The sequence below is a fragment of the Halichoerus grypus genome, chromosome 1, assembly GCF_964656455.1.
Source record: "Halichoerus grypus chromosome 1, mHalGry1.hap1.1, whole genome shotgun sequence".
In the NCBI taxonomy this organism is placed as follows: domain Eukaryota; kingdom Metazoa; phylum Chordata; class Mammalia; order Carnivora; family Phocidae; genus Halichoerus; species Halichoerus grypus.
Window position 1 is genome coordinate 177628781 of NC_135712.1, and position 125573 is coordinate 177754353.

General features: G+C 41.1%; 1 protein-coding gene across 2 annotated transcripts; it reads right to left on the reverse strand.

Moving 5' to 3' along the window:
• Positions 1–12894: 12894 nt before the first annotated feature.
• On the reverse strand, positions 12895–110157 carry GXYLT2 (glucoside xylosyltransferase 2). 2 transcript variants are annotated; one of them, XM_036111877.2, is made up of 7 exons: positions 109855–110157; positions 88070–88262; positions 79739–79870; positions 31018–31269; positions 29814–29937; positions 20179–20351; positions 12895–14937 (listed from the first exon to the last, which is right to left on the reverse strand). In XM_036111877.2, the coding sequence occupies exons 1-7, from the start codon at positions 110127–110129 to the stop codon at positions 14755–14757; spliced, it is 1332 nt and encodes a 443-aa protein (XP_035967770.2). In that variant the 5' UTR covers positions 110130–110157; the 3' UTR covers positions 12895–14754. The 2 variants fall into 2 exon arrangements, with proteins under 2 accessions (XP_035967770.2, XP_077932110.1); XM_078075984.1 differs by lacking the exon at positions 29814–29937 and having other exon boundaries at positions 14740–14937.
• Between the last annotated feature and the right edge of the window lie 15416 nt (positions 110158–125573).

Sequence of the window (125573 nt, forward strand, 5' to 3'; positions counted from 1 at the left end):
ATTACTGGAGTTTGTCCATCCCTCTGAGATGAGTCTGTGGGAAGGGACAAAAACAGGGAATTGTAGAAAAGTCTAGAAAAACCACACTGCATCTACAAGGGCTGGAGAACAGGGAATAGACAAGGTTAAAATACCACAATAAAAAGCCATGGAGGCTCTTTGCTTTTCATGGCCTTTTATTCATGCCTTGTAGTCCTTACTTGTATATCACGGTGGATACCAAGATGAAGCTGAGGTAGGAAGGTGGACAAAGGAAGATGAGTACAATTTTCTAAATAGGTAAGAGGGTAGCTTCACATATCATCAGGGTTAACTTTTTTCCAGACACTTTCAAGAGCTAACAGTTTTTTATTGGAAATAAGGGTAACAAAAGTCTGCTCGGAAAGACCCTCGGTTGTTTTCTCTGGCACCATGACGGGTGTGATTGCTGACGGCAGCCATGTTGGGCTGAAGAGTACCGATAGGAGAAGAGTAAGGACTGCCTAGGTGGATGACTTAATTAAGGTGGACCGTGATAATGGGAGTTCGCTTCAAATTGTGTGAAAGAAAAGGGGAATTTATTAGGAGAGAAGGGTATTCTATGGGATCCAGGATTCTCACCAAACCCATTAGCCATTCTCTTCTTCAGCTCTGCACATCTTTCTCTCTCCCTCTCTCTCTGAATCAGTGTTTACTGCTCACAAAAAGATGCCCTCATTTCCAAGGACTTGCTAAGATAAATAACCAGTATCTCTCAGTCACAACCCGGCTTGGGCCAAGTGCCCACTTAGCTGTGGCCTGGAATGCAAGGTCTCCCGGTGTAAACCTGAATGCTTTGGCCATGAATGTGGGACAGCAGGGCTAGGCAATGGAGAATTCCCAGGGAAGTAGTGGGTGTGGTGACCAGAGAACCACAGAGATGACTACAAAGAGGGGCCTGATCGACCCTAACCAAACTCACACAGGAGGCAGGATGGTGCCCTGTGGAGCTCAAGCCATTGAGTAATCTGAAAGAAAGCTCATCCTGACTGTGGGTGTTGTTTATAAACACAATCCCATCATCCTATGTAAGAGTACAGTCTTCCAGTGTGGGCAAGAAACTGCACATCCCTCTCTTCCTCAGGCAGGGCTAGATAGGTACTAATCAATTCTTGCTACCAAAGTCCACTTTTTAGCCTAGTTTCTCCCACTCTCTCTCTCTCATATATTATGTGTATATATACTGTGATGATTAATTTTGCATGTCAACTTGTCTGAGCCACAGAGTGCCCAGATATTGGGTCAAGCATTATTCTGAGTGTTTTTGGATGAGAGTAATATTTAAACCAGTAGACTAAGTAAAGCAGACTGCCCTCCCTAATGTGAGTGGGACTCATCCAATCAGTTGAAAGTCTGAATAGAACAAAAAGCTAACACCTCCCTCCCACCCACCCCGTCAAGTAAAGAAAATTCTTTCTGTCCAATAGCTTTCTAAGTGGGTCATTGGCGTTTTCCTGCCTTTGGATTCAAGCTGAAATACTGACTCTTCCTGGGTCTCAGGTCTACTGGCCTTTGGACTAGAACTACACCATTGGCTCTCCTGGGCCTTCAGACTCAGACTGGAATTAAACTATTGGCTTTCCTGGGTTTCCAGCTTGCAGATTGACCCTGAAGATCTTGGAGCTTTCCAGCCTCCGTAATCACCAATTATTGGAAACCAATTCCTTATAATGAACACACATACACACACCCTATTGGTTCTGTTCCTCCACAGAACCCTGACTAATGCATATACACATACAAGATTCAAGAGTTGAATATGATAAAAGGAAATGGTGTACTGCTTAAAAGAAAAGGGTCTAACATCAAACAGATCTGGGTTTAATTTCTGGCTTATCATTTCCTAGCTGAGTGAACTCTGGTAAATGATTAATATCAAAAGGCCCCAACTTCCTTATCTGCAAATTGGCCATAGTGATAGTACCTCAGTCATAGCTTTGCTGTGAGAATTAAGCAAGTGACCTGATTCAGTCAACAAGAGCTATTGCGGTTACTTAGGTTAAGAATTACAAAAATAGTATTTCTGATTTCGTTTCTTTTTTAAAGAAATAATTTCAAACTCACAAATAAGTTGGAAATACTACAGAATGTTTTTTTTAAAAAACCACGTTAGAGTAACTTGTCGAACACATTCCTCCAAGCTCCTGAAATTAAATTCCTCTTAGTATGCAGGTCCTACAAGGGCATTCTGCTGCCTGACCACAATCAAGATCAAGAAGTTAGCGTTGACAGATAATCTCCATTCAATCCCCAGACCCTCTGTAAGTTGTACCAATTGACTCACTATGTCCTTTCTAGGAGAAGGATCCAGTCCTGGGACCCATGTTACAATCAGTTGGTAGGTCTCTTTAGTCTCCTTCAGCCTGACTTGTTGCCAAATGGTGGTTTTCCAATTCCCTCCTTCCTTCTACATTTATAAGTTGGCAATATAACATAAGGAAAGCATCATCTTATATTTATTCATTTTTAAATTTATATTAGTTTGGACTCATGGATTCCTATTCACTGGGTCATAATTCATTACTATCATTATTTATTTTGATACCTAAATTTTTCTAGATTTGGCCATTAGTACCTTCATCCAGCTGGCTTCTGCATCCTTTTGACATGGCCCCATCATTCTTGGAGTACATCTTCCTTTTCTGGTACAAAAACATTATCTCACACTCATCTTGTTTCTTCCCTTCTTCAGCCCTGGAATTAGTCATTTCTTTAAGTCCTGATTCTTTTTAGTGGAGAATGCTATTTAGGAGTCTAGATGGGACTGCTAGGGTGTTCATTGCCATTAATATGTTATTGCTCCCAGACCCTACTGGCAGACAGAGCTAGAGAATATACACATGTATTCATACACACACACAAATACATTTATTTCTCTATATATCTATACAAACATATATTTGGAACCAAGAGTTCACAGCTTCCAGTTCCAATCCAACACTGGGGGATTCATTCTAGTTTTCTCCCTTTCCATATGTACAAGGTTCCAACAGTAAAAAACCTGCTGCCATTATCCTCAACATATTTGTTTATTGGATCAATCTTCCTGGTATGTGACCAACTTGTTACCTTTGTCAATCCCTTTAACAGTGGCCCTTCTTACCTCCCTTGGGCTCTGACACCCTGCACCAGGCTACCTTCCCCCACTCCCTTGTGGATTCCTGCTTTCTTTGACCACACTTAACTGGCTTGAGAGTGAATTATTCAGGAAGTAAGGGTAAAGATTATTAGTATTTATAAAAAATAATAACAGTAACTTTTAATTCCTCAAATAGTTGATAAATAATGTTTCATAAAGCAATTCAAAGAATACAGGACAAGTAAAATTCTCTCCCCCACCCAATACCCACCACAGCTGTAGGAAGTGAAGTGAGTTTGCTGTAAGTCTTTCCAGATGTTTATTAGGTGTTTACATGTCTCCCCTGTATTATTACAACAGCTTCCAAGAGCTCTCCTGCCTTCTATCCTTGATTTCAACACAGCAGCCAGGATCCTTTTAACAAGATCAGATCACGTCACACCTCTGCTCAGAGTAACCCTGCAGTTACTCCTCATTTGACTCAGAGTAAAAGCCACCATCCCTACAGCGGGCCACTCTGCCACTCCACAGCCCTCCAACTTCCTCTCCTACCACTGCTTTCAAGCCCTTCTTCAAGCTGTTCCAACCTCACTGGCCTCCAGGATGTACCCTCAACCTGTGGGTACACTCCCCACTTAGGACGATGCCCTTGCTTTTCTTGGATTTGGCTATTTTCTGGCTTGTCACAAGGTATGCCACATTTGCAATTGCCTGATCACGTGTGGATTTTACAGTGTTACCACTGGCCGGGGGCGGAGTAGGTTGGGTGGGGGGAGGGATCAGCATTTACCAGCAAAGTCACAGGGTTGGAACCTAAACCTGACCCAAGGAAATTCTCAGGCCTGAATATTTCCTGAGTGTGTACTTTACACCAGGAACCCACCTGTGGAGATAGCCTTGAACAAGGCAGATGGATCCTTGTCCTCATGAATCTTACAGTCTAGTAGGACAGACAGGTGTAAAGGAAGTAGACAATTACATAAAATCCCAGGTGTTGTAGATCATGGGAAGCACTATGAAGGAAATTAATGGGATAATATGGTGTGAGAGCCACGTGGGCAGGCCAGTCTGGATGGGTGATCAGAGAAGATGTTTCTGGAGAGATGACATTTGGGTTGAGTCCTAAGTCATGTTGAGGAAGAATTGGGGAAATGAAAGACAAAGGCTTTGAGAAAGCAAAGGAATGGTGTGTTTTAGGAACCTGAAAGAGGGCTAGAACCCCATGGGTGAGTGGAGAACAGAGCAGGGGCAGCGAGGGGGACACCAGGCACTGTGGGTCCTCCTGAGACATCCTACTCAGTTCGGTTCTCATCTTCAGGGTGATAGACAGTGGAATATCTCAAGCAAGGTGATGGCATGATTCAGTTCATCTGTGTCAAAACCACCATGTTTTCTTGTCCAGTCTTCTTTTCTAGGAGCTCCGAGTGGTGTACTCTTCTTTCAGCTGTGTCCTAGTTCCTGTCATTTCCTCTAGAGTCCTAAAATCTACGACTGAAGACATGCCACCTAGACCTGTCGTTCTCAAAACTTAGAGTGAGTTAGAATTACTAGGAGAGCTTGATAAAAATAGGTATTCTGGGTCTTTACCCCAGAGATTCTGATTTAGCAGGCCTGGCGTGGGAGCCAAGAATCCCCATTTTAGCAAACTCTTAAGTCAGTTGTTCTCAAACTGCAGTCTGCAGAACTACCTGGAGAGGGCTTATTAAAACACAGTTGCCTGGGCCTCCCTCCCAAAATTTCTGATGCAGATCAGCCTACTAGTGACTTTACCACTTAATAGAGCTCAATAAATATTAATTGAATGAATGAATGAATACAAAGGCCTATTGCCTTTGATTGTCCTGATCCAATATTGATCCAATCATTAATATCTAGCTAAACACAAGTCAGTAGGATCATTTGTTGAATCAACAGAATACCACATGGGAATTAATGATTGTCATGTCATTAATGAATGTCAACGCTTATCTCTTGCCATATACATAAAAATTAACTAAAAATGGATCATATATCCTCACATGGCTGAGAGAGAAATTATGTCTCTCGTGTTTTTTTTTTTAAGATTTTATATATTTATTTGACAGAGAGAGAGCACACGAGAGAGCACGAGCAGGGGGAGCAGCAGAGGGAAAGGGAGAAGCAGGCTCTCCGCTGAGTGGGGAGCCAGATGTGGGGCTCAATCCCAGGACCCCGGCATCATGACCTGAGCCAAAGGCAAATGCTTAACCGACTGAGCTACCCAGGTGCCCCTTTTTTTTATAAGGGCATTAATCTACCCTCATGATTTAATTACATTTCAAAGGACACACCTTCTAATACCATTACATGGGGGTTAGGATTGCAACATATGAATTTTGGAGGGACACAAACATCCAGTCCCTACAGTATAAAACCTAAAACTATAAAATGTTTGGATGAAAACACAGGAGAAAATCTTTGCAACTTGGGATAGGCAATCACTTCTAAAAACACAAAGCATAAAACAGAAAAAGAAAAATTTGACAAATTGGACTTTACCAATATAAAAACTTTTGTTCTTGGAAAATGCATTAATGGAGCACCATTAAGACAACAAAAAGGCAAACCATAGACTAAGAAAAAATATTTGCAACACATATATCAAAGGACTTATATCCAGGCTATGTAAAGTGTCCCCAAATTCAGTAGTAAGACATTACCAACACATTTTTTTTAAAAAATGGGCAAGAGTTTTGAACATTTTACCCATGAAGACATATGAATGTCAAATGAATACATGAGATGACACTCAACATCATTAGTCACTAGGAAAATGCAACTTAAAATCACAATAATATATCACTTCATACTCATCCGAGAACCTGCGAACTCATGTACTGTAATAGGAAGAAGATCAATGGTTAGCCAGGGATGGGGATGGAGCATGAGATGGATCAAAAGGGGTATGAAGAGACTACTATTAGAGGTGATAAAAATGTTTGTTACCTTGGTTTCAAGTGAGCATACATAAGTTACAACCAATCAAATTGCACCTTTTAAATATGAGTAGTTTATGGTATTTCCATTATTAGCATAACAAAGTTGTATAAAACAGGAGTGACTAGCTAAATGTAAGTCACAAACAGGACAAACAAAAATGCAAGACCAAAATACAGTGTATTTAAAATGCATACCTTAGAAAAAGGAAATAGGGATAATATAACTCAAAGTATTTGGGACTCTTTGGAGATCAATAAAATAAATCACCCAACTATGTTTATTTATAATATAATTGAAACAATAGCCATGCTATAGACCAGAGTGTAAATGTTATACAGCTTGGAAATATAAAATAATAATAGCTAATAAAATCCAGTGATGGGAGAAAAGTCAATAGGAGGATGTACAAGAATGCTAATTCCCAAATATTTTGTGCAGGGCCTGGGGGGTTAATTCAAATTTTCCCCAAATGCAAGCAGAGATGAGGAAGACAAAGGGGAAGAAAAAGAAAAAGAAGAAGGAGGAGGGACAGGGAAAAGGGGAGTGGAGGGTGGGAGAGGGGGAAGGTAAAGAATTATTTTCTTTCTTTTTTTTTTAATTTAAATTCAGTTAGCCAACATATGGTACATCATTAGTCTCAGATGTAGTGTTCAACAATTTATCAGTTATGTATAAAACCCAGTTCTCATCACATCACATGCGCTCCTTAATGCCCATCACCCAAATACTCCATCCCCCCACCCAAGAATTATTTTCATAATATGTAAAATTAGATCATAGATATTAAATTTGATTTTTTACTGACATGAAAAAATTTATCAGTTGCAGATGATGAAACAAAGATTTGAGTACACGTGGTTTATTTGGGGCCAAATCCAAGGAAACACTGGTAGAAGAGTGGAAAGTGAAACAGGGAAGGGAAGCCGATAAAGAATGTATTATCAAGGAAATTACTACTCTGTGAGTGGTCTGAGCTCTCAGGGGAGAATTCTGGGACAGACAATCAAGAGTTACCCAACCTGAGAGGAGAGGGAACTGGGGTATGTATCCACCAATTCCCATCAATCAACGGTTGAGGGCTACTCTCATGTGTTATTTTTTCCAAAACTTCCTGCCTGCGCATAGGCGAGCGGAGCAGGATGCAGTGGAAAAAGAGCCTTCAGCCACGGAGTCACAGGGGCTGGAAATTAGATTTCGAGCTGGCTTGCGTGGAAATAATGTGTGTTAAGGGAATAGGGAGGGCATGCTGTACTGGTCATCCATTACATGCCAGATACTGTGAGATCTAAACAGACAGATGGCAACCTTGAGAAGTTTAAATTTCCACTCACTTGAACACAGCCTCTTAGTTTTATGTTAACTCTCTCCTGCACCACCATGAACATGCACATGCAAACATTAGCCAAGTTTTAGAAACAAGTTTTAAATATTTAATGTACCAAAGCTGGTATCAGCCCTTTTATTTTTCCTTTAACTCTGTATGCTTGCAATCATTTCTAATAACAATAATTTAGATGCCAGAGAACTCAACTTCCTTGTATGACATTTAGACTCACTTTGTCACTAGACCCAAAGTAGCAATTCTAAAAAAAAAAAAAGTGCTATTATTTTGATAAGATCTAAATGCTCAGTAAAGAGACAGGCACAGATATTCCCAGGAGTCTCTTTAGAGTTGTAGCCTAAGAAGATACATCTATACTCATGATTTTGACTGTCACCTCTGAGAGTCTATGTGGACTGTGGAGCAGAGGAATGGTGATAAAACACTCTTGTTCAACAGTTTATGAGAATGCACCCCCCACCCCATCATCCATTCCTATTAGTTGGTGAATTGTTTCCGGTATAAGAGCTTTATTTGGTTAATAGTGGTTCTCAATGAGGGGGAAAAAGATATATTACAGTTGTTTTAAAACATACACAAGGAGAACAATTTTCTTGATGTCTTGACTCAGGTTGACAATACCATTTTTCAGTTGGATACGGAGACAATATATTTTTCCAAAGCTGGAATGATTCTATTGGAATGACATGAAAATTTTATGGCTGGAATCCTAGAAGGATGTGTGGTTTTCAATAAAATATTAACGAAAAAAAAAAAGCATTGTTAAAATGATACATTTCCCTTGGCATCATTTAAGCCTTGAATTCAGAGCTATTTCTGGACTTTTCACTTACATGAGCCAATACATTTTTTCTCTCCATCTCCCTCTCTCTGTGTCTCTTTCTCTGTATTAATTTGAGTCATATTTGCTGTCCCTTGCAATTTAAAGAGTTTTAACTAATGCAGAAATTGGTACTGAGCATAGTGTGGTTTCCAGGTAGCCAAAATCCCACAAGTGCCCACAACAGAGCCATCAAAAACAGATTATGGAAACAGAGCATTTAGGTAGAAAGGAAGTTAAACGTTATGTAACCCATCCATGTCACTTTTTGGACAAGTAAGTAAATCTCCATGAAATTCAATGAATCATTATACTTTCAATGAATGAGACTTTAGAGGATAGGATATTATAACCTAGAGCAATGAACATTTATAAGAAAAATAGTTTTTGAGAACAACACTCAAAGTGAATACAGTGTGTCATGAAGCTTTGTGGATAAGAACTGGTCCCAGTCCATGATACAGCAGAATCACTTCATTCTCGGTAAATATATTTTGAGCACCAGAAATGTATTAGTCATTGAGTAAGGCGATGGGCATAGAACAAGGAACAAGATCACCAAGGACTACACGTTCTCAAGGAACATTGTGTCTAGTGGGGAAGGCAGTCAATAAACGAAATGTTTTACCCCAATGAGTATTGTTACTGTCATAATACATACTGAAAAGAGAAAGTACAGGTTGATATGAGTGAGGGTAAGAGGAGGACCTGCCTTTATGGGGGGATCCAAGAAGGCTTCCACGAGAAAATGGTATTTAAATCAAGACCTGAAGGATACTAGAAATTTGCCGGGTGAATTTGCAGGTTGGAGGATTCCAAGCATGTGCAGACCCCTTTATGGGTAAGAGCTTGGCTTCTTAAGAGAAGAGAAAACAAACCAGCAAAAGTGGTAATTAGAGGAGTGGGGAAGAATAACTCAAGGCCAGGGAGATAGGCAGGGTGTAGCTCACATAGGGACTCTGAGCAGTTTGGAACAAGTTTGCTTATTACCGTAGGAGCAAAGGGGAACCACTGAAGGGCCTCATACAGGTGGGGTGGGTTATGGTTCGGTGGGGGCCAGAGTGAATGCAGAGAGAAGACAGGCAGTAGAACAACAATCCAGGCCAGAGATCACAAGACCCCCAGACAGTAACGGTTTGAATGGAGGCAACAGTGAAGAGAAACACAGGAAGCTGACTCAGTTAATATTCTGGAGGTAGAAGCAATACACCCTCTGCTTGTCTTGCACTAGTTTAAGTTGTATGTGGTCACTTATACTTTGAAGGGTTTTTGCTGCTGCAGAAACCAGTACCAGGAGTGGGCTATTTTAGTGGGGGAAGCGATGATTCAGGGAGGAGGGTGGTGTGCAAGGAGGGAGAGGGAGCAGACAAGAGTAAAGGCCAGGTTTCTGGGATGAGGCAGCAGGTGGATGTTGGTGACATTTACCAGCTTATAAAACAAAGGAAGAGAAGGGCAAATCGGTTGCCATTCCTTCAATCTGATACTCTTTAAAAATCAGGTAGCCATTTACTTAGTGGAGTTAGAGGACCACAAACAAGGAATTTTTAAGATTTTGAAATTCCATGTTTCTGTGTTTATTCCTTACCACAATCCAGGAGGAAGGTCATCCTCAGCCCTGTCCTAGTAGGTGGGAAGTCTGAAGCGGAAAGAGGGACAGTAAGGATTGAGAATGCTGGGGCTGGGACTTAAATTCAGTGTTGTCTACATGTAGTTCCTGAAGCTTATATGTCACATAATAACTGGATGTGGGTTCCCAGTTATTCCAGAAAACCATATCCAAGTATCTCAGCATTTTAAAATGTTCTAAAATATAAAGAGGGAACTCAGTAGATGCATGGAGTACCTTGTGCTGATTTTAAAAAGAGACTAGGGATTGGGAAAAAAAACCCTTTGTATAGACTCAAAAACTCTTGGCATGGTTCAGTTATTTTTGATATGTATTATTAGCTTAACAAGTCAATTTCAACTCTGCCAAATAACATGTAGGAATGGGGAGAACTGATTTGTCACATCCTCCAAATTCTCCTCATTGTACCTCAAACATAAAACATCATTAAAACCAAATAACATATAATTAATAGTATGGCATTAAAAAAATTGTTTTTAATCTTATGGGGCTCGAACTCACAGCCCCGAGATCAGCAATCGCATGGTCTATGGACTGAGCCAGCCAGGCACTGCTACAGTATGGCATTTTTTTAAAAACAAAGCGAAGTTTTAATGACTTTTAAAAATAGGCTAAGCTCATGTGCTCTCGCTCTCATTCTCTCTCTCTCAAATAAATAAATAAAATCTTAAAAAAAAAAAAAGGCTAAGCTACTTACTAAACCAAATATTTCTTTACCAGTTCTTAAAAGGAAGGACTTAAATATTACTATTTAATATTATAAAATTTCAAACTTGAAATCTTATAAAAGAAACACGCTTCCAAAATAACACCAAAAGACATGACTTTTTTAAAAGCTTTTAATTAAAAAAAAAGAAAAAAAGGTAAAACAGGAGATGGCGTTCAAAAAGACAAGTAATTAAATCATAATATTTGTTCTTTTAATTTGCTGTAACAATTCATTTTCTTTGGAGTATTGTGTTTTTTATGCTCATTTCTTCCCAAAGAAAAATTACTAAAAAATAAGTTTTCCAACATAAAAAAATCCACGCAGGGTCTCCTTGGGAGCTATAAACAATGGCGCACTTTTCAGTGACAACACAAACATGTAAACCTAATGACGCAGAAACTGCACGACTCTTACATGTTCATGCAGATGGTGACACGCACACACACAAGCGCTTTATCTTGAGGACTCAAGAGAGGATAACTTTCTCCGTTTGGCAGCAAAATCTCATCAGCTTCAAACACCAGCACTGCAACTGTGAAATGAGTTGACCTAAGATGTCACTATCTAGAAACCTTCAATTCACAGAGCATGACGGATTCCCAGGGCTCTTTCCTTAAAAGGCATGTGGGGGGTGTGTGTGTGTATCTATGTATGTGTTGTGTGATTTTAAAAATTTTTGAAAGCTTTTATCATAAAGAATCCATCTAAGGATTAGAACTTCCTTCTGCCTGCACAGGGATCCTCCTGCCTGCACAGGAATCTGTCGCCCTGCCATTAATGCCAAGGCTCTTGGTACTACTCAGTAGCTTACATCAAAGACAGGAAGGGAAAGGCAAAAATGAAAAAAAGGAAGATGAAAGAGTAGGACCCAAGAAACAGAAAAACCTAAGAAAGCTTGCTTACCATACCATTCGATGAGGATATAATGATTTGTACCCCCATAGCATCCAACATTTTTCAGTCATGAAATCATGTTCACGTTGGCTCATCCAACGTGATACAATCCAATGCAATCTATCTTTTTTTTGTATAAATATCAGGCAATATTTATACATAAATCTAAATTTGTATGGACATGTCCTCTCTTCTGGGTGGGTGGAGTGATTATTCTATTACTGGATCACTCTTTTGTGATGTCAATAAGGTCTTGTATGGCTTGCTTGTTTTATGAACACCGTAAGTGTAATAAGATAAATACTCTCAAACCTTGATGAGTCCATATAAATATCCACTTTGATAATAAATCCTGTCATAGTCACAACAATTTGCAATGGAAGCACTCAATATGTAATAGAGATTTCAAATAAATAGCGAAGCTGGAGCGTTATGCCCTAAATGCTAAATTGTCATTCAGGAAGTTGAAGGAAAACTTAAACAGGTTTTCTAGCCAATTAATTTTTTTTTAAATGTTGAAATTTTCAACATAAGTCACAATTTCTGAGATTTGTATTGGAAAAAAACTTAACAAGAAAAATATTGTAAGCATTTCTAGTGACCCTACTATAGAAAGTCTCAATCTCCATGCATACAAAAATACTGTTACGTTTTGCTATTGGCAAGTGTTCTTTCATTCTCCAATGGAACTCTGTAGTCGTATGCATTGACCAGAATTCTATAGGAAACAAGAAGAGGAGATGAGAGAACCAGTCTCATGCTCTTCCCAATGTAGATTCAATGTGCCATATGGAGCAACACAACCTTTGACAAACTTCAGACCACAGGCTGCATGATTTAGGAGTCCACCTAATTAAAATTTACAGTTCCCAGATTTCAGAAGCGCTAATGTTGTAGTTGTCTAGAAATTATCAAAGGCAGAGAAAATACTGCCTCATAGTAACACACTAAATGGAAAATAATTAACACGTTCAGGCAGCAGGGATTGGAAGAGCAAATGTTCTCCAAATTCTCCACCAAACTCACCTCAAATTTCAGGATAACATGAAGAAATTCCAAGGCAGAAAACCACACCAAATTCTAAGGTTTCACATTCTCATAATGCATCATTCTAGAATGTTCTAGAATTCTATCATGGACCTTTTCTGGGTATTCAGACCAGAACCAATAGTTAAGAGTTGTGGGTAAACCAGACTCTCATAAAAGAAAAGGTATTGCGGTATTCAAAGTCTTTACAACAGATTTTTTATGGGACTCACCGAAGGAGGAAAGGACTTCTTTAGGTCTGTAAGTCACCAACAAATCTGAATGACATTTGTAGGGTTTACTGGCCATGCTGAACGAGTAGGAAGACTGGAATGGAAGTCAGGGAATCATGTTTACATTCTGACTCTTTCACTAAAACCCCATTTGTGGGATCCAAAAATTACCCCAAGGCCTTTAGATATAAAATAATAAATGACATCACCTTTAATGGTGAAATGAGGAAACAGAAAATATAAGAATATAACACATCATAATGGTAATTTCCTTAACAAAAATAATAAATCACAGGCCGCCCAACTGATCGAAAGGAAAGTATAGGCCATTCCTCTAACATTTTAGAATTTGTTACTACCATAAGGGTTCTGTATACCAATATTGATTGATATCTATATATTTCTTTGGAGTGTTGAGATTTTCATATATTTTTTCAGGGTAAGGCTTTTCCTGTGGATATAGTACCTATGATATCCAACTGGGCTCCAATATATAGAACACCATATTTGCATTATCAAAATATTATTTTTCTTTTTATGCTTTTAGATCACTGTCTACATATGATGAAGAGTATTTAATACTTTTATTTCCAAAAATTTGTCTGTAAAACAGGATGCATCTTACCATACCTGTACGTGTTACAGAACAGCAATTATATTGGGTGTCCTTGTTTCTTTGTATTATAATTTCTTTATTTGCCCAATGGAGATGATACAGGCCCCTACTAAGTCCATTAGGCTGCTGTGAACAACCAGATCATTTCTGCACAAGTTTTTTGAGGTAAATAAAGCCTTATGCAAAATACTCTTACCCTGATACCAGCTACAGGAGCAACTAGGGATTAAGTCAGATCCCTTGGGGGACTATAGAATTTCCTCCACTGCAGCTAGGTGATAAGACCTGCCTGGTTCCTTGGCTAACAGCTGGGTAACCCTAGAGAAGGAAAAAAAATTTAAAGAGACCTTTCTAAGGCTGGTAGGAAGTTGAATTTTCTTGTCAATGGAATCAGCTGAACTATCTATTCTGTACACATAAGTTTGAAGTTGGCCTTTAATTTCCACCTGTTGCCCAAGAGTTTAAAGAAGAGAGAAGGTCACCCCTACTAAGGTAAGAGATAAAATGTTTTTGTCTGTGGGTAAACACAAAATCACATCTCTGTTAAAGTGACCCCTTGGGTTTAACACAATTATCGAATTTCCTTTCAGAGGTCTGGTTGCATAAGTATTTCCTATTATTTAATCTTCCACTAATCTAAACAGCTTTTCTTTAAAAACACCCCCAGATATGCTCCATCCTTTAACACTGCCCAATCAGCAGAAATCTGAATACTTCTGCCAGATGTATTTTAAATAAAGCACTGTAAACATAATCATTCTCTCTAAATTTTTGTCTCTACAGAAAAATCTCAGCATAGGGGCCAGCTTTTACTCAAACTGCCTGTTTTGCATATGTGTTACAATGGAAAAGACAACCAGCAAATAAATACAGAAATAGGGAGAAAAGGCTGGGAGCATCTACCCATTAAAATAACAATCTTTTCACCAGTTGGTAGGATTATGGCTAATCTAATTTTGATTTTGGTCCACGGATCTGTATTCCCTACAAGTTTTTAACATTTTTCTGTTTTACAACAAGCATGTATTACTTTTATAACAAGGATATGAGGGAGTCCGTTGCATAGAAAGAGTCTCAAGAATATTAGATTAATACACCACATGAGATGTCACTGACGTGGTCTCAGACATTTAACAGGAATTGGAAGACTCACAAAAGTTCCTTTTCACAGCTAGCTCCACCTGTTTGAACAATGTTAAGTGAGTAATAATACAATTTTAAAAAACCCAGAGAGATAAATAGCAATTTAAAAAAAATTAAAGCATATTTCCTTTTAGGGGCAAATAATTGAGCAACATGGAACGAGGCCTTTTAAACGCAACTGTCACAGAGCACCATTAAATATTCACACGAAAGAGATCCAGGCAGCTTAAAGATGAACGTTGCCTTGTTCTTGAGAGGCCAAATCCACTTGCGACAATATGAAAAATATTCAGTGCATCTGGTTGGGGCCCACTTGGATGATGACGTGTTTCTCATAAGCCCTTTTCATTGTTTTCTCAATTTGCTTCAAAAACACTTGTGGGATTCGTCCACATAAAGTGTGAACAGTCTCCAAAAACTTCAGCTGGAGCGGGTAATACATGGATTGAAAGAGATTATCTTGAAAGGGAAACTAAAAAAGGATTTTAAAAAAAATGATAGAAAATGTTTAGTGACTGAAATGCCATTTAAAATGCAAACAACATTTACTAAAAAATGAAACAGGGAATTAAGCATGCAGGCATAGGTTTGGATGTTCTAAGACATTTGATGGGGATTCAAAACCTGATTCAATCCTGTGCAGCCCCAGGCAATTACTTACCATCCCTGGGCCTCAGTTTCTTTACCTCTAAAAAAAAAAAAATGATTTATTTGGGTCCTTAAAGCTCTTAAAATCTAAGATCAATATATATCTTCAAGGACAAAATATTCTCTATTTAGTATGCTCTTGCTGAGGAGAAGCAAGGCGCGAGTAGAGACTTGAAATCTACTGCGATAAAACATTGAATTCTTCATATTTTTTTGCATTTGTTGCAACTAATTTTAAGATTTATTTATTGTAGAGTGAGAGCGCCCACGCACCAGAGCATACGGGGGGGGGGGGGGGGAAAGGAAGAGGGAACAAGAGACTCTCAAGCCAACTCCCTCCTGAGCACAGAGCCAGACATGGGGCTCGATCTCATGACCCTGAGATCATGACCCGAGCCAAAACCAAGAGTCGGACACTTAACCAACTGAGCCACCCAGGCACCTGTTTGTTGTAATCTTAATGAAGAAACTTTAGGGTATGTCTATAGTAATCTCATGAAGTCCAGAGTTTAGCCATTACTAGTAAAATTTATCGTCACTGAACTTCATTTTAATAATTCAGGTACCAAATATTGGTTTTTGGGGTTTTTTTTCCCACTTAATACTGGGCTTTTGATTTGAAATTCTCTTGTTTTCCCATGAAAGGTGTTTATGAGCAGAATTTTCCAAAATAAGTCTTTTTGACCACTTAGTTATGAGCATGTTCAAATTTTTATTACAATCTGGTTGAAATGGAAAAGGCCTCCAGTAGGTCAAGTCAAAGATTCATTGTTGGCGAGGAAATTTTATACAAAAAGATTAGAAAAAAAAAAAAGGAAGAAAAGAACGGTGAAAGGTCAGTACTTGCTTGCCCGGCAGCAGAGTGGGTGGGTGTCTGGTTTCCTAGAACAAGTTTTAATCCCTTTAAAGTTCATCAGAAATATTGCTTAAGCATGTTTATCAGAAATGTGAATTTCTTCCTAGGAGATTATGCATTATGTAACACAAGAAGGACCATGTTTGGGACAACTGTTTTCTTTCTCAGCCCAAATTAGACCACTGATCAACTCCTTTTTCATCACCGTATCCCTAGTGACAGGAAAAGAATAGGTCAGAGCCCTGCAGTCATCCTTGGTTCTCTTTCCCCCACATCCCTCATCCAGGCTATCAGCAAGCACTGTAAAATCTCTCTTTACCACAATGCCTTCATGTGGACACCGCTGCCCACCTTCCTGTCGCCCCCATGTCTCACCTTGATGGCTGCAGTAACTCTTCATAAATAGCCCTTGTGTTCGCACTCTTGCCTCCTTGCACTGAGTTACCAAGGTGATATTTTTAAAGCCTAAATCAGACCATATCATTTTCCTGCAGGGGCTTCGCACTGCACTTAAAATAAGATTCCAATTCCTCTCTTGTCCTCAAGGCTCCATGGGACCTGGAACTCTCCTTGGTGTCTCCGCCCTTCTGGTTACCCTGGCTTCTTCCCTGCCCTTTGGGCACACCAAACTCATCCCTGCCTCCAGGGCTTTCCCTGGGTTATTCCTTCTACTTAGCAGGATCCCCCCCAGACTGCCCCATGGCTGCCTTCACTGATCACATATCAGTCTCGAGGAGGCCCCCTGAAGACCCCAGCTCTCGAGCGCTCTTCCCTGCCCGTGACTCTCAGCCCATCACCCTGCTCTGGTTCCTTTTTAACACCTTTCACTACCTGGTACAATTTTTCTTTCTTTCTTCGTCCATGTGAGTATTGTGGCTTCCTCCACCCACAGTACAGGCTTCCTGACGACCGGGCTTTGTCGGTCTTGTTAACTCTGAGTGCCTAGAACCTAGAATTGTCCCTGCATAAAATAGGCTCTTCATAGATGCTGGTTGGAAGAATTACTGACAGAATGTCTACCTGACAGATGATTTCCTTGGATCACAATGGAAGGAGACTTCACTTTCCCTTTGCACAAACACAGACACACAGGGTTAGGGTTTGTGTGGGCAAGTGAGAGAGAGAGAGAGAGAGAGAGAGAGAGAGAGAAGAGATGGAGGCGGAAAGGGGAGGGACAGGAAGAATACTTTCAGAGAGAGACGAAGGGAGAAAGAAATGCAGTTTGAGAGTGAGAAAACATCTTTACAGACAGAGGAAGAGAGAGCGAGTGAGACAACGTGGACAAGGCAGGGAAGGAGGTAAGTGTGAAACTGCTATCATCGAAACAACTTCTAATTATCGGGCACAACCGTATGTCAGGCACTGTACTACAAGCTTAAAAAACCCATCACTTTGGGGTGCCTGGGTGGCGCAGTCGGCTGAGCATCCAACTCTTTTTTTTTTTTTAGATTTTATTTATTAATTTGACAGAGAGAGAGAACGCAAGCAGGGGGAGTAGGAGAGGGAGAAGAAGGCTTCCCGCTGAGCAGGGAGCCCCATGTGGGGCTCGATCCCAGGACCCTGGGATCATGACCTGAGCCGAAGGCAGCTGCTTAACGCCTGAGCCCCCCAGGCGCCCCTGAGCTTCCAACTCTTGTTTTCCTTTCAGATCATGACCTCAGGGTCACGATCTCAGGGTCATGAGGCAAAGCCCCGCATGGGGTGCCACACTCAGTGTGGAGTCTGCTGAAGATTCTTTCCTCTCCCTCGCCCTCCTCCTCTGTTCCTCCCCAGCTCTCATGCTCTCTCTCATAAATAAATAAATAAATAAAATCTAAAAACCATCATTTTGTGGAATCCTCACAACAATTTTATGAGGCAGATGACACTATTATCTCCATTTGAGGAGATAATGAGGAAACTGAGGCCCAGTAAGGTAAGAGCACAGAGTTAATGACTAATAACCAGAAAGGGACAAAAATTGGGCCTTGCGTTGAGGTCTGTCCATCCCCAAGCCAGGCCCTGACCCCACCAGACGGTGCGCCGCCCTGTGGAGAGTGGGGAAACGTGTCTTCCAAGAGGGAGCCTATGTTTGTTCGCATTTCAGGATGGGGTTAGCGATATTCTTGATTGAAATGCCTGACTGCAAATGGTCCTTAGAGGCCCACGTGAGGACCATCACTGTGTATTTGGCAGGATCATTTATGACCCAGTTATTTGGCTTTCTTTCTGTTCCTCCAGAAAGCAAACAAGACGCATGGTAACTCAAGAGCCACCGTTGCTCTATTCCAGACTAGGGCTGGCAGGTCACAGAAGAAACCCAAGCTTGGCTCTGATGGACTGCTGCAAACCCATTTAACTTCTGTTTGCGCTCCTGAATGGCTCTGCCCCGGAGTCAGTGTTTGAATATCTAAAGTGATGATATCACTAAGTACAGAACAAATTTTCTGTGTAATTAAATCACTTGGTCTTTGAAAACCAACAGCAGGAAATGCAGGAGAAGAAAGCGGTGTTACCTTACATGCAGGCTAAACTCATTCCCTGCAGAGAAAATTCTGGAATTCCAGAGACTCTCCTTAGCAAGATGCACATTTTTCACACACAAAAAATGTGTTCCTGTGTCTCAGGATTTGCTCCCGCCAAAGGCCATTTGCGAAACCGTGAGGGTTTGTGGATTCTTAAGAAAAATACCTCTAACAAAGTCTACATACTTTATGTCTGGGGTCAGCACATTTTTTCTATAAAGGGCTAGACAGTAAATATTTTAGACTTTGTGGGCCACACAGTTTGTTATAAATACTCATCTCTGTCATTGAAAGCAGCCACAGACAAACACATAAATGAATGGGTGTCACTGCATCCCGATACGACTTTATTTATGAATGCTGAAATCTGAATTGCATATAATTTTCTCACGTCATGAAATATTCTTTTTTTTCCCAATGATTTACAAATCCGTTCCCAGCCCACACGTCTTACAAACACAGGCAGCAAGGCAGATCTGGCCCAAGTTCGCTGACCACTACTCTATGTCTTGGAGTTACCGTTTCAAAAGGGACATCTCTGAATCTCTGTTGCTGGTTTCCCCCTAGTGATCTCAAGGTAAAAAGCAATGTGGAATGCAGCGTTTCCCCAAGTGTGGGATGAAAGGCAAGGGCCAGCAATATCTGGCATTTTAGGTAGTGAGAACCAAAGTAAGTTTCTTTCAACCTTCCCATTTACCGCAAGAAGATAGTTCCCAGGCATCTTTAACATCTCAACACTTGCTAATCAATCTCTCCAAGGTGGTAAGAGGGGGCCTGAGGCCGTGAGAAGTCCAGCTCCAGGCCAAAATCCTATGTCTGGTCTTTCAGACTCAACCACGGGTAATGACAAGGCTGCTGGCAGGCCTCTGGAGGGATGGGGAGCTGCCCTCCTGACACGAGATTTGGTGCACAGGCAAGTTTACTTGAAGGAGTTGAGTCAAGAACTCAGGCCCCTGCCCCGGGCCAGCCACGCTCAAATTCGTACCTGCATTCCTATCCCAGACACCTCCATTTGGAGGCCTCCTAGGAAAGGAGGGGTATCCTTCCACTCGACCCTCTTTCCCTTCTCCTTCCCCCTCCCCTGGCCTCCAGGTCCATAAGGATGCAGGAGCCTTGAGAGGATCTCTGCGTCTCTGCTGCATTCTCTTGACCAGTACCCTTTGCTGGGTACCGACGCAACACAGGGGAGCTCGTGCCTCTTTTTGCCTCTTGCTTGCACTGCTGCAGGATGTAAATAAAGACTTGATTTTTACTTTTAGTTTGATCCCTTGTCCTAATTGACCACCTCCACACCGGATTTCTCAACAGGATGCTGGCAACCAGGCAACACACTCAGCTTGAGCTGAATAGTATCATTTTGTTCTTATTACGTGATCTTTACCCTAACACATTCCCCTCTGTTATGGCAAATGGCAGAGGGTTTCTTTCTGGGCCTTTCATTTCCTCCTTAAGTGAACTTATTTAAGGACCCCCCCCCCCAAATAGTGACTTACTTGTAAAGATTAAGAGTGGCTATAATACGAGGGAGTGAGCTGATACAGTGAGGTGGTACCTGAGATTAGGGAAAGGGGCAGAACTCAATGCTTCTGGGGAATTCTTTGGCCTTCAAGGGTGCCGAGGACCCAAGTGACTGTCCTGCTTCATGTGGAGTGCGCATGCGTCTGCTACACGGCCGGGGGCGGGGGGGGGGGGGGGACACACTTACATCTCGTATTGCTTCATAGAGCGCTTTGAAAGTGGGTTGCTTATCGTCATGGTAGACGCCTCGGTTCCCGTGCAGGACAGACACTCCTTCCCGCTCAGCTTCTTTGCAGTTGCTTCCGTACATGCAGTGATCGGGACGGTAGTTCCACTGGCAGGGGAACACATAGAGACACTCTGGTGGTGACAAGAGAAAGACGCGTCCGCAGTCAGTGCCCGCTCTCCTCTGCACACCTGATGGTTAAACCCGTGTTTCCATACCCTGCACACCAACGCGATTTCAGTGCCTGGGGGTGTGACTGGGACTCACGGTCCAACCTTCACCATATTTTGTCCATATTTTGAGATCGGGAATTGAAGGGGCACATACTCGTGATGTTGTAGGTTTCCCCCCAGAAAAGGAGGGCAATGCATCGGGGACAAGGAGGCCAACAAAGTCAGGTCCAAACCCACACTCTCTCATTCAGAAACACTGCAACCTAGGTCCAGCGATTCAGCCTCCCTGTGCTTCACCTCCCTCATCTGTAATATGGGTAGGATAGGAACTCCTTCCTACTGGGATGATTAGATTTAAAAGACATGGGTAAAATGCTCTGCCGAATGCCAAGCACACAGTGGTGGTCAACCGTGTTAGCACTTACAATCCACTCTTCAGGAAGGTTTTATGAAACAGACAGACTTGGAAAATTGGAATCAAGATTGAAGCAAAGGTTCCTCTTTGGATTAAAAACCAACCAACCAACAAAATCAAAATGGAAGGAAAAAACAAAAAACTACAACAGTAAAGGGGAGAACCCTCCCCCACAAAAGAGCAAAGAAATAAAAAAGTCCCTGTGTCAAGGTGACTATACACATTGTGGGTGAGCATGTGCACACTCGTGTACTTGTATGTGTATCTCTAATCTGGTGGTTCTTTGCCAGGGCCTCCCCGGGGGTCATTTGGCGATGTTTGGAGGGAGATACTGGTTGTCATACATGGAGGAGGCCACTACTCTCTAGTGGGTGGAGACCAGAGATACTCTAAACATTCCACAATGAACAGGACAACCTCCACAAGAGTAGCAGTGCCAAGGTTGAGAAACTCGGCTCGAATCCTGTTTGACGGCTAGGATGATAAAATTAGCAACATATTCACGACCCCTGAGCTTCCTGGCTCCTCAGCTTGATGCCTTTAAGGGCTGGGGTAAGAGCAGTAGGAATCAAAGCTCTCTGTGAGTGTGTGTCAGTGTTCATGAGAAAGGCCCCCTGTGAGAACACAGAAGCATTAGAGCAAATCAATTACCGTTGTCAGAAAAGCAACATAGAGATGTGCTCGTGGGTTGGGCTGACGGCTAACCCTTCTTAGAGACTACTTCCAGAGAGCTTCGAGATGGAAAGCAAACAAGGAAGAGGTCATCACACATCCCCTCTGGTGGACTATGTGTAATAATTCTACCACTCAGTCTTTACGGGCCATGGTGACACCCAGGCACCCTCCAATTCTTAATCATTCACAACACCCTGCGAGATTTTCCTTTTCTTGGGAGAACCCCTTTCCACCGCGATGCTGCTCTTACTTGCATTCACTTCCACACTTGTACATATATAATCCATAGCTGGGAGAGAGTAGTGCTCACCCTGAAGTTGTATTATCTAGATTTAAACTCCTCTTGGAATTGTGTGACTTTTCTGCATTCTAGCGTAGGGGGTCAGCGTGAGGATTCCGTGACAGAAAGTATCTAAAAGTGCTCGTGTGCTTTTAAACTGTGTCTGACCTCAGACCAATTGTGGCCTTTCGGAACCCCATGAATCACATCGCTCCTTTATGATACCTGCTTGGGTATTTGCAGTTGAATCCCTGCTTAAGCACCTGCTAATGTTCCCTGCTGAGTGAACTGCCCTAGAATCCATCTCTGTTTTTGTAAATACACTGATTGAATCAACAAATATTTACCGAGTGCCTGCTTTGTACCCAGCAGACAAAGGAAAGTCTGGTTCCGCCTTTGTGGCATTTGAGATTGGTGATGGAGGTTTTTGCCTCTTCGCAGGTAGTACAGGACCCCACTGCTAAGGAAACCTTCCTTTTCCTTGCAGCCTCCTGAGAGGACCCGCCCAGTGAGGGCATTCCAGGGCAGAAGATGAAATAGAAAGGCTTTGAAATCAGATAAATGTATGTTCAAAGTTGGCTTCCACCATCTCCTAGCTCTACAACCTTGATGAGTTATCTGGACCTCAATTTAGAAGCAGTAAAAAGAAGCTAAGTTATCTGGGGTTGAACTCCAGCTTTATTATGCTAATAGTGAAATGGCTAAGGGAGCAAGCTCTGGAGTCAACCCACACTGGCTTTGAATGACAGGACTGACCCTACTTGCATGAACTCAGCCAAATTACATAATTTTTCTGAGCCTGAGTTTCATCATCTGTAAACGGGGGAGGACCGTAAATATTTTGTCCAGTAGGATTCTGGGGAGTACTAAGTGAACTTATCAATACAAGTATTTGGAACAGTAAGACACATAGAAAGCATGCAATAACCGTAAGCTGTAATCATGACAACGACCATTGTTACTGTTATGAGAACTATTGCATTAGGTCACTGGAAGAATAAAACAAAATAAAGGGAATGAGCCTAGTATAGTTCTCGACACACGGTACCTTGGTAATACAGGTTTTACTCCAATTGTTTCTAGATATGCAGGTGGCCAGTCATTCTTAACCTTTTATGGATCACAGATCTCAGAGTCTAATGAAAGCCTTCAACCTTATCATTGGAAAGGTACAACTGGGCATATTTAAGAACACTTGCTCATAAGTTTAGGGGTTTGTCGATTTCCTAAAGACCAGCTAAAACCCAGCTGTTGAATCTCAACTATGAAACTGGATTCCAGACAGAATTCAATTCACATCTTTACAATCCCCTTCAGAATTTTTCAGAGGAAGAAACGCAAAATACATTGAGCATGTAATTGAAAGAAGAATTCATTCACACACTGCAAGACATTGGTGTCGCTGGATGATAAGGCTCTGCTCCTGCCCTTGGGGAATTTATACTCTTGTAAGAGAGACAGTATGTAGTAAAGTCAAAATGAACATGTTTTTATCAGGGTTCATAGAAAGGAGGATATTTCAGTACAGTTTCATTTAAACTCAGACTTACAAACTAAGGATGGGATTTTGACAGTCAAAAATGGAGCCCTGGAAGAGGATTCAAGGAGGAGAAAATGGCCTGATCATGGTGAAGAGTTTGGAAATCAGAGTGTGCTTTACGAAAGATAAGCTATTTAATTTTGCTGGGATAAATTCAGTCTCTTCAAAGGGGTAAGATAACGGTAGCAAAGCTGTCATATAAATAGACTGCTTTGACCTAAAATATTCAAGAAATATGTATCTATGTTGGATTGCAAGTAACTAACTTTGATTCCAGCTTGAAGAAAAAAAAAGGAAAAGAATTTTTCCTTGGAAAGAGAGGGAGTAGCTCATAAAATCAGAGGTAAAGCTGAACCGGGTCAGGATGTGGGGCAGCTCCTGGACTCTGACAGGTGGGCGCTAATTAACGTCAGCTCTTCAGCACGGCTGCCAACTTCGCCAACACCGAAACCTTGGCTACTTTCTGCTCTTGGATCCCCAGACTCAGGTTCCGAGGATATGGTCTGACTGGGTGAGTGGGAGTCAGGAGCAGACGGAGTTCTAGGACTGCATGCAAAAGCAGGTGGGGTGGGGGAGATAGAGAGAGAGAGAGAGAGAGAAGAGTAATTCCCCTAAGAAAACTGGGGCCCTGTAATCCAAAGACAGAGCAGTGAAAAGTAACAGTTGTGTCTTTTTATTCACAGATACATTTTGAACGGGTTACACTCTGAAATCTCCATTTGGTTAAGGGGTGAGGGTGGGGGGAGGAGGAGGGGGGTCAGCGGGGGTGGGCAGGAGGAGAGGGGTCAAACTAGCATCATGGGGTGGACTAAAGAGGGAACATCTATGGAGATCAGCTGATGAACATGCAGAGTGGACTAATGATGGCTATTTGGCACATGATCAATAACCATTCTGAAATGGATCTATTTTAAGCAAGATTATCAGGGCTGTCAAAATCTGATGGTTAAAAATGATAGCATGGGGAAACAGGTTACTTTCCACTGCTCAGGAAATAATATCATGAATGGTTTTAAAATTCCAAATCCCCAAAGCGTCGAACCACTGCAATTTATTTTAAAATCTTCTTTCAAGCTAACCCCTCTTCAAACCCCGAGTCTTTGCTATTTTCCTCTCCATTTTTACATAGATAAAGAAGCCCATTAACTGATTACCTATGGCTCTGAAATCCCTTAGTGATGGCTTCAGGAGTCTACATTTATTTCCAGAGCCTCCTAACTATTCGCAAAGTGCCGTGTAAATTGATTGCTCCTTACGTTTCTGATTATTTTGTACTCTTGGGTTCTCTAAGATTATGGAACAGCTCATGCCTGATCATTTTCACTTCATGGTGAAATAGGCTTGCTACTCACTCACTACACTACCAATAGAATGAAGGCTGTTGGATGCATCATTAATTTTTGTTTGTTAGTTTTGTTTCTTTAATGCATCCTTCTGGAACTGAGCTTTCCCAGCATCCTCTTCCTCCTTCTTCCAGAATGCATCTTGTTCCAGAAAAGGGCAATACATTCTTCCAGGAAGACTACTCTGATCGCACAACCTAAAGAAGCAATCCTCTCCCTCCAGCCTTGAAAGTCTCTCTCTCAATGCCTCATTTATTCCTTTCTTTAAAAAAGATTTTATTTATTTATTTGAAAGAAAGAGAGACACAGAGAGCATGTGTGCGAGAGAGCAAGCACAAGTCGGGGCGGGAGGGAAGGGTAGAGGGAGAGGAAGATGCAGACTCCCCCCAGAGCAGGGAGCCCAACTCAGGGCTCCATCTCAGGACCCTGAGATCATGACCTGAGCCAAAGGCAGATGCTGAACCGACCGAGCCACCCTGGTGCCCCTATTTATTCCTTTTACAGCATTTATTACAACCTATGATTTGTAACAACTACTTGCTGCTCTTTGGAAGTCTACCTCTTCCAATAAAAGGTAGGTTTCGTGAAAATAGGCGCTTGTCCGTTCTGTCCGCTGCATCATCCCCAGCGCCTGCCACTGGGACTGGCGCATAGTAGGTGCTCAAGCAGCATCTGCTGAATGAATGAGTAAATGGGACCTTCTACCTTCTGCTACCAGGTGTGTCCTGCTTTCTCTGGATTTCTCCCTCTCCTTCCACTCCTCGATTTCCTTGCTGTGGACTTTCTCTTCCATTCATTTCCCTCTGTCACTCCAGTCTCTCAAATCCATTCATTCAACCAACCGACTCTTTTGAAGACCAACTCCGCTCCAGGCACAAAGCCTTGCACGTGAAAGACAGAAAGTAAATACAACAAGGCTACTTCCCACAAGTATCTGACAGTCATCATTCTTGGCTTTGTATCAGAGCTCATGAAAGTCCCAGACTCCCCAAACAAGATGTTACCATTTTCCCGGAACAATCCTAACGCCAGATAGCTGAGCCTGTCAACCCCACAGCTCACCGCTGACAGATGCTGGGAGCTTTTGGCGGGGTGAGGGCCAGTGTGGCTGTATGCCCAAAATGCAGGGCCCTAGTGACCCTGGCAGGATGAAAACAAGGCCCGCCTGGGGCCACCGGAGAGGCTGTCCCACGTGACTATGTGTTCCACTCCCTGTGGCACCACCAAACCCCTCCAGCTCCCTGGTATCCCACCCTTTGTATAATCCATGACAATCTATGTATATTCCAGGCGCATTTCAGCTCTTCCCTCTCCCTGTGGGCAGAATCCTACTGTTGCTATCTTCTGGACGCCCTGCCTCCTTATCTATACTTGGCTGGTTTCATTTCCTTCCCTGCCCACAGCCCACCTTTAGGGAGATTGTTCCTGAAGAAGGGAGAGACCTAGGTGTTCATGCCTGAGAGAGGAAAATGCCACATGGCCTTGCTCTTCTGGCTCCTGATGACCAGATCATGGGCAGTCTCCCTATCCAAAGAGAAATAGTTTTTAGCTGGGCTTGGAGTCATTTCCTAGGTTGGGCCAGGCAAATCTCTCTCTCTGTCTTTTCTTTCTCTTCAAAAGTGTGAATTAGGAAACAAAGGGGGCTGTTACCAAACATGCATCATCATTGGCTGTGGGCCTGTAAGGCTGTGTGGGCTCAGGATTGGGCCACATGAAACAGAATGCTGAGAAACAGAACGGAATCAGGTAGGCGTGGAGAGAGGCAAGGATAGCAGAGGCCATGGGGCCTCTGAGGGATGGAGAAATCAGCTGGGGTCCTTAGCAGTTTCCCAGAGCTAGTTCCCAAGAGGCCTAGCCCGATGTGACCCATGTGTTCCCAGGGCTGCTGCCCCCTGGTCCCTTCCTTAGTTGGCCTGAGTTTTGTTCCCTGCTACCCAAACATATTAATCAAAGCACATCTTTCTGTGTAGGTGCTCTTCTGGCTTCGGTCAAATCTACCCTTTCTATAGAACTCTGCTCTCGACTCAAACTCACATGTAGAGCTGTGAGCTCCATCTTCCACCCCACCTGCCAGGAAATGTCCTATGGGCTGAGCGACCTGCATGTCCCTCCTGAGCTCCAGCTCTCTCCTCTTGTCTACTACCCAGCACTGCAATTACACATCCACAGCAATTTACTATCTAATTATGGCAAGAGTTTTAAAATATTTTTAAACGACTGACTTTTAAACACATTTTAAAAAGTAGTGTTATTGGCTATAGGAGGCTATAATAATAATAATACCATTCCAGACATGTGCTCAGGTTTTTTGTGCATTGCTTTTTTAAAATTTTTTTTTTTAAGATTTTATTTATTTATTTGAGAGAGAAAATGAGATAGAGAGAGAGAGCATGAGGGGGGGAGGGTCAGAGGGCGAAGCAGGCTCCCCGCTGAGCAGGGAGCCCGATGCGGGACGCGATCCTGGGACTCCAGGATCATGACCTGAGCCAAAGGCAGTGGCTTAACCAACTGAGCCACCCAGGCGCCCATTAAAAAAAGATTTTATTTATTTATTTGTCAGGGCGGGGGGTGGGGAGAACAAGCAGGAGGGGCGCAGCAGGCAGAGGGAGATGCGGGGCTCAATCCCAGGACCCTGGGATCATGACCTGAGCCGAAGGCAGACGCTTAACCAACTGAGCCACCCAGGCGTCCCTTGTGCATTGCTTCTTCGTCCATGGCGACCCAAAAGACCATAACAACAAGCATGTTTATCTCCCATGTAAGGGCCAATCTCCTCTCCCTCCTCTCCCTCTCTCCTTTCTAGGGATAAAAATGACCAATCTTTTTTCTAAATAATTTTCCGGTTAATAGAAAGTGACCACAATATAAACAAAGAAAGAGCCTATCATATGAAGGATATCAATGGGTTTCAGTTCAAAGATCTCATGTTTAATAAAGTACGTGCAGAAAGTATGAAAAAGGATGATCAAACGCAGGTCACAGAAACAGCAATCAAGGAGTTACCTAAGAACTCGCCAATCGAAAGCTAGAAAACTTGGTTATTGGTACTGCTCAGAACCAGGGTTTAGAACAACCTCAAACTATTTGATAATATTCGAGCACTCAATGGATTTAAGATGGGGAGTACAGAAGCCATCAAACTCAGCTGGTTTTCAGCTCCAATTAAAGACAAGGGCTCCTGTCTAATTGCAAAGCTGCTTACAACTGCCTTCAAGTATTATTTACTCACTGATCACGTCCTCAAATAATCTGCAACAGGCTAAGAGGATTTCTGAGGAGGAAACTGCGAATCTTCAGAATTCCTGTTTGGGAATATGTCCAGATGGGCTTCTAAAAGATAGTTTTAGCCACATAACAGAGAGCAAAATGCAATACGTAAAGGACGAATAGTTCAGTGCAGAGATACATTTTGGGATGTCTCCCCAGCTCTCTAGGATTGCCCCTCTCTTAGAACTTCCCCTCTCCCCCAAACGCAGAGGGCGGAAGTCAGAGGGGCCTGGGTATACACCCTTACTCTGTCACTCATTAGCAGTGCTGCAAATTAATGAACTCTCCCTTGGTATCTTTGTCTGTAAAATGGGGATCATATTCTCAGGGTGGTTGTGAGGATTAAAGAAGATAATGCCTAGACCAGCACCTGGCACTGAGTAAATAATAAATGTCAGCCATTATTTCTTAGCTGCATGCTCCCGGTCTAGCTGACCCATGCTGGAACCATCTGGTTTCTCCCCCTGGGAATTCAGAGTGAGGCTGGAGTTCATCTTTGCATGTGGCTGCACGTGGAGTATGAAACGTGGGGTACTTTGCTTTGAGGCCTGAGGAGCAGAGAAGGAGGTCCACAAAGAGAGCAATAAGCAATGTCAGTGGGAGAAAACAAGCCCGCCCTGGCCTCCTCCTCATTCTCCCTCTCCTGCTTCAGGTCCTGGGCCGAGCCTGCTGGCCTTCCTGCCTTGGTTTCTAGCAGACACCAGTTTGCTAATAACAAAGTATCCCTTGTGCTTGGACTAACTCTGGGACTAACTTTTACACGCAGCCACAAGTCCTAACCAGTCCATCTACACCTAGAAAAAAGATGAAATCTGCTTAGGAAGAAAAAGGAGGAGGTACAGATCTTAAAGTTCCTATTACTGTCAGAGGGAAACGGATTAAAACATGCCACCAGCGAACGGCCAAGGCTTTCCCTTCCTCTAATGAATTCGTAGTGGGAATTTTCCCCAGAAACTCTCTTTCCATCTGCTTTTTTTTCTTTTCCAGGATTTGCTCCTTCTAGATCCAAAGACCTATGAGATTAGGTTTTATTTCAGAGTTCTATTAAAAAAAAAACAATTCAAGTACATAGTAGGTGCTTCCAGAGTGACAGGTTATCACAGGCAAAAGTCTTTATGGACAGGAGTCTCTATTTTAGGATTTTGTAAAGACAAAGAAATGAACTGAATAGGTCCGGGTAACGAGAGCTTTTTTTCTCCCCAAAAGATCTTTCTCGAGGAGAAAACATGGTTTTGATTCTAACAACATTAAATACAGTTTTAGCAAATAAGAAAGAAAAGAGGAAATTTTATTAGTTTTAGGTGTCAACATCAAAAAACACAGATCAGAGATTTGCATCTCCCTCCCCCAACTCCACCAAATCATTGATACAATATAAGGAATTTTTTTTTTTTTTTTTTTTGCCTCACATGAAAAGAAAAAGGAATGGAAGTCTAAGTCCTTATTCTAGGTTCATTTAACTCCGAACAAGTCACTTAACTGTAAGGATCCCAAGAATCAATTCCCTTCAATCTAGCAATTGTTTAGCCACGGAGGGCCTCCCTGTCTAGCTTATAATGTTGGCATTCAGTTCTGTGCCCTGCCAATAATTTTGACCACACTTCTTAGAAGAATGGTGTGGCCAAACTCTAAAAGATATTCTCCAAAAATGGAGTCCAGTGTTGGAGGTTGCAACATTTGGCCTTTTGTGTCAGCAGCGTGAGGGCAGCCCCCAGGGCGGGGTGGCGGGGGGGGGGGGAGGCCTGGGGGGGTGGGTGGTGGTGTGTGTGAATGAAAGGGCGCATTTCACAGGGGAACCCGGGCACAATCCAGGCTCAGTCAATCGCAGACCGGGCTGGAATGTGCTCTGTGCAGGGCGGTGGGTGGACTCCTACACAAACGGCATTCTCGCAAGAGAGCCTACCTGGATTGAAATAAAAAATAATATTTAATAAATCCTGGTCTCCCCACGTGATGGCATTCTTGTACTTCTGGTACAGAGGGTACAACATGTCCTCCCAAGCCAAGCCTGTTGGAATCATGCTGTTCTGGAAAAGAGAAAACCATCAGAGGGGCTGAGGCAAAGCAAATGCATCTTGTCCCCTGGGAAACAACAGAGAGGAACTGGTGCCCTCAAACCCTCCAGGAATGAAGCAAACGGGAGGGGTCCTGCTGGCCTCAAGACATAGGACAAGGCAAAACTAGAGCTGGAAACTATAGAGTTTTGCCGGATCGCTAACACATGGATCCGGGATGGACCAGGAACCAGTAGTTGGGGCTATCGTTTCTGCTCAGAAAACTGTGCCCAAATTGAACCTCTTTTTCTCATGCTTAATTCTTGCCTCAGAAGGGAGGAAACAGAATACAGATAGCAGATTTAAGGTATCTAAGGAAAAACACCTTTTCCTTGTCTTAACATAATTTGCTTTTAAAATAAAAGCAACACACTCATAGACTAAATATTCAAACAGCACACAAAGATAAAATTAAAAAGTAAAAATATTCTTCCTCCATCCTCCTACCATCTCCACCCGCACTTTCCCCAGATATATCCACAGTTAACAATTAGGTATCCTTCTGGAAATTTCACTATGCTTTGTTTCATTTTCACTTTTTCCCTTAATATTTTTTAGAGATCAATTTATATTACTTGTAGATTAATCTAATTCTTAATAGGAGGATGAGTTTGTTTGTTTGTTTTAATTTTTGACTAGTTCTCTGATGCTCATTTAGGTTCTTTCCAGTTCTTTACTAGGGTAAAGATGAGGCCATGAGCAGCCTTATCTCTGTGTACGTATATAAATATATCCTGAGGATAATTCCACAAAATTTTCCATGGCTTTTGAAGCTTTGGGTATACACAGAGTTCAAACATTATAGAATTCAGAAATGCAACATAACATTCCTGAATAGCAACTGTGCTGAAGCTTTAAATTCCATAACCACCTGGACTTTTCCTGAACAAACATTTCATAACTTTCCAAATATTTTCCTCTTCCCTGGCCCCTTCCATCCTCACCAACAAGCCACCTACTTCCAAAATCAATACACTGACAATCTAGGAACATCACTGTTGAAATGACTAAAACTCCCAATTTTTAAACATGAAATATAAAGTATTTCCTTACCTTAAACTGAGCACTTCTTATGCGAGTTAAATTCATCAGCATGACTCCTGAATTAACTCCTGCAGAGCCATAGAAAGGGTGCCGAGCAAAGCGGCTGTACCAGCCAATCTTGGGGATTTCATGCTCAGGGGCCATGGCGGCAAGCTGCGTGGCATTAAACTGCCTCAGAAGCTTCCAGATGTCATCAACGGGTCTCAGAAAGAGAACGTCAGTGTCCACGTAGAGAAGTGAATCCACATCCTTTAAAATCACCTTTGTGTGTTTGGGGGAAGGAGGGAGAAAACAAAATAAAAACAAATCAGAAACAAAGGAAGTGGCCTGATATGTCAACAGTGCCACCAATTTCATTGGTCAATGCTGAATTCTAGAAAGGGTACCATGCTCTTAGCTTCCATTCCTCCCGTCTCCTTTGACTTCAGGGATAAATATCAATCGAGGGGTAAAGACTCAAAGGAAAATAAATCTTAATTCAGGATGGTTCAATTCCAGGACCCTAGACTATATTTGGTAAGGGTTGAACTTTTCAAAGGAATGACAACCTCAGCTCATGGACTGAGGCCCTCTCTTCTCCTTTCATTCTCCAATGAAGCCATCTGTCTTTCCCTCTTAGTTTTCTCTTAGAACAGGGGGGGTCTGGCATTAGACAACTTGAAGTGGACAATCTCTAGACCAGCTCATGCCAGGCTTTGGGGTAAATACTCTGTCTCTGGATCTATTTCTTTTAGTGTTGATGGGTATGACTGCATCTTTTTGAAATGACATTTTCAGCTAAGATTTAGTCTTGGGAATAGACGAAACAAATCATTGGTCAGCTTTGTTTGTATATCCGAATTGGCAAACTTTTTCTCTAAAGGGCCAGACAGTAAATCTTTCAGGGTCTGTTGCAACCATATAAGTCTGCCATTGTAGCACAAAAGTTACAACAATGCGTAAAAGAACGGCACAACTGTGTTTCAATAAAACTTTATTTAGGAACACTAAAATCTGCATTTCATATAATTTTCAGAGGCTACAAAATCTTTTGATTTTCTTCAACCCTTTGAAATGTAAAAGCCATTCTTGGTTCATGGGCTGTGATTTTTAACCTCTGTTGCAGTTCATTTAAGCCAGCCACCTAAAGCAAATCGGTTCTTCTGTCCTAACTGCTTAGCTTACCAGAGTTTTGCCTTGGGGTTTGAGACTTCAGTCTTGGGTAGTGATAGTGTTATTTGCCTTGTTTTGCCTTTATTCCCGAAATTTAGTGGTCGCTTAATTAAGAAAGGATTTGAATTTTCCTGGATCCCTGGCCTAACATCATCCTAACACCATAACAACACTTGCAATGGGCTGCATGTCTGTGTCCTTTAAGAATTCACATGTTGAAGTCCTAACCTCTAGTGTGATGGTATTCGTAGATGGGGTCTGTGGGAGGTAATTAAGGTTCAATTAGGTCATGAGAGTGGGGACTTCATGAAGGGATGAGTGCCCTTATAAGAAAAGATGCCAGAGAACTTGCTGTCAGTCTCTATCATGTGAGAAAAAAATGAGAAGCAGCTGTCTCAAGCCAGGAAGAGGTACTTCACCAGAACCCAACCATGTTGGCACCCTGATCTCAGACTTCCAGCCTCCAGAACAGTGAGAAAATAAATTTCTGTGGTTTAAGGCACACAATCTCTGGTATTTTGTTACAGCAAGCTAAGACAATATTCCATTGGGATCCCCAATATTTAAAATTGATGAAAATGCACACTGTATGATACAGGTATCATTCAGATTTCAGACTTGAATGATTTCAGAGCTTACATGATCAGCTGCAGGATCTAGCTTTCATTCCTCATCTACTAGAGGAATAGATTTTACAAACCAGTAAAATGAAATTAAGAATAATGATTGCCTACCATTTTATAAGAGAATATTATCTTGACATCCATTTTAACAACTTGAAGATCGTAATTTTAGAATTAGGATGAATTCTTCAAATTGAACACACAGACTTAAAAAAAAATCCTCTACCTCATTCTTATTTTTTCTTATTTTCCCAGAGAAACGTAAAAAATTTACCACAGAATAGCATCTGTCTACTAATTTTTTTTTTAAATCACAGTTACAGAGTACTGTGGAGGAAAGGCAAACTCTCTACAGAAGTATGAGTAAATGCATGTTATGATATAAATTATGTATCACATGTAAACACAATTATGATTTCTTGCATGCCCACCACCATCCCAAGTACTCAATATCTTGCCAATTTATTTTACTGGGAAGGAAAACTAAAGCAAAGCAAAGGGTTCTGTCCAAGTTTACATGTCAAATAATGTTAATGATTGCTGGATTTTGGCTAATAAGGTCATAGAAAGATTAAGTCACTTTCTACAATGTGTTTTCAGGGAAAAGAGAATGTATGGAGTTCCAATAAAAAGCGAATTTAGAATTGCAGAATTAGAGAGGAAGAGAAAGCTATCTCAACCTATGTGAAATAGTACAAATTTCTCTTTATGGCTGATTATCTAATAAGTCCTGAAGAAAAGCATACAGTATTAATGTTTTAATCAATTAAGGGTTATGTAGACATCTACCCAAAAGAATCAAGCTTGCTGACTTGATTATTCTGATTTTTTTCTTGGCCCTAAGTCATCAGTGTTATTAAAGCTATCATTACTTTCTTCGACAAAATGTTACCACCCCTCAATAAAACAAAAAAGAAGAAAACAAAAGACTCTTCTGACGAAGGTCTGGAAAAAAAACTAAAAAGATCTGAAGAATGGAGATATTCCAACATGAAGGTACAGGCAATATGTTTAATCAAGAGAGGAAAAGGCAAAAAAGTTGTATTGGAAATTTATCAAATCAGAAAAAACTTAAATACGGTAAAATTTTTATTTAACCAATATCCTATTATTTGACACACAAGATTGCTTCCCTTTTTTATTATTATAAACTATACTACAATGGGTATCTTTTAAGGGGGACTTCTTTTTTTTAAGATTTTATTCATTTATTTGAGAGAGAGAGAAAGAGAGAGAGTACATGAGCGGGGGGGGCAGAGGGAGAGGTAGAGGGAGAAGCAGACTCCCCGCTGAGCAGGGAGCCTGATGTGGGGCTCGATCCCAGGACCCTGAGATCACGACCTGAGCCGAAGGCAGAGGCTTAACCAACTGAGTCACCCAGGTGCCCCTTTAGGGAGATTTCCAAGCATATAATATGACATTTCTTTTTCTTTTTAATGTAGTAAACATTCACATAGTTAAAAATAAAAATATATTAAAGTAAATTTATTGGCAATTTATTCTTCCTTGCGATTTTGTCACCAAATCCCATTCTTAGAGGTAACCGACGATACTGGACTGCTCTGTGTTGAGCCAGAGATATATTATACGTGTAAGAATAAATAGCTATGCGCCTACCATCCCTTTTCATGCTACAAATGATAGCATAGTGTCTACAATGTTATCAGCCTGCCTTTTTTTTTTTAAATAAAACAATCCTGTAGGAGGACTTTACATATCAGCACATACAGATTTTATTTCTTATTTTTGATGTCTGTGCAGCATTTCATTGCATGGCTCTAGCGTAATTTATCTAGTTACACATTGTAGGACATTTAGGTTATTTTCAAGCTTTTGTTACGACAAACAGTGTCACATTGAGAAACCTCCTCATCTCAATTCATTTCAAACACACATGAGTGTATCTGTAGGATAAATTCATTAAAATATAATTCCTTAGTCAAAGAATACATGCATTTGTACGTTTGATAAGTGTTGCCAAACTACTTCTCTAGAAATGGACCGATTTAGCCTTTGGCCAGCAACGTAAGAGGATGCCTCTTACCCCTTACCTTCGCCGGCATCCTGTTTGGTCATGCTTTTGGGGCTTTGGCTTCCAAGGAGCACACCTCAGAGGGGCTTACCCTATCAATTCATTTTGGTTTGTATTTTCCTACAAGTCTTGCCCTGGTGGACTGCCTGGGATCCAGCACTGTGGGAAGAGATGATGCATGTCTGGAAAACCAGTGACAACCATTTAAGGACACTTGAATACCAGTGCTGGCCCCCACCAGGGGGCACCCACACAGGCCCCAGATCTGAGGACTCACGGGTGGGAAGCCCTCTACACACTGTCCTTCTCCAGAGCCATATCTAATCCCTCCTCTGCTGCTCTGATTCTAGAGACGTGCTTTCTGGACTAGAACCAAGGGACAAAGAAGAAAAGCTTAGGAATAAATTTTATGGCTACTATTTTTGGAAAGCTTGCATGTCTTCAGTGAAGATGGCAAAGCCAGTCCAATGTACCCTACAGAGTGCAAACCAGGGCCTGTGGGCCTGTGGGTCAAATTCAGCCAATGAATGGATTTTTAAAAAATTTTTAATACATAGTCTTTTTAACCATCTGAGCCACCCAGGCTCCCCAATACATAGTCTTTATTTAAAAAATTGTATTAGTTGCCAACATTTTGTGAAAACTGAATATTTCTCAGAAATACCTGCACTTCTGTTTAAAAAAAAATTGACAGCTCCAGCAAGAACAGCCTGCATCCTACAAGGGAAAAATCTGCTGGTGCTTGTGGACAGGTACTCCCGACATCCTCAGTTCATTCATACAATAAACATTTACGGAGGGTCCACTAGATGCCACGTGTGACCAGCAGTGACTGAGAAAGACAAAAATCTCTGCCCTCATGAGGGAGTCAGATAACACAAAAGATAAATATATTCATTATAGAGTCTATAAGCAGGTAAAGAATAAAGCAGGGAAACGGACCAGGGGTCCCAGGTAAAGAGGAGTTTGCAATTTTAAATAGGGCTGTGGAGAAAGTGTTGCTCAGAAGGAGGTGAGCAAATGGAAATAAAGCAGGCTGGCACTTTTCCAGAACAGCAGGGGACCAGTGTGGCTGGATCAGGGCCAACAGAGGGAAGAAGAGTTGGGGAGGAGGATAGAGGGTGTGTGGGGCACTTAGGGCTTTGCTTGCCCTTGGACGAACTTTGGTTTTTACTCTGAGTGAGATGGGAGCCACTGGGGAGCTTTACAGGAGGGGTGACACAGGATCTGACTTAGAGGAATGGTCACTGTGGATGCCACACTGAGGACAGACGATTAAGGTGTGCAGGGGAAGCAGGGAGCCCAGTTAGGACAGCATCTTAGTAATTCAGGTGAGTTGTGATGGTGGCTTGGCTCAGGGGGTAACAATCCAGCGAGTGAGAAGTGGTCAAATCCTAAATAGAGTATAAAGATAGGGCCAACAGGATTTCCTTATGGGCTGTAGGCGCCACATGAGACAAAGAGAAAAGTCAAGAGCAATTCCAAGGATTTTAACCTGAATGAAAGGTACAACAGAGTCACCTCTACCTCAGAGGGTACTGCTTGTGTCATTCCTGACTTACCCATCTGGCCCTCGTGGGTACATACTGGCATTTGTAACCGCTGAAGCCTAGCTCCTTCCCTCCCTCCTCAGCATCTGCTCTCCCTGAAATGCCAAGAAGCCCATGGGTGCTCCTGGAAAGGGATACATCATGGGTTTCTGGGGCAATGGTCGAACCATCTAGTTCTTGACCACAACGGTGCTTACATAGGTGTGAGCTTGTTAAACTAAGCACATACAGTTTTGGTCGGTAGCTCATATTTCCAAACAGACACACCATACCTAATGGTACGTCTCACAGATGTGAGAGTCCTTCAAATCTTGAGTCTGGCATTTGTGAGTTCAATTCCAGGCAGGGTGACCCCAGGCCCTGTGACTTTGGACAAGTTCCTCCATCTTTCCAGGCCTCCATTCCCCATTTGTAACAAGTGGAAAGCAATTATCACCGCCACCACCACCACCCTTCTCCCCAGGTTGTCCTAATGATCCAGTGGAATAACACACACAAGGTACTTGGTACAGTGGCTGGTACACAGTCAGTCGTCCGTAAGTAATGGTGTTCTTACTGTAAGAAGTCTCTGTTTCCCCTCGTAAAGTATCAAGTGTAATTAGTTACCATTGCCGTCAGTGCCCACAGCACTTCAAAACACGTCAACCACAAAAAGCCTTTTACATAGTTAGAGTCAGGCAGAGAAGAAGTTTTTGAACCTTCTGATATCATCATAATCTACTTATTATCTTGACTGAAAACAAGTACGTAAGGCTTTTTTCACTCTTTACCCGAAAAAAACAAAAGACCAGGGCAGGGTGGGGAGAAAAAAACCCCACTCTTTCTGTAACATTATGTCTCTGAAGGCTAATTCTGCAGCAATTATGGCTGTTATTAATTTGAAGAGGATCATTTGGCCATGTGATAATGGGAAGAGGAATATTTACCGAAAGGATATAAAACTAGCCATTCTAATTCCCTTATGGAAATCAGTCAGCACCAGAAATGAGGCCTTTGTTTTCTTAGGAAAGCGGGGGCAGAAATGCAGCACATGATAGCTATTTGTAAGAGACCCGGCCAGCTGTAATGGGCGTTGCTGTCCCTGCTCCCATTCACTGCCCCAACCTGGGCGGCTGTCCCCAGGGCTCAGTGAGGACCGGAGGCTGGCCACGGGCAGCAAGATGATCAGGGGCTCACGGGCTTACCTTCAAGTTTGTTCTGCCCCAACTCTGTCCTCTTAACAGTACAACTTAGCGGTTAAAAGCTCTGGGTTTGAAGTCGAATTTCAGTAGCCCCCCCCAATCCACAAGGGATATGTTCCCAGACCCCCAGTGGATGCCTGAGACCGTGGAAGGTCCCGAACCCCCCACACATACTGTGTTTTCTCCTATACATATATGCCTAGGATGAAGTTTAATTTCTAAACTAGGCACAGTATGAGATTAACAACAATAAAAAAAAGGGACAATTGCTCAAACGTACTGTAATAAAAGTTATGCGACGGCTATCTCTCTCAAAAATGTCTTATTGCACTGTCCTCGCCCTTCTTCTTGTGATGACGCGAGGTGATAAAATGCCTAGGTGACGACATGGAGTGAGGCAAGTGGCGTGGGCACTGTGACGTGACATCAGGCTACCAATGACCTTCTGACCGGACGTGGGAAGGAGAATCATCTGCTTCTGGGCTGCAGTGGCCTGGGAGGAACTGACACTGTGCAAAGTGAAATGCGGATAAGCGGGGGGCCCACTGTATGTGTGTTCAAATTCCGTTTCCACTATGAACTGTGTGGTTGTGGGCAAGCGACTTACGCCTTTGAAGCCTCAGTTGCTCACCCTGTAAGTGGCGCAGGCACCCACTTCACGGTGCTGCTGGGACGATGAAAGGAGACCGTGCGTGCCAAGCCCCTGGCAAACACCCAGCAAGCACTCGGTTGATGTGCCACAGTCTTATCATCATCCCGTCCCACGAGGGCTGGGATCCTGGATTCCCACCCGGGGGAACAAGAACCTGGCTATAGCAGTAGAGGCAATTGTAGGAGTAGTAGTGACATTCTAGAATGAGGCATCGTCTCTGGTCTCCAGGAGGTCTAATGGGGGAGGCAGAAAAGAGGCAAAGCAAAGTGAGGTGTGGGGGATGACGGGGTAGGACGGCACACAGCAGGGTGCCTAAACCAGTCTGCAGTGAAAGCAGGGAAGACTTTCCAGAAGAAGCAACATCTAAGCTGAGCGACTCGTGAACAGCAGGGCAAAGAGTACTGAAGATCAATGGAACAGCATGTGCAAAGGTCCACACCCAAGAGAGAGCATGGTGCAGGATGGGATGGCAAGGTGCCCGATGGCGCTGGAGCGGACAGTGGGAGAGCTAGGCTGCTGGTGATTACGCTGGCAGAGTGAGCAGGGCCCAAACAGGAGCTATGCCAACACATTTGGACTAGATCCTGAGAGCAAAGGGGAGATGTCAAAGGATGTCAATCAGAAAGCCCAAGGGTCAGATGCTTCTTCTCTTACTCACATTGCCCACATCTAACCATAAAGAGTCCCATCAGCTTCTCCAAATACATGTGAATCTGCCCTTTTCTCTCCCTCTCCACCACTTTCTCTGAGTCCAAGTCATGATTGCAGCTCCCCTGGAGGTCTGGACAGGCCAGTTCACTGGTCTCACTGTGTCCATACTGACTCCCCTCCAACATATTCCTCACAGACCGGCCAGAGGGATATTTATTCTTTGACCCATGGGGTATTTACAAGTGTGTGGTTTGATTTCCAAATATTTGGGATTTTCCAGATTTCTTTTTGTTATTCATTTCTAAATTAATCCTCTTGTAGTCAGGGAGCACACTCTACATGATTTCAATCCTCTCAAATTTGTGGTTCAGCATATGGTCTATCTTGGTGAATGTTCCCCGAACCTATGAAAAGAATGTTTATTCTACAGTTATTGGGTGGAGTAGTCTATAAACTCTAGAGCTGTCAATTACGTCACTTGGCTGATAATGTCGTCAAGGACTTCCATGTTTGTATTGATTTTCTGTTTGTTTATTAGGACCACAGGAGCTCCGTGGAGTTTTATCTCCAGACACTAAAAGGGGGGGGAGGGGGCAATTGTGAAATTACTGCAAATTCACTTACATCAACAGATATGATTAAGTTCCAATAGTTTATTTTTGCTTTTGTTTTCCTTGCCTCAGGAGACATATCTAGTAAGGAGGTGCTATGGCTGATGTCAAAGAGGTTACTGCCTGTGTTCTTCTCTAGGATTTTTATGGTTTCAGGTCTCACATTTAGGTCTTTAATCCATTTTGAATTTATTTTTGTGTATGGTCGAAGAAAGTGGTCCAGTTTCACCCTACAGTCCAGAAATTGCACTACTAGGTATTTACCAAAAAATACAAAAATACTAATCCAAAGGGATACATGCAACCTGATGTTTACAGCATGTTATTTACAATAGCCAAATAAGGGAAACAGCTCAAATGTCCATCAACTGATGAATGGATAAAGAGGAAGTACTATATATACAATGGAATATTATTCAGCCATAAAAATCTTGCCATTTGCAACGACATGAATGGAGCTAGAGAGTATTACATTAAGCGAAATAAATTAGAGAAAGACAAATACCATATTATTTCACTCATATGTGGGACTTAAGAAACAAAGCAAATGATCATAGGGAAAAAAAAGAGAGAGGAAAACCAAGAAACAGACGCTTAACTATAGAGAACAAACTGACGGTTACCAGAGGGGAGTTGGGTGGGGGTATGGGGGAAACAGGAGATGGGGATTAAGCAGTACACTTGGTGTGATGAGCACTGGTGATGTATGGAAGTGTTCAGTCACTATATTGTACACCTGAAACTAAATTACACTGTATGTAAACTGACTGGAATTTAAATAAAAACTAAAACAAAACAAAAAACCCAGATGTGATTTGGTGACCATCACTCATTTTCACACTAATCATAGTCAATTATCAAAAGGTGAGTGTTGAAGTCTCCAACTCATATTGTGGATTTGTCTATTTGTCTAAGTATGTTTTTTGCCTTGTAGATTTGGAAGCTCGTTATTAGATGCATACTCATTTAGGTTGGTTACATCTTCTTGACAGCTTGATGCTTATATGGTTATGAAATATTCAGGAGACTTTTTTAAAAAACCTACATTAGAAGATGCCACTTTTGGGGCACCTGGGTGACTCAGTCGTTAAGCGTCTACCTTCGGCTCAGGTCATGATCCCAGGGTCTTGGGATCGAGCCCCACACTGGGCTCCCTGCTCCGCGGGAAGCCTGCTTCTCCCTCTCCCACTCCCCTTGCTTGTGTTCCCTCTCTTGCTGTGTCTCTCTCTGTCAAATAAATAAATAAAATCTTAAAAAAAAAAAAAAAGAAGATGCCACTTTCATTCTTAAACCCCTTCAAGACTTGTCACTGCACTTGAAATAGTCACACACATACCATGGCCCATAAAAGTCTCCGCAGGATGGACATGCTCTGCCCACCTCTCCCACCTCATCTTCTATCAATGGCATTCTTTCACCTGCCAGCCTAATCTAAGCATTTTCTGGCTTCAGGGCCTTAAACTTTTCCTTATCACTCTGTTAGTGTCAAAGCCAGCAGAGGCTGGGGAGCAGAGTAACATTACCAAGGCAATAAGCTCTTGATTCTCTTCCTACACATGGCCAGGGTCCTCTCAGTCGGAGATGCTCTTAAGTCTTTGCTGAGACAGCCACTAACATATAAATCTCCTCTTTCAGAAGGAAAATAAGTTGAAATTATGGATTTATTTACCAAGGAATCATTTTTGGAATGTTCTCTCATTTCACTCCCTAAGTTCATGACATTTGAGGCAAAGGAGATAAGGTTTCCAAATGTGCTTAAAAAGAGTATCTTTACAGGGGCACCTGGGTGGCTCAGTTGGTTAAGCATCTGCCTTGGGCTCAGGTCATGATCTCAGGGTTCTGGGATCAAGTCCTGCATCGGGCTCCCTGCTCAGCGGGGAGTCTGCTTCTCCCTCTAGCCCTCCCCCCTGCTTGTGCTCTCTCTCTCTCAAATAAATAAATAAAATCTTAAAAAAAAAGAACATCTTTATTGACTCTGAAAAACATGCACAGCCTCTGATGCTTTAGTCCGTTTCAAGGTTTTTGAGCTATTGTTTTATTTTTATTTTTAAAAAAGATTTATTTATTTACTTTAGAGGGGGGGAGGGGTAGAGGGAGAGAGAGAGAGAGAGAGATCCTCAAGTAGACTCCCTGCTGAGGGCAGAGCCCGACTCAACTCGGGGCCTGATCCCAGGACCCTGAGATCATGACCTGAGCCGAAATCAAGAGTCAGATGCTCAACCGACTGAGCTATCCAGGTGCCCCTGTGAGCTACTGTTTTAGATAATTACCTAAAGAATCAAAACTATGATTAGTGTGAAAATGGATGATGTTCCCAAATCATACCTGCTGATGTAAATGACTTCGCAGTAATTTAGTGTTTCTCCTCTCTTTATGAGTCTGTCCATTAAGCTCCATGGAGCTTCTGTAATTTATGATAAGCACCTTCCCTGTCCTGTTAGTGAAGGGCTCCCAAAGGCTTCCCACAATGTGGGTGTTCTGGAACACCCAGCTCTGACTTATCCTTTAGATCTAAGCTCAGATGTTACCTCCTCAGTAAGGTTTCCTGGAGAGAGCCATCTCCCCTCCCCCTTCCCAGTCTCCTCATCGCAAAACCCTATTTCCTTCTTTCCACCACTTCTTACACCAGTGGCTTTTGTTGAATTATTTTCTCATTTATTCTTGCCTCCTTGGTGAGAATAGAAGCTCTGTGAGGGCAGAGATGCTGTGTGTCTAGTTAACTTCTGAAGTCCATGCGCCTAGCACAATGCCTGGCATAGAGATTAGGCATCCAATAAATATTTACATAAACTAAGGAATGCAACTGCTGAGCTGTCTCAGAACCACTCTAAAACTTTAAATATGCTTTAAGGCTGATGGTAGATGAGTATAGGTCCTGAGAAATGAGATGGTCTGTGAACAAATGAAGTATAGAGCCTCAAGTTCCTGAAGAGAAAACCAACATAACACCGCCCACACCAATGAATGTCCTTTTGTTTGTGCGTCCCATACATCTCCCTCCTCTGTTGATGGGATAGCTAGGTGCTAAGTATATAATTCCATTTCCTTACCTCTCAAGCAGCTCTAAAAGGCCCTGACAACTGAAGGAAAAGAAAAGGAACCAGAGGAGGAAAGGCAGAACAGAAGCAAAGACAAAAAAGCCATTCAGATCCAAGTAGAACTGAACTCCAGAGAGGGACCCATTGGAAAATGACATCAATGATAATCAGAAGAAGACAAAAAATATTTAAAGAGGGTTAAAGCAGGAGGTGGAAACCAAGAGGAGGAAAGGACAGGGATTCAAGAAGAAGAGAAGAAGAAACATTTTCTTGTTTTTGCCAGGTGAAGACATCATGTATATGGGGAAAAAAATATATATATATGTATATAACATATATATATTGCTTATAACTAAAATAGCCACAATCCATCTACACAGAATCAGCAAGGCACAGTGTGCATCTATACTAAATGGGATTATGAGTAAAGAAATGGTGCTCCCATGGAAAGGCACAAGAAATACAGACATTATTTCATTGTAGGGAGATGAAGGGTTCTGGAGATGGATGGTGGTGATGCTTGCACAAGAGTGTGAATGTTCGCAGTGCCACAGCCTTATACACTTAAACATGGTTCAAATGCTTGAAAACATTTATACTGTATATAGTTTATAATAAAAATGGGGAAAAAGGAAACACAGGCACCATTATTATATCTTTTCAATGAAAGTTTGCTTTACACAATGTGCTTCGTGATGTTACTTAACCTATTTCTACCTTTGTGAATTTTCACTTCACTAAGCCAAATGTATTTGCAGAGTTTTTCCAAGATCTCTTTCGTTCTTTCATTTCCACAATTTCTATCAAGTCCCTGTCCTTTTTCGTTTCTTTTCTTTTCTTGTTTTGCAATATCAGTCCTACAGCACACTCTTCTGCAGGCAAGATGTCTATCAAAGCTGACCAAGAGGACACATTGGCCAAGAAAGGAGCAGCGGGAGCCTCCCTTCTGCTACTTGCCTTCTTCTCTAACAGAGAGAGAGCCCTCTCCCAGGGTGCAGAGCCTGGGAAAACGTTTGGTGACCCCTGCCCCTTGTCATTCTACAGAAAATTCAGCTGGATGGAATAGAGCTTCTATGGTTATCTGGACTTTCTGCTCTGGGACCAAAATTCCAAAGCCTCCAAACCAAAAATAGAAAGGACAGGAAATTCTACATATCAACATAAATCTGCAATCTGGTAAAAATAAGTACCCTTTCCTCCACCATTCCTTCATTCTCCTTTTGAAAAAACACACACTGGACCTATATTGAAACAGGCTATTACAGACACAGTAATTATCAAGAGAAAAAGCTGAATAATAATGAACATTTCTACTGATGTCTGGGTAATCTGAGACATCCTCTAGTAAACAGAGGTGGAAATCTGAAAAATGCAAAACTGTGATCAGAAGAGGTTATAGCCCAAGACCCATGTAAACAATAATCCCATAAAATAATCAGGTAAATAAGATACTATTCTGATGAAGTAATTATAATAATTATAACCACTCATATAGCACTTATTATGTGTTTCTGTTCTGCTAGCTCTCCCATGTTAAATCATTTAATCCTTACAACAACCTAATGAGCCAGTACTATTATCCCCATTTTACAGATGAGGAAACTGAGACACAGAGAGGTTAAGTTACTTGCCCAAGGTCACAGAACTATACGAAATATTCAATCAGCAGACATTTTTGTCAATAAAGTAATTTACAAATGTAAAGGAATAATAATCCCTTTGTTTACTCAGTACCTGTTGTATGTTAAGCCTCATTCTGGGCATTTCATATACATTGATGCTAGTGCCTCAACAACCTTGCTAGGGTGGTAATATTACCCCCATTTAACAGATGAGCTGAAATGGCGTACCTAAGGTCACCACGAAAAAATGGGAGCACCTGGGAGAAACCAGAGTTCTGTGACACCAAGGCTCATGCTGATTTTCACCTAACGCTGACCGGACATGTTCACAACGTGAATGATGGATGTGGTCAGTCAGAGAGTAGTTGTTCTTAAACCTCTGTGTACCTGACAATCATCTAAGAAGTTTGTTTAAAAAGATTCCCAGGCCCTACCCCCAAACTCTGAATTATTAGGTCTGGCATAGGCCCCTAGAACCTGCATATATGTATGTATATATGTATGTGTTTTTAAATGTTTTGTTTTGAGACCATTTTAGATTTTCAGAAGAGTTGCAAAAAGAGTCCAGAGAGCTCCCAGGTATTCTCTACTGAGCTTCCCCCTGTGTTAACATCTGACATACCCACCGAGTCTTTGTCAAAACGAAGAAATTAACCTTGTACAACACTATTAACTAAACTATAGAATTGACTCTGATTTTAGCAGCTTTTCCACTAATTTCCTTTTTTGGTCCAAAATCCAATCGAGGATCCCACACTGCAATGAGTCGTTATGTCTTCCTAGTTTCCTCTACTAGGTGACAATTCCTCAGTCTTTCCTTGGCTTTTCACGATCTTGACACCTTTGAAGAGTACTGGTCAGTTACTCAGTAAAAGTCACTCAATTTGCTGTCTGGTGTTTTCTCATGATTAGACTGAGGTTATGCATGGTCGGGAAGACTACAGCAGAGGTGAAGTACCCTCCTCAGTGTATCATATCCAGGCGTACACGATGTTGATACGTATTACTAGTGATGTGAACCTGGATCACTTGGCTCTGGTGCTGTCTGCCAATATTCCCCACAATAAACATATTATTTTCCCCTTCATAATTGCCAAATGTCCTGTTTCTGGTTAAACATTTACCCCCTACTTTTAGCATTTGCTGGTAGATCTTACCTGCAGTCATTAGTACGATGGTGTGCTAAGGGTCATTTTCTATTTCCCTCATACTTTGTACAAGTATTCATTGGAAATCTTCCATAGGAAAGAGTTGTCATGTCTCCCTACTCATTTATCCTTTCTGTTATTTATTTATATTAGTATGGGCTTATGGAAAATTATTTTATTTGGGGGGTTATAATTCAATACTATCATGATTTATTTTGTTGCCCAAGCTGTTCCAACTCTGGTCATATGGAGCTCTGTCAGTTCCCAAGCCCTTTCAATTTGACCCCTCTCCATTCATTCATTCAATTCATTCATTCATTTTTTTATTTTAGCACATCGTTAATTTCCAGCACCAAATACATTCTGCTTCTAGCCTCTTTCAGTGGATAGAGCTAGGAAATACATGTATGTATACTAACAAATCCATACGTATATATCTATAATTAACTATCTATCTATGCATCTATCTATCTATCCATCTATTTATCTATTTAAAAATATGAGTCCACATGGATACCTGATCTCAGGAGCCTGTGTGTATTTGAGAAATAATTTATTAAAGGTAAAGAGAATTCTGAGCTTAGATGATTAGGGTGTTGGGCCAAGATTTAAAGAACTGGGTATGGTTTAATAAGTGAGGCTAGAGATGGCGGAGTGAAGTGCCCAGGGAATCATCCCCAGGATACAGTATGGAGGAGGATAGCATGTACAGCATCTCGGGACAGCGGCAGAGTGGCCTGGCTGGAGCGGTAAATCATGATTTGGAATAATGCTGAAGAATGAACAGGTGAACTCGGTCGGAATGCGTAGGGCCCTGAATAAAAGGCTGAGGGCTTGGACTTGATCCTACATGGGAAGAGACTCTGGGAAGGTTCTGAGCTCAGAATTCACATGCTGAGAGTAGCATTCAAAACCCAAAACTCCGGGAGTGGCATGCAGGAGGGAAGGGACACAGATGGCAGGGAGACGAGTAAACAGGGCGATACAATCATCCTTTTCTCTATTGTCACTGTTGTGTTTGTTTTTTTGTATTAATGTAAATACAGCCAGACCCAGAACACCTGGTCCAAAAGAGGCCCATACTTTCATGGTGTATCTCTATGTCCTTGCAGATGTGAGCAGAGAGCTTCAGTACCTTTCAAAAAGCTTTGATGTTCTTGTTTTCTTCTCTTTCTGACTGGTTCACCGTTCTAAAAAATTCTCCAACTGACACAATGCACGAATGCATGCTTGTGTGTTATAAAAATACAGAGAAGGCAGCAATCTGTGGTGTCAGAAACTCAAGTTGCTCTTTTCCTGTCTATTCTCTGCACCACCAATCCAAGCCCCCACACCCTCTCTCTTTTCATTAGAATGAACTAATTGGTAACACTTTAGTGAACATCACCCGATGGTTTCTACACATTTATCAATATGCCTATGTGATTATAGTACGGCTAGGCATTCAGATCTCAACTCAGTTGTTACCTCATCAGAGATCCCCTCCCCATCACTCTTTAAACTCATAAATTTTTCCCATAGTTCTTACTACTACCTGAAGTTAATATATAATTAACTTTTTTTTTTCTTGGTCATTCTTCCTTGATTGGGATGTAAGCTCTGTAAGAGCAGGAAATTTGTCTCTCTTGCTCCCAGTCATATTTCCAGGGACAACCACATAGTTGGGGCTCAGTAAACACGGTTGAATGAATGGCTGTGTGTATAAATGTTTGTGTGCACATATATACACACACAAACATGTGCTTTTGGATTCTTTAAAAGAGCAGTGGAATCATGCTACACATACTTGCTAATTGTCTATTTTGAGGTATTTCCCTTTCATTTTGGATGTGCAGAGAACAAAGGACTTTCTGTTCAATGTTGAATTCTCAAATATCCTATTCGATAATGTTAAAATAGTTTAAGATAGGGGAGACAATCATGAACACTTGGAAAGTATTGTTCCTATGTAGTGCTTTTTCCCTGTTTTTTAAAAAATATATTGGAAATTTGTGCAAAAGTAAATCTCCATCTTTTTTTTTTAAAGATTTTATTTATTTATTTGACAGAGAGAGACACAGCGAGAGAGGGAACACAAGCAGGGGGAGTAGGAGAGGGAGAAGCAGGCTTCCCCGCGGAGCAGGGAGCCTGATGAGGGGCTCGATCCCAGGACCCTGGGATCATGACCTGAGCCGAAGGCAGACGCTTAACGACTTAGCCACCCAGGCGCCCCTCCATTTTTTATTAAACAGTGATCTAAGATTTTAACAATTTTGAGATTTTAAGGTTGTTCATTAAATTACCAGCTTAAGATAGGGTGGCACAGGAGACATGAAAGTGTATCAATTTTTATTTTTGCTTCTATTGTGCCCTCTTGTGGAATTACATGTAACTTACATACTCATTTCTGTGAAGTTTTTAAAAAAAGAGCAGATTGTACCAATGTCATGACTACATTCACACATGGTCCCCATTAACAACCTAGACTCCTCTGATCAGTTTAATCTTTGATCTCCATGCAAACAAGAGTCAGACTGCCTCTGAGCTGGGCAAATAAATGATGGCTTTGTTTAGAATGATTCTCCTAAAATTCTGGCTCATCAAACTTGTATTTGGTCTTTGATTTCATCATCTCAGCTGTGCGGCCAACTGTTATAGCTGCATGCAGGACGTTTTCCACAGGCCTTGCATTACTGAAGGTATCTGCTTTCGCTGGTGTATTCCGAGATAATGGCTCTCTCAGATCTTCCATCTGCTTCCATCCCTTTTGGCTTTCTTCCTCCTGTTATCAGGTGTTGCAATCCCAGCCAGCAAGTACACACTATCTTTCTCTGTTGACTGTAGACATCCTGTTAGCCATGGCAACTGTCATTTAGAACAGGCTAGTTTTTTTTGGTCAGATGGTGTCTCACCAGAGGATGCGTTCTCTGCTAGGGAGTTGTTAGAAACGGGATCATTGGGTCACCAGGAACCGTGGCTCTTCACAAGTACTGGAAGTTTTCTAAGAATGGTTTCCCTTTCCTTATATTTGAGAATCAAATCCAACCAACATTTACTAAGTATTTACTGGGTGTAAGGCTGGACACTTTTTTAAGCATTATATCTTCAAATCCTCTCTACTGCCCATTGAAGCACTTGCTAAAGCCCTGGTTATAAGTACGTGCTTCTTTCCTTCCTCCCTTCTTTGGTTCATTCGTTCATTCCTTCCTTACACCCATCCACCCATCTAAATAGTTTTACAGAGTGCCTTTTGTGAACATGTACCATGCAATACTCTAGGTGCTGGAGATCAAAGATCTTTCTCCTGGTAGGGTGCACAATCTAGTGAGAGAAGTAAAAAAATGAAACAAATAAGCACACCATGTAGTATTCTAAGTTCGAAGACAGGATAGGGGAAAAGCAAAGTGAGAGTGTAGAGCACAACAGAGCAAAGACATGTGTACTTTTGTTATACCCATTAAGAGTGGAAGAAGGGAAGGTTCAGGGGAGGAGACATTTTGGAACACTTTGGTAATGTTTTGGTAATGTACAAGAGAAAACTCAGGCACTTTGAAGCTGAAAGAAGTAGAGCGGAATAATTATACTACAGAAGAAACAGGCTAATTTCAGTCACCTCATTCGTAGAAAGGATACAGATCAGTACACTCCTCAGAGTTGTGAAGAGTTAATGAAATCATAAACCTAAAGAGCCTAGCATGTGTTAAGTGCAGCAGACATCGCATGGTCTTTCGCCACCTACCATACATTCTTCTTTCAGTGGTATGTCCTGAAGATATATCTTAAGCCTATTTCTCAAACTATTTTCAACTGCACCTCACAGTAAGAAATGCATTTACATCATGATTCTAGCACACGCATATGTAAATACATAAAACAGAAGCAAAATTTTCAAAAATGGTATTTGCCCTTACTATATCCAATGCATGCTCATTATTCTATTCTACTTTATTTAATTTTTTCAAAATCTGATCGTAATCCACTGAATTGATTTGAAGAGTTACCAGTAGGTAATTTTCCACAACTTGAGAAATATGAGGGTTGCAGTTAACAAAGGCTTGGTAAACAATTAAATGTAGATAGATAAACAGAGAGACAGACAGGTGGACGAATTTCCACGTCTCCCACTCCTTGTCCTACTTTCATAGCCAACAACCACTTCCAATTCTTTAAATTGCTTTTTTGGATTTGTACCTTCATGTCGCTAAATAATATGCTAAAATAACAACTTTTCCTTTGAATTTGTAGCACTTCTGACACCAAATGTGTCAATTCTCCAACACTGTGCATCAATCGGATGTCCTACAATTCAATTATGACACTAACTACCTGAATTAGTGCAGACCCCATAGGGGAAGGGTTCAGTCTGCCAAGACTGCCTCTCACTTTAGATGCCAATCACAGTACTCAGTTCTCAGGTACCCACACTTCTGACTAACTTGGCTACAAGTGCATGAGAGTTCCCATGATCTACTCCTCAAGTTGGATGATTTGCTATAATAGCTCAGAGAACTCAGAGAAACACTTATTTTAAGGGTTTATTATAAAGGATATAATAAAGGATATAGTTGAAGAGGTACAAGGGTGAGGTTCAGAGGGGTCCCGAGCACAGGGGCTTCCATCCTCACAAAGCATGGCTGTACCACCATCCTGGCACATGGATGGATGTGTTCACCAATCTGGAATCTCTTTAAACCCCATACTTTACAGATTTTTGTGGAGGCTTCATCACATGGGCATGATAGTTTATTGAATCAAACTCTAATCTCCCTCTCCCTTCCCAGAAGATGGGGAGTAGTGTTGAAAGTTTCAAGCTTCTAATCATGCCTTGGCCTTTCTGATGACCAGGCCCCATCCAGAAGCCCACCAAGAGTTACCTCATTGGAACAAAAACCACTCCTATCACCCAGGGAATTCCAAGGGATTTAGAAACTCTATATAAGATGCTCCTATCACCCCAATTGCTCAGGAAATTACAAGATTTTTTAGGACCTGTGTCAGGAAGAAGGTCAAACACCAAATACTAGAATAAAATATATTCCTAGCACCCATATCACTCAGAAAATCCGCAAGAGTTTTAGGAGTTATGTGTCAAAAACCAGGGGCAGGGCCCAAATATGTATTTCTTATTATGTCATACATGCCTTGTCTGGGGACTTTCTACCCTGGAAGATAATTTAGCTCCCTTTCACACAAACTCCTCACCCCGCCATGCTTCTCAGATACATACTTCTCATCTCCCAAAAGAGCATATCAAAATACTGATTGGATCAATATACAATGTTATCTTATGATGGCCAAGTAAACACTATTTCTAATCAAGCCACGGAGCGAACCACAATACTTTACCCTTCTGTACAATTCTATTTTCCCTGGAATTAAGACTTGTCTTTTTCGCTGTTAACATTTCGCTTGGTTTTATACATATTTAGCAAAGTTTATTCCACAGATCCCTCACTGGCTTCGATCAGGATGCTGTGTGGCTGTCACCTTCTTTGCCGGGAGACTTCTTTTATGTCTCTTTTGTGGGATTCCTTGCTCCCAGTGTCCCACGTCTTCCTCTTTCTTGGTGTACTCCTTCATTCTGGTGGAGCAGTCTATCAGCAGCTCCCTGAGAGAAGACTCAGAAGAGGTGAATATTTTAAAACTGTGCACATCTACAAATGTCTTGATTCTACCCACATGATTGATTTGTAGTTTGGCCGGGTGTGGAATTTTAGGTTGGAAATGATAATGCTCTGAATTTTAAAGGAATTGCTCCAATATTTTAACAATTCCACTACTGCTATTGAGAAATCTGGAGCCCTTCTGATTTCTGATCCTTTGGATGTGAACCTTCCCCCTCTTATTGGCACCTAATATGATCTTTTCTCCCTATTGTTCTCAAAGTTCAAGTCCTTTCTTCCATTTGATCTAGCCTGCTGTTGAATCCCTTGAATTTTTCAGTGCAGTTATTGTATTCTTCAGCTTTTTGATTTCTGTTTGGTACTTTCTTGTATTTTCTATCTTTTTGTTGAAATTCTCACTTTGTCAATGCATGGTTCTCTGACTTTGGTGAGCATCTTTATTGCTGTTATCTTTTTAGTCAGGTAAATCACTTATCTCCATTTCATTAGGTTCTGTTTCTGGAATTTTATCCTATTCTTTTATTTGGAACATATTCCTCTATTCCTTCATTTTCCTTGACTCTCTGTGTTGGTTTCTGTGCTTTAGATAAAACAGCCACCTCTCCCAGTCTTGACAGAGTGGTATTGTATAGGAGATGAAGCTTTTTAATCAACCTCAAACTAGGCTGTGCCTGAAAACCTTTGTGATGATTCAGGCCACCTTCTTTGTTCTTAGTGGTTCCCAGTAGTTGACAGTGTGCTAAGACCCATTTCGATGTAGGTGGTATGGGTATTTTCTTGCTTGCCAAATATGTAGGAATCACTCAGCTAGTTTCTAAATTTCTTTCAGAGGGAATTGTTCCATGTGTAGCGGTAGACTCTGTGTGTCCATGAGAGGAGATGAGTTCAGGAGGTTCCTATATTGCCATCTTGGCCTGGAACCCTGAAAGTTGAAGCCAATCTACCTGATGTTGTATGTCTTTTTTCCCCTGATTTAATGCGATCGTCTTTTGATGGGTTCCCTCAATCTGGAAATCTATATCTTCTTGTTCTGAGAAATTTTCTTGAATTAATTTCAAGGCTGATTCTGACCCTTTGTGTTCTCTGTTCTCTCTTTTCAGAATTACTATTGTTCAGATGTTGAATCTGTCCTCTGTCTATTCGTTTCACTATTCCCCATCTCATTGTTTTTTATTGTTTATTACTCGGAACAATTTCCTCAACTTTTTCTGCAGTTTTTCGGTTGAGTTTCTCATTTCTGCTACCACATTTTGAATTTATAAACACTTTGGTTTCAGTCTCTAAATGTTTCATTTTTTTGTAGAATCCTATGCTTCTTCATGTAAGATCTCCTTTTATTTCTCTGAGGATACTAATGACAATTTCTTTAGAAGTTGTATTTATCCTGCATAGATTATTTGCTCTAAGTGGATTTTTTTGTTTGTTTGTTTTGACTTCTGTCTTTCCTGTTAGAGGTTTTCTTCAAATGTCTAGTGATTTCTGGATTTCCGTTAGTATTTAAGGATCCCTTGAAAGCATGTAGAGGGGACTTGTCAGCTGTGTGCTTCAGTATAGAAAGTGCTGGCTGTGCCGCCTTGATAGGGAATCCCCTGATGTCAGTGTCCTTAAATCCCCACAGATATTTCTTTCAAATCCCTGCCTAAAAGGCATAATTTTCCTTGCAAGGTTCTGGGAACTATGTGAGAGTAAAGGGTCTGGAGTCTTAAGATTCATAAGTAAGTTTTTTTTTTTAAGATTTATTTATTCATTTTAGAGAGACAGCACGCACTCAAGTTGGGGGAGGGGGAGAGGGAGAGGGAGAGGAGTGAGTGTCAAGCAGATGCCACGCTGAGCATGGAGCCCAACACGGGGCCGGATCCCACAACTTCAAGATCATGACCTGAGCTGAAATCAAGAGTCGGATGCCCAACGGACTGAACCACCCAGGCACCCCCCATATGTAAGTTTTTGATTGAACCTCATGTTTCAACATGATGCCCTTAGTTGTGCTTTGATTTCCCTAGTCCAGAGATACTCTGTTTTACCTTCTCTAGAAACAAAACCTCCAGTCTTTTGCCCAGGGTAAGAATGAAGCAGAATCTCAGTTATGTGGTATAAAATAGGCAACCTGGGAGTCTAACTGCTCCTTAAAGAGACTTGAATCAAACCCCATGATTTTAGGTTCATCTTTACTGTCACTTCCAGACATAGCTGGTGCCACCAAATCATTGGCCTTTTGGGGGTTGTGTCATGTAACTCAATTACTTCTGGACTTTCCTCACTGATGGTTAAAGATACAGATGTCTCAAGTGAGCTAAGTTGGTTACTACCATTCAAAATATATTTTGAGGGGAGGAGCAAGATAGCGGAGGAGTAGGAGACCTGGATTTAGTCTGGTCCCAGGAATTCAGCTGGATAGGGATCAAACCATTCTGAACACCTACGAACTCAACAGGAGATCAAAGAAAAGAATAGCAGCAATTCTCTGAACAGAAAAGTGACCACTTTCTGGAAGGTAGGACATGTGGAGAAGTGAATCCGAGGCGATATTCGGGAGGATAGACGGCGGGGGAGGGGGCCTCCATCAGCCGCTTCTGGCAAGTGATAGAGCCCCAGAGCACAAAATCGGAACTTTTAGAAGTCAGCTCTGCTGAGGGACGTCGCTCCAGTGGCTAAGCAGGGGGTGGAACCCTCGTGGGACAGTGTGGTCTCAGGACCCTCGGGGTCACAGAAAGACCGGGGGTGCCTGAGTGCGGCAGAGCTCCCAGGTATCGGAGTGGGGAAGCCAGCTGCAGAGACAGAGCCGAGGTGCGGGCTATCAGCTCAGGGTTGCCATAAACCGTGATCCATGGCACAGTTGGGCCACTGCTCCTCCAGCAGGGACCCAACAAGTGGCAGATCCAGGAAGACTCCCCTTCCTCCTCCAGGAGGAGCGGCGCGGGAGCACACCGCAGGGATCTGCTGGGTTTGGAGACACCACACTGAGTCGGGTGCCAGAGATAGAAACGCTCGGTCACAGGCTGGGTGAGCACAGAGTGTGGCCGGAGACCAGGGAGACGGGAGTGATTGACCGCTTTTCTCTGGGGGCGCACTGAGGAGCGGGGCCCCGGTTGCTCGGCTCCTCCGGAGCGGAGATTGGGAGGCCGCCATTTTCACTCTCGGCCTCCAAAGCTGTACGGAAAGCTTGCAGGGAACAAAAGCTCCCGAGAGCAAACCCGAGCAGATGACTTAGCCGGGACCCAGCAAGGGCGGGGCAATTCCGCCTCCGGCAAAGACATTTGGGAACCACGGCAACAGGCCCCTCCCCCAGAAGACCAGGAAGAACAGCCAGCCAAGACCAAGTTTACCGATCAATGAGAATGGCAGCACTCCAGCGCTAGGGGAATACTGCACATAGAATCCATGGCTTTTTTACCATGATTCTTTAGTCTTTCAAAGTTATTTATTTTTTTAACTTTCTTTTTCTTTTTTTTTTTGAATTTTTCTTTTTCCCTTTTTCAACCAACATCGTATCAATCCCTTTTAAAAAAAATCTTATTTTTCATTTTTAGAGTCATATTCTATCCCTTCATAGTAGTTACCCTTATTTTTGGTATATATATATATATATATATATATATATATATAAGTTGTTCTCTCTTTAAAATTTTGGGATACAGTTTCTTCTAACAGACCAAAATATAACCTAAATCTCTAGTGTATGGCTTTGTTCTAGTCTCCTGCCTGATCACATTCTCTCCCTTTTTTTTTTTTAAATCCTCTTCTTTCTTTTTTCAACCAACTTCTTATCTTATCAATTCCTTTTATAAAATCTTTTGTAACTTTCATCTTTACAGTCATATTCCATCCCTCATCGTATTAACCCTTATTTTTGTACATATATAAGTTTTTCTTTCCTTAAAATTTTGGGAGGCACTTTCTTCTAACAGACCAAAATACACCCTAAATCTAGTGTGTGGCACTGATCTATGCACCAGCCTGATCATATTTGATCATATTCTGTTTTTTTGTTTGTTTGTTTGTTTGTTTTTATCTTTTTCTTTTCTTTTTTCTTTCTTTCCCTTTCTTTTCTCCTGGTTTCAGGTCTCTTCTGATTTGTTTAGCATATATTTTTCTGGGGTCGTTGTTACCCTGTTAGCATTTTGTTCTCTCATCTATTCTCCTTTGGACAAAATGACAAGATGGAAAAAATCACCTCAAAAAAAAAAGAACAAGAGGCAGTACCCACTGCCAGGAACCTAATCAATATGGACATTAGTAAGATGTCCGAACTAGAGTTCAGAATGACATTTTTAAAGATACTAGCTGGGCTTGAAAAAAGCATGGAAGATATTAGAGAAACCCTTTCTGGAGAAATAAAAGAACTAAAATCTAACCAAGTCGAAATCAAAAAGACTATTAATGAGGTGCAATAAAAAATGGAGGCTCTAACTGCTAGGATAAATGCGGCAGAAGAGAGAGTTAGTGATATAGAAGACCAACTGATGGAAAATAAAGAAGCTGAGAAAAAGAGAGATAAACAACTACTGGATCACGAAGGCAGAATTCGAGAGATAAGTGATACCATAAGATGAAACAATATTAGAATAATTGGGATCCCAGAAGAAGAAGAAAGAGAGAGAGGGGCAGAAGGTATATTGGAGCAAATTATAGCAGAGAACTTCCCTAATTTGGGGAAGGAAAGAGGCATCAAAATCCAGGAGGCACAGAGAACCCCCCTCAAAATCAACAAAAATAGGTCAACACCCTGACATCTAAGAGTATAACTTACGAGTCTCAGAAACAAAGAGAAAATCCTGAAAGCAGCTCGGGACAAGAGATCTGTAACCTACAATGGTAGAAACATTAGATTGGCAACAGACCTATCCACAGACACCTGGCAGGCCATAAAGGACTGGCATGATATATTCAGAGCACTAAATGAGAAAAATATGCAGCCAAGAATACTATATCCAGCTAGGCTGTCATTGAAAATAGAAGGAGAGATAAAAAGCTTCTAGGACAAACAAAAACTAAAGGAATTTGCAAACACGAAACCAGCCCTACAAGAAATACTGAAAGGGGTCCTCTAAGCAAAGAGAGAGCCTAAAAGTAACATAGACCAGAAAGGGACACAGACAATATACAGTAACAATCACCTTACAGGCAATACAATGGCACTAAGTTCATATCTTTCAATAGTTACCCTGAATGTAAGTGGGCTAAATGCCCCAGTCAAAAGACAGAGGGTATTAGACTGGATAAAAAAACAAGACCCATCGATATGCTGTCTGAAAGAGACTCATTTTAGACCCAAAGACAACCCCAGATTGAAAGTGAAGGGGTGGAAAACCATTTCCCATTATAATGGGACACCAAAAGAAATCTGGGGTGACAATCCTTATATCAGACAAATTAGATTTTAAACCAAAGACTGTAATAAGAGATGAGGAAGGACACTATATCCTACTTAAAGGGTCTATCCAACAAGAAGATCTAATAATCGTAAATATCTATGCCCCTAACATGGGAGCAGCCAATTATATAAGGCAATTAATAACAAAAGCAAAGAAACACATCGACAACAATACAATAATAGTGGGGGACTTTAACACCCCCCTCACTGAAATGGACAGATCGTCTAAGCAAAAGATCAACAAGGAAATAAAGACTTTAAATGACACACTGGACCAAATGGACTTCACAGATATATTCAGAACATTCCATCCCAAAGCAACAGAATACACATTCTCCTCTAGTGCCCATGGAACATTCTCCAGAATAGATCACATCCTAGGTCACAAATCAGGTCTCAACCGGTACCAAAAGACTGGGATCATTCCCTGCCTATTTTCAGACCACAATGCTTTGAAACTAGAACTCAATCACAAGAAGAAAGTCGGAAAGAACTCAAATACATGGAGGCTAAAGAGCATCCTACTAAAGAATGAATGGGTCAACCAGGAAATTAAAGAAGAATTTAAAAAATTCATGGAAACCAATGAACATGAAAACACAACTGTTCAAAATCTTTGGGATGCAGCAAAGGCAGTCCTAGGAGGAAAGTATATAGCAATACAAGCCTTTCTCAAGAAACAAGAAAGGTCTCAAATACACAACCTAACCCTACACCTAAAGGAGCTGGAGAAAGAACAGCAAATCAAGCCTAAACCCAGCAGGAGAAGAGAAATAATAAAGATCAGAGCAGAAATCAATGAAATAGAAACCAAAAGAACAGTAGAACAGATCAACAAAACTAGGAGCTCGTTCTTTGAAAGAATTAATAAGATTGATAAAGCCCTGGCCAGACTTATCAAAAAGAACAGAGAAAGGACCCAAATAAATAAAATCATGAATGAAAGAGGAGAGATCACAACCCAACACCAAAGAAATACAAACAATTATAAGAACACATTATAAGCAACTATATGCCAGCAAATTAGATAATCTGGAAGAAATGGATGCATTCCTAGAGATGTATAAATTACCAAAACTGAACCAGGAAGAAATAGAAAACCTGAACAGACCTATAACCACCAAGGAAATTGAAGCAGTAATCAAAAATCTCCCAACAAACAAAAGCCCAGGGCCAGATGGCTTCCCAGGGGAATTCTACCAAACATTTATTTTTATTTTTTATTTTTTTAAAATATTTTATTTATTTATTTGAGAGAGAGAGAGAAAGAGCACAAGCAGGGGAAGTGTCAGGCAGAGGGAGAAGCAGGCTTCCCGCCCAGCGGGGAGCCCAATGCGGGGCTCGATCCCAGAACCTGGGATCATGAACTGAGCCGAAGGCAGACGCTTAACCGACTGAGCCACCCAGGCGCCCCTCTACCAAACATTTAAAGAAGAATTAATACCTATTCTCTGAAACTGTTTCAAAAAATAGAAATGGAAGGAAAACTTCCAAACTTGTTTTATGAGGCCACTATTCCATTATCTTGATCCCAAACCAGACAAAGACCCCATCAAAGAGGAGAACTACAGACCAACATCCTTGATGAACATGGATGCAAAAATTTCACCAAAATACTAGCCAATAGGATCCAAAAGTACATTAAAAGGATTATTCACCACAACCAAGTGGGATTTATCCCTGGGCTGCAAAGTTGGTTCAACATCCACAAATCAATCAATGTGATACAATACATTAATAAAATATGTATTTTATCTTTTATTAATGAAGAACCATATGGTCCTCTCAATAGATGCAGAAAAAGCATTTGACAAAGTACAGCATCCTTTCTTGATCAAAACTCTTCAGAGTATAGGCATAGAGGGTACATACCTCAATATCATAAAAGCCATCTATGAAAAACCCACAGCGAATATCATTCTCAATGGGGAAAAAATGAGAGCTTTCCCCCTAAGGTCAGGAACACGGCAGGGATGTCCACTATCACCACTGCTATTCAACATAGTACTAGAAGTCCTAGCTACAGCAATCAGACAACAAAAAGAAATCAAAGGCATCCGAATCAGCAAAGAAGAAGTCAAACTCTCACTCTTTGCAGATGATATGATACTTTATGTGGAAAACCCAAAAGACTCCACCCCAAAACTGCTAGAACTCATACAGGAATTCAGTCAAGTGGCAGGATATAAAATCAATGCAAAGAAATCAGTGGCATTCCTATACACCACCACCAAGGCAGAAGAAAGAGAAATTAAGGAGTCGATCCCATTTATAATTGCACCCAAAACCGTAAGATGCCGAGGAATAAATCTAACCAAAGAGGCAAAGAATCTGTACTCAGAAAACTATAAAATATTCATGAAAGAAATTGAGGAAGACACAAAGAAATGGAAAAACGTTCCATGCTCATGGATTGGAAGAACAAATATTGTGAAGATGTCAACGCTACCTAGAGCAAGCTACACATTCAATGCAATCCCTATCAAAATACCATCCACTTTTTCAAAGAAATGGAACAAATAATCCTAAAATTTGTATGGAACCAGAAAAGACCCCAAATAGCCAGAGGAATATTGAAAAAGAAAAGCAAAGCTGGTGGCATCACAATTCTGGACTTCAAGCTCTATTACAAAGCTGTAATCATCAAGACCATATGGTATGGGCACAAAAACAGATACATAGAACAATAGAACAGAATAGAGAGCCCAGAAATGGACCCTCAACTCTATGGTCAACTAATCTTCGACAAAGCAGGAAAGAATGTCCAATGGAAAGAAGACAGTCTGTTCAACAAATGGTGTTGGGGAAATTGGACAGCCACATGCAGAAGAATGAAACTGGACCATTTCGTTACACCCCACACAAAAATGGACTCAAAATGGTTGAAAGACCTCAATGTGAGACAGGAGTCCATCAAAATCCTAAAGGAGAATACAGGCAGCAACCTCTTCGACCTCAGCCGCAGCAACTTCTTCCTAGAAACATCGCCAAAGGCAAGGGAAGCAAGGGCAAAAATGAACTACTGGGACTTCATCAAGATAAAAAGCTTTTGCACAGCAAAAGAAACAGTCAACAAAACCAAAAGACAACCGACAGAATGGGAGAAGATATTTGCAAATGACATATCAGATAAAGAGCTAGTATCCAAAATCTATAAAGAACTTATCAAACTCAACACCCAAAGAACAAATGATCCAATCAAGAAATGGGCAGAAGACATGAACAGACATTTTTCCAAAGAAGACATCCAGATGGCCAACAGACACATGAAAAAGTGCTCAACATCACTCAGCATCAGGGAAATCCAAATCAAAACCTCAATGAGACACCACCTCACACCAGTCAGAATGGCTAAAATTAACAAGTCAGGAAACGACAGATGTTGGCAGGGATGCAGAGAAAGGGGAACCCTCCCATAGTGTTGGTGGGAATGCAAGCTGGTGCAGCCACTCTGGAAAACAGTATGGAGGTTCCTCACAAAGTTGAAAATAGAGCTACCACATGACCCAGCAATTGCACTACTGGGTATTTACCCCAAAGATACAAATGTAGGGATCCGAAGGGGTACGTGTACCCCGATGTTTATAGCAGCAATGTCCACAATAGCCAAACTATGGAAAGAGCCAAGATGTCCATCGACAGATGAATGGATAAAGAAGATGTGGTATATATATACAATGGAATATTATGCAGCCATCCAAAGGAATGAAATCTTGCCACCGGCAACGACGTGGATAGAACTGGAGGGTATTACGCTGAGCAAAATAAGTCAATCAGAGAAAGACATGTATCATATGATCTCACTGATATGAGGAATTCTTAATCTCAGGAAACAAACTGAGGGTTGCTGGAGTGGTGGGGCGTGGGTGATAGACATTGGGGAGGGTGTGTGCTATGGTGAGTGCTGTGAATTGTGTAAGACTGTTGAATCACAGACCTGTACCTTGAAACAAATAATATATTATATGTTAAAAAAAAAAAAAAAAAGAAGAAGATAGCAGGAAGGGAAAAATGAAGGGGGGTAAATTGGAGGGGGAGATGAACCCTGAAAGACTATGGACTCTGAGAAACAAACTGAGGGTTCTAGAGGGGAGGGGGGTGGGGGGATGGGTTAGCCTAGTGATGGGTATTAAAGAGGGCACATACTGAATAGAGCACTGGGTGTTATACGCAAACAATGAATCATGGAACACTACCTCAAAAACTAAAAAAAAAAATAACCCAAAATATATTTTGAGCTTTAATTTCCTCCATTCCTATTCTTTTGTCTTAGAATAGAAGGTTTATGCTCTTTAAAAAAATGAATTACGAATTTGAGTATAGTTTTAGGAAAGAATGAATTTCAATGCAAATGTTTTGCTTGCCATTTCTAATCAAATGCAAGCCTATGTGATTAAACTTCTCTTCCATTCTCAGAGCCCCTAACATCCTTTCAATCAAGTCTTCTGATTAACTCACCGAGTCAATTATGATTGCCTGAAACCAAAGAATTATGTTAAGATAGGTAATCAACAAATATTAGTGTTGATTCTTATACTATGCTTCATAACAAACATGGTGATTCCAGAACTACTAGGATGGTAATCATGTTGGGGATAAAAAGACAATTAACTACCATGTGTCTGATATTATAATAGTAGTGTTCTCTGCTGGTGCATGTTATAATTGTTCTGTGTTGGTTATGGTTTGGCCAACTAGACCAAAACACTTTTTGTTGCTATTAGCCAAGATAAGGTCCTTTTGGGAAGAAAGTTAATAATCTCAGTGGTTTCATGCCACATATCAGTCCTCATAATAATAGCAATTATAATAAAAATAGCAGCTCACACTTACTATGTACCAGGCACAGTTCTTAAGGATGTGAAATATATTAGCTAATTTAAATTTCACAACACCATTGTTGTGAGTTGGTAATATTCTTATTCCCATTTTACAGATGAATAAATTATGGCAAATAAAAGTAATTTCCCCAGGTTACAAAGTGGTAAGTGGTAGAAGCAAGAAGCAAGATCTGAATATATTTGGGCTGTTTTAGAGTCTGCGGTCTTTTTTTTTTTTTTTTTTTGAGAGAGCAAGCAAGCATAAACAGGGGAGGGGAGGGGCAGAGGAAGAGAGAGAGAGAGAATCTTAAGCAGGCTCCACACTCAGTGCAATGTGGGGCTTGATCTCATGACCCTGAGATCATGACCTGAGCCAAAACCAAGAGTCGGACACTTAACTGACTAAGCCATCCAGGCGCTGCCAGAGTCTGTGGTCTTAACAACCACACCACACTGTCTCTATATATCTCAAATTAATTTCTATCTCCATTAAATGCTTCCTAGTACTGTGGCTATTGTTTCTTAAAGGCCCTGCTGTGTGTGTGTGTGTGTGTGTGTGTGTGTGTGTGTATTCTTCATACTAACAAAGTAAAACAGCCTCTTTGAAGGCTTGAGTAGTGTTACAGAACTAGTCATTTTTTTAAGATTTTATTTATTTATTTGAGAGACAGAGAGAGAGCGCGCGCGCACGCACTCCAGTGGGGGGAGGGGCAGAGGGAGAGAACCCCAAGTGGACTCTGCACTGAGTGCAGAGTCCAACTTGGGGCTCGATCCCATGACCCTGAGATCACGACTGGAGCCAAAATCAAGAGCCACTCAACCGACTGAGCCACGCAGGTGCCCCAGAACTAGTCATTCTTACATCACATAGTTATTTATTGTTTGTCCTCTCCAGCATGTCTGCCTTCATCTTCTGACAAGAGTAACTGTCTTTCCTGTGAAAAAAACAAATCTCTGTGGTTCAGATGCTGGGGACCCCTGTTGCCCATGGATGAGAATGTGATTTATTTTTTTAAATTTTATTTATTTATTTGTCAGAGAGAGAACGAGAGCACAAGCAAGGGGAGCGGCAGGCAGAGGGAGATGCAGGCTCCCGCCGAGCAGGGAGCCCGATGCAGGGCTCCATCTCAGGACCCTGGGATCATGACCTGAGCTGAAGGCAGATGCTTAACTGACTGAGCCACCCAGGCATCCTGAGAATGCGATTTAACTTGGGCTAATCAGAGTATCTTATCTTTCTGGCCATAACAGCTGTCCAGGGATGAGCACATGAGCCGTGCAGTGGCAATCACAATATACCCCAGGATTTTTATGACAGTTATTAAGTATCATGCTTTTGTTTTCTCTTATAACAGCTTTACTGAAATATAATTTACATATCAATTCATCCATTTAAAGTGAATGATTGAATGGTTTTTAATATATCACAGAGTTGTGCAACATCATCACAATCTAAGTTTAGAACATTTCCAGCACCTCAAAAAGAAATTCTTTACACATTAGCAGTCAGTCCCTATTCTCCCCAACCTAATTAGCCTTAGGCAAGCACTAATCTATTTTCTATCTCTATAAATAGATTTGCCTATTCAGGACATTTCATATAAATGGAATCATATAATATGTGATTTTTTTTTAAGATTTTATTTATTTATTTATTTGACAGAGAGAGACACTGCGAGAGAGGGAACAGAAGCAGGGGAAGTGGGAGAGGGAGAAGCAGGCTTCCCGCGGAGCAGGGAGCCCGATGCGGGGCTCGATCCTAGGACCCTGAGCCGAAGGCAGATGCTTAACGACTGAGCCACCCAGGTGCCCCAATATGTGATTTTTTGAATGGCTCCTTTCACTTAGCATGTTTTCAAAGCACACCCATACTGTAGTATTTATCAGTACTTCTTTTCTATTTACTGCCAAGTACTATTCCATTTCATGAACATACTATATTTTATTTATCCAGTCAACAGTCAATGGATGTTTGGGCTATATCCATCTTTTAGCTCTTAAGTATAATGCTGCTATGAATATTTGTGTACATATGTTTTCATTTCTCTCCATTATCTAGAAATGGAGTTGTTGAATCATCTGGTAACTCTATGTTTAATCTTTTAGGGGGAAATGGCAGACTGTTTTCCAAAGCAGCTGCACCAGTTTATGTTCTCACCAGCAGTGCACAAGGGTTCCAGTTTGTCCACATCCTTGCCAACATTTGCTATAATGTCTTTTTGATTACAGCCATCTTCATGGTGTGAAGTGGCATCTCAATGTGGTTTTGATTTCATTCCCCTGATGACTAATGATGTTGAGCATCTTTTCATATGTGCATTTCCCCTTTTTATATCTTCTTTGGAGACACGTCTATTCAGATCCTTTGCCCATTTTTTAATTGGGCTATTTATCTTTTTATTATTGAGCTGTAAGAGTTATTTGTATAGTCTAGACACTAGTCCCTTATCAGATATGTGATATCCGAATATTTTCTCCCATTCTGTGGATGTCTGTATACTCTCTTGATGGTATTATTTGAAGCACAAAAGTTTTCAATTTTGATGTAGTCCAAATTATCCAGTTTTTCTTTTGTTGCTTGTGTTTTTAGTATCATATCTAAAAACAAAACAAAAAAACACTCTAATCGAAGATCGTGAAGATTTACTCCTATGTTTTCTTCTAAGGCTTTTACATTTTTAGCTCTTATATTTAAGTCCTTGATCCATTTCAATTAATTTTTGAATATGGTATGAGGTAGGGAATACAACTTCATTCTTTTGCATGTGGATATCCACTTTTTCTGGCACTTCTGTTGAAAAGACTATTCTTTCCCCATTGAATTACTCTGTAACTATGAGGGTTTATTTCTGGACTCAATTCTCTTCCATTGGTCTATATGTCTATCCTTATGCCAGTACTGCATTGGCTTGGTTACTGTACCTTTGTAGTAAATTTTGAAATCAGGAAGTTACAGTCTTCTGGCCTTGTTCACCTTTCCCAAGATTGTTTTGGATATTCTGGGTCCCTTGAATTTTTCTTTCTTTCTTTCTTTTTAATAAAGATTATTTTTTAAGAGCAGTTCCAGATACACAACAAAATTAAGAGAAGGTACAGAGATTTCCCCTATACCCCCTGTCTCTACACATGCATAGTTTCCCCTATTATCAACATCACTCACCAGAATGGTGTACTTCTCACCAACGATGAACCTACATTAACAGCATAATCACCCAAAGTCCATACTGTACTTTAGGGTTCACTTTTGGTGTTGTACATTCTATGGGTTAGGACAAATGCAAAGTTACATATATTCATCATTATAATAGCATATAGAGTACTATCACTACCCTAAAAGTCCTTGGTGGACTGCCTGTTCATCCATTTCCCCAGCTGTCCCCCAACCAGGCAAACATTTTTACTGCTCCATAGCTTTGCCTTTTCCAGAATGTCATATAATTGGAATCATACAGTGCGTAGCTTTCTCAGATTAGCTTCTTTCACTTAGTAATATGCATTTAAGTTTCCTCATGACTTTTCTTGACTTGACAGCTCAATTCTTTTTCAGCACTGAATAACATCCCATTATCTGGATGTGCTACAGTTTTTTTATCCATTCACCTGCTGTGGGACATCTTGGTTGCTTCCAATTATGAATTGGTTGCTCGCAATTATGAATAAAACTGCTATAAACATTCAAGCGCAGGTTATTGTGTGGACATAAGTTTTCAGCTACTTTGGATAAATACCAAGAAGTGCAACTGCTGGGTCCCATGGTAAGGGTAAGTTTCATTTTGTAAGAAACCACCAAAGTAGATCCCAAAGTGGCTGTAGCATTTTGCATTCCCACCAGCAATGCATGAGAGTTCCTGCCGGTCCACACCCTCATCAGCACTTGGTGTTGTCAGTGTTCCAGATTTTGGCCATTCTAATGTGTGTGTAGCGGTATCTCATTACTGTTTTAATTTTCATTTATCTGATGATATATGATATAGAGCATCTTTTCATATGCTTATTTGCCATCTATATGGGGTCTGTAAGGTCTTTGGTCCATTTCTAAATCAGGTTGTTTGTTTATTTTTTTAACTTAATGGCTTTATTATTATTTTTAAAGATTTTATTTATCTATTTATTTATTTGACAGAGAGAGAGAGCATAAGTAGGCTGAGCAGCAGGCAGAGGGTGAGGGAGAAGCAGGCTCCCGGCCGAGCAGGGAGCCTGACGCGGGGCTTGATCCCAGGACCCTGGGATCATGACTTGAGCTGAAGGCAGACCCTTAACTGACTGAGCCACCCAGGCACCCCAGGTTGTGTGTTTCTTATTGTTGAGTTTTATATTTTGGATATTTTGTATAACAGTCTTTGTATATTTTGGATAACAGTCCTTTTGTATATTTTGTATATCTGTATACAAAATATTTTGTATATTTTGTATATTTTGGTTTGTATATTTTGGATAACAGTCCTTTACCAAAAATGTCTCCTGCAAATATTTTCTTCCAGTCTATAGCTTGTCTTCCCATTCTCTTGATAATGTCTTTCAGGGAGCAGAAGTTTTAAAATTTAACGAAGTCCAGCTTATAAATTCTTTCTTTCAAGGATCATGTCTTTGGTGTTATATCTAAAAAGCCATCACCATACCCAAGGCCATCTAGGTTTTCTCCTATGTTATCTTCCAGGAGTTTTATAGTTTTGCATTTTATATTTCAATATCTGATCCATTTTGAGTTAATTTTTGTGAAGTGTGTAAGATCTGCATCTATATTTATTATTTTGGATATCCAGTTGTTCTAGCACCATTTGTTGAAGAGACTATCTTTGTTCCACCATATTGCTCCTTTGTCAAAGAACAGTTGACTATACTTATGGGGTCTATTTATAAGCTCTCTATTCTGTTCCATTGATTATTTGTCTATTCTTTTGCCTATACCACTCCGTTTTGATCACTATAGCTTTAGAATAAGTCTTGAAGTTGGGTAGCATCAATCAACCAACTTTGTTCTTCTCCTTCAATATTGTATTGGCTACTCTGAGTCTTTTGCCATATGAACTTTAAAATCAGTTTGTTGTCATCCGTAAGATAACTCGGTGAGATTTTGATTGGGATTGAATCTATAAATCAATTTGGGAAGGAGTGATATCTTGATAATATTGAGTATGCCTATCCTATTAAGATCCTAAAGCTTACTTTTAAAGATCCATTAAGTATGAAATTAGCTGTAGGGTTTTTTGTAGATAGTTTTTATCAAGTTCATAAAGTTCCCTTTAATTCCTAGTTTACTGACAATTTTTTATCATGAATAAATGTTGGATATTGTCAAATGTTTTTTTTTTCTGCATCTATTTATAAGATCACATGATTTTCCTCTTTTAGCCTGATGATGTGATGGGCTACACCAATTTACTTCTTAATGCTGAACTATCCTTGCATACCTGGGATAAGTCCCACTTGGTCATGGTGTATAATTCTTTGTATGCTTTTTAAAAATTTGATTTGCTAATATTTTGTTGAGGATTTTTGCATCTATGTTAACAAGAGCTATTAGTCTGTAGTTTTCTTATTATGTCTGTCTGATTTTGCATTAGAGGAATGGTGGCCTCACAGAATGAGTTAGGAAGTATTCCTTCTCCGTCTATCCTCTTAAAGAGATTATAGAGAACTGGTATAACTTCATCCTTAAATGTTTGACAGAATTCACCAACCTGTCTGGACTTGGTGTTTTTTGTTTGTAAGGTTATTAATTACTGATTCAATTTTTGAAAATTCCTTTTTTTAAAAAAGATTTATTTATTTCAGAGAGAGAGAGAGAGAATGCATGCACATCAGCAGAGGGAGAGAATCTCCAAGCAGACTCCCCACTGAGTGCAGAGCCCAATGCAGGCCCAATCCCAGAACACATGAGATCATGACCTGAGATGAAACCAAGAGTTAGACACTCAACTGAATGATCCACCCAGGCATCCCTGATTCAATTTCTTTAATAGACATAAGCCTGTTCAGATCATCTTTTTTTCTTGTGTGACTTTTGACAGTTTGTGTCTTTCAAGGAGCTGATACATTTCATTTAACTTATCAAATTTGTGGTCTTGGAGATGTTAGTACTTTTTAAATTATACTTTTAATGCTCATCAAAAGGAATCTGTAGTAATGATGTCCCCTCTTTCATTTCTAATATTAGTAATTTGTGTCCTCTCTGCTTTTTATTTAATTAGCCTGACTAGAAGCTTACTGATAAAGGTAAAGTATTCAGTCTTTTACCATTAAGAACGATGCTAATTGTAAGGTTTTTGTAGATGCCCTTCATCAGGTTGAGAATGTTCTCTTCTATTCCTAGGGTTGAATGTTTTTATCACAAAAGTGTATTAGATTTTGTCAAATTTGTTTCTGCATCTATTGAGATGTTCATGACATCTTTAATCTGTTTATATAGTACATTACATCAGTTGATTTTAACATGTTAAACCAACTTTGTGTTCCTGGGAAAAATTCCACTTGGTAATGGTGTAAAATCCTTTTTTGAGTTGCTGGATTCTATACAGTAGTATTTGTTGAGGATTTTTCCATCTACATTCATGAGTAATTGCTCTGTAGTTTTCTTTTCTTGTGATGTCACTGTATGGTTTTGGTAACAGGTTAATATGTGGCCTAATAAATAATTGGGAAATATTCCCTTCTTTTCTGTTTTTTTAATTAATTTTTAAGAGAGGGAGAGAGAGGCAGGGGAGGGGCGAGGGAGAGGGAAAAAGAGAATCTTAAGCAGGTTCCACACCTAACACAGATCTCATGACCCTGAGATCATGACCTGAGCTGAAATTAAGAGACGCTTAACGAATAAGCCACCAGGCACATCTCTGGTTTTTTTTTTTTTTTTAAAGAGATTGGAAAGAACTGGTATTAATTCTTTAAATGTTTGGTAAAACTCACCAATGAAGCCATCTAGTCCTGAACTTTTCTTCAAGGGTTTTAAAAAAATTACTAATTCAAAGTTGTCCATTTAGTCTAATTACCATTCAGTTATTTAGAGTATTGCTTTACAATTCTTTTTATATCACTAATGCTGGTATTCATCTTCCCTCTTTCATTCCTGCCTCTAGTAATTTGAGTCTTCTTTTTCTCTCTTGCTCAGTCTAGCTAGAGGTCTGTCAGGTTTTTTTTTTTTTTAAGATTTTATTTATTCATTTATTTGAGAGAGAGAGAGAGAGCACATGAGAGTGGGGAGGGTCAGAGGGACAAGCAGACTCCCCGCTGAGCAGGGAGCCCGATGCAGGACTCGATCCTGGGACTCCAGGATCATGACCTGAGCCGAAGGCAGTCGCTTAACCAACTGAGCCACCCAGGCGCCCTGTCAGGTTTTTTTTAAAGAAGATTTTATTTATTTATTTGAGAGAAAGAGAGCATGAGTGGGGGGAAGGGCAGAGGGAGAGTGAGAAGCAGACTCCTCACTGAGCTGGGAGCCCGATGTGGGGATTGATCCCAGAACCCTGAGATCATGACCTGAGCCAAAAGCAGACGCTTAACTGACTGAGCCACCTAGGTGCCCCTGTCAATTTTGTTGATATTTTCAAATAATCAACTTTCAGGCCTGTGATTATCCTCTATTCTTTTTCTATTCTCTACTTCATTATTTTTTACTCCAATCTTTACTAGTTCCTTCCTTGTTCTTGCTTGGATTTAGTTTGTCCTTCCTTTTAAAGTGTCTCAGGCATAAAGTTAAGTTACTGATTTAGAATCTTTCCTCATTGGTAAAGTAGCAGTTTACAACTATAAATTTCAATCTAAGTACTGCCTTGGCTGCTCTCATAAGTTTTGGTATACATATTTTCATTTTTGTTTATCTCAAAGTATTTTCTTGGTTTTGTTTGTTTGTTTGTTTTTAAGTAGGTCCAACTCATGACGCTGAGATCAAGACCTGAGGCTGAAATCAAGAGTTGGACACTCAATCAACTGAGCCATCCAGGCACCCCTCCATATCTCAAAATATTTTCTAATGTCTTCTGTAACTTCTTCTTTGACCTACTGGTTATCTAGGAGTGTGTTGTTTAATTTCCACCTATCTGTGAGCTGCCCAAATTTCTTTCTGTTATTGACTTCTAATGTCATTCCATTATGGTCAGAGAACATACCCTGCATGACTTCAATCCTTTTAAATTCACTGAGGCTTGTTTTATGGCCTAACATATGGTCTATCCCAGGAATGTTCCATATGCACTCAGAAGAATGTGTGTTCCACTGGTGTTGAGTGGAGTGTTCTATAGATGTCTGTTGGTCCAGTTGGTTTAAAGTGTTATTCAAGTCTATTTCCTTGTTGATGATCTACCTATTGTTTAACCCATTATTGAATGTGGGGCATTAAAGTCTCCCATTATTATTGATGGATTGCCTATTTCTCTCTCCAATTCTGTCAGTTTGGGCTTCATGTATTTGGGGGCTCTGTTGTTAGATGCATATATATTTATAATTGTTGTATCTTCTTTATGGATAACATTTTTAGCATTTAATGTGCCTGTTTTTCTCTAATAATTTTTTTCAGTTCTATTTTATCTGATATTAGTATAGCCACTCCAGCTTTCTTGTGTTGCTGCTTGATTGACATCTTTTTCCATCTTTTTGCTTCCAACCTATTTGTATCTTTGAAACCTAAGGTATGTCTTCTATAGATAGCACATATTTGGATTATATTTTTTTTATCAACTATTTCTGGCAATTTCTGCCTTTTGATTGGATTGTTTTATCCATTCTCATCTAATGTTGTTGATGTAGTTGAATTTATGTCTGTCATTTTCCTTTCTGTTTTCAATATGTCTCATGTTTTTTGTTCTTCTGCTCTTCCTTTGCTGCTTTCTTTTGCAGTGAGTGGATATTTTCTAATGTGCCATTTTAATTTAGTGATTTGTTCTCACCATATTTTTCCTCAGCAGTTGTTCCTGGGCTTACCATATATGTCTTATTAAAATACACTTCAGGGGCACCTGGGTGGCTCAGTTGGTTAAACGTCTGCCTTCGGCTCACGTCATGATCCCAGGGTCCTGGGATCAAGCCCTGCATTGGGCTCCTTGCTCCACGGGGAGCCTGCTTCTCCCTCTCCCTCTGCCTGCCACTCCCCCTGCTTGTGTTCACTCATTCTCTCTCTCTGTCAAATAAATAAAATAAAATACACTTCAGATTTATACTAACTTAATTCCAATGAGATATACAAATGTTAATCCTATACAGCTCTATTCTCTTGTCTCCATTTTGTGATGTCATTGTTATACATATTACATCTATACATGTTACAAATCCAATAATATATTGTTAAAATTGCTACTTTGTGTAATTGTATGTGTTTTAAAGAAGCTGAGAGGAAGGAGAGCAAGGATATATTTATGGAGTTTGTTATATTAACATTCTTCTACCATTTCTGGTTTTCTTTATTTGTGCCTGTGGATTTGAATTACTATCTGGTATCATTGTCTTATTCCACACAACTTTCTTCGACTCCAACCTCCTTTGTGCTATTATTGTTAAATATATTACATTTCTATGTTACAGTCCCAACAATACAGTTATATACATATTGTCTTATAAAATTGTTTTTAAAATCAATTAAGAGAGTAAAGGATAAGAAATATTCATCATAGGGGTGCCTGGCTGGCTCAGTCGGTAGGGCATGGGACTCTTGATCTCGGGGTTCTGAGTTCAAGCCCCACACTGGGTATAGAGGTTACTTAAAAATAAAATCTGAAGGGGTGCCTGGATAGCTCAGTCAGTTGAGTATCTGACTCTTGATTTTGGCTCAGGTCGTGATCTCGGGGTCATGAGATCAAGCCCCGTGTCAGGCTCTGTGCTCAGCACTGAGTCTGCTTGAGATTCTCTCTGTTTCTCTCTCTCTGCCCCTCCCCGTGCTTGTGCTCTCTAAATAAATAAATAAATGATAAATAAATAAATAAAATCTTAAAAAATAAAATGAAATAAAAAAAGAAATATTCATTATAATGTTTTCTATACAATTGCCTTTATTCATGCTCTTCATTAAAATGTGATTTTGAATTACTGTCTGGAGTCATTTGCTTTCAGCCTAAAGAACTTCCTTAGTATTGCTTATAAGGCAGTTCTGCTAGCAACAAATTATCTCAGTTTTCTTTACTGGGAATGACTTGATTTCACCTTTATTTTCCCCCTGCAAAAAAGCTTTATTGTTTCCATTTCATCCATAGCTTGGGAGAGGGCCCCAGGGTGGTTAAAAAGCTGCCTAGTGGTTGCAGGAAGAGGCCCAGGCATAAACCTGGCATGAGGGGGATGCCAGAGGGGTCCCTCAAAGGCTGCTGGGCTTCAGAGGGCTCTTAGTCATGCTTGAGGGTGAGCCTTTTGAATAGATACTTGCCCAGCCCAGCTTGGGGGCCAGGTTAGACAAGTCCTTGCCCAAATTCTTGATGAGTGTCACCTCCTCAACTAGGAAGTGGTTCTCCAGGAAGTCACAGAGATGGGGGTCTGTGTGGGCAGAACCCATGGCATACAGATCCAAAAGGGCCTGGTTCAGGTTCTTCTCTAGAACCAGGGGGGCTTCCTTGGCATCCAGGGTTTTATCCCACTCATCTTGTGATGGCTTCTGCAAGTCCTGGAAGAGGGCGTGGCTGCCACACTGGTTTTTCATCTTGAAGAGACGCTCAGTGCCCTCATTTCTCCTTAGCCAACTAGTGGAAGAAGGGGCCCACGTGCTCCAGAGCCACGTCTTCACAGTGGAAATAAAGGCCCAGAGAGAGGTAGGTGTAGGAGGCCAGCAGATGCGTGCTGATCAGGCAGCTGACAGCAGCCTCCACCTCTGTGGAATAACTGACAAATCTGGGAGCTCATGGTTGGTTGGTAATAAGGAGCGAAGCTCAAAATAGGGTATTGGCTGGTCCCAGAGACAAAGGGTGGCAGAGAAGATGGCTCTGAAGGTTGTGACCAGAAAAAAGGTTGGAGGGTGGTCAGAAGGTGAAGGGATGACCCTGGTTCTGTTCCCTCCAAACACTGTTGAAGCAAGAGACAGATCTGCAGGACTGCTGGATGCACTGCCTATTCTACCTTCATTTTTAAAATAGTTTTGCTATGGGGCTCCTGGGTGGCTCAGTCAGTTAAGTGTCTGCCTTCAGCTCAGGTCATGATCCCAGGGTCCCAGGATCGAGTCCCACATCAGGCTCCTTGCTCAGCGGGGAACCTGTTCCTCCCTCTACCTGCCACTCTGCCTACTTGCCTCTTTCCCTGTGTGTGTCAAATAAATAAATAAATAAAATCTTAAAAAAAATAAAAGAGTTTTGCTAGATATAAGATTTTGGGTAGACAGTTTTCCCCCACCTTTTGGCACTTCAAATATGTCATCCCATGGCCTTCTGCCCTCCACAGTATCTAACGAGAAATTTACTGTTAATCTTAATGGAGTTCCCTTGTATATAACAAGTTGTTTTTCTCTTGCTACTTTTAAAACTTTATCTCTGCTTTCAGGATTTTTTACTATGATTTATCTGCATGTGGCTCTCTTTGAGTTTATCTTAGAGTTCTTTGAACTTTGATGTGTACATTGTTTTTCATCAAATTTGCAAGTTTTCAACCATTATTTCTTCAAATAGCTTTTTCTATTCCTTTCTCTCTCTGCTCTCCTTCTGGTGCTCCCATCACGCATATGCTGGTGTGTTTGACGTGGTGCACATTTCTCTCAGTCTCAGTTCAATTTTATTCATTATTTTTCCCTATTCCTTGGACTGAGTAAACTTTATTGATTTATCTTCAAATTTACCAATTCTTTCTATTTTAATTTCAAATCTGCTGTGAGCTCCTTTAATGATTTTTCATTAATCATTATACCTTTTAACTCCAGAATTTCCACCTAGCTCTTTTTAAAAATAATTTTCATCTCTTTATTGATATTCTTAATTTCATGAAACACTGTCATCATATCTTACTTTACTTCTTTTTTTAATTTAAATTCAATTAGCCAACATATAGTACATCATTAGTTTCAGATGTAGTGTTCAATAATTCATCAGTTGTGTATAACACCCAGTGCTCATCACATCATGAGCCCTCCTTAATTAATTTACTTCTTTAAGCATGGTTTCCTTTTGTTGCTTCAATGTATTTATAATGGCTGCTTTGAAGTTTTTTTCTTTTGTGTGTGTGTGTGTACATATGTGTTAGACTGCTTTTAATTACACAGCTGGGGAGGGGTGGGGGCCTGTGTGGTGGTAGTGCCCCTACCCTCCTGGTCAGACCCTCAGGGACCAGACCAGTGCCCACAGGTCCTGAGCCCACACCAGCAGACCCCCAGGGCTGTACTGTGTCCCCCAGGGATGAGACCCCAGCAAGTGAGCATGGCGAGGCCTGGCCTCCAAAAGGGTGAAGTCTTTTTCTATTAAATCTGACATCTGGGTCCTATCACAGGCATCTTCCATTGCTTGCATTTTTTCCTGTGAATGAGTCACACTTTCCAGTTTCTTTGAATGCCTCATACTTTTTTGATGAAAAAATTTGGATAATATATTTAACATGTTAATAAATGACAGCACAATAATATAGTTTAGGATATGTTAAATAATATATTTTAGCAACTCCAACCTACAGGGCTTATTGATGTTGTTTGCTCATTTATTTGTTTAGCATCTTGCCTGGACTATTTTAGTGAAGTCCCTTTCACCCACTGCTTGCAACCTATGATGTTCCTCAGTGGGTGCGGCCTTGGGCATGAAGTGACAGTGGTTTTATCACCTATCTTTGACTCTCTAATCTTTCTGTTAAACTGTCTGTTGCTGTTGGTATTATGCCCAGCTATTAGCTTCCACTAATTGCCAGCTGATTGCTCTATTGTTTTTGAGGCACAAATTGCTCCTTCACCTGATACAATGAAATTTAGGCTCATTTGTAGGATTAATTTTTAAGGCCAGTCTTTGAACATTGTTCTGCCACCAAGAGGGCACTTTTTATCTGTCTCTTTCCCTGATTCTCCCTTATAAACTAACCAGCCTATATTTTAGTTTGTTGCTCTCATGAAGCTACCAGCTTCCTCTCAATTATGAAGCCCCAGAACCTTGTCCACAATTACCTGGAACTTAAACTCTGTGATACAGAGATGAGAACTGCTGATGATCTGCTCCTCCTAAGGCAATACCATATCCCTCAACCGGGAGCTCGGGAGAAAAGGATCCCTGTATTCTGGACTGAATTATCTAGAGCTGACTTTCCATCATGCTGAGTTGGAAGGGGAAATGGAGGGAGTAGGTTGTGGTTCAAATGTCACAGATTCTCCCTCTTTTTTACCAAGTTTTAGTGTATCAGGGGAAAAAAAACCCAGTATGTCTGACTCCATGCTACTTCTATTTCCCTTGCTTCTGCTTTAGCCCTGCTTGTATGTAGGCACGTTAATCATCGGAGAAATTTTGCTAACAGCTAAGATTTGCAAAAACTGTTTTCTACCCAAAATCTACCTCACCCAAGGAGGTAAGGAAGCACATAAGAAATGACTATGTTATGCTTAACATTTACAAGAATGACATGACCAGATTCTCGTACACAAAGATCAATTGACCAAGGACAAACCAGTTTTATGACCTCCCTCAGATAACTACAGACATCAGTTACCTTCTGACTCCAACCCCCTCTTACTTCCCCCCTTTGCTAACATAAAAGAAGCTTGAATTTCATGCCAAGGGGAGATGGTTGTTTAGGACAACAGTCTGTATCTCCTTGGTTTGCTGGCTTTCCAGATAAAGTCATTTTTCTTACCCCAACATCTTGCCTCTAGACTTGTGGGCCTGTCATGCAGTGAGCAGAACAAGCTTGGACTTGGTTACATTAGTAGACTTTCTTGAATAATCTCTTTCCTCATTTGCTTAGGCCCTCAGCACAATGTCCAAAGATTCTAGATAATTGCTTTAAAAATAATTTTCACCAGGGTTGCCTGGGTGGCTCAGTTGGTTAAGTGTTCGACTCTTGGTTTCAGCTCAGGCCATGATCTCAGGATCGTGAGACTGAGACCCATATCAGGCTCACGCTCAGCATGAAGTCTGCTTGAGAGTCTTTCCCTCTCCTCCCTCCCCCTCTGTTCTTCCCCCACTCATGCTCTCTCTCAAATAAATAAATAAATAAATAAATAAATAAAATCTTTAAAAGAAACAATTTTCACCAGTTATGCCTGTCTCACTGGGGAGCATTTCCACAGAGCTCTTCTGCCACCATTTTGGAAGTAGCCACCCTTCCTGCTCTTTTTTCTGCTAAACTAAGCTTCTAGAATTTGTATCTCAGGTTGCTTCAAGCCAACATTATGCTCCTGGAGTGAGCCTTGCAAGGAACTGAGGGAGAGACACACAGAGCCGAGGTGACATCATGGGAGTCCCTGGATCAGCCCTACACTTGGAATCATCTGGACTTCACGGTCAGAAAAGCCAAAAAATTTCCTTCTTTCCTTAGCTAGTTAGAGTTGAGTTTTTTACATGTAACTAAGAGTTGTAACTAATATCCTGAATGTCAAACCTTTAATAGTGTGGGAGTAAATGATAAGGATTATGGAAAGCTTGTTCAACAAAACTGGTATCTAGGGTAATTTGAGCTTTTTGATAGCTCATTTTGTCCCAATAATTTATGGTCTCTTGATGCTTAATGAAATACAGAGACATCACTTATGGTGATTCTAATAGATGCTCCTCTTAATAAGGATTTTTAATATGTTCATATACATCTGTCAATAGTTGTTGCCATCCAAAGGGTTGGTTCCAAGGAAGACTCAATGTTGACTGCTAATGCTGAGTTATAATGTTAATAATAGTACAGAGGCCTGACCTTAATTATAGAAAGTTCTTATAAGTTAGATAACTTCTCTTTTCCATTAGCCTGCAGCTGACTCATTAGAATATCTCTTGTAAGCATATAGTTTTCCAAATATTGGAACTAGTTACAAACCTCTTTAACAAACTACAAGTGGAAAAAGGGAAGATTAAATATTGTTACTATTTTTTTTTAATATTTATTTTATTTATTGGGAGGGAGGGGCAGAAGGTGAAGGAGAGATAGTCCCACACTGAGTGCAGAGCCCGATGTGGGGCTCGATCTCACGACCCTGAGATCACCACCTGAGCTGAAGCCAAGAGTTAGCACTTAACTGACTGTGCCACCCAGGCACTCCTATATATTGTTATTCTTGATGTGATGTAGAAAATCTAGGTAATCTAAGATTTTTATTTATTTGGCATGATACTCCTTTGGAATATTAAAGAATGTGTCGAGTCTGTTAGAAATATAGATATATCCAGAGAATTCAGGAAGAATGTATAGGTCAAGGCTGTAAGCAATTTTATCCTACTTCTCATGACAATATTCTTCACTAACTCCTTCCTCTGAGATAGATGCTTATGGCAAGTGTTGGGAGCAGGAAAGACATCAGACATTTTTATAATCTTGGAATTTATGGGGGGATGGGTTAGCCTGGTGATGGGTATTAAAGAGGGCATGTTCTGCATGGAGCACTGGGTGTTATACGCAAACAATGAATCATGGAACACTACATCAAAAACTAATGATGTAATGTATGGTGATTAACATAACATAATAAAATTAAAAAAACAAAGAAAAAGGAAACAAAAAACAAACAAACAAAAAATTCGTTTAAAAAGGCCTTTCTCCCTGGATGAGACTTACAGAGCACCTTAACCTAATGTATATTTCCACATACTGGGTGCTGCTTGCCAATAAAGTCTCTGAAGATTCTGCAATTCAGTGATCTCTGTCATGTTTGGAGTATCTCTAGGATCCCCAGAAAACTACAATTAGTGGTTTTTGGAATCAAGGAGGCAGAGTGTGTAACAAAAATGTATAGATCCATAAAAAAATCTCGCTAATTCCAATTAAATGGAAGAGAGTTGATGTGAATTCATGACAATTATTTTTACAATAGTGAAAGCTTTATGGCTGTTACTAAAGAAAAAGAAAAAAGTACTCTAGGATAAATTTTAATGAACAGATTTGATTTATTTGTAATTGGCAGATTGTTTTAAATACTTTAAGCTTCTGAGTTACCTGAGAGCAGTATGCATCTTAGAGAGCTTACAAGCCACCTGCAGTTTACTTTGCACTAATAATGGTCCTGCTCTTTGGAACATTATTCACAGAAATAGAAAATTAAATATCCACTGGTTTCTAGGACTTCATAATTCATGAATTGGTAGAATCTGAGTTCCACTAATTGTACTGGAGATCTAATAAGCTTGAGTTGCAGACTTGCACTCTGATCTTATTCTGATAGTAAAATCTTATGTGAGAAGGGTTTTTTTTTTTTTCTACAGGCTTGGGGTAGATGATACCCTCTCAGAATATGGGTGAGATTATGGTTCTCAATCGATCGACCTACCACTTGCTAGAATGTTTGCATTTTGGGATCTCCATCTTCACTCTGCTGCCTCAGCAATACATTTGATTTGGTTTTACAGAGATGAATTTCAAGGAAAACATCACCTAGACTTTATTTCAAATTACTCTGAGCATCAATACATTCTACTGATGCCCACAAATGCTGTGTTCATAATCTGCTGTTATGATATATGACTCGGAGAAGGTAAATGTCCTGTCAACCACAATCTCTCTTTATTATTTTTAAGGAGGGCTAGTTTCCATTATCAAAAGCAGATAAGGAATGCCAGCACTCATTTGTCATTCAAAATGGAACGCTTACTTAGCTGGGAATGAATGAAAACCATCACGTGGAAGGTTTGTTTTTTTAATAGTGGTGATAAAGTCACAACTCAAGGTCAGGGGAAAATTCAAATGCGGTTCCACTGGGTTGCTTATATTTTTTGCACAGGTTGGAAAGACAATTTTCCAATAGTAACTTTGGTTTTTGAATACATTTTTCCCCCTAAAACAGAGACAGGAAGAAGAAACCTGACATTTTTTCTCATCTTCTGAAATGGTAATTAGTTTTTATATCTTCCACCTACAGATTTTCGTTCCAGTTTGAGGTAGTCTGTCCTTACCCACACTTTTATGCAATGAATCCCATCTCAGATGATGGTCTGTGGCGTGTGACAAACAGGTCATTTAACGAATGAGTAAACCTGTGCAGATAGGTACCAAGAGTACAGTCAGGCTGAGCTCAGTCTTCTCATAGGTTCTGGGTAGGAAATGTTAAAAGGGCCACTTGCCATTTAGGGTTTGATGGTAAGACTTCTCCACATGGCCATCTCCCAGGCACCTCAAAATCAAAATATGACCCAAGTTAAGCGCATCTCATCCCATGAAAACTGGTCATCCTCCTGTCTTTTCCATCTCTCCAAAGACCATCATCCGTTGAGTATGATGAACCATAACAAACTGCCTTTTGTCATAGCTCACAATAGCTGATTATTGGCAATTTCAAACAGATTAGCCTTACTGGTTGTCCAGGTCAGAGACCTGGGTGAAATCCTTCTCACCTCACTCCCCTTCAACTCTTACAAGCTAGTCGTGAGGACTGGTAAATTCTCTTTCTCAGGCAGGTTCTGAATCCATTTTTAAGGCATTCAACATAGCTCAAATCATCACTAATTGGCCTAGTGATTCCACTGTCCACACTGCAATGAACTAGGGCGTACTCTTTAAAACACAAGCCAGATCAGCCCACTTGCATAACAGAAAGCAGTCAATGGCTTCTCAAAGTCCTTAACACAAAGACCAGACAATCCAACCCCTGCGGACCTCGTTAATCCCATGTCATCCTATTTTCTGGTTACTCTACCTTCTTGCAGTTTCTCAAGCATGCTCCTTTCCAACTCAGGCCTTTGAACATATTGTTCCATCTGCTTGGTACCCTCTTCTCTCTCATTACCAACCAGGCCCTTATCACTCAGTGATCCCTGCTTCTTCTGCGTTCATGCCTCAGCATAAATGCCATGTACCAAAAGATCCTTCTATGACCTCTCACTGACCAGTATGGAACTCCAAATTACATATATCCATGAGACTTCAACACAGATCATACTTCCAATTACCTGTTCAATGCTAGGCTCAAACTCTAAAGGAGCAAGGCTGTGGCCGACTCATTTGCCGCCATATTGCTATCACTAACCCAGGGCCTAGAACCTAATGGGCACTGGGTAAACGTTTGCTGAAGGTACAGATCACTCACAAATGTCAAGACTGCAATTGACAAGTCAAAGCTGCCATCTTTGCTCCATGATATTCCAGTCTTGATATATCTTCAGTGATTTTTCTATTTAGGATTTTTAAAAAGGTAACAAATATATTTAACTAAAAAATTCAAAACTGAGAGGCTGAACTGGAACTCTGGACCTCTTTTGAATTATTCCCTAGCATCTGGCAATGGTTATGGTTATAAGAGAAGTAATAATAATCAAAGCTAACATTTATTGAGAGCCAACTATGTGCCAAGCTTCTGGAGGAACATGAGGCCTAGTGAAGGTGGGGGGATTTACTGAGGTTCACACAGCTAGTAAAGGTAGAACCAAAGTCACAAAGACCCATAATCCAAGACATGCTTTGGATGCTCTCAGTCCCTCAATCTTTGGGACAGACAACTTCTTGAACACAAGAATCCTCTATACCTGGAAGACTAAGAGAATCAATTACAGAATCCAAGAGAAACACATTCTCAGCTCTAAGTAAAATGTCTTTAAACACACACCAGTTAATTTCACCATGTTTCCAAGAACAATTCTCTCCTGAGCAGCATCTTATTAAAAGCTCGTGTTCCTACCGGAAGAAAGAGTCTCTGAGCAGCACAGGGTTTGAATAATTTCTTCCATTCCTGAGGGTTTCCAACCGAAAACGTGATGGGGTAGATTCTGTGCTCAAACTTCTTTGTATATGAGTCAGGCCACTGTCGTAACTGAAAAACAAGGAAGACAAGGGGAGGGTGATTAGGCCCCAGAGAAATGGAAAACACCTGAAGCTCCTGGATGTTCAAATGGAAATTATTCAGGCGACCTACATAGAAAGTCTAACTTCACCACCATGATTAATGCTCAATGAATGAAAGACTATGGCTAGGATGAAAAAAAAATAACATCTAGAGTTGTCAAACATGTTAGGAGACTGGCACATAAACACTACAAGGGGAGTACAAATTTGAATAAACTTCCAAGAGGGCAATTTGGAAATTGAGAACAACCAACCCCAAAAGATAAAGGCACAAGACTTTCAACAAAGCCTTGTTTGTAATTAAAAAAAAAACAACCCTTGAGAACAAACCAAATGCTCAATAATTAGGAATTGAGAAAATTAATTATGATAGAACTATACAACAGACTATTGTAACAAACTAAAGTTAGATCTATATGTGCTAACAAGGAAAAATGTTCATTATAAATAACATTTTATTATAAAATTTATATAATTTTAAATAAATAAATTTATTATAAAATTTATTATAAATGAAAATGTTTATTATTAAAAATAAAAAGCAAAATGCAAAAAAATTCTATGTTTCTGTCTTAAAGGGAAAATATATGCATGTATATTTTATACGGAGAGAAAAATCTGGACAGATAGACACTAAACTTTTTTTTTTTTTTAAGATTTTATTCATTTATTTGACAGAGAGAGAGAGCACAAGTATGGGGAGCGGCAGGCAGAGGGAGAGGGAGAAGCAGACTCCCTGCTGAGCAGGGAGCCCAACGTGGGGCTCAATCCCAGGACCCCGAGACCATGACCCAAGCTGAAAGCAGATGCTTAACCAACTGAGCCACCCAGGCGTCCCCGACACTAAACTGTTAAAAGTGGACACCTGTGGAGGCGGTGGTGGTGGTGGTTTCATTTTCTAAGTTTCTATTTCTGTGTTCTTTTTTTTTTTTCAAGATTTTATTTATTTGACAGAGAGAGACAGAGAGAGAGAGGGAACACAAGCAGGGGGAGTGGGAGAGGGAGAAGCGGGCTTCCCGCGGAGCTGGGAGCCGGAAGCAGGGCTCGATCCCAGAACCCTGGGATCATGACCTGAGCTGAAGGCAGACGCTTAACCGACTGAGCCACCCAGGCGCCCTTCTGTGTTCTTTAGAACTCTTCCAGTGAGTATATATTATTTTCTTTGCATATGTTAATATCATAACAAAATTAAGTAATGAGCTTTATTTTTTAGAGCAGTTGTATGTTTACAGGAAAACTGAGCAGGAAGCACAGAGTTCCCATCTACCCTTCCCCCATTCTCTCCCCCCACCCGCACACTTTCCCGTTACCTATATCTTGCATTAGTGTGGTATGTTTGTTACAACTGATAAACCAATATCAATACGTTAGTAAGTAAAGTCCATAGCTTACTTTAGGGTTCACTCTTTGTGTTGTACATTCTATGGACTCTGACAGGTGCATAATGTCAGGTATCTACCATTACAGAATAGTTTCAGCACCCGAAAAATCTCCTCTGTTCCACCTATTCACCCCTTCCTCCTTCCCTCCTACTGAATTCCTACAACCACTAATTATTTTATTATCTCTTAGTTTTGCCTTTTCCAGAATGTGATAGTGTGGAAATCATACGGTATATAGCCTGTTCAGATTGTCTTCTTGTACACAGCAATATGCACTGAAGGTTCCTTCATGTCTTTTGGTGGATGGGTACCTTATTTATTTTTTTATCACCGAATAATATTCCATTGTATGGATATACAACGGTTTGTTTATACATTTACCCATAGAAGCGTATCTTGGTTGCTTTCAGTTTGGGGTGATTACAAATAAAGCTGATATAAACATTCATGTGCAGGATTTTGTGCGGACAATTTTAAGTTCATCTAGGTAAATACCAAAGAGTGCGATTGCTGGATGGTATGGTCAGTCCACATTTAGCTTTCTAAGAAAGTGTCAAAACGCTCTCCAAAGTGGCTGTACCATCTTGCATTCCCACCAGCAATGAGTGAGATGTTCTGTTGCTGCACATCATTGGCAGCATTTTTGTATTGTCAGTGTTGTGGGTTTTAGCCATTTTAATAGGTGTGTGGTGGTATCTCATTGTTTTCCTTTGCAGTTCCCCAATGACGTATGCAGAGATGTTGAGCCTCCTTTCGTATGCTTATCTGCCATCTGTGTATCTTCTTAAGTTTTTGAGTTAATGTTTCCCTATTGACACAATAGTTCTACTTCTAAGAAAAAATTCCCAAAGTCCATTCATATTTATGACAAGGTAGTTTACCATAATGTTGTCGGTAACAGAGCAAAGTTGGAAACAACCTAAACAGCAGTTTGGTTATATAAGCTCCGGGGTATGTCTACATAAGAGAATATCATGCAGGAACTAGCGACAACATCTTACAGTAAGGGTTTGCAAACCGTTGGTAGGACAAGGACCAAATCCAGCTGGCTACAAAAAGCACACAAGCCAAGAATGATTAGACACTTTTAAATAGCTGAAAAAAGTAAAAACAAGAGTAATATTTTGTGACATGTGGAAGTCACATGAGATCTGAATTTTAGTGTCCATAAATAAGTTTTATCGGAACACTGTCACACCTAATTGTGTACATATTTCTATGGCAGCTTTTACGCTGAATGTAAGAGTTGAATAGCTACAAGACCACACAGCCTGAGAAGCCTAAAAAAGCTATTGTCTGGTGTTTTACAGAAAAAGCTGGACAACCCCAGTTTTAGAAGAAATTCAGTAATACAAAACTCAGTGATATAAAAGGGAATATAGAAGATGATCCCATTTCTGATGTTGATATGAAAAGAAAAGGAATATAAGTAAATCTACCAAGATTGCTCTCCCTGACCATTAGGATGGTTGATTTGTTTAATTTATAATCTTATGACTTTTTTTTTTACAATGTACATATATTGCTTATACAGTCACATAAAAATGTTTGAAGAAACATACCACTGATCATGCTTTAAATTTACAACTTTGAGATGGATATATGAGAGAGAAATCTCAGAAGGAGAAAGAGGAGGAGTGACAAAGTATTTGATAAGTGATTTCTGAGGGCCACTGACCGATCAGAACCCATGCCAGGCAAAAACACCAGCACACTGCACTGACTCATCAGAACTGCCTCTGGCCATAAACACTCCGTGCGACAACACTGACCCATCAGAATGGACACCAGGGACAGATGCTGAGTCCAACTGTGCCTTGCCACATCAGCCCAAAATCAGCCCTGGAAGGAGAATGGGAAGGTCCCTTGGTCTGTTGGTTTCCTTGACTCTTTGATCTTCTAGAAGGATTTATCTACCTTTGCCAATCTGTGTCTTTTTAACTGGAATGTTCAGTCCATTTACATTTGTTTCAATGCATGTATTTGAATTGTATATCAGCTCCAGCCACTGGAAGTTCTCAACACCTCTTCCCGTGGCAGAGGACACACACACACACACACACACATACACACTCACACAGGGTGTTGCCATCCTCCTGGACCCACCCATCACCAGAATGGATTGGTGGTTATCCCCGCCCCCTTCAGTGTCCCAGTTTTTCCTGATAGATGTGCCAAACCTAAAGCACATGTCTGATTCCCGAGCTGCCAGGAGCGGCTAGGAAATCAACCAGCTGGCATTTTCAGCTCCTATATTGAGAGATGACAAAAATAAATGAGACTCCAAAATATTAAATATCTACATTATACTTGGTAAATAGCTCCAGACATATTGTACTTACATGGTTTAAAAATTTAAAAAAAAATTCTACTTCAATAGAGTAGAATTCACCCATAAAGCAGTTTCCAGAGGAATCATGAGGTCAACTGGCACTTTGTTTTGTTTTTATCCTGAGATATGTGGCCTTGAGCTTCACAGGAAGTTATCACAAGAAACTGGATATTCTGGGGCACCTGGGTGGCTCAGTTGGTTAAGCATCTGCCTTTGGCTCAGGTCATGGTCCCAGGGTCCTGGGATCGAGCCCCGCATCAGGCTCCCTGCTCCGCGGGAAGCCTGCTTCTCCCTCTCCCACTCCCCCTGCTTGTGTTCCCTCTCTCGCTGTGTCTCTCTCTGTCAAATAAATAAATAAAATCTTAAAAAAAAAAAAAGAAACTGGATATTCCCACAATGCCTCAGTGTTGGAAGTGAGACCCTCGCGAAGGATGGACGACCCTGCGTCTCCATACCAGCATCTCCTGGGGTTACACACAAACCTGCTGCTGCCACCCTACTACTTGAGGGCTAACAAGGTACAGGAGATGTTCCAAAGAATCTTTGTGGGATGAAAGAATAAAGAGATCACGTGATTCAGCCTCACAGGTCTGCTCTGCAATAACAGAGCAAGGATCATCTGCCCTTCCACTGAAACGGTTGAGACGGAGGAAAGCTCTGTGACTTCCATAAGAGACAAGGTTTTATATCTAAACTTTACACTTATAATCCCTGCACGGAAAAGAAAGGGATGAGGCCAGATGCCCTGCCTGTCTTTTAACACCCTATTACAGTTTCCTTTGTTAGTTGAGCTCCACTGGTCTAACAAAGACCCGAGGAAAGGAGCCATCACAGGGATAAAGTCACCAGAGCAATTCAAATGATTTTTCAAATTCAATGATTTTCCCACACAATTTAGTTCCCAACTTATAATGTGCCAATTACCACGGCTCACAGAAAATTACTCCCAAACTTAGTGTTAAAATGACCATCTAGGGGCGCCTGGGTGGCTCAGTCGTTAAGCATCTGCCTTCAGCTCAGGTCATGATCCCAGGGTCCTGGGATCAAGCCCCACATCAGGTTCCCTGCTCCGCGGGAAGCCTGCTTCTCCTTCTCCCGCTCCCCCTGCTTGTGTTCCCTCTCTCGCTGTGTCTCTGTCTGTCAAATAAATAAATAAAATCTGAAAGAAAAAAAAAAACATATATAATGCTCACAGATTCCATGGATCAGGAATTCGGACAAGGCACAGAAGGGGCGGCTTACACTGTTGCATGATGTCTGGGGCCTCGGCAAGAAGCTTTGAAGGCTGGAGGCTGGAATCATCTGAATGCTAGTCCATTCACACATCTGGCAATTGAGGCCAGCTATGGGCTGGGGACCTCAGCTCTTCTCTGAGTGGGTCCCTCCACACAATCTCTCCATATGGGCTAGTGTGGGCTTCCTCACCACATGCTGGCCAGGTTCCTGGGGCAGGCATCCCAACAAAGCCGGGCAGAAGCTATATTCTTTCTATGCCCTAGCCTCAAATGTCACGTGAACATTACATGTAGCATACTCTATTTTGTATGTGCATACATATGATGTATATAGATGCATATGTATTAGCTATTACCTTTTAACAAGTTATCCCCAAAACTCAGTGGCTCAAAACCACAAAAACGTATTCTCTCATGTAGTTTCTTAGGGTCAAAAATCTGCAAGCTGGGTTGTTCTGGCTCAGGGCCTCTCACGAGGGTATAGTCCAACTACTGGCTGGGGCTATAGTCATCTGAAGGCTTGGTGGGGCGGGAGGTTCCATCTCCGAGCTCCCTCACGTGAGTGTCACAAGAAGCCCTGATTCCTCACTGCGTAGATCTCTCCGAGGGCTGCTCTGACATGAAAGTGGCTTATCCCCCAGCAGGTGATCCAGGCAAGAAAGTGAGTGCAGACAAGATAGGAAGCGTGGTGCCTTTTTAAACGGGATCTCAGAACTGACACAGCATCGCATCTTCCCTATGTTGTTGGTCACACAGCCCAATGCTTGGGGCAGCGAAGGAGGGAAGTACAGTAGGGTGTGAATAACAGAAGGTGGGGCCACACCTTCTTTCCCCTCACCTTCTTTAAGTTCAGTTCTATTTTGTTCTGCTCCATCCTCATGTCCCAGCCTCTAGCACCCAGTGGGTACTCGATAAATACTTGTTAGATGGATACTGTGCAAGACAGTGCTAGAATTTGTCCACAGCCAGTTTCCTCCCTTTTTGCACACCGAGCACTTCCCAGCCCCTTGCCGTTGGGTGAGCCTTGTGACTGCTTCTGGACAGCTCAATGTGAGTGGAAAAGACTCGTGTCACTGTCAAGCTGAGGGAGTGAAATGCACAGTCGTGATCCCTTGTCTCTCTCTTTCCTGCATGGCATCCCAAGAACTTTAGAGGCCAAGTGTTCCAGCAGGTGCAACTCAAAGCATGAATAGTCTTGGGGCGCCTGGCTGGCTGGACCGAAAGAGCATGCGACTCTTGACCTCAGGGTCTTGAGCTCAAACCCCATGTTGGGTGTAGAGATTACCAAAAACAATAAATAAACTTAAAAAAAAAAAAAAAGCATGAATAGTCTTTGTCATCTTCAGTCCCAGACCTAAGTGCCTGTGTGAGACAAGCAGTAGGCACGTGGAAAGTCTCTGAGCTTTTCTGGAGGTGTTAAGGCAGCCTGACCTAGCCTATCCTGATTCCAGATACCTTAGCTCTTTTATCAGTGTTGCTTGCTTCAGGTTACAGACAGGGAAACTGAAGCTCTGAGAGGCCACAAGGTTTGCCTGAGATCCGGCAGCAAGCATACAGGGGAGCAGATGAGTCTTCTACCTACTAGTTGGAGAGGTAGTATGTACACTGGTTGAGCTCATGGAGGTTCGAGGCTGTGACCTTGAACCGACACCTGATGAGCAAATCGCTAAAACTCTTTGCAAAAGAGGGACATGATTGCTGCCTTCAGGTGGGGGTTAAGGAGGGGTAAGTCATAAATCAGAAGCCCTTGATCAATGGTAATTGTCATCATCATCCCCTTTCACCACAGCTCCGGAACAACAAACCATGCATGTGCCAATCTCTTCCCTTTCCCTTGACTCGGATCTTTTTTCAAGGCATTTTCCAGTCAATTTCAAAGCTTTTAGACAAGCTGGCTTCTCCTGGTGACGATGCCATGGGGATATTTTTCTTTAGGAAACATAACCCGTTTTCTAGCTTTCTGTTAGCAACCTTTCTCTGCCCAATAGGCTTCTTTGGCCTTTCTCATTAGTGTAGCCAGCCTGGGGCCAGGAGGTGGTCTGCTGACCCAAGTCCGTGGATACAAAATGAACCGCTTCTCCCTCTACCAGCACGCAAGGCCCTACCACAAGAGCAAATGTCCAAAACAAAGCAAAGCTTGGTCTGCAAAGGCACACACGTACCCAGACTGGAGAGAAGAGGTACTTCCAAAGCTCTCCTACTGTACTGACAAAAAAATCAGTACTTGTTCCTCAGTATAGGAATAGTCAACTCAACAGGGATCCAGACACATAATAAAATACTATACGGTCACCAGAAAAGACGAGGTAAGAATGTCTGAGTCCTGACCTGGAACGATGCTGACAATATGGTTTTAAGGGAGGAAAAGCAAGTCCCAGTACGACACATAGAGAATAAACTTGATTTTATAAAAGAAATACAGGGGCACCTGGGTGGCTCAGCCAGTTAAGTGTCTGCCTTCGGTTCGGGTCATGATCCTGGGGTCCTGGGATGGAGCCCCATGTGGGGCTCTCTGCTCAGCTGGGAGCCTTCTTCTCCCTCTCCTTCTGCTCCTACCCCCTGCTTGTGCTCTCACTCTCTCTCTCAAATAAATTTTAAAAAAATCTTTAAAAGAAATACATGTTAATCTGGGCACGTACAACTGTATGTGCTATAGAGGTATATGTTTATACATACATACAAATATACATTTACACACATATACATACATCCACACAGAAAAACACACACACAAACACACACCTGTATGTGAAAAAAATATGAAAGAGTAACTCAAAATTGCTAACTCTGATAGTTTCTTGTGTGGGACTGAGGGTACCAAGGACTCCTACCTTTTAATGTACGAAATCTATATCATTTGAATTTATTTTAATGAACATTTATTACTTGTCATTCAAAAAACCTATATAAAGAGAATTTATAGACAGCTACCTGGCCCCTACACGAGAGCCATGTAATTACACCAGAGGGCTCAAGCCCCGGGTCAAGTGCTTCAAGTGTATCATCTCATAGAACCCTTATACTATCTCTGTAAGGTAGGTGTAAGTATCCCTAAATGACCCATGAGAACAGCAAGGCTCAGAGTCAAGCGTATGGTCACACAGCAGAGTCTGCCGCGAAAATTAGTGAATCACATTAGTGAAGGGGATACGCATCTCCCACAATGCAGTCTGTCCACGCACTCCTTAACTGTGGCACCACCATTTCCACAAATTCACCTGCTTATCAAACTCAGGCTTCAGAGAGTCTTCCGTGAAGATGTGGAATTGGATCTTCCTGTGGCTAAAGAGTATGGCGGATTTGAGCATGACCAGGGTCTCCTCCAGCCGATTGCCGCAGGCCACCACGGCCAAGTGGATCCAGAGCTCCGGAGGCAGCCCGGCCTGAAAACTCCTGAGTTCTCCAGGCCTCCTAGGAAGAAGCAAAACAAGTTAAAGCTATTAATAAACTCATAAAATTTAAACACACACACACACACCCAGCTAGTGAATGGTTGGAACATTTCAAAACATGAACAGGCACAATCTGTTATATTTTATAAAGTGATAAGCATTTTGACAATTCTCCCTGCTTAGAGAAAAATACCATTTATTCCCATATTTATCCTGGCAATAGCAGCATGAGTCACTGTTTGGACGGCCATAGGTGTCTGAGACTTTTTCTGCCCCACTCAGCTGTCGAGCGCCTGCTGGCTGCCGGATGGCCCGTGTTTGGAAATAGCACTGCTAAATTTCCAGCAGCTGACACAGGGGCTGTGCTGCTCACACTCACACGGGCCACGCAAATTAGATTTGAATGCAACATGGACAAGACGAGGGTGGGTTGTGGCTTTCCCATGTGAAACGAGCAACATGATATTCCCATCATCTGGATGGTTTTAGGTTGCGGTGGAATGCATGACCACCACACCAAAGGAAAATCATGCGAGTCTGGGAGGTGAGCAGAGAAAATAACATATGTGCCTCCATCACATCTTTGGAGAGTCTTGAGAAACAGGTGTTAACCCTAACTGTCTCACTCAAACTTGCTGAGGTGGTAGGTTTGAAATTCGGCTTCCAGTATGTGAGTCGTATTAATGAGAAACAGGCAGAAGAGGAGGCAGGTTAAGCTGAAAATGACCAAGGTATTAAATACTGAGTCAACAGCTGAGAGGGAAATAGGGTCCAAGGGTCCAGAATCATCATCCAGCTATTTCCTCGCAATAAAAGATTTGTTCCAGACAAGGAGACGTAGCCAAGCCTCAAACACACCACTGAGAGACATTTGCAGGCAAGTTGGAAGGAGTTGGCCTGGAAAAGGTGCCCTGAGACGAATGAAACTAATTTACTTGCACAAAAGACTTGGAGGCCAGGGAAACTTGGACATGGAATGCTACCTTCCTTCCAAAACCTTCCAGTCCAATCAGTGCACTGCTCCATTACCCACTGCTCTGTTGAATAATGGCAGTCTTGCTCCAGATTTCTTTCACCAGAAGGAGAGGTGAAGATGTGGGTGGAGCACGTCGGACAGCTTTCCAATTTGATTACTTAAGAGCGTGCTTAGTGGAAGCTCAGCGAAGCTCAGACGCAAGAGATACTCAGATTCCACTGATTTCACAGATCACAGAACAGCACTTAGAGATGTCCTAAGTATCTCCCAAAGTTGTCATCCACTTCTCTTCATCCCCCTGCTGCTACCCGATGAGGCCACCAGCTTCTTTCACCTCAACCACTGTGACAGCTCTCTAGATGGGCCACATACCTCCAGTCTTATCCTTTAACTCCCACCCTCTGATTTCTTCTTTTTGGCACCAGAATGACGTTCTTCTAAAATGCAAATAGGAATGTGTTATTCTTTTGGTTAAAATAAATGTAAGGGCTCCTGGCTGCCCTCAAGATTGAGTCCAAACTGATGATCATGGCTGCTATTTACATTTCTTGTAACTGCCTCCAGCATCCCCAGCCTCAGGGGACAGCCATTCATAATCATAGCCATAGTCACACATACTCCTACTCTCCATCCATTTTTGTTTCTGGTCAACAGACTGCTGGGTTGTCTCCAGGTCTTGGCACTCATCTGTCTCTCTCTCTCTGTCTCTCTCTCTCTCTGTGTCTCTCTCTCAGAAATGCTCTCCTCTGCTGTCTTTTTCCTGCTTACTTCAGACCATGTATTAATCAACAAATCTATACGGAGGACTATGTGCCTTGCACTGTTCTAGGTACCTGAAGACAGCAGTGAATGAAAAAGACCAAGATGCCTGCCCTTCTGTATTCTAAGGGTGGCAGGGGAAAGACAAAGAAGGAAGTAGCAGTAACTTAGTAACTTACATAGAAAGTTAACCAGTGATAGGGGCTACAAAGGAAATACACCCTTGAGCAGAGAGGGATGCAGCAGTGGCTGTTGGGCTGGTAGATATTTTTATACAGTGCCGAGTTGGGAAAGTCCTCACTGAGATGGTGAAATCTGATGACAACTTGAAGGAGGTGAGGAAGTGAGTCATGTGCATTTCTGGGTGAGGAGCATTCCAGGCAGAGGAGACAGTCAGAGCAAAGGTACTAAAACAGGATCATGCCTGGTAAATTCAAGGACCCCTGCTGAACGGACTCAGTTGTCTTCTCTTCCTCAGCTCTGTGGGTGAGTTTTCGGACCCACCATTAAAACCAGTTCCCAACTAACTTATGTAAAACGGTGGGAAGGATGTGTCACAGTTAACGCTAAAATCACAGTCAAGTAAAAAAGAAAAAAAAAAAAGGCAAAAGACTGGCCAAAACATGCTACAAAAGAGATTTCATGCAAACTTGTTTGCCTAAAATTATGCTCAAAATTTAGGAACACTGGAATCATCCAAAGGTACCAACACAATCAATGCAATAGCACAGATATCTTAAATACGAACCACTGCCCTGTCCCAAATAATTTTGCCCAGTTTAGCTTTACCTATTTGGCTTCTACATGAACAAAAAGCTTTAACCTTAGTAATCAGGAAAATACTAATTTTTTTTTAAGATTTTATTTTTTTACTTATTTGACAGAGAGAGAGAGAGAGAGCACAAGAAGGGGGAGCAGCAGAGGGAGAGGGAGAAGAAGGCTTCCCACGGAGCAGGGAGCCTGATGCAGGGCTCAATGCGGGACTCGGTCCCAGGACTCTGGGATCATGACCTGAGCCGAAGGCAGTCACTTAACTGACTGAGCCACCCAGGTGCCCCGGAAAATACTAATTTTAAAACAGTAAAGGGACTCCATTTTATTTTCAGATTGGCAAAACTTAAGAAATAAAATAAAAGCTGACCCATTCCAAGCTCCAGAGTAGATATGAAGGCAGGGAACAGCTCAGAAATAGCCAGGGGTGGGGCACCTGGGTGGCTCAGGCAGCTAAGCGTCCGACTCTTGATTTCCACTCAGGTCATGATCTCAGGGTTGTGAGATCTCTGTGCTGGGCGTGGAGCCTGCTGAAGATTCTCTCTCTTCCCATCTCCCTCTGCCCCTCCCTGCCTTAAACAAAAGAAAGAAAGAAATAGCCAGGGGCAGTGTAAGTTAACCCAAACATTTTGGACCTCCGTTTGGTAACATCTAGCAGGAATGAAGAGGCACGACACCCTCCAGCCCTCCAGTTCTATGCCGACATATATAACCTGAAGAAATCCTTGCACATTTGCACAAGACCCATTCAAGAATGCTCACAGCAGCCCTGTTTATAATAGTGAAGAACCGGAAATAGCTTTACTGTCCATACATAGGTGAATCATGAACATAGGCAATATGTTTAAGAGGAATACTACATGGCAGTGAAAATGAACAAACCAGAATATCAAATATCAACATAAGGTCAAAGAAGAAAAAAGCAACTTGCAAAAGGATAGCAACAGAATGATACCATTTAATTTTTTTTAAGATTTTATTTATTTATTGAGATAGAGAGTGAGCACGACCTGGAGGACAGAGGGAGAGGGAGAAGCAGGCTCCCCTGATGCAGGACTCAATCCCAGGACCCCATCCCAGGACCCCGGGATCATGACCTGAGCCGAAGGCAGACGCTTAACCAACTGAGTCACCCAGGCGCCCCATAGAATGATACCATTTAGATGAAACTTAAAAACAAGCAAAATAGCATTGCATGTTGTTCACAGAGTTATGTAGTAAAAGTAAACGTGCATGAGGATGATAAACATCAAATGCAGGATAGTGGTTATTTCTGGGGATTTAAATTTTTATTTCTTAAGATGAGTGCCAGGTACACAGAAATTCTTTATGTTATTATCTGTATTTTTTGTATGCCCAAACTATTTGATGACTTTTTTTTTTTTAAGATTTTATTTGAGAGAGAGAGTACATGCGTGCATGGGCATGTGCGCTTTAGTGAGCAAGGGGAAGAGCAGAGGGGGAGGGAGAGGGAGAGAATCTCAAGTAGACTCCGCCCTGAGCAGAGCTGACGCGGGGCTCGATCTCATGACCCTGAGATCATGACTTGAGCCAAAACCAAGAGTCAGACACTGAACTGGTTGAGCCACTCAGGCGCCCAAAAACTTTTTTTTTTTTAATTAAAAAGAGCTTGCACTCCTCTGCAGCATAGCAAGCTACTTCTCTGCAGGCTTCCGTGATTTGGGACTGCACAGCACAAAAAGCAGGGGCTGGGGACTGCAACCTTCCTTGGTGTCTGGTGACAGGTATTAAAAAAGAAAAATAAAGGCCTCTCCTGATGGCAGTTCAAGTATCAGTGGTTGGGATTTAATGAGACCTTTCCTGCTCCCCCTCTATTACCTCTCACATTACATTCAAAATCTCAGGCTTCAGGTAGTAAGCATTTGTGTTGTGATCAAAATGAATAATCAAGTTTAAGGGCACTGAAATGGTGTGCCTTTCACCCACTCCTACCGACGGCACACACAGCGCCGCTCAAATGTCACTTGAGACCCTTCGAGGATCAAGGGAAAGTCCAGTTCATGAACCTAAAACTCCTTAACCCCTTGAATGACAGAGTTTGGGAAGGGAATGGGCAGTGGGGAATTGTAGCACTGCTCAGACTGATGGTTAACTATTCTTATTTATACTTTATAAAAGGGGACTGGAGTGGACACTTGCTGTCCAGGATTTTGAGAAGCTTCCAGTTAAGGCTGGGACGGATGGTAACCATCTTGGCCGCCATACTGGTAGAGCCTGGATGGGAGTCAACACAGTAGGAAGCAGAGCCAAAAGATGGCAGGTCACATCTTTGCTGGCCCTACTTAAGCACGTGTATCCAGGTGCACCTGACCATAACTGAGGACCGTTCCATTTTTTTTTTTTTTTTTTTTAGAGAGAAAGAGAGTGAGCACAAGTAGGAGGGGGGGCAGAGGGAGACAGAGAGAGAAAAATCTTAAGCTCCACTGGGTGTAGAGCCCAGCATGGGGCTCAATCTCACAACCCTGAGATCATGACCTGAGCCAAGATCAAGAGTCAGACACTTAACTGAATGAGCCACCCAGGCGCCCCCAGACAGTTCAATTTTTAAGCCAGCACATTTCCTTTTGCTGAAGCCACATGGAAACAAACTTAACAGCTTAGCAATCAAAAAAAGAGTCCTAAGGTAGGGCTTAAAAATGTTTCCAATCCCCTTTGACTAGCTCCACCTCTCTCATATTCTCACCTTGAGTCAGCCTTTGAAATGCTCACTGAATCCATGTCTTCCTTGTTGCTCACTGCTAGGGCCCTGATCCAAAGCCCCATCACTCTTGCAGTTTTGTAGCTGGATTAGATACCAGATACCATCTAGTGCAGGGGATTCCCTACCCAGGTCACACATCACAGTCATTGGAGGTGCTTGTTAATATGCAAACCTCCACGCCACAAGAGATTCTTAATCAGTGGGTCTTGGGGGAGGTCCTAGAGTTTACTTATTAATACAGCTATACCACAATCACCCACAGTTCTTGGCTACAGCACCTCTCCTTTCTCTCCCAAAATCTTCCCCCACACCCTCAGGAAAGCGCACTCCATGCTCAGCCTTTTCTCAGGGTAGTCTCTTCACATCTTGCCGTAATGAAAACATGGCTACCTTGTGAGGTTGCCGCCTCCCCAGCAGACCCCCATGTGGAAGCTGCTCCTCCTCCCCTCCCCCAGGAGCCTCGGGACAGTAGCTGGGCTGGTGTCCTCCTTGTTCTTCACTGCCACACCTAGACATGGGATGTGTCTTCATAGTGACATCTGTGGATGAAAACTACTCTATCTTCTGTCTTTGTTGGTACCATCTCTCAGCTTCCCGAGAGTGCTCTTAACTCAATGAAGAGTTAGTCATTATGCTCACAAAATTCCTCCCAGCACTCTCCAGGACTTCAACCACTGTTTAGAAGATGTTCCCTGCCTCCTGACTCTTCAGTCTGGGGACTTCTGCACCCACCACCTTTCCTTCTTTCTACCTGAGACACCCAGTGCTGCACTCACGTCCTGGACTTTTACTGTGTCCTCCACCTGGAATATTCTTCCCTTTGCATGGACACCTCCTTCTTTTTGAACAGCAGAATGAGCTTCCCTGACCACCTCATCGAAGGAGCACCCTCCCTTTTATTCTTTGTCATGGTCTTTGCTTATTTCCTTCCAAAAACTTACCTCAGCTGGTGATTATAAATTCTTTCAATGTAATTTATATCAAGGACACAGTATATACCACCAATCTAAGGCAATGTAAACAAGCAAAATCTCTATCTTTAGAAAAAGATCAGAATAAAATATATAATGTACACTTCTAATTAAAAAAATAAAAGAGGGGTGCCGGGGTGGCTCAGTCATTTAACTGTCTGACTTGATTTCGGCTCAGGTCGTGATCTCAGGGTCATGAGACTGAGCTCTTTCTCGGGCTCTGAGCTGGGCGTGGAGCCTGCTTGAGATTCTCTCCCTCTCCCCCTGCATGCACATGCTCTCTCTCTCTCTCTTTCTAAAAAATATATACATATATATGTATAAAACATATATATTGAAATATTAATGCTGGTAACTGGAAAAAAGTCTTGCCCTATAAAACTTTCTTTGCATGTTATGTCCTGGTCCATATTCCATTGAATACATATTTTTACAGCTGTACTAATAGTGTACCTACAACCTCATATTCCACATTTTTCATCTGATTCTTTTACTTTTCTTGTTACTTTTTAAGTCTTCATAGCCGTATCATTGTAACTGGCTAACTACTAGTCCATCCAAGGAAAACACCAGAGCTTATTAGCATTGCCCTTTCGTTGGTTGTTTCCAACTATTCTGTCATATTAAAAAAAAAAAAAGTCTGGTACTAAACTGTGAGCCAACAGATTTTTTTTCTTCTTTTCTTTTGGCCTTCGACTACATTCCCAGAAATGACATTCCTGGGTGAATAGCTATTATCCTACCAAGAATGTAGTAACCTTGATAGTTTCTGAAATTTACCCAAGAGTTAGAAAACACATACCGTGAGAAAAAACAAAACCCCCAAAACAACAAACATGACCCCTGCCACCTCCGAGTTACTTGCATGACATAACCATGGAGCTGACTGCTGAAACACGATGAGACGGGCTTGCATACGGCATCCGTGCCTCCAAATTCTGCGTGTTCCAGAGGGTGATGTCTCAGCTGCAATTATCATTAAGACACCGCATCAAATCACTTTGAGCCTCTGAGTGAGAAAGCCATTCCATTCCCAGTTCTTTCTCTACAATGTCAGTAAGAAAGTCTCAGCTTGGTGCTAACATGTCTTGGACACCTTTCTAGTGTTACCTGATCCTCCCTTTCAACTAAAAAGACAGCAGATCTCAGATACAGAACCTTCAACAGCCAAGTCAGAAATGACCAATATTGTTTCATCTTCTTAGTGTAGGATTCGAGGATTACCTTCTATTTATGCTACCACCGACAATTTGTGGCAGTGATAGAAAGTTTCCCCTAAAATAAATATACTTAGAATGTGGAGAAATTAGAACCCTCACACGTTGCTGGTGGGATTGTAAAAGAGTGCAGCCACTTTGGAAAACAGTTCCACAGTTCTGGTTAAACACAGAACTACCACGGGACCCGGCAATTCCGCTCCTACGTATCTACGCAAGAGAAATGAAAACCTATGTCCACACATAAACTTACACACAAACGTTCATAGCAGCATTAGTCACAATAGCCAGAGTCTAACCCAAATGTCCCCCAACTGATGAATGGATAAATAAAAGGCGGCATACTCATAAAATGAAAAATCATTCATCCATTAAAGGAATGAAGTGCTGATGCATGTTACAACATCTATGAACCTTAAACACGGTAAATTGTGAACCTTGTGAAAATACAGAAGACCACATATTTCTGATTCCATAGATAGGAAAAGTCCACAAGGGGCGCCTGGGTGGCTCAGTGGTTGGGCATCTGCCTCTGGCTCAGGTCATGATCCCGGAGTCCAGGGATCGAGCCCCGCATCGGGCTCCCTGCTTGGCGGGGAGTCTGCCTCTCCCTCTGACCCTCTCTCCTCTCATGCTCTCTCTCACTCTCTCTCTCTCAAATAAATAAATAAAATCTTAAAAAAAAGGAAAAGTCCACAATAGGAAAACCCAGAGAGACATAAAGCAGATTAGTGGTTACCAGGGACTGGGGAAGAGGGTAAATGTGGAGTGACGGCTTAATGGGCACAGGGTTTCTTTCTTTCGGGCGGTGAAAATATTCAGAAATTCGGTGTGGTAATGGTTGTACAACTCTGGAAATAAACTAAAAACCACTGTATTGTACATCTTGAAAGGGTATTTGGATTGTATTGCAATCAAGCTACGATTAAATAAATAAATGCACTTATGTTTAACAAAGATTTTTTTTTTTTTAATGTTTCAAGTTAACACTGGTAGTGGCCATATCGTAAGAATGATGGCTCTGATGTGGGATTGACTGCCATTTGGAAAACATTGTCTCAAGTGTCCCGGCTCAAGCCCTCTCTGTGCAAACTGAAGATGATATTCATTGGAGGCTCAGAGGGAGAAGCAGCTTTACCAGCCCCACACTGTCCGAGACGAGGCGTCTCCTTCATCGCTTAAAAGTCTCAAGAGTGCGACTTAATTAAACTTCAATTTCTGGAGTGAATAAATAATGAAATACGGCTCTTATGTGTAGTACTATTTACTTTGTGGCCTATTACTGCAAAACACACTGAATTATTAAAGTGAGTAACTGGTTCTCCTCAGACCCTCTTTTCTGCAGTCTCCTGCTACCTCTTACCAGGGCTTCTCCGTAACTGACAAGCTAAATTAACTCAGGTAAACCTGATGCTGTGATACGGGCAGGCAATGGAGGCTTAACAGAAAATCCCTGCTCTTTAAAACAGAATCTAAAACAGTGCTGTTGGTAACTCATTTTAACAGGGAAGGAAACATAGAAATATTTGGGGAAAAAATGGTAGAAGATGAATCTTGAGAAATCAAATACTCTCATCTGGTGGAAGAATGGATTCCCTCCCACGTGGAATCCTACCAGATGAAACCATAGCTATCGGAACCTGCAGAAGGCCTGCTGATGAGGCCAGAGTAGCTGTTTAGAAACAGAAACACCAGGGCGCCTGGGTGGCTCAGTCGTTAAGCATCTGCCTTCGGCTCAGGTCATGATCCCAGGGTCCTGGGATCGAGCCCCACATCGGGCTCCCTGCTCCGCGGGAAGCCTGCTTCTCCCTCTCCCGCTCCCCCTGCTTGTGTTCCTGCTCTCGCTCTCTCTCTCTGTCAAATAAATAAATAAAATCTTAAAAAAAAAAAAAAAAAAGAAACAGAAACACCTTGCTTCAGCCTCTAGAAGGCGAGTCTGGTAATGGGTAATTAGATCCATGCTACGCGCTGACAGCGAGAGGCACGAATAAAGTTCCCTGCAAACCACAGGTCTGGGCACACATTCGTCCCCTGACAAAAAATTTCCCTGCAGGAGCTGTGAGTAGAGCCTTCACTTTAGAAACCCAGACATGACGCTAAGGACTGTGCTAACAGTTAAATCACTTTTAATGACCCATGGTTTGGAGTTAAATCAAGTAGCATTAATCTTCCAAGATAGGCAGAGAAGCTGACGTTTGCCTTGCAGCCATGGTATTATATGAATAGTGTCAACCCAGTGCCAAAAATCTGCTGGGGGAGGGACAGTGCATAACACAATTATTTGATAAGTGCATTCAATTATGAATAGCATATTTTTAGTTTGGATCATGATATTTAAAAACATGGCTGTGTTCCTAAACAAAGTCTAGGTCTAGTACGTAGTAGGTGTTCCAAGCCTGAAGTGGTCAATCTTGTCTATGTGTCTATCTGTATGCGTGTCTGCTTTGAGACATTATTGGACATACACACCTGCTTTATGATTAGTAAGTGGCAGCGCAAGGATTCAAACTCAGGGAGCTGGACTTAAGAGCCCACGCTTTTAATCATTATGCTCTGTTTGGGGCCACACACAAGTGATTCAGAAAAGGAGCCTGCTCTGGGCAGATAAACCCTTTATCTGTACTCAGGGCTCGCAGCTCAGTGATCTGAGCCTGGACTGGATTTTAGCTCCCTCCCCCGCCCCCGCACTCACAGCCTCCCTGGGCATGACTCTCAGTGCACACCTTTACCAACTGCACCTTCATAATCCATGCATTCACCGTTAGCTGACATCATGCACAAGTGTATTTATATATACTCCTCTCCCTCTAACTCTGTGATGCTGCCTGGACTAATTCTCTTTTCATTTGTTCCCCTCATGATTGTTCCTGACACACAGGAGATTCTATTTCTCCATCTCTCTCTTCTTCTCAAATTAAGATGTTATTGAGATTGCAAAATATGAACCAGCAGTGCTAGTTTGAAATAAATGCCTGGTGACATACGAGGGAAAAGAATGAGGATTACATGTTCCGCAAGTGGACACTTCTAGCTCATCGCCCCAAAAAAGAGCATGAAAGACCAACTGAAGGAGAGGAAAAATGGGTCCCTCCAGCTAATTTCCATCCTCTAAGGCCTCAGCCAAGAAGGGATTTTTAATTTTTATGATAATTTATATACTTTAACTTATTTTATAAATTATACAAGCAATGCATACATTCCTCATAGAAATAAATTTAAAATACAGACAAGCCAAAGGTGGGTACCATAATTCCAATTCCATAACCACTGTTAACATTTTAGTATAATGGGTATAATCTTCCAGAGTTACACCCAATGTATGTGGATGTGTATCTATAAATATGTAAATATATAAAAAACTTGTTTTAAAGGGGTAATTTTTATAACCTATTTTCCCTTACAAATAGGAAATATCTTCACAGATAAAAAAGATTTAATTGAAGGATCCTCTTCAAAGGGATTATAGAAAGCAATCAGATAGCTCAAATTTCAAGATTTGTTCCCCAGTACAGCATGGTGGTAAGCAATTTGGCTCTCGAAGCACATGGACCTGGCTTCAAATTCTAGGTCTGCCTCTTGGCTGCCCCATCTTGGGCAAATGCTTTAACCACTTCTGACCCTCAGTTTCCCCATCTGTAAAATGGGCGTACTGATTATAGTGGACATCTGCTTTTGGTTTTAGTGTTTCTTACCAGCACCCATTTCCAAGAGTTTCTGGTAAGAACACCTCAATTTTCTTTTGGGGAAACCATTCCTCTTCTGTTCTCAGTCCATGAGGTTTGGAAGGGCTGAATCATCCTCTCCCCACGCATGGCCATCAGCGATCGGATATGGTGTGCTCCATGTCAGGTCAACAGAGGTAGCCCTGGGACTCGTGTTGGATGAAGTTTTTCCCTCAGCGGTGACTGAAGGAGGAGAAGGCAAGCCCAGATCTGTTGGAACTCTCATGTGGAGAACACCCATGTGAGGGTGTGGCCCACAGAGAAGGCAGCAGAGATGGAAGGCAGAGGCAAGATAGCTAGAAATCTGGGATACACCTGTGATGGAATCCTTATCTCTTTTGCACTTTCCAGTTTTATGAGCCAGTAAATTGCCTTTTATGACTAAGTGGTATAAGCTGATGAGCTAAGACTCTTTCTCTTGCAACTGAAAGTGTTCTGACCTAACCAATAATAGTACCTTCCTCTTAGGTTGTTAGGGAAGAAATGAAATAATATGGGGAAGCGCTTCATACAGTATTGTGGCTTAATTTTTTAAAAAGATTTTATTTATTTATTTGAGAGAGAGAGTACAAGTCAGGGGTGGGAGGAGAAGAAGGAGAGGGAGAAACAGACTCCCCCAGTGAGCAGGGAGCCTGACACAGGGCTTGATCCCAGGAGTCTGGGATCATGACCTGAGCCGAAGGCAGACACTTAACCAACTGAGCCACCCAGATGCCCCATATCGTGACATATTTTGTCATCATTAAATATCAGTTGTTACCACCACCATCATTATTTTTAAATGCTAACCTGAAATGTACCAGAAGCCTTCATTTTTCTCTAAATATTTTAATTCCATGACAAAAACAGGCAGGCAGAGCAGCAAAAAGCATGGTACTTTAGTCAGTATTCTATCTTACTGCAAGCCAGATTTGAAGTTTTTCTACATTTTTTTAAACTAAATGTTTCTTCTAAAATGCCAATTTCCAATATGTTTCCGACTTCTCTTGTGTTTCCTGTAAAAGCAATTTCTAACAATGCATTCTCCCTGAGGGGTAAAATCTGATACCTGAACACCAAAGCTCCTTACTTTAAGGCTGGCGGTCAGACAACTGAGGTCCTTGTAATTCTCACAAAACTAGGAGGAGGAAAACGCAGAGCATCTTCAAGCTCAACCAGAGATGCAGACCCCCAGATAGCAGTGTCTGTGGACAAAATTCTGCATTTGGGTTCCCCGAGAACACTTCCTAATTCCCATGAACTCTTCGCCCACCCTCTACTTTTCTGAGCTGGGAAACCATAAGCTATCCGCCCTCGAGTAGACATCAGAGCTAGAGAGGGCCACAATTCCAACTTGACGCTCTCCAGAACCATAGTCCACGTCCCCGAGAGGCAGTCAATGGTCCCCCCTCATCTACTCCTTTAGCTTTTACTGAGGATCAGAACACTGAGGTTGGTATCTTAGTTATCATATATGGAAGCTGAGTTTTGATTTCCTCAAGTCATAATCCAAGAAAAGCCTGCCCTAATCTGCATCTGAGTCCCAGCTCACGTTTGCTGAGAGTTTCTGGCATGCTACATTCTGTGCCAGGATTTTACCTGTGTTACTTCATTTTATCATTGAGCTTATGAGAAAGCCATGATTTACTGAGGAAGACTAATTCAGCTCGTTAGCTGGGCCTAGTCACGATTCAGTTCCTAACTAATAAACAACAGTGGACAAGAACAGGACTCGGACAGGGAATCATTTGCTGAGTGACCACCATGAGCTAGCCCTGCGCTAGGTGCTTTACGTACATTATTATTATTTTATCTCTTTGGACCTCAGTTTCCTCGGGGTCACATTTTGGATGACGTTTTCTCCACTGTCTCTTCCTTACATAAAGCTTGGATTCTAAATTGTACCAATGATGAATTTCTACTAGACTATTTCAGTCCATCGTGTTGCTAAAAGAGGTCAAGGGGAGGGAGCACGGGCAAACATGAAAACATCACCTTCAAATCTACCAAGTCACTTCTTGCTGACACAAAATCACCGAGTCCCAATAAAGGCATCAAGTCAAGAAATTCCTCTTTCCGGGGGCAATTTTCAGAATTTCAGAATCTGAAATAAATCAAGTGCTGGGGAAGATTTGGAAAAGAACACAAAATGAATTCCATCTTCCACAAAAGTCTCTTATTTTCTTGTTTTTAAAAAAAATATTTGAAAGGGTGGTAAATATATATATAACATACAATATTTTGTCTTTTATTTTCTCACAGTGAGATAACATGAAGAGAAGTATTTCCGAGGAAAACAAATCTGTTTTCAAATTTTCTTCCAAAGAATCTCACCTATGAGTTAGTAGGGGGATTAGTGTCAATATAGCTACTATTTACTCAACCTAGTGAAGGTGTTAAAAGCAGGTGCCACATACCCAAATTAGTCAGAACTCCGTGGTGGTAAGTGAAAGAAACTCAGTTCATGGATTCCAGGAAAGGGATGAAACAGCCCAGCCAGCAAAGGGCGGAAGCTGGCCTTGGGAACGTCAGGACTTGCCTCCCCCCACCTCACCGCCCCCCCCCGCCCCGACAGTGGCTTTGTGTTGCTTCTCACATTGGGTTCATATACTCTCAATGCAGACCAGCTTCCTCCACATGCAGGAAACATGGCAGTCAATCCTGAATTTCATACCTTAATCTTAGCCACTAGAAACAGTTTGCCCTTAAACTGTCTCCGATCCAATTTTTAAATCCCTAAGAGAGGGTCTAATTTGGCCCAAGGACCTATCTTGAATCCCCTGCCACCACCTGGGGATCCCCTGCCACCTGGGACAAGGTTAAGGGCACATAACGGCTGTTCCAGGGTGCGGTAGATGCACCTCTCCTATGTGTCCCCCTGCCACCATTCCCCTTTCTCTCCACTAACAGCAGTGAGATTTTGATTTAAAGAACCATCTGGTTTGGGTAAGATGATTTTGGAGAAAAATACCAGACACCTCAACTCCAATGCATGTAACGGGAGGGCCCAAGACAGGGCAGGTGTCAGGATTTGTTGATTCTTGGGCTCAGTATGTCCTCAAGGATCCAAATTCTCCTACTTTCTCTATTCTACTGCTCACAGCGATGGCTGCATCCTAAAGCTGGTCCTCTAAGAATCAGAGTAGTAACTGCGACTATTTGTTTCCATGACCATATCTAGCATACGGAATCTTTTGCCCAATAATATAAAATATGTCCTTCCGTCTGGCTGATCCGGCAACGTGGGTCAGGTAGCACCTGTGGACCAGGACCTGTTGCCAGAGAAATGAGGGTATTGCATATTTTAGTCCTGCATGCACCAGCCTACACCATGAAGGGGGAAGGGGGGACGACCATGCCTGGCTTACTCCACCTCCTGGAGGTGCGGTCCACCCACAGACTGCAGCGGGCTGGGAGCAACAGAGATCAGGAGCCAATCATGACACCCACCACCTTACCTTCCCCCAGGTGGTGTGACGGCCACAGTCTCATCTCTAACTAGGGGCTGGGCCTTGCTTGGTTTAACGTCCATCTTTTTTTTTTTTTTTTTTTTTTTTTTTTGATGTCTGATCTTATTTATTTGTCACTCTTAGAAAATACCCCTCCACTCCTTCCCGGTTCCTCCCCCATACCACAGGCATTTAAACCAATGAAAGCCAATGAGATGGGAGAAAACTGGGGTTTGGGAAAACAAAAACATGCTCTCTCCCCAACAGGTAAGGCAAGGAATCTAAAATGGTCCAGGTAGTAATATTTAGCTTAACACAGAGAGAGATGATTACATGTGGAAATATTTATATGTGTAAATATGCCAGTTAGTATAAACACATACGTTTTGCTCTGTCAGCTGTGAGGATCTAAAAGAAATGACATCCCAGTAGCAACAAGCACGCCTCGTACCCAAATCTTGGTTTCTAATACCATTCTCCAGTAAGAGGAATCAGGGCTCCTTGAAAAAATGGCTGATTCAAAAAATGAAGCAGAAAATATAGAAGATGAGCCTGGAGCATCCTGTGGGGCCAGAGAGTAAGGAAGTGCTCAAAAAACAAAAACAGATTGATCGGAGTATGTCAAAGAAAAATAAAAGCCAACTGTAAGAGCTCCTAATGGCCAATAAAGAAACAATTCCAGCAATACGATAGTCATACAGGATTGTAACTCAAAGTATAAAATAAATATAAATCCGTAGGTCCATACTGATACAATGACTGAATACATTAACAAATGGAGAAGAATCAAATCTCCCATGCAGGAGAATTTCAAATAATTTACATAGATACTCCACTGTCTCCACTGGAAGGAGAGCATCACTGCCCACTCCCCAGGTGTGGGCTGGGCAGTGACTTCCTTCTAAAGTTTATAGTATGGAGGCACCTGGGTGCTGCAGTTGGTTAAGCGACCGACTCTTGCTTTCCACTCAGGTCGTGATCTCAGGGTTGTGAGATCGAGCCCCGCATCAGGTTCTGCACTCAGCATGGAGTCTGCTTGAGACTCTCTCTCTCTAAAATAAATAAATCTTAAAAAAAAATAATAAAGTATATAGCATGGAAGGGGTGGGGGGAGCAAGTTGCCAGTAGAAAAACCTGAACAAACTCTACCTCTTCCAGGTGACCAAAGCAGTCATAAATCATGTCGATAGCATATATATTTGATATGATATGATGAAAATGGCACTTTACCACACCGGGCTTTCTTCCAAATAACCCACAACTTAGTACTATCAAGAGAAAAGGATCAGACACATTCCAGTGGTAGGGCATCCTACAAGATATCTGACCAGCACTCTTCAGAACTCCCACAGTCATCAAAAACAAGGAAAGTTTGAGAAACTGCCACAGTCAAGAAGAGCCTAAGGAGATGTAACATCTAAATATCCACGAGCGGGGCACTTGGGTGGCTCAGTCAGTTAAGCGTCTGCCTTTGGCTCAAGTCATGATCCCAGGGTCCCAGAATCAAGCCCTGAGTTAGGCTCCCTGCTCAGCGGAGAGCCTGCTTCTCCCTCTGCCCCTCATCCCCCTCGTGCTCTCTCCCTCTCTCTCTCAAATAAATAAAATCTTTAAAAAAAAAAAAAAGGAAACAAATATCATGTGCTACTGTGGCTAGGATCCTGGAATAGAAAAGGGACATTCTGTAAAAACTAAGGAAATGTAAATAAACTATAAATTAATAATTATACTATTAGTTCATTAATTATAACAAATGTATCAAACTAATGTAAGATTTTAATAACAGAGGAAACTGGGTGCTGGGTATAGGGAAACTCTACTACTTTCTCAGTTTTTCTAAAAATCCCAAACTATTCCAAAAAGTAACATTTATTAAAAAGAAAAAAAAATCGTCTCTTTTAAGAATGTTACAATTAAAGAGCCTCACTATTCTTCTTATTGTTCTTCACTATGAGATTATTTTGAACATTATTAAATAATATGTAACTTAATCATATAAGTAAAATTTTCGCATAGTGCTAGCACAAGGTGGGAGCTGTGTTCATTCGTTAGATTTGACAAATATGTATTGGGTACCTACTATGAGACCATCTCTGTTCTAGGTGCCAGTGGTACAGTGATGAATAAGACATGAAGTATACATTGGAGGAGAGGAACAAATAAAATGCAATGTTCATATAATAACCGGTGGTACTAAAAAAAAAAAAAAAGCACTAACCAGGGTAAGGGAGTAGAGAATGATGGGGAAGGTCCTTTTTTCTAGAGCAGCTGGGAGGACCCTTTTGAGAAGAAAACCTGAAAGCATAGTCCTGAAAGAAGCAACGGTATTAGCCACGCAAGGATGTGAGCAAAGAACATTCTAGCACAAGGAACAAGTAAAAAGTGCTGAGGTGGGAATGAGTTCAGCATACTTGAAGGCTAGTGCAGCTGAAGCACAGTGGTAGGAGACAAGGTCAGAGAGCTAAACGGAGCTGCGATCAAAGCTTGAAGGCCAGACTAAGAAACTGAATTTTCTTCTCATTGTGACGGGAAGTCCGTCACTGGAGGCTTTCACCAGCAAAGACCCAGTGTGGTCTACAGAGTTCACATTATTCCAGCATCTGTATGGGAAATGGACTGTAGAGGGCGCTAGGGTGGAGGCATGCAAACCAGATCTTGTGCTATTGTGGGGGTTCACGTGTAAAAGGTGGTGTTTAGGAGACAGTGGTAAGCATGGAAGTGGGGAGATATATATATTTTTATTTTTAAAGATTCACTTATTTATTTTAGAGAGAGCACAAGCAGGAGGGAGAGAGGGAGAGAGAATCTCAAGCAGATTGCTTGCTGAGCAGGGAGCCCGACGTGGGGCTTGATCTAAAGAGACTGAGATCATGACCTGAGCTGAAACCAAGAGTCAGGTGCTTAACCGACTGCGCCACCCAGGCGCCCAGGGATATATTTTGACATAGAGCCAATATGACTTGCTGATCAATAAAAGACAGAACCATGGACCCATCAACAAAAATGAATGTGAATAGAATCAAGACTCAGAGTACATAATATCAGAGATGGTACCTAAGTTCTGGAGACCTTTAATGTGCTCTAGGGCTACCAGTTAATTATAGGATCACTACAGAGTTGGCATTTTGCTATATAACACCATCCCTCTTAAGTGAGACCTTTATTCAGGCTTGAACCCTCTGAGAAGACTTATCTCAGATACCAAAGGGAACTGCAGGAAATGGTGTCTCTTGATGAGCGAGTAAACACGCTTCCTCTCATTGGAACAGCTGCGGAGGCTGCCAAGTGTAAATGTGTTTCTCTATTGTCTCCCCGCCCCCACCTCTCCCAAATTCTGGGAGGGCAACAAGCCCTTTCACCACTGTACGATGAGTGCCTGGTCCAGAATATATGTGCAATAAACATTTGCTGAATGACTGTGGAATAAAATGGCAGAGGACCTCCACAGAGCTCAGAGGTAGCCTAAGTCTCCCTTAGAAACCATATTTTAAGAGAAAACAGCAATACCCAGGCCAATGCAAAAAGAAAAAGAATAAAGTTCAGGAGAGGGTTGAGATTGAGTAATCAGTAAGAGTTCTAGGCTAGAGCCAATAAATGAGAAACCGATTTTGCAAGAGACAGCACAAAGGGCTAAGCAATAGTCATTGTTGGGATTTTACAGCTAAACTGGATGATCTCATCACAGGATCATCAAATGTCAGAGCTGGAAGAGATCTTGGAAAACTTTTGGATTGATTTGCTCAGTTTACAGATGAGGAAATTAAGGTGAAATGGCTTGGGATTAGAACCCAATTTTCTGGCCTCCAGATGCCAAATTCTTTTCACATTGCACTGATTAGCAGTTACATTCAACTGCCTTTCCACACATAGGCTCAAAGAGGAGTTTTCAGAAGCAAGTTGGAGAGACAGGCTTTTAAAGTTTATTCTCCAGTAAAATTCTTTTTAGAATTCATTTCCATGAAAACCAAATCATCCCCTCTTGATCAACTTTTCCTCTTATCATTCAGTGAAAATAAGGCAGCCTATCATGGATTCCCTTTTTGACATGGCTGCCAGGAAGCTTAGAGCTAAATTTAATACTTAATCCTCATAACAATAGTGGCTCAGTTTTTGACAAACAGTGCTTATTTCCTCCCCTTTATGACTTTTCCTTTTTTAGGATGATTTCAATGGCCTTATTATATATGTTTTTTACTGAAAGTCATCTCAAATTCTCTCTGGAAGTCAGCCAGGTGTAAATCACCAATAAACCCAAAATAAAAGAAAGATTTCATTTCTCTTGTGCACTTGGAATGGACACTTAGATTGTGGTGTCCGTTTCCAGATCCCACCCCTGACCTAAAAGCTCAGACCTTACCTCTGGGCTTTATATTTATAGAGAGGAGAGGCCACCACAGGACAGATTGCATACAAATGACTAGTTATAAAATTGTAGGGTCTGTCTGCTAACTAGGCAAGTCCCTGGAAACTTCTCTGAAATGAAAACAAGATGTGGAAGGAGAGGGCTATGTTTCCTGCGCTGACGTGGCAAGACTTCACTTACAGCAGTACCCCGGGGGAGGCAAGGCAGCCCGGGCCACGGATGGTCAGCAGGTGGTGGACTGTATCCCATCCAACTCCACGCTTGCTGCACACTCCTCCCCGGGCCCGAAAAATGAGATCACGTACCCTTCATCTCTTCTGGATTCTAGCCACGTAACGAGATTAAAGTACCCGATTTCTGAAAACACGAGCCTTTCTTTTCCCTCCCTAAAATGAAATTCCTCCTAAACCACAAAAATTTAACCCAAGCAGGATTAGAAGAGCAATAAAGGAGTCCATGCAGAGGTCTTCCCTCCCGCTCCCTCATTGTCTCAGAATCTTCTGCCGCCATTTCTGTCCAGGTAGTAAAAAAAAAAAAAAAATTATTAAGTCCCAGAAAATGTCAACTTCTCCAGAGGACACTAGACTTTCATCTTCATGCATCTGAGCTTGAGACTTCCTGTGGCTTTTTTGTTGTTCGCCCTTTTCCGAGTTTTTAAAATTTTGCTCTATATTCCTATGGTGCTGGCCATGACTTCCATGATAAGAGATATGTTCAGAAGAAAAATGGCTTCAGGAGGTACTGTTGCTCATGGAAATAGTCCTTCACTAAAACATCCATTTGGATTCTGCTCATGATCTCTTCCTAGTCAGAGCCGATTTGTTCAGATAGAGACAAGAAGATGCTGCCCCATGTTCCCAACACCTTGAAGAATGAGACCGTTGTAAAAATCTATGATGTTTCTTTAGAAAAATCTCAGAAAAACTATGAAATGCAGGCAAGACTAGTTAGTGTTACGACCTCAGCAGAGCAGGTAAGAGTCGACCGGGCCCAGACCCCCTGAATGTTTACCCTTATCTACCACAAGTGATCTATGAACCTCGGACGAATGGCTAAACCTCGTGTGTTATTTTCCTTAACTGGGAAATGGGAATAATAATCACTAGTGCATACTTCATAGAGCAGGCGCTCAAACGCTGGTGTGTGTTAGAAACAATGGGAGGCCTTGCTAGAACACAGATTACTGACCTCACCCCCACAGATTCTGATTTCGTGGGGCGGGGGTGGGGCCTGAGAATCTGCATTTCTAACAAGGCCTCAGGTGCCACTGTTGCCGCTCGTTTGGGAGCCACTATCATAGGGCTATGGTGCAGATGACACGGTGAATATACGTACAGGAAGTGTTAACAAGGACTGCTTTTGTGGACTGCTGTTAGCTGGATGCCTGGCGAAAGGTTAGCTACGTTAAATGGTGTCAGTTGTCACTGTCTTACGAGCTGTCCCTTCCACTTACAAATCCTAGTAAACTTGCAGTTGCACATCAGGGTAACACATTATAAGAAACCCCGGCTCCTAACAGAAATATCCTGATTTTAAAGTACGTATACGTTCACAAGAGCTTGTAAATTGTTCCAAGTACTTAAAAGTGACTCTATAGATCATTGGGGTTTTTTTTCCCCTCTCAAACTTGTCAGTACCCATCTGTACATTTATTATGAGGCAGAAGAGAACCAAAAGCTGACACAGCTACTTCTTGAGGTTTCGTGTCTTTTCTCTTAGTTACAGTAAAAGCGCCAAAACAGATTTAGTCATTAGGGCCAAAAAGAATTCTTCAACTCTTTTCAAGGCATGAAGGAGCCCAGCACATGCAGACGCAGCAAGAGCAGTTAAAACATCACCAGCTCCCGAGGGCAGAGGAAACAGACCCCGCGGCAAGGCCAGGGGACTGTTAAAAAGCTCTTCGCGACAAAGGAAATGAACGCAAATCCCTAACCTGAGCGCGGTCCAGCAACCCTAAGGACAAAGATAAAACGCTCTGATGAAAAGCTGCGGCGGCTTAAGCTCGGAGCAGAGAAAGAGAGTATCAAACACCGTGTCAAAGGTTAAGATGTTTTCCTTGTAAGACGCTTTGACCGTACTTGAGTCTGAAACAGAATGAGGGACAGGGAAACCTTCACTCTGTCTTCCCGTGCCACGCATCGCTCCTTCCAGGAAGAAAACTTCTTTTTTTTTTTTTTTTTTTTTAAATAAACCTAGGTCGAGTGTCCCTTCTGTTCTAAGCACAGGGGGATTCAAGGTTCAAGGAGAGGCAGCTAGTCTTTGGTAAACATCTAACTTTTCCAACTCAATCACATCTAAGTTTTTGGTAAAAATTCTCCTGTGAAACATGAGAATTAGATAAAGCATTCTTGCACCGTGATGGCTTTTGAAAAAGTAAACAAAGGGCGCATGTTTGCAAGAACGCAAACAAACGTCTTACCCTGTTTGAAAAAAAAAAAGTAATAAATAAACCACCCTCTCTGGCACTTCTCTTTCAAAAATGTACATGATTATCAGCACTGCGCTGTCAACTGGACTCCACAAAGGTGGTTCTGCAGCTCTAGCGGGGCAAAAAAATACAACTGGGCAGCCCGCGGGTGAACTTGGAGTCTGTCCCTCCAGCCCAAAGCCTCCCCTGGACTTGGCCCGGGCGGAGGGAGCGAGACACGGGTCCCCAGAAGGGATTCTGGGGCTGCCACGACTCACCTCGCCAACTTCTCCAGGCTCGCGGCGCCCCGGCGGCCGGCACGGGGGCGCGGACGCGGGGGCCGGCGCCGCCGAGCGCGCGGGCGGGCCCCCGGGAGGGCGCCCGGGCCCGGGAGACGCTGGGGGGCCGGCGCGGGGTGGCGCTGCGGGGCGGACGCGGGGCGCGCGGGCGGCGCGGGGGGCTCGGCGCGGCCGGCGCGCAGGGACAGCAGCGCGAGCAGCAGCGCGGCCAGCGCGAGCAGGAGCAGCGCCGCCGCCTTGCTGCGGAGCTTCATGGTGCGGCGCGGCGGCGGCGGCCCCGGGGCGGCGCGGCCCCTCTGCGCATCGCGGCTCGCCGGGCGGCGGCGGCGTCGGCGGCGGGGCGAGCGCAACAGCGCGGGCGGCCGCCTCCTCCGCCGTCGCCCGCCGGGGACTGGGGTCCGCGCGGCCGGCGGGCGGGCGGGCGACGGAGAAGGAGGAGAAGGAGGAGGAGGGGGCGGGAGGGGAGGAGGCGCGAGCGGGGCTCGAGGAGGAGCGGCCCGCGCCTACCGTACTGTGTGGAGTAGCCGCCCGTCTGCCCACCCGCCAGCCGCCCGGAGCCCGGCGCTTTGGCTTCAGGGAGGGCAACCTCAAATCCTCTTCCTCATTCATGCATTCATCCTTCCATCCACCTGTTCATCCATTCATTCATGCCCTCCCATACCATTCCGTTTCATCGGTGACTTCATTCGGTCACTCATTCACTTACCCTCCCATTCCACCCGCTCTTCAGCTCATTACTCTATGCATTTCCCCATCGTTTATTTTTATCCATCTTTCCACAAACAAGTGCATCCGTCTATACATCCAGTCAGGCAAGAGCATCTCTGTTCTGTTTTCCCAGTGCAGGGCCTGGCACCTGGTGGATATCTGTTGGACAAAATCACGCCAGATCCACGTAGCCTAAAGAAGTTATAGGATACATTTCCAAGTCTGGGTTTAAAACCTGACTCTGTCCCCTACTGGCTTAGTGATCCTGAGCAAGTTGCACAATTTGAGACTTCATGTCTTTACATGCAAAATGAGAATGACAATACTGCTCTCCACAGAGGCATTGTTGTGGGCATTAAATTTAAAAAAATGCATTCAAAGAAACTAGCACAGTGCCTGGCTCACAATAGGCATGCAATAAAAGCTCTGTGATAATCGGTACAATAAAACATAGCTTATCACAAATACATAAATGCAAAAGTTTTTTTTTTTTTCCTTTCTGATGTAGATTTGAGATAGAGTAACAACTTTACCACCCATTGCAGGAATAGAGTCTTCTGAGACCCTAACAACTACGATCACCAGATCAAGGTTCTGAATTTTCAAAGTATTCTTTCAGGGCATCTCTAGTCACAAATCTGAAGCATTAGGACACATGCTGTTATTATTCACTATGAACTGACAGCCAGCGTTCTATTAACTAGCTTTTTAGCATGGCCACAGCACAAAGAAGACTAGTTAGAACAGTGTCTCTGAGTTTCTACCAGATTCCATGTTGACTTATATATCATCTAAAATTCAATTATATTCCAAATCATTCTTATATTAACATTCTATTTTAATTATTTGGGAACCCATTGTATTTAAAATTCTAGGAATGAGAATGTTTAATATCCTGGAACCTCTTGCCAAGCAGGCAACCGGAAATGGCAGCGTGTAAGGTCAAAGCGTGGGCTGAGAAATGTTGCAGTCAAGTGAGCACAAACAGTCCATTGGTTCTCAATGAGGATAAGGTACCATCGCAGTAGGAGGTATCTGGAGTTGTGAGAAGGATGTTTTGGGTTGTCACAATGACTGGCAGGTTCTATTGACATACACTAAACCTCTTACAGTGCTTAGGAGATTCTAGCATGACAAGAATCATCCTGGGCCAAGTGCCAACATGGGGGTCCTGTTGAGAAATGCTGATCTATGCTAAGGCTTGACGCTTAGGCCTTTCAGGTTTAGAAATGACCACCATCGTGTTGTTCTGTGGCCCAGTGAAACAGAAATGCCCAAACTCTGTCTTGCCACCTCTCCTCTTCCTCAAGGAGGACACGTGCAACAAGGGTAAAGTAAGGCACAATAACACCGAAGTAGTAGCTGACGGTTTTAGCCTCAAACACCCAATTGGAACTTGGGACAGTTAGCCTTGACCAAACAGAGAACTTCATTTTCTTAAACTCCACTGACGTATCTCCTTCCTCTGAATCTAAACCCAAGTTTTGGATTCCACTGCTCTGATTGGTGGAAAAATACAACTTCTGACACCATGGAAAAGGGGTTCTAGATACCATATCTATGGATCACCCTATTTCTCACTTGGATGTTTAATACCCAAAATGCTTGTTTATATGCCCCCCCTTTGCCCCTGCAATCTATTTCTCCTTCTGGAGTTTTGGTATTTCTAGACACTTAGTTGCTTAAGCCAGAAATTAGGTGGGAATCATCCTTGATTTCCCTATTTTCCTCACCTCCTGCATCAGTTATCTGTTATCTATTATTAGTTATTATTATCTGTTATGCATAACAAACTACTCCAAAATTTGGTGGCATAAGATAATCCACATACAATCTCATCACTTCTGTGAACATTCCAGAACAGCTTAGCTGGGTCCTCTGCTTCCCAGGCTCTCACAGGGCTGCAATAAATTGTTGGTTCAGTGCTGTGATCTCATCTGAAGACTCAAATGGGGAAGGATCCACTTCCAAGCTCATTTACATGACTGCTGGAAGAATGCAGTTTCTTTCAGGTCATTGGACTAAGAGTCTCTGTGCCTTGCTGCCTGTTGACCAGGGGATGCCCCCAGTTCCTCGCCAGGTGGCCCTCTCTATCAGCATAAGCCTGTAAGAAGAGTCAGAGAGAGGATGCAACAATACAAAAAAAGTCAGTCTTTTATAACCTAATTTCAGAAATGACATTCTGTCACTTTATCTTGTTCTTTTAGTTAGAAGCAAGTCATTACATCTCATTCACACTCAACAGGAAAGGATTACACAAGGGCTGGAATACCAGAAGGCCAGGATTATTGGGAGCCATTTTAGATGGCTGCCTTTCTCACCTCCCATATCCAGAAAATTAGCGAATTCTATTAAAGCTACTTCCCAAACGTGATTGGCATCTGTCCAGTTCTCTCCTTCTGAATTGCCAATCGTGATTGCTTGACAAGGCCAAACCTTGCTAAATTCTTAATAGCCTCATTTCTATTGTATTGCATATAAATTGTGCCCATCTCACGGCCCACAGCCCACCCCCCACCCCCATTATATGATGTGGCTGTTCTATGGCCTACACGCAAGAGCCATTACCTTCTAATTAATCTCCTTGCTTCTTCCCAGGCCTTCTTCCAATTTTTAAGCCAGGATGATTTAAACAAACAAACAAACATAAATCGAGTCTTATTTCTCCCCTGCTTAAAACTCTTCAGTGATTCAGTGATTCTTCATGGTTCCTTTTTTTTTTTTTTTTAGGCTCCACCCAGCATGGAGCCTAATGCAGGGCTCGAGCTCAAGACCTGAGCTGAGGTCAAAAGTTGGAGGCTTAACTGACTGAGCCACCAAGGTGCCCCTTTTTCACAGTTCTTTAAATAAGTCTGAACTCCTTACCATAGCATCTAACTCTAGGATGATGTGGCCCCTGACTGCATCCATCCTGGGGCTTGCTCCAGCCCCACTGGCTTTCCATCAGGGCCTCTACCATTCCTGGGTCTTACTTGCTTCAGTATCTTTGCATTTGTGTTTCCTTTTGCTGATTCTGTGCTCTGGAAAATACTTCAAGATTTAGAGCTCGGCTTAAAGCCACCTCCTTAGAAAAGCCTTTTCTGGCCACCCTCTTTAAGGAGATATTGTCCCTCCCATTATTATATGCCCATTTTGTTTCCTGCAGAACCCTTCCCATAAACTGTATACACATACATAAACATATAGGTACACATACAGATACACACATATATACATTCAAATTTATATGTCTATATGTTTTTAATTGGAATTATTTATGAACAGTAGCATATATAGTTCTTAAATGTATAGCTAGATATACCACAAAAACCAACATATAGAACATTTCTAACATCTCAGAAGACTCCTTATGGCCTCTCCCAGTAGTTATATTCAAGGATAATAACTACTTTAATTTCTAAATCATAGATTAATTTTGTCTGCTTTTTGAAACTTTATATAAATAGAGCCATATGACAGGTACTCCCATTCAACATACTGTCTGTGAAATCAATTCATATTTTTCCATGTAACAGTAAGTTTGTTTGTACATCTATTTGTTTGCTGGGTAATATTCCATTATATGAATATACCATAGCTTATTATTTTTTATCCATTTCACTATTGAGATAATGAAATTATTTGCAGCTATTATGAACATTTTTATACAAATCTTTTGCTGGACATAAACATACATCTCTTTTGGGTATATATCCAAAAGTGGAATTTCTGGGTCATACAGTTGGCATATATTTAGTTTTAGATGCTGCCAAATGGTTTCTGAAAATGGTTGTACCAATTTACACTCCCAAAAGAACTCCAACTTACTCCACATCTCCATCTATACTTGATCTTGTGTGTTAATTTAAACTTAGCTAAGCTGGTGGGTGTGTAGAGTACTGTGTTACAGTTTGAATTCTCATTTCTCTTGAGTACCTTTGATATATTTATTTACCATTTGGATATCTTCTTTGGTGAAGTGCCTCTTCTACCTATTTGGGGGGTAGGGCAACTGTCTTTTTCTTATTGATTTGTGGGAGTCCTTTATCTATTATTAATATGGGTCTTTTGTCAGATACACATTTTGCAAATAACTTCACTCAATGTGTGGCTTTTCACTCTTTTAATGCTATCTTTTGATAAATAGAAATTCTCAATTTAATGAAGTCCAACTTTTCAATCTTTTATGGTTAGTATGCTTGGTGTTTTTTCTAACAAATCTTTGTCTTGGTCACAAAGAAATTTTTTTATTTTCTTCTAGAATATAGCTGTATGATAGAACTTTATGTGATAATGGAAATGTTTTGTGTCTACACTGCCCAAAATGGTAGCCACTAGCCCCATGTGGCTATTGAGCCCTTAAAATGTGGCTAATATGAGGAACTGAATTTTTTAAAGTTTTATTTAAATAGCCTTATGAAGCTAGTTGCTGCTATATCAGATAGTACAGTTCTAGACACTTTATTGTTTTAGTTTCCACATGTAAATCTATAATCCATTTTGGGTTACTGTGTGTGTGTGTCTGTGTAAAATAGAAGGTAAAGATCAGGATTATATTTTTCTATATGGATATTTAATTGATCCGTTTGTTGAAAAAAAAACCCATCTTTTCCTCAGGGAATTCCCAATGACTTTGTTTTAAATCAGGTGACCATTCTGTAACAGAAACGAAGAATGCCTTTGATGTGCCCATTATAGACTAGACACAGCCGTGGAAAGAGTTTCTGAGCTTACAAACATGTCAATAGAGACTTCTAAAACTGAAAAAGAGAAAAAAAGACTGAAGAAAAGGAACAGAATAACCAAGACATGTGGGATATCTACAAAAGGTGTAACATACATATAGTGGGAATACTAGAAGGATAAAAAAGAAAGAAAGAAGCAGAAGAAATTTTTGAAGCAATAATGAGTGAGTGAGAATTTTCTCCTTAATGTCAGAAAGCAAACCACAGATAGAGGAAGCTCAGAGAACACTAAGCAAGATAAAATTCCAAAAGAGTACACCTAGGAATGTCATATTCAAGCTCCATAAAATCAAAGATAAAGAAAAAATCTTGAAAAAGGCCAGATATAAAAAAAATACTTTAACTATAGAAGAGCAAAGATAAGAATTATATCCAACTTCTGCAAAAGCATGCAGGCAAGAAAAGAGTAAGTGTAATACATAAAGCTTTGAGAAAACAAATTTACCAATCTAGAATTCTGTAACCTCATAAATTATCTTCCAAAGGTGAAGGAGAAATAGACCTTCTCAGAAAAACAAAAATTGGGAGAATTTGTTGCCAGTAGATCTGCCCTGAAAGAAATGTTAAAAGAGTTTCTTCAGGGAGAAGGAAAATGATACAGGTAAGAAAAAAATCAGATCTACATGAAGAAAGGAGGCACATCAGAGAAGGAATAAGGTAAAATAAAAACTTCATTTTTCTTATTCTTAACTGACCTAAAAAAACAGTTTGTTTAAAATAATAGCAATAATGTATCAGATGCTTAGAGGTATGTATAAATGAAATGAATGACAGCCATAATACGAGGAATGGGAGGAGGACATTAGGAATATTTTATTATAAAGTACTTGCACTATCTATGAAGCAGTATAGTGTTATTTAAGAGAGGACTTGGATTAGCAGTAAATGTGTATTGCAAATCATAGGGCAACCACTAAAAATATTTTTTAAAAGAAGTATAATTCTTATACTAAGAAAGGAGGGAAAACTAAATTATGTAATATGCTTAACTAGAACCACAAGAAACAAAAGAGTGGAAGAGAAAAAATAGGAACAAAGAAAAAGGCAACAAATCAAAATTAGTAACAGAATAAATTTTAATCCACCTATATCTTTAACTGCTCTAAGTATCAATTGTCTAAATACACCAAATAAAAGAGATTTTCAGTGTAACTCTAAAAACAAGACCCAACTATATGTCAGATGTAAGAAACCCACTTTAAGTATAAAGACATATACAAATTAAAAGTAAAAAAATGGGAAAGCAAAGGGGTGTAGAAAGTTATAACATGCTAACACTAATCAAAAGAAAGCTGGAAATGTCCACAATAGCCAAACTATGGAAAGAGCCTTGATGTCCATCAACAGAAGAATGGATAAAGAAGATGTGGTATATATATACAATGGAATATTATGCAGCCATCAAAAACATGAAATCTTGCCATTTGCAACAACGTGGATGGAACTAGAGGGTATTATGCTAAGCGAAATAAGTCAGTCAGAGAAAGACACGTATCATATGATCTCACTGATATGAGGAATTTGAGAAACGAGACAGAGGATCATAGGGGAAGGGAGGGAAAAATGAAACAAGACAAAACCGGAGAGGGAGATAAACCATAAGAGACTCTTAATCTTGGGAAACAAACTGAGGGTTCCTGGAGTGGAGGGGGTGGGAGGTAGGAGGGATATGGTGGATGGGTGATGGACACTGGGGAGGGTAGGTACTATGGTGAGTGCTATGAATTGTGTCAGACTGATGAATCAGAGACCTCCACCCCTGAAACAAATAATCCATTATATGTTAATAAAAAAAAAAAAAGAAAGAAAGCTGGAGTAGCTACTTTAATTTCCAAAGAAGCAGACTTAAATTAAAGAAAATTATCAGGGGTAAAGAAGGGAATTACATATTGATAAAGAGGTCAATTTTCCAAGAAGACATAACAATCCTTAATGTGTATGCATCTAAAAAAAGAATGTCAAAATATGTGAGGCAAAAATTTATAGCACTGCCACATGAATAAGTGAATCCACTGATATAGTTGGAGACTTTATTGGCAGTCTACCAGAAATGGAGAGCTTCATCAGGCAAGAAAATCATTAAAAACTTAGCACTTTTGATCCACCGAATATAATTGACATCCACAGACTGCATCATCGAACAAAAACAGAATACATGTTCTTCTCAAGCTCACATGGAACATTCACCAAGATAGACCAGAGTCTGAACTGTAAAACACATCTTAACAAATTTAAAAGAATATAAATTATTCAATGCATGTTCTCAGAACACAATGGAATTAAACTAAAAATCAATAACAAAAGATAGCTGAAAAACTCTAAAATATTTAGAAGTTAAACAATACACTTTTACAAAGCACTTGGGTGAAAGAAGAAATCACAAGAGAAACTTTAAAAAAATTTGAACTAAGTGAAAATGGAAATACAACTTATCAAAATTTGTGGGATTCAGGGAAAGCAGTGCTTCAAGGCAAATTTATACCATTTGGTGCATATATTAGAAGAGAGAAAGGTTTAAAACCAATAACCTAAGCTTCCACCTTAGGAAACTAGAAAAAGAATAAATTATATCCAAAGTAAGCTAAAGAAAAGAAATAATAAAAATTAGAGCAGAAATCAATGAAATTGAAAACAAGAAATCAATAGAGAAAACCAACAAAACCAAAAGCTGGATCTTTGGAAAGACCAATAAAATAGATAAACTGCTAGCCAGATTAAGACAAAGAGGAGACACAAATGACTCATATCAAAAATGAAAGAGAGGGCAACACTGCAGTTTCCATGGATGATTTAAAGGATAATAAAAGAATACCATGAACAACTTTATGCCCACAATTTGATGAACAAATTCCTTAGAATACACAATCTGTTACAACTCATAGAAGAAGAAATAGATGATCTGAATAGGCCTACAGTTATTAAAGAAATTGAATCATTAATTAATTAACTTCTAAAATAGAAAACATCAGACCCAGATGGGTACATGGGTGAACTCAAACAATGAAGGAAGAAATTATACTAGTTGTCTATAAATTCTTTCAGAAAACAGAAGCAGGAGGAATGCTTCCTTATTCTATGAGGCTAGCATTACCCTAATACCAGAGTCAGACAAAGACACACAAGAGAACTATAGTCCAATATCTCTCATGAACATGGATTCAAAAATCCTCAAAAAATTAGCAAATCAAATCCAACAATGTATAGGAAGATTTATACACTACAAAAAGTGAGATTTATTCCAGGTGTGCGTGGCTGTTCAACATTCAAAAATCAACTAATGTAATCCATCACATCAGCAGGATATAAAAGAAAAATCACATGAGCGTGTCAAGAAATGCAGAAAAAAATTCAACACCCATTCATGAGAAAAACTCTCAGAAAACTAGAAATAAAAGGAACTTCCTCAACTTGATAAAGAACATCAACAGTCATTATAAGTAACATCATACTTAATGATGAGAAGTTTTCCTAAGATCAGGAACAAGGCAAGGATGTTCCCTCTTAACATTCCTTTCAACATCACAGTGGAAGTCCTAGCTTTTTCAGTAAAACAAGAAAAGAAAATACAGGTATACAGATTTGGAAGGGAAAAATGAAACTGCTTTGTTTACAGATAACAAAATTGTGTCTGTAGAAAATTCAAAAGAATGGACAAAAAAGCTCCTGGAACTAAAAAGCGATTATAGCAAGGTTGCAAGATACAAGGTTAATATACAACAGTCAATCACTTTCTTATATGCCAGCATTGAACAACTGGAATTTGAAATCTATAAACACAATACTGTTTATAATAGAACCCCCCCAAACTGAAATACTTAAGAATACTTAAGTATAAACCTAACAAAACATGTGCAAGATCTATATAAGGAAAACTACTGAATTAGATGAAAGAAAGAACTAGAAATATGGAGAGGTTCCACGTTCACCTATAGGAAGACTCAATATTGTCAAGATGTCAGTTCTTCCCAATTTTATCTATAGATTAAATGCAATCCCAATCAGAATATCAGCAAGTTATTTTGTGGATCTTGCCAAACTGATTCTAGAGTTTATATGGAGTAACAAAAGACTCAGAATAGCCAGTATAACTTTGAAGGAAAAGAAAAGAATTGAAAGACTGATGCTACCTGGCTTCGAGACTTATTCTAAAGCTATGGTAATCAAGACATTGTGGTGTTGGTAAAAGAATAGACAACAGACCAATGGAACAGAATAGAGAGCCCAGAAATAGATCCCAATAAGTATAGTCAACTGCTATTTGGCAAGGGAGCAAAGACAGTACAATGGAGCAGAGATAGTCTTTTTCACAAACAGTGCTAGAACAATAGGACATCCACAGGCAAAAACAAAAAACAAAAAAACTATACCTAAACCTTACAACCTTCAAAAAAGCTAACTCAAAATGGTTCATAGACCTAAATGTAAAATGCAAAATAATGAAACTCTTAGAAGATAACATAGGAGAAAACCTAGATGACCTTGTATATGACAAAGACTTTTTGGATACAACACCAAAGGCACAATCCATGAAAGAAATAATTGATGTTGGACTTTATTATTATAATAAAAAACTTATGCACTGTGAAAGACAATCTCAAGAGAATTAGGAGACAAGCTATAGACTGGAAGAAAATACTTGGAATAGGCAAACTAGATCATGGACTGTTACCCAAAATATACAAAGAACGCTTAACACTCAACAATAAAAAAAAAATCCTATTAAAAAATGGGCCAAAGACCTTAACAGACACCTCACCAAAGATGGCAAATAAACATATGAGAAGATACTTGTGAGAAGATACTTCACATCAGATGTAATCAGGGAAATGCAAATTAGAACAATGACATACTTCCACATATATATATAAAATCCTATTAAAAAATGGGCCAAAGACCTTAACAGACACCTCACCAAAGATGGCAAATAAACATATGAGAAGATACTTGTGAGAAGATACTTCACATCAGATGTAATCAGGGAAATGCAAATTAGAACAATGACATACTTCCACACATATATATATATATATATATATATATATACACGTTTGCTGGAGCAAAGAGAAGTGTATAAACTGACATATACAAGATGGTAGCTAATAAAAAAATTCAGCAGGGAGAGGAGGTTTTGGGTTATGTCTGTATCTGTTGGAATGATTTTAGCTACACAGAAGAGAATATCTGACTAACCATGGCTTATACTATGGCTTTTCAAATTTGAATGTGTGGACAAACTAAGTGGAGATCTTGTTAAAATGCAGATATTAATGTAGTATATCTGTGGTGTGACCTAAGATTCTGTTTTTCTAATAAGTTCTTAGATGTTGCTTTTGCTGCTGGTGGTAGTCCAATACTCTGAGTAGCAAGGATTGAATAATAAAGATATATTTATCTTATATATTAAGAAGCCCAGAGCACAAGATGTCCATCGACAGATGAATGGATAAAGAAGATGTGGTATATATATACAATAGAATATTATGCAGCCTTCAAAAGGAATGAGATCTTGCCATTTGCAATGATGTGGATGGAACTGGAGGGTGTTATGCTGAGCGAAATAAGTCAATCAGAGAAAGACATGTATCATATGACCTCACTGATATGAGGATTTCTTAATCTCAGGAAACAAACTGAGGGTTGCTGGAGTGGGGGGGTGGGGTGGGAGGGATGGGGTGGCTGGGTGACAGACATTGGGGAGGGTGTGTGCTATGGTGAGCGCTGTGAATTGTGCAAGACTGTTGAATCACAGATCTGTACCTCTGAAACAAATAATGCAATATATGTTAAGGAAAAAAAAAGAAGAACATAGCAGGAGGGGAAGAATGAAGGAGGGAAATCGGAGGGGGAGATGAACCATGAGAGACGATGGACTCTGAAAAACAAACTGAGGGTTCTAGAGGGGAGGGGGGCGGAAGGATGGGTTAGCCTGGTCATGGGTATTAAAGAGGGCACGTTCTGCATGGAGCACTGGGTGCTATGCACAAACAATGAATCATGGAACACTACATCAAAAACTAATGATGTAATGTATGGTGATTAACATAACAATAAAAAAATTCTCAAAAAAAAAAAAAAAAAGAAACCCAGAACAGATGAAGGACAGGCGTGGAAGGAAATCTTTTCACTTTTTACCTACTGTGGATATTCTTACATTTGTCTTTTGGTGAGCAACAAATTCATGTGTGTTGAGTATATACCTAAGAGGGACATTACTACATCAGAAAGTAGGTAAATGGTCTGCTTTAGTGGATGCCAGCCAACAGTTTTACCAAGTGATGGTGTCAACTTACACACCCACCAGCAGTGAATGAGAATCCTGGTTGCTACACATCATCTCCAACTTTTGGTATTATCAATCTTTTTCATACGAACCATTCTAGTGGACGTGTAGTGGTGTTTCATTGTGGATATAATTTTCCTTTCCCTGAGGACTAATGAAGGTCAGCATTTTCCCATGTATTTATTGGCCAATTAGATATCTTATTTTATGAAGCATCGGCCCAAGTCTTTGGCCATTTTTTATCAAGTTGCCTTTTATTGATTTGTAAGATTATGTAGAATACGCATAAAGAAACCTTACAAATAAATGTAGTTTCATTTTAAAATTTAAATCTTTGATTCACTTGGAGTTTATTCTGTTTAAGGTATGAGCCCAACTTTATTTTTTTTCAGATCAGTTGTCTCAACACCAATACTACACAGCCTTACTTCCCGTATCAATTGGAGATGTCACCTTTGTCATGTACTCCATTTCCATGTGCATTTTGGAATATTTCTGGGCTTTCTATTCTGTTTGTCTGTCTTCCATGGGAGAGTACACTTTTATTTACTAGCACTATAATGTTTTTAAATATCTACTAGGGGGTCCTATTGTTTTAGAGCTTTCCAGACTATTTTTATTTATTTTTCCATATGAACTCAGAACTGGTTTGTCTCATTTCAAAATTAAAAAAAAAAAAAAACTTTACTGGCATTGAAATAAATTTGTGAGTTAACTTAAGAAGAATTAACACCTTCCTCATGTTGCTTTTCCAGTCTAACATGATTACATGTCTCTTATTTGTTCACATCTTATTTGGTATCCTTCAGTGATGCATAAACTTTTTATATGCACAGCTGAGCTGGTGGGAAAGTGAAGACAATGTCTGAGGCCACAAAACTATAAGAAAGTAAGAGACTAGAGTGGTTATTCAGCATTGTAGTCAAACTTTTCTTTGGCTAGGAAATAAAGGTTAGAGCTGAAGCAAGGTGTGAGGTTAGTGTGGGAACACTGGAATAAAACCTGGTCCCCTCAATGGATCTAGAGGGTATTCTGTTAAGTGAAATAAGTCAGACAGAAAAAGATGAATACCATATGGTTTCACTTACATATGTAATCTAAAACACAAAACAAATGAGCGAACAGAAAAATAAAGAAAAATACAAACAAAAAACAGAAATAGACTCATAAAAACAGAATAAAGTGGTTGCCAGAAGGGAGAGAGTGAGGGGGGTGGGTGAAATAGGTGAAGGTGATAGAAAGATACAAACTTCCAGTTATAAAATAAATAAATAATGGGGATGAAAAGTACAGCATAAGGAATATAGTCAATAATATTGTAATAACTTTGTATGGCGACAGATGGTAACTACACTTACCGTAGTGAGCATTATGTAATGTACAGAATTGTCAAATCACTATGTTATACACCTGAAACTAGTATAATATTGTGTGTCAATTATACTACAATTAAAAAGTAAAATAAAAAAATAGAATATCATAAAAATAAACCAGATCCTCTCAAAGAGCGTCACTTTGAATAGAAACCTAGAAAACAACCCATCTCACAAGAGAGGGAGCGATGTTGCCTGTGTTAATGGTGTTCCCCTGAGGAGGGAAAAGGTTTGATTGAGAATTCCTAATGACCCACCTTCACATAGGTCTCTGTGGGGCAATAAATAAATAAATAAATACATAAATAAATTTAAAAAACAGAAATAAAACAGAAGAAAAAAGAAAAAAATCCAAGGAGAAATTTTAGGTTAAAACAATCACAAATTGGTAGATCTTCAGGGTTCCAAAAGCAAAAGCAAATTTTTGTTGGCAAAACACACTTAAATCTTAGGTGTGGTGTGTTGAAAAGTGATTCCTTAAAATTTATGTCTACTTGTAACTCAGGATATGACTTCTTTGGAAATAGGATTTTCGCAGATGTGATTAAGGATCCCAAGATGAATCACCTTGAATCCAGAATGATGGGCGTCCTTATCCTTGGGAGAAGGAGAGATAACACAGGGAAACACGCATACATGAAAGAAGAAGCCGTGTGAATATGGAGGCAGAGATTGGAGTCTTACTGCCATAGCTAAGAGATGCCATGAGCCACAAGAAACTGAAAGAGACTAGGGAGGATTCTCTGAGCTTCAGAGAGAGCATGGCCCTGCAGACATTTTGATTTCAGACTCCTGACATCCCGAACCCTGAGAGAGAATAAATTTCTGTTGTATAAGCCACCCAGTTTGTGGTAATTTGCTTATGGCAGCCCTAAGAAACTAATACACTAGGTTTCAAGAAATTCACACAGATAGGGCGCCTGGGTGGCTCAGTTGGTTAAGAAATTCACACAGATAAAATTCCAAGGAACTTGATTTCATCATCCCAAACTATAAAACACACACAAAAATAAACCATGGTAGAAAAAAAAAGAATCAACATAAAGAACAAAATGTAGAGAACAATCTGCAAAAAGGACAGGCATTGGAATGGTCACTGTGGAATATAAGAATATGCAATAAGTTTTTAAAAATGAGAGGTTATTGAAACTAGATGTAGGTACAACAAACTACCAAAAGGGATAGGGTGGATTTGAAAATAAAAAAGCATAACTTCTAATAATACAAAATATCTAATTATTCAAATTAGAAACTCAACTTAAAAGTTAAATAGTGTATAAAATCTAGCTGAAGAGAAAACTCAAAAGAAAAAAAAAGGAAGATGGAGCTAAGGAAGTTACTGAAAATGAGCACAAAGAGATAAAGAAATGTAAAAAATTAAGAGGTTAAAAGAAAAAGGGATAGAATGAGAGGATTTAATATGCTTTTTTTTGGTTATAGGATTTCAATTTTATTTTACTGTATTTACTTTTTTTTTCTTTCAAGATTTTATTTAAATTCAAGTTAGTTAACATGTAGTGTAGTATTAGTTTCAGGGGTAGAATTTAGTGATTCATCACTTGCAAAGAACACCCAGTGCTCATTACATCACGTGCTGTCCTTAATGCCCATCATCCAGTTACCCTATCTTGCCCCCCACCTCCCCTCCAGCAACCCTCAGTTTGTTTCCTATGGTTAAGAGTCTCTTATGGTTTGTCTCCTTCTCTGTTTTTATCTTATTTTATTTTTCCTTCCCTTCCCCTATGTTCATCTGTTTTGTTTCTTAAATTCCACTTATGGGGGCGCCTGGGTGGCACAGTTGGTTGAGCATCTGGCTCTTGGTTTTGGCTCAGGTCATGATCTCCAGGCCGTGGGATCAAGCCCTCTGTCTGGCTCTGCACTCAGTGCAGAACCCGCTTGGGTTTGTCTTGCCCTCTGCCCCTCCCCCCACCTGCACAAGCTCTTTCTCTAAAATAAATAAATAAATCTTAAAAAAAAAATTCCAGGGGCACCTGGGTGGCTCAATTGGTTAAGTGTCTGCCTTGGCTCAGGTCATGATCTCAGGGTCCTGAGACTGAGGCCCTCATTGGGCTTCCTGCTCAGTGGGGAATCTGCTTCTTCCTCTCCCTCTCTCCCTCTCCCTCTGCTCCCCCCCCAACCCCACTCATGCTTTCTCTCTCAAATAAATAAATAAAATCTTTAAAAAAATAAAATTAAAATTAAAAATTCCACATAAGAGTGAAATCATATGGTATTTGTCTTTCTCTGACTGACTTTTTGCTTAGCATAATACACTCTAGTTCCATCTACATTATTGCAAATAGCAAGATTTCATTCTTTTTGATATCTGAGTAATATTCCATTGCATATATATATACCACATCTTCTTTATCCACTTCTCTGTCGGTCGACATCTGGGCTCTTTCCATAGTTTGGCTATTGTGGACATTGCTGCTATAAACATTGGGGTGCATGTGCCCCTTGGAATCACTATTTTTGTATCCTTTGGATAAATACCTTGTAGTGCAACTGCTAGGTGGTAGGGTACTTCTATTTTTAACTTTTTGAGGAACCTCCATACTGTTTTCCAGAGTGGCTGCATCAGTTTGCATTCCCAGCAACAGTGTAAGAGGG

Coding starts and splice junctions, on each gene's coding strand:
- GXYLT2 (XM_036111877.2), bottom strand. CDS start 110,129: ATGAAGCTCCGCAGCAAGGCGGCGGCGCTGCTCCTGCTCGCGCTGGCC. Junction 31,270..79,738: donor CTCAGAGACTCTTTCTTCCG/GTAGGAACACGA, acceptor AAACACACAAAG/GTGATTTTAAAGGATGTGGA. Junction 20,352..29,813: donor TATTTTTTATTTCAATCCAG/GTAGGCTCTCTT, acceptor TGTCACCACCAG/AGTGTCTCTATGTGTTCCCC.